Source organism: Nipponia nippon, unplaced genomic scaffold (assembly GCF_047370975.1).
Source record: "Nipponia nippon isolate SJK-2023a ecotype South Korea unplaced genomic scaffold, ASM4737097v1 scaffold_2, whole genome shotgun sequence".
Classification (NCBI taxonomy): domain Eukaryota; kingdom Metazoa; phylum Chordata; class Aves; order Pelecaniformes; family Threskiornithidae; genus Nipponia; species Nipponia nippon.
Window position 1 is genome coordinate 35,450,733 of NW_028262336.1, and position 121,896 is coordinate 35,572,628.

Sequence of the window (121,896 nt, forward strand, 5' to 3'; positions counted from 1 at the left end):
CCTAGTCCAACTGCCTAACCACTTCAGGGCTGACCGAAAGTTCAAGCATTCTATGATTCACTTTTTCATGCCTCAGTTTCCCCCTCTGTATCTAAAAGGAAGCCCAAGTTGAAAATGCACCTTCCCCTTCTTTATGAAGTTCTTTGATACAGAGATCTAAAATACAACATAAGAGCCAACATTGACCTTCACTTTCCTTTACTGTGTCCAGACCTATTTAGTGCCTATTTATGGCAACCTGGTCATTAGCACTATAAGAACAAATTCAGTACAAAGAAAGCTTTAAACCACTGAACTGGGGTGTGCCGGGCTGTCAGAACAGCTATTGTACAATACTTTCCTCCTTGCCCTATCAAAAGACAAAAGCTGCATTTGATGACTGAAGACACAGAAACCAGAATAGCAACGGGACCTCCTCCTGCAAGAAAGGAATTTCTTATTTCCTAAACCCCACATTTCTCCTTTCCTCCTTGGACCTCTCCACAAGGAGCAGGACTCTTCCCCCAGCTTCCAGCTCACCTCTTGCAGCCCCTCAAGTCAGTCCTGGGCTAAGCTATTCCAGCAGTGTCAGAAGAGCTTGTGATTTGTACATCTTTTTGTCATTCTGTTTTCAGACAAACAACGGAGCAGGCAGCTAATGTGAGATGTGGGTATTCTCTTTGTCAGGCAGGGAGCTGCTGCCACTTGCTGGCATCCTGTCATGTACAAGTGAAAAGGTTTTTCCTGCATTTCTGCCCATGGAAGGTTTCAAGGGTGAAAACACATTGAAAGGAGGTGATGCACCTCCTGCTGAGCCTGGAGGAATTTTTCATGTATGGTTTCAAGCTCCCTCATAGCTCTCTTAGCACCCATGGGCCTTACTATTGCACAGTTCCTTTTATTTTCTCTCTGTCCCTCTTCCTGGAGCAGGGCTGCTCAGCTCTAGCTCTAGAGCCAGGGGAAGACCAGATATCTTTCCCTCACTGAAACTCAGAGGCAATGAGAAGACCTGAGTTAACCAGATCTTTCATGACTCTCCCTCTGAACTAAAATCAGACCGGATTGGGATATTCATGTTCAGATGTGAACAACAGTGAGATTGCCTCAGAGAGAAAAAAAAAATAAGAATCCTATTGTGAAAACATAATGTCCTGGTGGGTTTAATTTTAATGAAAACAATTGTGATAGCAGCTTGATATCCCTTGAAAACACATGCACAGGCACCCACTGTATGTACACTATATATATATATTTTGTCACTCCATCATTTCTTGTCTTTCATTCAATTCCATTTCAAAATGCCCATCTGGCCTATGTTGCTGGCAGCATAGCAAACTAACTCCGGTCTTGATCAGCCCTAGGGATGTACACACAATTCTGTGTAAACAACGCTGTGTAAGACATGGTTTTAGTAATATTTTCCAGCTTGGATATGAGGGAAATGGAAATCCATGCCCTCCTCAAAGAGGCAGTAGGTTGGGCAAGTAGATGCAGCAAGGAGGGAAATACAAGAATGCAAAGTAAGACCAGACCTTGCAAAACGAGCACTTTACTTCAGGTGTCAGACCCTGTGGATGCTTGGAGGATGCTGTGCTGTCTGAACAGACCTCTTCTGGCACCCACGTTTCCTGGGAGAAGAGGCTTAGAGATATTTTATGGTTGGCACAAATACGCTGTAAGAAGGGGATTCATTCCTCCCAGAGAGTGCACCACAAAATGATTGGGGAACACCTTTCTTCCCAGGAGGTGAAACTATGCTGTGGATCATGTAAACACAAGGCATACCCATCCTGAGAAAGCTCTGTTTGCTGACCGTCGGTTTAGCTGGAGATTAGATAAAGCTTAATTAATACAATCCAGTTATGCTTTCTAGGTTAAAATCTCGACACACAGATAAAAATTATTACAGAAAGTCACAGGCTTACTCCAGCAGAAGTCAAGGGAAGAAAGAGCATTTTAACCGCTAACTCAAAGAGGCCTTTTTACAAAACAAACCTTATTAGCAAGTTGTTATCTGGTCCATGCTCACAGACTCCTTTGCTTGGCAGACCAAGAGCATCACCCTGGGAAAAGCTGCAGAAACAATCTCTCAAGCATGCCCTTTTATGACCCCAAATATCTATTTTCTACATCCATTTGTAAATATTTTGCAACATGTTGGCGTTGGCCTTTCATCATTGGGAAAATATCAATTCATTTACATGTATGTTCACAAAATCACAATGACTTTGCAAATATCTTATCAGAAACCTTCAGGGTCACAGTGACCTATAAGTAGATATTAACAGCAGCCTCATTCACAAAAATCTTACCAAAACCTTGCTACCTTCCAAGCAGATTCTGATCAAGCAAATTAATGCATCATGAGACCTTCTTGCCTTTCACCCGACTTACAAACACAGTGCTGTCTTCTGGGACAGAGCAAATAATTCCTGTTTCTGTTACACTGATCAACCAAGTTCCCAACGAACCTGGAGTCCAATTCTTTCTGAAGCCTTTTTAGGAGTTGAATTCCTGCCTGGTTATACCACTACAGCTACCCAAAACTTTTGTATGGTCAAGTGGCAGCCAAATGGAGAAGAAATGGACTGAAACCGGGATGGTGACCGAGGGAGACAATACTACTAAGCAGTAGGGGTGACTGCCTCAAGCTCCCCAAAACACCCCTGGAAACAGGACTAAAAAACAAAAAAGTACCTTGAAGTTTGAAACACCTCAAGATTATGAACCAAAGTAGGCAACTCTTTGTAGGAAGGGAGCTAGGCGTAACCAAAGGCAGAGGCAGTTTGTTGAGCCCTTCCCCAGAGAAAGCAAAGCCCACAACCCAGGGCTGAGGATAGCGAGGCAAAATGCAACAGAAAGAAGATGAGCAAAAGCTAGGGCCAGCTGATGTCCAGAGGTATGGCCACAACATCAGTGGGAGCAAGGCCAAAATGACATTAAATCTGCAGAAACATCATCAAAATAGCATCCCCCTGGCTGAAATGCCACAAGCCCGAGGGTCAGCTACAGACCAGCTACTGCAACCGAGTCAGGCAGTTCCCAGGGGGGACATGTTCCAGCACATCCAGCAGTCCTAACTTTGGCTACGCCTCCTGTTATCACGCCCAGTGCTACGTTAAACCATCCGACAGGTCCGCAGCGCCTTTCAGCGGGACAAGAGGGTCACTGAAAGAGCACGGCTCCTGTGGCATGACCCAGGGAGCATGAGTTAGTACCTGGCAAACTACCCCTGCTCTAACTCTGCTGCATTTGTAGCCGAGGAGCTGAGCGCGCCCCTCTCAGCACAGCGAGGACAGGTCTCCCGAGAAGAAGGACCAGCTGAGAAGCAGAAGGCATTCGAAACGGCCCGAGGAGGCTGTCCGTGCTGCTTGTGGAGCTGGCCAAGGGGGCAGGAAGGGTAAACGGGAAGAAAAAATGATCAGTTAAAATATTTGTATTACACGTGGAAGAGAGGAAAATAGAAAGGGAGATAAATTATAGCATGCTAAGATCGCAAATAATCACTTCCATTTTTCCTCAATAACACACACACATCCCTTTCTGCCCGTTTTCCTATAGAAACAAAGCACTCTGATCCCCTCCCCCCAACTTTAATAACTTTTGAATTTATTGGCCAATTTTGATTAAATTTACTGAGAGGCAATGATATCAAAGATTGATTTCATTCCCATGAGAGTTACCCTGGCCAGGCAGAGAAGAGAATTTATCCTATTTGAGAGACCAATATAAACTCACCATTTAGCAAGCAACAGAGAAACCATGTGTGCACATGTCTCTGCAGGGTTGAGGAAAAAAGGGGATGAGAGAGGTGTCCAAACACCAGTAACAGCTCTGGCCAAGCTCATATGGTCTTAGGCATCAAGGCCAATCAAGCACTAGACACACTGTCTTACTGGTAATGTGTTTGGGAGACATGCTACTTGCAATTGCACAAAACAAGCTCTCCTTTCGCTTGCACGTGCATCACAGATTTCAGATTATGCCCTCAGGTAGGGTCGGTGCTTGTGCTAAGGTTGGGGGAGCACTGCCCTAACCCCTAACCACCCACCTGCAGGCACCTGCCTGCCCTTTTGCCCTGGGGGCAGAGCCCTTTCCTGCCTCCCAAGCACAAGCATGAAGCTCCCGCCTACAGGCGAGTGGGAGGCCATTCGGCATGGGTGCTCTCCTCCTGCTTTTTGGCTGTATATAGGCAGTGCTAAAAACCAACCTGCATAAACCACCGGAATAGGAACAGAAAGCGTAACAGAATGATCATATGCCTGGTAGGAGGCCAAATGCTGACAGTGAAGAAGCCTATACGGGCTTGTTAACCTACTAAAATAACATAACTCTTTCCCCACTGGCACATTCATACATGACTTCTGCCACAACAGGTCAGTAAAGATTTATTTACCATGTCTGCAGCACAAAGGGTGGGAAATGCTAGTTGGACCCTGCTGGGAGGCTGGAGAAAAATGCAGTAAACAGCAGCAAACTGTTGTGCTGGTGGTGAGCACAAGTGCTGCCGTGCTTTTCCTCTTGCTGAAACCTCCAATGGTGGCTATAAATCTTTTGCTGCCACTTGCAGTGGGTATTTACTAATTACAGCATCAGCACGTCTTGTACCAGTCCATGGGTCCTCAGGATAGCCTAGCAAAGGAGCAGAAATAGTTTTGCAGTGAAGGCAGGTTCAAGGAATGAATGTCTCAGCACTGATCTCTCCACTGCTCTGGCAGCAGCGCTAGGAAACTAAGGATCACAATGCAGAGAACAAGGATGTTAATTCTGCCTAAATAACAGACTGCGTTTTCTCTACCCGGCTGTTCTGGGGAGCTAATTACACAGATTCCCAAATCAAAGAAATATAAAACAGTCTGCAAACGATTGCAATGTTGATGTGTTGGCAGTCCAAACCATGACATATGGTCCTTCAGTATGCCATCCTAGAGAACAGGCTCACGAGCAACGCTCGTTACGCAAAATAATGTCGTAAATAACAGAAAGAGGCTGATTTTAGAAATGTGCTTGAGGTGGCCTCCCTGCTTAGCCCCACAAGAAGACAGTCAGTGTTTCACAGAGCTGCTGCCAGCCTGGTGATAGGTTCCCAAATGTACCTCCCTTGAGGGGGAAGGAAGGTGAATCATATCCAGCCAGGATCCTGGCTCAGGCAATACCCACACACAAACTTTGCTAAAACAGTGCTAAGGTTGCAAAGTCAAGATTTCGGCACTAGCGCTTGCTGAGCACCGTGTGCATGTGTGTGTGTGCCACCAGCCCTGTTTCAGGAGCTCCCCATGGTGGTGGGCCAGCCCTCACGCCACTCATCAGCAGGATTCAGACCTCAAAGTTCACCACCTGGACCCCTGCCGCGGACGTCGTGGAGTGAGGGATGCCTGCACGGACCGTCTGTAGGCCAGGAGGGGAGAGGGGTGAGACGAGCGCCCCAAGGGCTTTGACGCGCCTTCGCCCACAGCAGCCACATGGAGGTTTGGCGATCTGCGGTCCCAGCCGAGGAGGTGAGCATCGCTCCTGGTGGCACAGGGCTTGGGCCATTCCCCAAAAGTGAGACCCTTCCTCTCTCCTCCTCCTTCACGCTGCCCTTGCCCAAGCTCTTCCTCTTCCTCCACCCCAGCAGCACCTCACTTCATACCTCTGCAACCTGACCCACTGCCACCACCCCACCTCGGCCCCTGGTCAGCCCCCCAGTCCATCCTCTGTCCCCCATGGGCACCTCGGCACTAGCCCAGCCAGCATGCCTGGCCTCAAGCAGAAACCCTGAGGATCAGACCAGCGCTTCTCCCTGGCAAGCTCAGAAGTGAATTTCCATGTGCAAAGGTTAAGGACAGAGCTGATTTATTTTCTCCTTACCCTTGGGGCTACAAAGTCCAGCTGCACAGAGCAGCATCCCTGCATCAAGCAGCTCGGGACACTGAGCTCAAGATTTTGGCCCAGAAGACAGATAACCCAGGCTCCCCCGCCTCCATCCTCAACGCACCCTCCTCCTGCCCCATCAGGACCGCAGGGTGGTGGGGAAAAGGCAAGGGGGAGTGAGACCCACTGCACTGCTCCTCCTTTAAGGTTATCGTTTTGCTGCTTGTAGCCCTGGGCAATGGATTATTTTTATGTTCCCAACACCTGCTCTAGACACAAGTCTTTTGCTGTGGAGTTTATTATTCCAGGAAAGTCTAAAGGGGCACAGTCCCATTGCACTTGCCTGCCTTACTGCACACTGAAATCCCAAATTGTGGTGTGCCGAGGGCCCCAGGTTGCCTTCCTCTCACCCTGCCTGTGTTTGGCCTTCAAACAGGCAAATATAACTCCAGTAACAGCATAGAGGAAAGCTCAGAGAGGCCACGGGAGCCTTGTGCCTCTTGGGAAGGAGGCAAGAGATAAACAGGATTAAGGAATTTTGCATAGCTCAACCTGCCAATTTCTGCAAAAAGGAAATGTAGGCAGCGCCTGCAGCCCTGATTCAGAGTAGAAGCCTTTGAAATGCCTGCCAGGCCAAACGTGTTAAGATACAAGCTGCTTTTCCTCCGTAACAGGGTGCAGCGCAGGGAACAGCCGGCCTCTGTGGAGCCCACCCTGCTCCAGGCAGAGTTTGTGGTGCGTGGCCGGACGGCAAGAGCCCTGGGAGACAGGCAAAGCAGGCCTGATCCTGCGTCACAGGCTCCAGCTACTGCCGGGATTCAAACAGGGAGGTCAGCTGCAAGATGTTCTGTTACAGACCAAGCCGAAAAATTTCACTAAGAAGTGGCTTCCCAGGAAAATCTTGATTTTTTTCCACCTGTTTTTTTTTGTTGAAAAGAGCAAACCGGAAAAATAAAATATTTGAAATGGGGTAGGAAGGGATTGGATTTGGGGTTTTCTTTGGAGAAAGTGTTTGGATTTTCAGGTGAAAATGGTTATTTTCAACTTTCCATCAGGAAGGCAGCTATTCCATGGGGAAATACCAGTGTGCACCCGCTACCTCTGACACCTAGTCTCACAGCAGCAGGCATATTCTGCAGTGGTTAGGGCTTTGCCCTGTGGGAACGTGATATTAGAGGGGCCACCCTAGCATTGCATAACTCTGCCCTCAGGAGTCTCGCACCCCCGGGAGGAGAGGACATGCCTGAAACTTGCCTCTGCTCTGGGACAAGGGGAGCTGCCAGCATCTCTCCCCAAAAGCAGAGCCCCCGGCATCCTCTCCCCACTCCTGGTCATGGCACCAGATGATGAAGGCTGATTTTCAAGTGAGCTCTCTGCAAGCAAGCGCACAGTGAAGCCCACGAGGGCTCTGCTCATTAAACCCAAGGGGAGCACACTGGGAGAAAGGGCAGGAGCACTGTAAAAATAAGTTGCCGCTGTGATCAGCTCCATGGGCCAGCCCCGCTTGTACGGTGTCACTGGACTGCTGTGTTGGCAATACCTGGCATTATCACTAGCGGCTGTGCCTTTTTGCCCCTCAGGTTTGACTGGGGATGGTGGCTTGAAAGCACAGAGCCAGGTTTGAGCAGTTTAGTGGAGCTGGGAAGAGGGGGGAGAAGAAAATCAGAGCAGAAACCACCACAGCCTAAGCACTCCTTGTGGCACACCCATAGGGGTGATCTGATGGGGACAAGGACCCCTGCTGAAACAAGAGTAGCATCCATCATCCTGGCCGGAGGACAAGCAGCTCTTCCTGCTGCCTCTGCCACGGAGCCAGAAATATTCAGTGAAGAGCTGGGGTAGGCACGTGGGGACAGAAACTGTGATGAAACAACGGAGCTGGTCTGGAGCAAGGCAAAGCCCGACCCAGGGTTTTCGAGGCAGGACCATCCCATCTCTTGGAAACACGGACGAAGGGATGCACACACGAGGTCTGCGGCAGTACACGTGTCCCCTGCGCTGGGAATGAGGCGACCGGTGCGGGTGGTGGTGGTGTAAGGTGGTGGAGATTTCCTGAGTGCCTGCGGTGCTCATACAGGATTTGGCCGTGTCTCTACAGGTGAGGGGAGAGGAGCAGCCCTCAGGCAGCTGCCGGCGATGGAGAGTGAGGCTGGTCTTCCTCAGTGGGGAGCTCCAGGCCGGGGCGGCCGGTCCCGTCTTTGCAAGAAGGCTGAGTCTGCAGGCCTTGCACCTACAGGGCCAAAGCAAACGCCAGCACATGTAAACACAAAAAAACCCTGCAGTCCTGGAGTATTTAGTTCTAACCAAGTCCATCTAAAATTAAGAAAACTAAGCTTTTATTTCATATATATTTCTTTAATTATTTATTTGCAGGTAGGGATTCAGAAAAGCTTTTTTTCAAAGTTGTTCTGGACAGCCTTTGGTTAAAACTTTTCTCCTGCACAAGTGGCACCCACCACTAGCGAATTATATGAGCAAAGAATTAAGTGAGGAATCACATCTGGTTTCCCTGCATCTGATCTGAATTTTCTCTCTTTCGCATTGTATGATATTTGTTCTCTCCCTCAGGGTACTCTTGTCCTTGGATGAGATTTTAGTGTTGCTCTTAAATCCTGTTTGGATGGACTTCCAGGAAGCCCCAGACAGCTGAAAGCTTGGTTATACAGCATGCAAGATAGGACCATTTGGTACGTGGCGCGTGGAGCAGGCATGGGGAGAAGCTGTCTTCAGACAAGGTGTCACGTGTGGTGGGCAGGTTTCCAAAGCAGCCCACCCCTTCCCTGCTCTCCTGGGCCTGGGAGGCTGCAGGTAACCCGCTTGGCTGGCCCGCTCCACAGAGCCCCGTGTCCAGCCACATCGCCCACCTTCATGGCCAAGCCACCGCAGTGTGTTCTGGCATGCCCTGTTGGCTCTCAGGAGCCAGCAAGCACGATGCCGAATCGGCAGAGGTTGACAGCACCCAGAGGCAATGCTCAGAGCTGGGAGGAAGGTGGAAGACCTGGGGTGGAGGAAGGGATGGTGGCCCCGACAATGCAGTTTGATGACATGCCTATGGAGATCCCGGCAGCAGCCGTGCTCGCTAGCAGGCCAAGGGATGGCCGTGCTGATCGGCAAGCTGAGCTGTGTCCTCTGCTGTCTCGAGTGCTGATGCAGTTGGATGCTAAGTGTTCATAAACATTGGACCTGAAGCTTTACCCATGATCAAGCCCTGAGAAGAAACTCCACTCCCTCTCCACGTCTTTCTCTCTGAGGTATACTGTATATATCAAGTTACATCTATGCAGAGATTGCTTAGGACATTAGAGACAGGCAAGAAAAGCTGTAAGTAAAGAAAAATTGTCAAAGAAAAGTTAAAAAAAAATCAAATATCCCACAGCAGTCCAAAGTAATAGCTCAGCTGCTATAAAAGGTGAAATTAAACAGGTCAATCTGTAGAGCTGTGCCATTTTATACCAGACAAAGGAGCTAGCTTCTCATCTGCTAGACTATTTCATCATTTGCTTTTCCAAGAATCCATCTGTCCACTAGTAATGATGTCAAATAAATCTTCACTAAAATGTAAAAATGTTCATGATTATACTTACTGACCCATTCCTTTATTAAATGAGGACAATAGGATGATGCCCTGATATTTCCTAATGGGTTACTCCCATCTAACCTTTTCTTGTTCATCCAGATCATCTGTTTTCATTTCATCATACAATAGTTGCCAATAAAATTAAGTCAATTAAATTAAAGGTCTATTATGTTCCTTGAAATCAGGCTGAGACCTTTTTTCTTTCCTCAGTCAATGCTCTGAGAAGATTTTTGATAGGGCAGCTGGGAAATCCGGAACAGATTCTCATCTGCTATAAATTGGTTTAGCTTTTCAGAAATCAATAGAGTGGCATCAGCTTACCCCAGCTGAGGGCCTGAACCCTGATGTGCATGAATAAGCCTCAAGCCAGTCTTTGGGCCAAGATTTAGATCTGGAATTACTCCTTCATGCAATCTCAAAGACCTTGTCTACTTATCAAAGTGTTAGCAGTTACCTATAACATACGGCGCAGTTACACCATGATCACTTCCCTATGTAAATACCCCTATTCCAGTATAAAGATGACCTTTTAGATTTAACTTTAAATGTGAGCTATTCCCAAGAGGCATAAGTGAAATCAATAAAAGACTCTAATGTCACATAGTAGTGTCTGCATGAAGCTGCCTGCTTTGGTTTTCTGATATAAAACATTTTGCTGCATTTTTTTCCAGTGTAGACAAGACCTTAATATCTCATTCAGTGATTACTTAAATAAAAAGGCAAACAGGAGGAATGTTCTACATCCTAACAAAATCCTAAGCTCTAGCCTTGAAATGTCATTCAAGTATCTTAAGAACTAATAGTGGGTATTGCAACTATAAATGGTCTTAATTTGTGGACAACCCATTCATTTTGCAACATCTTTGAAAATGACTTCTCGTTTTCTTCCAGTAAATTTTTGCCAAAATCAGCTGCTTCTTAGAAAACAACATTTAGCTATTTCATCCTTAATGAAAAGGCTAAGGCTGATAAGGCAGGGTGCCCATAGTTTATTCCCCTGCCTTACTGTGGGACAAATGCTTTGTGAAGAGCTGAACATGCCCCACACACAGGATTTGTAAGTGAGGGGAGCTCAGCCTCTTCAAATATCCCCGGCGTGACTCACAGCTGGTGTGGTCCCCAGTTCTGTCTCACCTTCTATTCACCCACAGTGCCTCTGGCATGTCTGATAGAAGCACAACGGGGAATGGCCTCTCATGTGGTGGGGCAGGATGGATGCCTCCAGTCAGTCAGTGGGAGATGCTAGGTTGCAGCCAGGGGCTCCGACCCATCCAAGGGAGCGCCCTAGGGCAAGAAGTCTTGTAGGAGACATACAAATTTGCTTTGATCTCCCAAGCAGTTGCAACTGGTAGGTGAGCCACTAGTGGCACTGGGGACGTGGCTTGGCAAGGTTTGGGGGCTGCAGTAGGAGGCTGGGCTCTCAGCCACCAGGAAACCTTGGACTGCAGTCTCCAGCACTGCGGAAACCCTGCACTGTAGCAATCACAGCAGGGTGCGGGTATGGGGGAGCTCCTTCTCCAGGCACAGATGAGTGGCAACCGCTTGTGCAAAAGGGCACGTGCTGGCACATGGTCAGGGGAGAGAGAAGAAGCTGCCAGAGCAGCTGGGGACTACCTCGAGGAGGCTTCCCGAAAGGTGTTGGGCTGCAGTCCCACAGATTCCTGGTGGAATGAGGGACACCAACTGGAACCGGCCAAGTGGTTTCCTTCAGTCTCATCTCATAAGGCGGGGATGAGACCTGCCTTTCTACAGGCCGAATTGGCAGGCCCTGGGAAGACAAAGGGTATCGTATCTGTCTTAGAGGCCCAAGATATTCTCATTAAACCTTTAGATGGCATAGAGAAGTGGGCTTGCTCGCATCGCCCCAGGATACATTTTTCTTTTTGTGTTTTAGTGTCTTCCCCTTAATAATAAAGAAGGACTGCAGATCTTTTCTGTAAAATTCTTATAGGGCTAGTGAAAATGTCAAGAATAAACCTAACCAAGACACCACCATCTAGCTCAGGTGACGGTCTTGGATGCTTTTTTCAACTTGAAAGCAGTGAACCTCCCTTAATACTCTCTCTGAATGCTCTGTCAGAAGTCATCTGCAAACTCTTAACTCATCATATCAGTACAGCTATTATATTTGTATCTCCAGCCCTCTGTTAGCAATCATCCTGAAGAGCTGGCGCATAAGTAGAAAGTTTTTTAACTGTCTTCCTGCAGACTTGATGGCAGAGTTAGCACAATCCCCACCAAGTCTAGACAAACTCCGCTGTGAAAGGAAGGCAAACAAAGACCTGGAAGAGGTCCTTCACAGAGGTTGAGAGGAGAGAAAATGTTTACCCGAAAACCTTAAAGCAAACTTGGGAATTAACACTGAACAGCTTTGTGTGTATTTCCAAGTGAGAGACTTTGTAAGCAAAGCTTTATTTAACTCTCTGCTGTCACAAATTCAAACAGTGAAACAGCTCCTAACCCTAATTAACTCAAAATGTTTGACATCTTAGAAAAGCTTTGAAGCACAGAAGGGCTTTCTATCAGCCAAAGCTACAGTGCAGACCAGAAGCTTCCCTATTCAAACTTCAAAGTTTTTCAATTTGCATCAGGCATTGTATAAACTACATGCAACCTCACACAAGATCCAGCAATGTATTTTGCTCCTAGAGTGCATTTTTCTAGGACAAAAGCCTTAAAGTAATCTACACATTTCTAACGGTAAGCAGAAAATCCCAACTTCTTTTCAGACCCAAGTGACATGAAAATGAATACGAGAGATATGGTCACACTGTCAAAAGGCAAGGCAAAATGTTCCTTGCATGGTGTTGCAAGGGGGATAGGATAAGAGGTCAGGGTCAGACCTTCCTCTGAGCTGATCTCCTCTCTGCAACTAAGCAAGGGATGGACCAGAGATATCCTGAAGTTCTTTGCCACAGCAGTCCCTCCTCAGTCTAGAGACTGGCTAAGGATAGAAACTTTAACACTCTCTTTCCTCAAAGGATCTTATCATTCATTTATGGGTTTCCAACTCTGAACGGTCTCTGAAATGATGCAAACAAGACTTGGCTGCTCGTTGTCTGTTAATGACCCTGATGCGTGCAGTTTCATCAGCTCTGTGTAGAGCTAATTTTTGCTGAACAATCACAGCTAAGCTGCTGGAAACCCACGTGTCATCAGTTTCAAGAACCATAAAGGTGAGCTTCCTCCCAGGAGATCCACACCCCTCCTGTAATTGTCAAATTAATGGAGTTACCTTGGGGTAAAAGCGATGTAAATGAAGAGAACACTTGCTTGGCAATTTATGTGCTGTATCAGGAAAACGTTATCACTTCTGACATATCAGGCAGATTCTGTGCTCACTGACACCTTTGTAACACAGCAGTGATTTTGATGAAATCCGTAGGTAATGATTACATCAAGAGAGTTACACCACTGAGAAAAACTACAGCATTTTCCATCTGCGGTGCACATTAAAGTCATCAGCGATGATGACTTCCACGGGGTTATCCCTGTGTAGAAGTAAAACAGCAGAGCTCAGATACCTGCATGTTTGTCAAGGCAATGTATAGCTTTACAGTTACTTCCAGTCGCTCACACGGAAACAGCACCTTGAGGTGCTTTACCACATTACAGCTTACAAAGCAAACAGTGGTAGTCACAGTGGTGCCACAGGTAACTTCTCATCATGCGAAGCCTGAGAGCCACAGCCGGGAGAGCTTGGTGTTGGCGAGAGAGAAAGGGAAGGGGATGCTTATACCTGAGGTGCTCATGGAAGGAACGGGGTTTGGCCAACAGAAGCAGTAGCGGAATGACTTCTCCATCTCCAGATATGCATCATGTGTACAATTCACTGGTTATCTTGCTGAAGAAGATAATCTGAGTTTGTATATAGCAACCTTTGCAATCCAGCTACCTTTTCCTTAAAGAAAGATCTTTCTTTAGATCTTTAGATCAAGGCTTTTAGATCAAGGTGCCCCAATGAGAGTTAATGCTCCCTTTGACCAAAACTGAAGTGTTGCTGCGATAAGGATTAGCCTGGGGGCTGTGGAAGAAAGTGCACCATGCTCAGGGTAGGCTAGGGTGGCATGCTCGGTCAGGGGGCTGCCCAAAGGGTTTGCAAGCAAGGGGCATCTGGACTGCTAAGTCACATGTGCAGAGAGAGCCTCTGCTGCAAGCAATGGCCAGATGGCAAAAGCGTACAAGAAAAGCTGTGTGCCTCTTATACAGGACGTGGGATTTGACAGTATAATACAGGAAATCTGTGTTGGAAGGGGTGGCTGAGAGGCTTAGCCCTGACTGATGGGTGAGGGGCATCCGTTGCTAAAAACGGCAGAGGTGTGCGATTCCTGTGCAGGATGGGGCATGCAGCAGCGGCTCCCACCCGCAGCACCCGTGCGCCCTGGGGGCGCCCGTCCACCACCCAGGCAGCACCCCACGGTTGCTGAGGAAAGATGCTGCAGAGTATCCCTGGCCTCTCCACTGGGCTTTCTTCAGGCCAGAGCTGCCAAGGAGGTCAGCTACCTATTTTAAGAGGTCTGTCTTGGCTGGTCTCCTCCCCTGGCTGTTGAGGCTCAGTCTGGGCCCTGCTGCATCTAGCTGCGGGCACCTCCGCGTGGGAAGGGAGCAATCTCCCTGAAGGCTTTCCCCTGGAAGAGTGGAAAACCGCCAGCAGCTCTCAGCGGGAAAGCGCAGTTATTGTAAGAGAAAAGAACGATGCATGGACAGGGGTGGGTGGCAGTGAGAGAGAAGAGTGGTCATTTGATAGTCTGATTTACTGAGCAGGGGTTATTTACAACAATATCCCCAGTGCAGTGATGGAGCTGTGGCTTTTGTGGGGGTGACGTGTCTGAGCCCAGTTCTAGCAGCCAGGGGGTTCCTGTGTCACAGGTCCTGGCTCTCCTTTGCTGCCAGGTAGACTGGACACCTGGACTGCTTTTTTTTCCCCTCCTCTTGTTTGCTAATGGGAAGAGGAATTCCGCTGCATTAATCTGGGAGCAAAAGCCGAAAGAACAAAAAGCAAATATTGCAAGACTTACAAAATCACAAGAGCTGGCAGCACTGCATAGATTTGTCTGTATGTTACTCATTCTAGAATAATTGGGAGAGACTTACCCAGCCCGCTGGCAGAGACAGGGACACATGGTACCTTGTACAACTCAGAGCAGAGAACAAAGTGAAAAGGTAGCATAGCCCAACTCCCTGCAGATGCAGAATTGCAGCGCGAGAGTCTTGCGGATCTAGTCTCTCAGTGAATGCCCTTGTTCCCTGCTGCATCCCCAAATCCCTGCAGATTTCAGCACGACCAGATACTCCTTGAGCCTTTTACCAAACTGCAGGGGAAACAGAGTCCATATCACAAGACCGTGAATTAAGGAAAAGGGCTTATTAACTCCAAGCAGTTGCCAAGTCAATGTGTCTAGACTGCATCCAGTAAATGCTCCCTGTACCATGTGGATGGACCAGCTTTGATTCCCACTGCCTCTAGTATTTCAGTGGCAAGCAGTGTTTTGCGGTGTAAACTTGTCCTTAGTTCACTCAGTTCTCTGCAGTCCTCCTGGGACTTGTTTGATATAACATGATCTTCTCAATGTCACCACAGTAAGGATCTGTGAGCCACATCCTGTGTTCCTCCTGCATTTGATACTTTCAGGGCTACAAAAATATCCACTCTAGGGCTAACATCTCAAAAAAAAAAAAGTTCAAGATGCCATTTCAGAAAAATACCATGGTTGGACGCTTCAAGCCTTCTCTCAGGTCTGGAGCTTCAAAACCAGTTCCCCGTATGGAGCCACGGTTTAAAGGAGAGCAACAGTTTGCATTTTGTTTCTAGACAGCCATTTATTAAAAATGCCAAGACAAGCAACTTTCCAGGGAATCACACTGGCCCCATTTCTGCCTGCTGAAGGACAGCTGCCTTAGCCAGCCACCGGTCAGACCTTTCCCCATGGAAGCACACCAAGCCTAACATCCTGCAGCACCTAGGCCTCCCCTCTTTCACTCCAGTTTGGATTAGGAAGCATTGAAAGAGGCTTGACTGATATGAAACTGTAGGAAACAAGATATTCTTAGACACAGTGGTTATGGCAATATGGTACCTTTGCGGGACAGAAATAAGACAATTTCTTTTGACAAGAACCAGCAACAGAACCATTGACACTGGCAAAACCAGCCACGGCGAAGGACTGAGAACCATCTGACAAAGCTAAGAAAATACACTACAAGAACCAACAAAGTGGCAGGTAAGCAGAACAGTTTTTTCTGTCTATACATACACACACACATCTATATATACACATGCACATATGCAAGTATACATATTCAGGTAGAAGCATTATTCAGACAGAGGTCTAATTTTAAGCTGATGATGCTCATTAGCGCAAGGCGTAACCAGCAGTTTGGAAGCGCTTGGAAGCGTTTCCTTTTGTGGGTGTATTGCTGCTAAATTGCATTGTAGCAGCAGCAACGGCTCTCTCTTAGGGAGACTGTGCTGCACAGTCCCAGAAGGCAGGCTGGTGCCTCCACTTCCCCATGTGCCTTTCATCGCAAGTCAGAGCTAGGCTGCAAGTAGGATTTGCTGCCTTATCACCTCCTCCTGCCCCTTTCACTGGAGTTTACATCAGCCTGAATCTGGCCTGGCTCATTTAAACAAAGCCATCAAAGAAAATGTCACTGTGTTTTCCTAAGCACAAATGGACTTAGAGAGCCTAGTGTAGCAAACAGCAAAGTAAAACTCACTTGCTTTACAATACAATCTTGCTGATGTAAACCAAAAGACATATGCCAAGGGAAAGTTTAGTAGCCACCTGGAAAAAACATTAACTTGAGTTACATCTATTTTCTAATGGCATATTGTGTATGTAACAAAACACCCGCAAATAATTTTGGGACCAGGGATGTTCCCCCTTCTAATTGTTTTCATCATGGGGGCCGCCAGGGCTCTTACGTGCACTTTCGACTGCCGCTGTGAAATATGTGTTCCCTGTTTGTTCTTGTTCTGCCCCTGCAGGAAATCAGAGACTCTGGCTTCCTGTAGGCTGCAGATGCTTTATTCTTTGTGTTCCCCAAATAGGAAGTCCTGGGGTCATTCTGCCAAATATATGGAAACTTAATTTCATTTCAACACAGGATTAATCACTAGGAAGTGTCAGGACATTGATGGTCTGATAACAAGACAGTTACAGCAGAAACCTTTTATGGGCACCAGGGCTAAAGCGTTTGGCAACAGACATGAAGCTGTAAGTCTCTGCATCAAATGGGGAAGGAAGGCTACCTGATGAGAATTAATGCCGGCAATTGTAATAGTGGTGTTTTTTTTAATGCCCTGTAAACCTTACCAAACTTTTAAGCGTTTTTATATTTTAAGAGGAAGGTAGATTGTTTTTGATGACTAACCCCTGTTTCTGATGACTAAGCTCTATGTTTTTTCTCTACAAATCATAACAGTCTGCAGTGAACATCCTCTCACTTACCACAGCCCGGCAATGGCACACCTCCGCTCAGCTGAAGGAAAGGCTTCTGGTTTGCACCCTTGGAAGTCACAGATCAGTCCCCTGCTGCCACTGCATGTCCGAGGGGGTGCAGATTTCTCAGGCTAATGGATACAGTGGGAACACTGGAAAAATCAATCACTAAATTGAAGGCCATAAACAATTAAATGGAGTGTCACCAAGCGTGCTCAGACTTTCTGTTTAAAGCACCGTTTAAACACAACCAACGCCACACTGCTGAGAGGTTAGCAACTATTACTATTCCCATTGTAAAGGCTGGGAAAAGTGAGGTGCAAAGACTGAGAGCTTGGTCTGTGTCCATAGAGTTGGGCTCTTCGTCAGCACTCAAGGATTGACAGCATCAATCTTTATGCAGTGTCCAGCTTTTGCTCAGGGCTCAAGATAGCTCGCAGAAGAGTTGCTTTACCCAGCATCCAGCTTTAACAGATCAAATCCCAAGAGCATGACCTTCATAACATCTCCTCCTGTATTCCCTTCTGTGTGGGCTAGCTGTTACAGGCCCTGTTTCTCATACTGCACCCTGCTCAGCTCGTTAGACATTTTTACACTTTTTCTGAGGTCTAGCTTTAGGGACAGGTACAACACTGCTTTGTCATGACACTGGGCTGTGTTCATCTTAGCTGCAATTGGGACAGAAATGCAGCTCTGTAAGGGATTAGCACGTTTTATGGCAAGCAGTTAAGGACAAGATAGGGTTGTGTGAAACATTACATGAATATAATGTGATCTCCAGCCATAGAGGAAGAGATCTGTCTAAATCTTAGGACTTTGTGAAGACGGTATGCTTCTAAAAACATATTCAGTTTAGCATTTTCTACAAGGAGTAAACAGGGAGGGAGGAATCTCCTTTAAAGAAAGCAAGAACCCCTTCACAGAGACTAGCAGGCATGTGGTGTCCTGCCCAAACTGCTCTTGCCCAGTATACAAATGGAGCTATCACCTCCTCCCTTCCAAAAACACACTGCAGCAACTGAGTATTTCAGTTTCTACCCTTTTGAGTTTGTGTGAAATCTGCTACGGAAAAGCAGTCAGATCAGCCCACTGTGCTTTGTGTGTCTCCTCCAGCTCCACTACCTGAAGCTGAAGATGAGAACAACCACGAGGTGAGTAGAGGAATGCCCTCTGCATGCCCCATGGGATCACTCAGCTGCCATCACCCTTCCCATGCAGCAAAGCTGAGATGCTCACCAAGGTCCTGAGCACCCCCACAGGCCATTTCAACTGGCAAATCCAACACTACAAAAATGTCCCTTGATGAGCAAGACTAAAATATCAACACTGTGCCGTGGGAATAAACTGTTGGATGCACAGCTGGTGGAGGGGACAAACCTTGGGGCAGGAGTGCACCACTCTCCTGTCTGAACGTAGCTCAGCAAAGCTCCCCCCTCGTTGTAATTAATCCCCTCCTCATTCAGTGACGTAGCGTGGACATTCACCTAAATCCAATAGTAAGCCATGGGATTTGAGCATGAGTTTAATATTAAACTCATGGTTAAACATTCTGCTGAATAGAAATGGAGCCAAAAATTGGCTTATGTGCTTTGCTGAATAGGAATGGCTTGCTGCAGTTCAGCGTCAGTAGAGAAGGGAGATTACTCTGTGAGAATGATTCACTTCGCTCAAGCCCAGACAACCCCGAGCTCTGCAAGACAGATCCCACCCTGCTTGTAAAGGAGACTCGAGAACACGAGAGGCTGGAATCGAGTGGTGATGCATATGATGACTGCCAGAAGACACCCAGGACGTGAAAATAAATGCAAAAAGGTTCACTTCAGAGCGTCACTCCCTCGGGGGTCTACAGGAATCTGCAGAAACGCTGCATGAATAAAGTGGTGACCTTACCTAACTGACGTAGGGCAATTGAGTCAAACCACCGGCACTTCAGTCAGCCTCACTTAGGAGCACTTGTCTACACTACAAAGCTTTTACCAGCAGCTAAGCTAGCTGATTTATGTCAGCAGCATCTCCTAAAGCAGACTAAGCTTATATTTGGAAGGGGGTGATTTGGAAGATTTATCTTAATGTCCTCCCTGAATAAAATAAGCTGTGTTCTTCTGCTGGTCTAAATTCTGTTTACTCAGCAGGTTTTCCCGACCTACCTAACCCGGTTCGGGAAATAATCTCTTTTCCCCAGAAAAACTTCAGAACATCAGCTTGACTGAGGAGACCGATGCAGCAGCAAACACACATAAAGAGGGCAGTCTAGGAGAAATGAAATATAAAGATGACAAGAGGCAGGAAATTTGGGATAAAAAACAGGCAAGGAAAGGCTTCCCAATGGTAAATCATTTTTGTTACAGACAAAACCCAAAGGGAAAAAAGCTAAACAGCTTATCACAGAAAGAGTCATGCTAAAAGCCTGTCATAGAGAGAGTTTACATTAGGGGACAAACAAAAGACATCAAGAAAGGCGTAAAACGTTGCCCTGAAGGACATGTCCTTTTCAGAAATGCCCGGGCTCTGGAGGACAGAGCAATTGGGGATGAGAAGGAAGCAGAGAGACCTAGGTTACAGGATCCTGCTGAAATTTGTTGAGATATCTCTTTCAGTATTTAAAGTCTGAACTGGAATAGCCCCAAAAAAAGTGAGTAACAGCATTTCTTCAATTGAAGGGTTTTACCAGAAGCCCTGTGAAGATTTATGGTGTGCATCTGTGTAGCCCAGGGCATGAGCTGGCTGCAGCCCCCAGTGGCGGGTGCGAGTGGGCTCTAGCCAGCCTCCGTGCCAGCCGGTTCTAGCTGTGGCAAGCAGAGATCTCCTGAGCACAGGAGCTGGCACCAGTGAGATGCCTTCAGGGCCAGACCAAGCCCCTGGGGGAGGCTGTTCTTGCAACATCACCGACATCTTTGTGCAGCTGTGCAGAGCTGGGATCGGGGAAAGGGGGCGAGGGGTCCAGCAGGGGATATACTGGGAATAAGACAACCAGTGAGCAAGAATTGCACTTCGCAGAAAAAAAAAAAAAAAAAAAAAACACCAAAAAGAAGGATTTCGACACTTGTTCCCCACTCCATGCCAGAGCAGGAACTCAATTTTGGATGGCTCCAACACGGGGACAGGAGGGAGGAGAAGGGAGCAGGGGAAAGGGCGAGGGGAAAACATGGAGAAAGATGGAGGGGAGCGCCTCGGCAGCAGGCGGCTCGGGCTGGGGTAAAGCCAGCATGCCTGAGGTCAGACATGAGGAGCACTTAATCCTCAGCATGGCCATTCATTTCCTCGCTGTTGAAAAAAAAGACATATATTTAAAGGACCTCTCAGGGAAGGGAAGTTCTGTGAATGTGTCTGACTATTAGTCGCTGACCAAGATGAAGGCATTAGCAACTTGGAGCACCCCTTTCACGTTGGCTCCCCAGGCATCCTGTTAGCTGTGTGCCATTAGAGCTAACCTCACCTGACCCTGCATCACTGTCATGTTGACACAGCACTGGTAATGTCTCTCACGGACCTGAGCTCACCTCGGGGGCTTTCTCTTCCTGCCTTGAAACTCTTCTTTCAGGTCCTCGGCTTGTTGAAGTATAAAATCTTTCAGCTTCACAACAGGAAATTCTTCAAAAGGAGGTACTTTCTCTCTACGCCGCACTATCCTTGGAGCTTGTTGCAACAACCAAGTTCCTACCCTAAGGTGCCTTTGATCATATCATCGCTCTGCAGAGCACCCAAAAAATATATGCCGGTTTCCAAGAACTATGGATTGCCAAAGGAAATCCTGAAGCTGCCCATGTCCTGCTAGGTATTAAAGAGGCACTCCTTTACCCCTGCGAGCTGCCATCGGGCTCTGCAGCGCTTCTCCCAGGCTGAAGGGTCACATCTGATTTCAGCCTCTGTCAATGAGGCCTTTCCTGTACACCACAGCCCTGGCCCTGGGCCAGAGAGAGGTGGCGTTCAGGCAGCGCGGCCGCTGCGGCTTCCCTGAGTTCCTCATCCCTGCAACGAGGGAAACCCTCGGAGGAGAAGGGCCATTTGGAGCCCTTGAGAATTAGACAAGTCCTAAGTTTCCTTGATGGCATCTTCCAAACTGCCAGCCAAAGGCACCCCCAGGAGGTGAGGACCAGAAGGTCAGCCCAGCCCCGGGAAGCACGGCCACAGGGTAAGGTGACGTTTGAGTCTATGGAAGTGACGGAGAAACTTCACAATTTGAGTGGTTTCTGGTGAGAATTAGGCACATGGAAGCACATTTGTAAAGGCACCCAGCGGGGTTTTCATAAGATCCCAATCTCCCAACTCATTTATCTCAATGGAAGTTGAGGACCCAGGGGCTTCCCAAAGCCTCATTGCTCCCCCCACCACCCAGAGCTCATTGCACATCTGGCCTTCGAGAGCCACTGGCATCACCCACCAGCAGGCTTTTGGCCCCAAAGGCTGCGGCTCCGCTGCCATCAGTGTCAGCTCTCTGCACTAGCAGGTCACCTGGCAGGACAAAGCTGAGCCTGAGCAGTCATGCTCACATGGTTGCCTCTCCATTGAATTAGCCACAACGCATGGCCCAACGTCTGTGCAGCTTTACTCCATCACCCTGGCCTCATGCCTGCTTCAGGAGGACGTGTAGCACCCAATCTAGCATGAAAGCTGCTTTAATAACGTTAACCCATCCAAAACCACATTGTCTGGTGAATAAGAAGCAGCAAGGGGATTCAAAATAGCAGCTCACTGTTTTGTGCTATATGCTTGCAATGGATTTGGGTCAGCACTAAGTGCCCTGAAAGTTGATTTACTATCTCATTGAGCCACGGCCTCTGCTACTTGGCACATGTGAATAACATTTCCAGAAGTACCTAAGTGCTCCTGAAAAATTTTAGTGCCAAAAATTAATTTCCTTCATTTCCTCTTTTTTCTCCCACTTTCTCCCCTTATTCCCATTGCTGTTTCAGGAGCAAAGAATTGATGTCAGTGCCATGAATAGCTCTGAATTCATTTGCTTACAGCTTTAGGTAGGGAGATTATTTTTTTTTATCAGAAGATTTTATTGCATTTATTCTCTCCTCCTCTTTTCTTGCACCTATGCCTGGCCTCTTCCTCCCTGCACTGGCATTTCAAGACTCCCCCTCAGCTGCTCTCGTAATGGAAGCATCACTACTGAGTCATCCCTTTGCATTCAGCTCATTGCTAATCCACCTCTTGCTGTTTCCTTCACAAGGGTTGTTCGCTTCTTCTTCCTCACCATCCCCAGCGGTCCGTGGTTTGGGCATTTCCACCCTCACTCACTCCTGTTACCTCCTCTCTGAGTTTTCTCTCTCTCCGTTCTCTGGAGTCTGCAGTATTGAGGATGGCGCCCGCCCCTTTCCCCTACCTGCTCTTTATTTGAATGCCTTCCTCACATGTCTTCTCGAGCTTCTGGCTTCCCCCACCCCACTATGAAAGTAGCTACCTTACCCTCATCTTTACAGTCACTGTGGATGCAGCAGGGATGGGCTTGGAAACCTTTTGTTTTGATAATTTTCCATGGGAAATAGATTTCCCTGTTTTGTTTTTGCTTTTGTTTCTCTGCTCTGGCCACCGGAGTCCTGAGACCTCCTCCTTCTCCTCCTCCTCTTCTTTCAGAGGCAGCTCCAAAGGAAGGAGGCCCGGCCACCCTTGGATGCTGGTGACACAAAGTCAAAGCCTCTCCAAAAGCCCCTCTCTGCCTTGTGCTGTTGAGGCTGACTCAGGAGACAGCCGTAAGCAGAGCTCCTGCGTGAGGTGCGGGAACGGGGAAGGGAGAAGACGGTTCCCTCCCTGGTGCTCCCAGACACGCTGCTCACGTCTGCGGGCAGCTGCCTCCCTTCTCTCCATCAAGGCAGCTGAGGTAGGGCGAAAACCGCTGTCCCTCACACTGTGGTGTAATCAAAAGAATCGTTATTTGCAACATTACACACGCTATTTAGCATATCATTGCAATGACTCTATTGGCAGGTTGCTTGTACTAAACCAAATACCTTGGTTTTCCCACCTGTCCAAGAAAGGAGAGGACATCACAGTCCTTCAGTCCTCCAGGTCCTTCCCCCTCCCCACCTCTTTCTGCAGCCCAAGGGGCTTGTGAGCCCAACCATAGGATTGGGGACTCTGAGAGTTTCTTCCTCAGGCTGCCTCTGCTCAGGTGTCCGGGAGCTCAGAAATACCTGGGATGAGCATCACAGGAGGAGGGAATCATACCGAGTGTCTTTCAGAGAGAAGCTGGGGGTCCTCTGAAGAGTTTGAGCCCCCAGACCAGAAGCTGGTTGTTATTACCACAGATGAAACACACTTCAGAGGGGTGGGCTGTGGCCAGAGACAGTGATTGATAGCTGACAGCTACAACACGGGAGGCTGCATACTTTGTTACATCAGGGTCAGGAGCTTTCATACCACAGTCCTCAGGGAAGGACTGAAACCACCATCGAGATCAGACCCTTTCTCGTCCAGGCAGCAGCTCTGCCCTCCAGCACAGTTAAAGCCTCCAGAGCAGGAGAGACTCCCTGTGCATGAGCACCTCAAAACAGGCTGTCACAACACTATGCGTGCCCGTACCAGCATCTTCGCGGTTGTCATCGGAGAAGTTCAATGCGCAAAATGGAAGTGGAAGACAGATAGGGACCAGGATGTGCTCCTCTTCCAGCTCATCCAAAGACCTTTCTTTCAGAGGTATATGAATCCAGTCTGTGTAGCCAGGACATCAGCTGGCAAAACTCAGTCACGCAAGTAAAAGGGAAAGTTATAGGATGTTTTGCCACAAAAAAAAAGGAGGAAAAAATAGGTTCAAGTGGCAACAAATAATTCAACTGATAACAGCAACAACCTTTCAGCAACTTGCTGGCTATTCGGTAGCTTTTGGTGCTGTTTTTATTAGCCATATAGGATGGCGGTTATATGATCCTATCTAGGTAACACCATTAAACCAGAAAAAGATACTACAGCAAAACAGCCTTTTCTGCAGCTTAATTATATGGCCTTGATCCAAACTCCACTGAAGTCAATGAGAATCCTTGCCACTGACTTTAAAGATTTTATATGACTGAATACTCCCAGCAGGGCTTTAATAGGAAAAAAGACTGAAGTTTAAGCTGCAAAATACAGGATATAATCCGTACAGCACGAAAGCTGCTGACATACTTCCATGGCATAGGCAACTGTCATTGATGGGAAAAAGGAGATTCTGACCTAATGGGAGAGCTTTAGGGTTTGCATCTTCATTTTCTGTCAATGGACTCAAGGAATCCTTTGGGATTTACATTAATAAACCAGTGCCTAACTATAAAACGTACACTGTCAGAGGGCCAAAATGCATGTCTGTGCATCTGGGAGAGACAGAGTATGTTGACACCCAGAGCTCGTTTTCTTACTGTGCCAAATCTTGATTAGGTTGAAGTGAATGGAAACACTTCCACAGGCTTCAGCAGGATGGTGATTTAGCTCACTCTCTGGAAAGGGCTGGCACTGTGGAAGGAGCACTGTCGCACACTCTGGACTGACTGTCACTTTGCAGAGTCCTTTTTATAGATGCTTCTTGTTTATAAGCAAAAGTACTTACATTAACATTGCAAAACCAAACAGTCTAACGTTGTTACATTTTAAGGGCACATTAACTTGAAAGAGCAGCCAAGTTTGTTGACTAAAATGATTTACACAACTCTAAGGCCACTAAACAAGTATTTCTCAATGTCTCAGCAGCAGCTCAAGGGAGCAGAAGCTAAAAATGCCACAGCTCAACAAACAGTTCTCTGTTCCCACTGTTGATAAGTACATCATGTTTCTTTGCAAATAAAACAGTCAGGGGTTTCTTTAAGAAAAAAAAAACAAAACCAAAACCAAACCAACAAACCAACAAACAAACCATAAATAAATAAATAACACGAATAATTTCTAAGTACATACCATCCTCTTTCCCTCCTTCCATTTCCTTCATATTACTCCATTACAACAGCCCCAACAAATCATTGTAATATGCCCAGGATTCCCTAATTACCTTCAAACAGGCTGCTGGCTGGCCAAGAGGCAACCCCTACTGTGGCTGTTTCAACACAACAGCCCTTTGCTTGGCAGGGACAGGAAAGTCCAGGTGTCAGTAAACTCCATTTACGCAAGTTGATCATCCAAGGTGTCCAGGTTGCCTGAGAGATGCTGAATGCCCTCCACCAGAAAATATTTTGATGGGAGGTGCGCATGTTCAGCATCACACAGACGTGGTAAGCACCTCACAGGGGCCAGCCCTAAGAGCACAAGCCTACGCATGGCCATGGGGCCTCATGTGTAATTCCAGTTTTCACATGCACCCCCTGATCTGCCAAGTTGCAGTGGGAATAGGTCTCTGTCAAAGGTTGTGATCGATTAAGAGCTCAGTCAGGATCTCCACTCAGCTCACCAAAGGGAAGTGTCCAGGTGCCTTGCCAAGGAAGCAGTATAAAGTGGAGATGGTTCCTTAACAAAGCAGGCAAGGGAGTGGTAAAATGAGCAGCTGGAAACTGAATTCAGGAAAACATGTTATGTTAGCAGACGTCTAATACTGAGAGCAATCAGTGAAGGGACTCATTACCAAGGCACACCATGCAATCCCTGTTGCTTGATGCCTTTACATCTAGACTGGCAAAACTTTCATAAGAGACACTGTTCAACCAAAAGCTGTTGTGCTTGGGTTTTGGGAACTGGAGGATAAAATTAAAAGTCCTCCATCATACAAAGGTCAAGCAAGGTGATCACAAAGGATTTTAAAACATTGAAGGCTATGAATGCAATAATTTAAAAGATTTGAAAAGCTTTTGTCTCTGTCAAAAATATGGGAAAGCAGAATGGGAGAGTGTGCTCTGCAGCTGGACTGCAGGCAGGGAAAATACCAAGAAGCACTATGCTGTTCTTCTGTTTTGGTAATTTCTACAGCCATGGTTGCCAAACAACAGAGATCCTCACTGATGTGCTGACTCCAGCAAGCCTAGTGAAGCATGAGGATGGCCAGCTTTCACAGCTACAGAAAGAGATGAGAACCAGTGTTTTATGTCATCCAGTCACATAAAACATAAATATGTCCTAATGGAGGCATGCAAAGTACTTGCCTTACTTCCTCTGCTAAGCCAGCTGAGAATATGTCTTGCTGTTGCAGTAAAAATGGTCAAACCGCCGAACGTCACATTTGGGGCTTACATCTTCCATCATATATAGTCTATGTTTTCTCGTGGTTTTCCTTCTTTTCTCTGCAAGGTAAGGTAGCAAGAAAGCTTCAGTGTGAGCAGACAGATGTCTTGCAGACTTGATTCTCACTCAGGTCCTATATCTTTACCATGCATATTCATTACACAGATCTATTCTGCCATAAGAAGATGGCTGGTCTTTTGCCTGTGATATGATCATTTGCCAGAAATGATTTTAAATAGAGCAGACAATGAGCCTGTTACTTAGAAATGTTTTCTGATAATTATGTTCTGTCACCCTGAGCCAAAATGGTATCTGTGCTCAAACAGTTCCTACACAGATGCTGTCTGAGACCTGTTTTCCCTCTGAACATTTGGTGAACAGTGCAAGACAGAGCAGGAAAACACCACTTTGAGTAACATTGGCAGTATCTCCATGACACGGGGAGAAGTCCATGAGCTGAACTCTCTTTACATAAACACCAGTAGGGGATAAGTCAGTACTCTTGAAATTGGTATGTCACCTTATTTCAACATCAAACTAAAGCTCGATGTGAAAGTTCAGTCAGAGCTGAATCTGGCTCCACAATTTATAGTGTTTATTTAACTTAGGAGCCAGCATGATAGTAAAATATCTCAGGTATCTCTTTAATCTGGATAGTTTATATCCAAAATTACATTTAACTGTTGGAGGATGGGAAGGAGGGAGAGTCACAGTTTGGACCAGGTTTTACTGGATGCATTGGGAAGTGCTTCTTGGATGCCTGTCCTCAGTAATAAGACCTGGAGAGCGGCTCCAGAGCCGGGACGAACTCTGGCCTTGGAGGCCAGAGGAGAGGCAGGAGAGGAGCGGGGAGGGAAAAACATGTCCTTACAGAAGGGCAAAGGCACTTGGGATTTCCCCCCAGAATGTATGCTACAGGGCAGCAGGCTCAAATGAGAAAGGCACGGGCCAAGCTTGGCACAGGAGACAGCTCAACTGACCACGCTGCCCTGGGAGGAGATGGGAATGGCTCCACAGGCGACACACGCTCCCTGCACTGCTCAGCTTCCTCTCCTGCCTCCTCCCTCCATGCCAAAGGACACCGTGCATCTCCTCTGCAAGGGATACAACCCCAAAACCCGGGGCGCCAAGCTTCGAAACTATGAGAACATGTCCCCCACTGCAGGCTGTGAAATGGGGTCCTGCCACTGCAGCCGGTGGGACTGACCCCTGCTTCCAGAGAGGCTGCTGAGGGTCCGGCTGGGCACGGGGGGCACTGAACGCCCCCAGGCATTCAGCATCTGGCTATTGAGCCACACACAGCCCCTGATGTAAAGGTTGCTGTTACTTTGGATTCATTAATGACTGGGCTGAAAGCTGCTCCAGTAAGGAATTATGTCCAAATCGTCTTCAGTTCAGGGGGCAGCAAACAAAATCTCAACAATTTGCAAATTTCCCCTCTGGGACATAGCTATGCATTTGGATTTTTAAATACCAATTTGCATGTTATCTATAATATAAACATACATTTACACACGTATGTATATAAAACTCAAGAGACTTCTTTTAAAGACATTTAAGTGTGGTAGGAAGTTGTCCCGCTTCCCTTCAGGCAGGGCCCTGAAATGTCTCTCATGGCCAGATGGTATTCCCTGCCTTTCTCCGCAGATGTCTCGAGAAGGCGGCAAAGGTTTGAGCTTGCTCGAGAGCCAGAGCCCCTTGGGAACTGCTGAGGGACTCGTGCTGCCCGCCTCACGCAAGCTCAGCAGGGGATGGACCTGCCTCACCCAGGTGAAACTGGGTGAGAAAAGGCCAGATGACCCCAAGGCAGGAGTGCTGCTGTGTTTTGTACAAAAAAAGTGAGGCTGTTACCCAGAGGGTGCTGCAGCTGAAGTACTTGGGTGCAATATCAGGGTTGGCATGTCTCAAAACTGCCACTGGTCCCAACACAGATCTGCTGTGGGTGGCACAGGCATAAGGGTACGCTTGGGCCAAAACCACATCCACCCACAACTGCCACGTTGAATGCTGTCATTTGTTGGGATGGTGACAAGACCTAACAAGGCCCGAGGCTTTCCTTTATCCAATTGCTTGGTCTTGGTTAGCCAGCGCCAAGATCTCCTCCAGGACACCATAACAAATACCTTGTCTAATGGCTGCCCCTGAAAAGCCAGGATTTCCTGAGGCTTAAAACCAGTCATCGCCGGACAGTCTAGGAGGCAGACACTAGTGATTCAAACAGCAAGCAAATGCCAGAAAGGGGATGATTTCACTGCGTTATTGAACGCACATTCGACAGATAAGCCTAGCAACAGGGACCCTGTCTGCAGGCTGACTCCCAACAATCAGCTACTGCTATAGCTCCCTGTCATTCGACTGCACTGCTGCAAACGCATGAATAAATAAATAATCATCTCCTACAGCATTTGTGCAATAAGCAGAACATTAGCATGTGGCTCTCAAGACAGCCTTTATCAAAGGAAGCAGCATTTATATTGGAGAAACTTATCTAAAAATAAATGATTATCACTCATGTATACATAGAAATACCAAGGGCAAGATATGACTTTCTATAATGTGAAATGACTCATTTTACCCCTGAAGTTTTAGTGAGTGTCGAAGATATGTACTTCTAGGAGTGAATCACGCCAAATGGCCACTGGGTGACTGGCTGAGTTTGAACTAATCTTGGGAAGGAAAGCTGACGTAAGGGCCATGGGACTTGGAATGCATCAGCTATTTGCAGGGCAAGGATGGCAGACATTAGCACTCAGTTGTCACTAGTAAATCTCAAATTGCTTTGACAGGCGGCAGATTGTGAGACGTGAATGGCTACAGCTTCCAGGGGAACACTTCTTTTCATGGAAAGTGGGATGAGGCCAAAGGAACAGCCCATATTTCTTCTTTATTCATATCTGTGCACGTGCACACACACACACGCATATATAACTGTAAAGAATAAACCACCTCTTTTATGGATCAGTAAACTAACTTGAACCCTCATTTATACTTGCTAGCTCAACCCCAAAGTAAGAGCTCAAGCTTTCTGGAAGCGTAGCTGGATTGCCAGCCTCCAGAACAAGCCCAAAAAAGTTCTGGTGAGTTATCTACAAACTTCGTAAGCATGAGAGAATTCAATAGCTCTGTAGATACTCACAGGGGGGCGTGGAGTCTCCTCTCGCTGGGTTCAAAGCACTCCTGGGACAATCAGTGACCACAGTATGATGCCTAAAGTGGTTTTTTTTTCAGTTACCCCTGTGAGGTTTGTCCTCTCTGTCATTCCCAGGTGTCCCTGTCAGCACAGGAGCTAATCAGCACCCCAGGAGATGGCACAAGCCCTGGGGAGGGGTGGCATCCCCTGTCTTCCTGGACGCAGCCAGTCTGGCCAACATATTAGTTGTGACAGTACCAGGGGAAGAGCTTTCTTCTCTCTTCCCAGTGGCATAAATAGAAATTGAGGGTGGCAGGACTGAGCAGGCATGGCTGCAGTGTGCTAACTGGGCACACAACAAATTCCTGAGTCACTTAGGAGTGCCTCCCTCAGGGCACAGGCATTACATATTACATATTACAGCAACAAAAAGAGGGCTAAGGAGAATCTCCATCCTTTATTGGATTTGGGGGGGAAAACATAGTGACAAAGTACGAGGAGAAGGCTGAGGTACTTAATGCCTTCTTTGCCTCAGTCTTTAATAGTCAGACCAGTTGTTCTCAGGGTACCCAGCCCCCTGAGCTGGAAGACAGGGACGCGGAGCAGAATGAAGCCCCCATAATCCAAGGGGAAATGGTCAGCGTCCTGCTACACCACATAGACACACACAAGTCTATGGGGCCGGATGGGATCCACCCAAGGGTACTGAGGGAGCTGGCAGAGGTGCTCACCAAGCCACTTTCCACCATCTATCAGCAGTCCTGGCTAACCGGGGAGGTCCCAGTCGACTGGAGGTTAGCAAATGTGACACCCATCTACAAGAAGGGCTGGAAGGAGAATCCAGGGAACTACAGGCCTGTCAGCCTGACCTCGGTGCTGGGTGCTGGGGAAGGTTACGGAGCAGATCATCCTGAGTGCCATCACATGGCACGTACAGGACAACCAGTGGATCAGGCCCAGTCAGCATGGGTTTATGAAAGGCAGGTCCTGCTTGACTAACCTGATCTCCTTCTAGGACAAGGTGACAGGGGATGAGGGAAAGGCTGTGGATGTTGTCTGCCTGGACTTTAGTAAAGCCTTTAACATGATTTCCCACAGCATTCTCCTGGAGAAGCTGGCTGCTCATGGCTTGGACGGGTATACGCTTCGCTGGGTAAAAAACTGGCTGGATGGCCGGGCCCAAAGAGTTGGGGTGAATGGAGTTAAATCCAGTTGGCGGCCGGTCACGAGTGGTGTTCCCCAGGGCTCAGTACTGGGGCCAGTTCTGTTTAATATCTTTATCAATGATCTGGACGAGGGGATGGAGTGCACCCTCAGTAAGTCTGCAGATGACACCAAGTTGGGTGGGAGTGTTGATCTGCTGGAGGGTAGGAAGGCCCTACAGAGGGATCTGAGCAGGCTGGATCAATGGGCTGAGGCCAAGTGTATGAGGTTCAACAAGGCCAAGTGCCGGGTCCTGCACTTGGGTCACAACAACCCCATGCAATGTGACAGGCTTGGGGAGGAGTGGCTGGAGAGCTGTCTGGCAGAAAAGGACCTGGGGGTGTTGGTCAACAGCCGGCTGAGTATGACATGGGACATGGTTTAGTGGTGGACTTGGCAGTGCTAGGTTAATGGTTGGACTTGATGATCATAAAGGTCTTTTCCAACCTAAATGATTCGATTTGATTCTATTCTACATACATAAATATCAGCTTCATATTGGAGACATGTCCCAAGGAGGGAAGTGAAAGAGAAGCGAGCCTTGACTTTACAGATTAGCTGACAGCTTTTTGCAGTCTCCCTTTAAACAGTGATCACAGCAGCCTGACTCCTGAGGAGGGAAAGATCCTCAGAAGGCTCTGTCTTCCAGAGGAACTTAGCAGCCTCCAAAAGCAATGTAAGTATAACTGTACTTGGCAGTAACACATGCCAGCCATGCAACATGTCACACAGTTAAAATGGGCTGAAGCAGCAACGCACCAATGCCTTGGAAATGACTGCACATGCAAACTCGTATTCTATGATCCGCTACGTACAGCTCCCTGCATACAGCCCGGTGCCTGATGCGCGTGTGGGTCCCTTATGCTCAGTGAACTCAGTTGGTGAACGAGGGTCCCACACAGGCTTTACACCTTGCTAAGGGACTGGCCGATGCAACTGTGTCTTTCATTTTCCACTCCTGCGGGGAGCAGCCAACACAGCTTGCCCTGTATTTTGTAGGGATGTTCATGGAAACTAGTTACACTGGGGTACAAGTTTTGCTGTGGGCTATAAGAAAAAATTAAAATCAAGTCAAACGGATTTGAGGCAAACTTGTTATGAAGAAGTGTTTCCTCGGAGGACAGAGCTGTCAAGCAAAAGGTCTTTCAGAAAACAGGAGAAACCTCTTTTGACTAACACAGTCTGCAAGAAAAGATGAAATCCTGGAAGGATTTTGAAAATGAGAGGGAAATGTGGATATTTCCAGTACTGACACAGACATTTTGTGTGACCTTGTAACAGTGGTTAACCCCGCTTTGAACCATAACTTCTCCCTTCCTCCAAAGGCAGAGAGATGACAGGAACGCCTGCAGTTCCTCCCACTCTATAAGGGCATCGGTAAGTCTAACACACCAGACAGGTAGGGATTTTAAGCAGATTAATTATTTGCTATAAACATTCTTTTCCACTTTGCTAATTATTTGCATACCTACTTGGACAGCTATAAATTTGTTCATGATTATTAAACAAGAGAAGGATGCAGCTGTACTTCATTCTGTATGCAAACTCTTTGCACACCAAGGATGGAGTCAGCCCTTGTCCCGCTGCAAGAGCTGTGCAGCTGCAGAGCCACAGCCAGCTGCTGCTAGGGGAGGGAAAAGGGTCAGGATCTCTTAACCAGCCTCACACAGGAGTAAAACAGGAGTGCAAACCACTCTTTTTTTTTTTGCTGCCATGGAGTTTATTCAGTTGCACTTCCCAGTCCCATGGTACCTGATGGTCAAAGCCACAAAGAAATGCCAAACTAACCCTGTGAACCCTTCCAAATATTGATGTATTTGCATTTTATCTTCTTGAGAACAGTCTCAAGAAACATACAAACTCCTCAAGTAAGTGGAGTCCTCAATAGCTAGTAACTCATGTGGTTTCTAATGAAATTAACGTTTCTGGGTCCTTTGGGAAGAATTTAAACCACTCTGCTCCTACAGTGACGCAGCTTATCTAGAGGGAAAGATACTGTATAAAAACACAGATGAGCTGGTTTCAAACCCCACTGTGCCCCAGCTCTCCTCTGGGATTTCAGACAAACCGGGTAAGTGTTAACTACAGTTTCCATTTTCCGCCAGAGGACATTCAAAGGACTGTCAGACCAACGACTGAGAAGAGCTCATAAACTACACAGATGAAATCTATAACCATTTGCACAGGTGAGACAGGAGACTTCAACATAACATGCTTATTTAACAGAGAGCCAGGTTTCCTCTCTTATAACAGGCAATAGTTGATACCTGAAGAACAGATTCTTGCACAAATAATTTTGATAAGTATATTCCATTTTCAGTGGCTGAGGTTCTCCTTTGGAGGATAATTAAGTATGCAATATATGGTCTAAAACAGCCAGGAAAGAGATTAAAAATACAGAAAATTGAAAGGAAATTATTTCAAACTGGAGTGCTCTGACTCTGGAAACTAAGGTATAAATGCTCTTGAGAACCTGCATTTATTACTTGCAATAAATAACTTTTCTTCCAAACACGCCTTTGTGTGAGAGACAGATTAGCAGTGCAAGTGGAGCATATTTCTGCTGTGCAGAAGTTACTTATTTTAGAATAATGGACGTCACAAATTGGCCCTGCATAGCAACACTCATTGGAAAAAGATCACAGTTCCACTTAACACAAAAGTGCAATCTTGAAGCCCATTGAAACTGAAGTCTCTTCACAGGGCAAACACTGAAGTAGCTCCTCATTTGCGTAAAGCTGGACAATTGCTCCACTTCCATACACAAAAAATTGCTTAGATATCTGCTATGCACAGGGAAAGGCTCATTAATCACATCATAGCAAGTGAACATCCCAAGGTTAAATCCTGCTGCTGTGGAGTACTTCAGTGCTTTATAAAGTCATCTAAATGGGATTTATATCTGTAAATTTTCACGGTGCGGTGAAGATTTGGAGCATACCTTTAAACTTGGGGCACTTCTTTCCCCCTGTAAGAAAAGCACGGTTCTGAAAAACAAATTTAGATACATAAGGTTTGATTCTCCACTACATTAAGCCTGTTTTACAGCTGTGTCACTGCAGTGAAAATCAATGGAGTGACACTGGTGAAAAAAAAACAATGACAAGGAGAACTAGCCCAGGCTCTTTAAAACACAGTTCATGCAGCCATTCCTTCAGGTTTTCTTCAAGTCCATTTTGCTAGCTGCTATGTGGCAGAAGGATGTAGGAAAAAAGGCCATGAGATGGCAAACGCTTCCACCCCTGTTTGCTTGTTTTATGGCATTCCTGGCTTTCTGCCTTTGCATCAAAACTCTGCTTTCCTTCAAGGAAAAGAAAACAATGAGACCTAGATTTATTCTCACTAAGCGAGCTGCCTTTCCTTACAGTTTTTTCTGTGAGAAGCAATTACACCTGAATTTGTTCCACTGCTTCTTACTGCCCTGGGAGGACGGCTGGGAGCATGGGCTGTAAGCCAGCGTAGCTCTAAATGGGACCAAGGGAAGAGTGCTGATTTATACCCACAGAGGATCTGTCTCTGTCTCGTGAGGTTTGCCATCAGGCATGTTATTTCACTTCTGGAGTCTCCACTGGCGGACACTAAGTTTGCCCTTAAAAACCGGCCAAAACTGCTCAAAATCTTGCAGACCGCTTCAAAGTCACCTTGAAATTGCTTGTGAGCAAAAAGGGGGCAGCTCCTCTGCTTGTCGCCAGTCACATGTGTCCCTCCCAGTGCCCGCTGCCTCCCACCCAGCCCACACCAGCTCTCACCCGCGCTCCTCCAGGATGCCCGCTGCGGGGTCAGAACCAGACTCACCACCCCGTCCCAGACAGAGCCAGCTGATAAGGCAGACGTCCTGGGGTTTCTCCTCATTCATCATACCAAAAAGCTGCTCTTATGTGGCTGGGGCCCAGACACGGGAAGTCTGGGTTGGTGTTTAAATTTGCTACGGACTCCCTGCATGAGATTAGGGAAGGCAGTTGAGCCCTCTGTGTCTCAGTTGCCTGTCTCCAATACTGACACCATGGCTTGTCCTCTCATCCACCCTCTCTCTGCTGCATCAGCTTTTGGGGACAGAGGCTTTTTTTTCATGTGTCCCCCCCCCCGCCCCGGTAGGACCTGCCCCATCCCACTTCACTGCGTGAAACTCCATTCAGAGCTTAAACAGCAAAGGTGGGTTGCACACCTGTGCCTGCATTCGCTTCCTGAGAGCAGACACTTTTCCAGCGTTTAGGTATAAAAAAGCCAAGTGGTAGGAAAGCTGGCTGGGTGCTGGGACTTTGCTCAGCAGTTGCTGGCTGCGGAAGAGGTTGGCACAAGACAGCTGGCAGCAAAGAAAGTGTACATAAGCACAAACTTGGTTAAAAGAGCGGGCCACACCTGGGGCCATGGCTCTGGAGAACTAAGAAGGGAACAGAGACAGGATGACTGAGCAAAAGTCCAGGGAAGAGTCAAGAGCCCTGTAGGCACAGGGCGGCACAACACATCAGCTTGAATTTTGTCAAAAAAGGTGTGAACCTCACCAATTTGGCCGAGCAACATTATTCCCCTTAAGCACTTTGTGTCACACGGCTGCAGTGTTCTTTCGCCCAGGACAAAGTGCTCTAAAACCAGATTTGCCACCTCCCGGACACGTGGCCCCGCAACTGAGGGCTGTGCCTGTGCTGGAGACAGCCCTGGGGCAGGGGGAGCAGGGATCCCTGCGCAGCAGGGTGGCTCTCCGATCACATTACCGATAGGCACTGCTGCAGCTGCGATGCATACATGTGACTGGCAGAGCTAAATCACCCTTCATTAGATTAACAACTGATTCAAAGGCCACACAGCTGTCATATCATCCATCCCATTCCTGGGGTCAGACTGTTTTAATTTTAGCAGGCCCACATACCTTCGGGGCTACTTACAAGGTTAGAAATGGGGGGTTTCCAAGTGAAAGCTGTGGGTAGCCAGACCCACCCAGAGCTTCTTCGTTCTGGAGATGACGAAGCTAACTGGACGTCAGCAACTGGAACACACAGACAGCTCCACGAGGTGGCTGCGAGTCATCTGCCTGGGGTTTCTGATTTGGTTTCCTTTTGTCTGGAGGTAGAAGTGAAGTGCCATGATTCCCAGTAAAATGACAAAGCACAAAGATGAACTACAGGGACTCAGCCAGTGACAAAGTAATGAATGAGGTAGGGAGAAAACTCTGCCCGGAGGACTCTTCTGTTAATCTGCAGCTGGATGAATTACTCCTCCTGATAACATGCACACCTTGTCCACTGACAGCAGGGTGGGCTTGAGATTTTCTGCAATATCCAACAAAGTATGAGATTCAGCACCAATTTGTGGGGACATGGGGCCAGGTAAAGGAATAAGGTGAATAAGTGACATCAGGAATAAAACAAGGTAGAAAGTTAGCTTTGTCAGTGACGTAGCCAGAAGCAAACACAGGTAAACACAGCTTACCCACTTCTAATTCAGAGGCTTCCTTCCTTCATGTATGAGGAAGCAGCCAGACAAGTGAGTTTACCCACCTCTTTCCTTACCAGCTCCCACCAAGCTACCCTGTATTATATTTAGTTGAACAGCCAGCTTCAGCACTGACCTTTAAAGCACTGTACAATCCTTGTAAACCCCCTGTAAATAAAAGAGCCTTCCATCCTAAGGACAGGCAGCTGGAGACACCCAGGCTATGTCCTTAACAGTGTATATCAGACATACCCAGGTCTGTCCTCTGGCACCAAGGCCAGCCAGCAGGAGATACTCCACTTCCAGACTACTGAACTTTCTTATCTGCCCAACCAAGGCAGTTTCATCTCAAATGTCTATCACAAATGGTCTGCAGGCCCTGCTGGCTTCCAAGCCATGCCTGAGAAACATCTGAAGGACCACAGACGTGCTTCCGACCATCCTAACAATTTAACAGTATAGATGACTCAGTCTTAATGTCTGGGAATGTGCCCTGGCACCATTTAATTAAGTAGCAGAGAAGTAGCTTGGGGTGCTGAAGTACCGCAACTCCAGCGAAAACCAGGGGATAGTTTCAGGCAGCCACTGGCACCTAGCCCTTCAGTGGTTTGAGCTCAGCACCAGCATCTGAGGCACCAAGCAGCTCTCTAAAGCCTCTTTGCTGTGATTGACTCACTGAGTAACAGGAGATGTGTCAGAATCACTGCCCCAGAGCATGGCCTGGATGTCTCTTATCTCCTACTAGAGAATGATGCGGGAGTGAAACATCCTTTCTCTCATCCCCATCGCACCTTAGTTTCCACACAAAGGAAACCTGAGAGCACGAGCTGAGCTAGACCCATGCCACAGCTTGTAGAAAATGCAGGTGCAGCTGCAGTGATCCAGAAGAACTGGGAAACATCCTCCTAAGAGTTCTACCTCTCCTCTGCCTTTTGCCCCAACTTTCTGGACAGCCTTCTTCTGTGGCTAGGTCATGGAATCAACTTTTGAGCTTAACTGCACAAATGACAGCATGCAATTCACTAATTAATGACAGAAATGTCAGTCTGCTTGCATGGAGCTGCACACATGCCGTGCATTTTTAACATCGCTTAGTAAACGGTGGTGATGAAATGTGATAAAGAATGCCAAATGTTTAGCACTGATACAATGCCCAGACAGGTTTCAGTGCCTTTGGCAGACAAGGGAGCGGGTGAGCTCCTTTTCTTTGCCATCACAATAACCCAGCGGTCTCACTAGAATCATATCTGCAAGATCTCAGAACGAAGCAGGATGTCCTGTTCATAAATCAAATCCCAGCAGGCCTCTCCCTGGACAGGCTTTTCCCTTCCTGGACTGGACCTTCTGGAAACTTAGCATTTAAGATTCTAATCCTGAAAACATTTATACACGTTTTCCTACCTAGAGGTCCCATTATTGAAGTTAAATCTATGCACGAATGTTGACAGAACGGGCCCGTGCTTAGGAAGAGATTTTGTAATGTTTCTTTTCAGCAAGTTACCTATTTCTAAACAAGTATCTGTATTTTTCCACATGACCTCATAACTCTGGGAGTTAAAAAGAGTTAAAAAGAGAATCGTATACGCCCACCAAGTGACATTATAATCAGTTGTCTTAGCAGCCTTGCCCTATACCAGATTTGGGATGTGCCCTATGGAGTACCTCAGATATTGCTCAAGTCTGTTGCACTTCCCTCCCTATTATTTAGGCAATAATAGCTGATGGGGAGGGTATTTCCTGAGAGTCATCTGGAGAAAATGAGGTCTTTGCCTTAGGCCCATAATTCAGCGAGGAATGTACCGCCAGGAAGTAAGTCCCACCCCGTCCCCCTGCGCTGGGCCCATTGCTGTTACAGCAAGCCAGCAAGTGGCTGGTTGGTTTGGGATCTTCAGGTGTAAAAAATATGTCAGACTTACATTTGTATTTTCTTCAGTGAGCTATTTCTCAGGTTTCCAGAGTGACTGGTGATTTTGGAGACACAGAAGGCTGCTCCACTTCCAAAGGGAAATTTTGCCCCAAAGGGTCAGCAAATCATGAGGTTTCAGGCTGCAAAAAGGGAGATATGCAATAGACAATATATGCAATACACACAGACAAGATACACAATCAATATATGATTGCTGTCACGTGTCATGTATTGATTGCTGTGGCCTTCACAGGACACATAGGAAGGTGTCAAAAGCAGCTGGGGGCTGCACTCTATGTTTGAAAAATTTCTGCTCTATATAGGGAGAAATTTACCGATCCAACTACACACTCGGAGCCACTGCTCCAAGCCATAAGCTGCCATCCATAAGCTGTGTTTGTGGCTGTACTGAATTCCCGGAAAGCTGCACAGCAATCAGAGCACACAGAGGAATCTGCTGCAACTATTTTATACCAGCGTTTCTTTGGCTGATGTGTTCTTTGCTTTTCATAGAACCTTTTCTTGCTTAAAATTGTTACGACAGCAGGACTTACTCTTCTCAGCAGTTATATATATAGATATACATACATACATATTCATATACATATATAGGTATATATTTTCTTTTTTCCTAACAGAGAAATATAAAAAAAACCCACAGGGATTTAAAAAAAACTTGGATTCAAACCTGGAAAAATGCCAGTACTGGATATGCTGGGGAGAGTTTTGTTAGCTTTATTAATGTAACCGTGAGAAAGAGAAAATATTTTTTCAGATCTGTACCTGTATGACTACAAAGACTGTAGCACAGCTCCAGCAGCCTGCAGAACTCATTGCCACAGGACAGCAATACATTCAGAGGCTGGGTAGGATTGATGTGGAGTATTTGGAGCCACGGGATATTCTCTAAAATTACTTGTTGCTGCTGCAAATTAGCACACTTCTCCTAACTTTACCAGAGAGCTGTTGCCATCAGCTGAGGTTTTAGCTGCAAAGGTTCCTGCGGACATAGTAACACCAGGACTACGGTTTCACAATACAAAGCCATCAGTAGCAACACTGGCTCAGGCAATTAACATTGCCCTCCCTTCTTGTCCCCTGTGTCATCTCCTCACACTACCGAGCACCGTTGTCTGTGGGGCCAAGTTTTGAACTGGCTTAGGGAATGGATCCAGCAGAAAAGTAATTAAAAAAAAAAAAACACAACAAAGAATCCTTGGGTTTGACCCAGCCCAGGTGTCCCACCTGCTTGACAGCACTGGCCAAAAGCAGGCAGGCAGCACAACAGAAGGCAGGCGAGCCCCACTGCGAGGCAAAGGTGAAGAGCCGAGGGCATCCACCGCTGAAGCCAGCAGTGCTGCCAAAGACATGGCAGTGCACAAGCACAGCCCGGCTGAGCTCCCCTGGCTCTCCATGAACAGGGCAGCTGTGTATGATGCCTCTCCTGAATGCCCTTCCAGCCTACAACCACCTGTGTTTCAGGGATTTCCTCAGCCAGCTGCAGTGTCTATAACCCTTCTGGTGACATTCAGTGGATTTTCCTTCACAAACTTGTCTAACCTCCTCCTGGATCCACACAAGCTTCCTTAGCATCTACAATACTCCCGAAAGGGAGAGAGCTGCTCCACCACCAGGTCACGGGATGGGACCACCCCGCCATATGATGGAGGAGGGCCCAGGCATGGAGTGTGTACCTCCTGGCAGGACCCAGCAAGGCCCTGCTGAGGGAAATGCGGCACAGACCATGGGTCAGGCTGATCCCTTGCATTGGGCACGGTGGTAGGGGGTGTTATGGGGCAGGAGAGACGCTGCAGTGCCTTCTCCTGCCAGAGCACGAGGTAGCGGCCAAGGAACGCGTGGCGAAGGCCAAGGGGCCAGCTCATGCTTCAGAGTACAGATCAGAATAAACAACGGGACTCAGGAAGAAGTGTCCCATCCCCCTCATCCTCCTAAGAAATGTACCTATTCCCCAGATTTTCAGCATTTTCCTTGAGAGCATCTCGTGGTGTTCCTGCTGGAGATGGGATTCTGGCTTATGGGTTGTGATTTTGCCTGATAGAGTTCCCACTGTCTTTGCACAGTCCCCACCACAGTGGAAACAACCTACCCGCGGAAGATGCAGTTTCTTTAGTGCTGATCAATTGCACATTTTGGGCAGGACTGCCTGGATTACTGCTGATGTGAGTTATGGCAGAGTGTCAGGTCGTTAAGCATCCAGAAGGTTTTGACATCTTGCACCTGCCACTTGGACAGCAAATCCTGGCATTTCACATTTAATCGTAGAATCATAGAATCGTTAAGGTTGGAAAAGACCCTTAAGATCATCGAGTCCAACCGTTAACCTAGCACTGCCAAGTCCACCACTAAACCATGTCCTCGAGCACCACATCTACCCATCTTTTAAAGACCTCCAGGGATGGAGACTCAACCACTTCCCTGGGCAGCCTGTTCCAGTGCCTGACTACTCTTTTGGTGAAGAAGTTTTTCCTAATATCTAACCTAAACCTGCCCTGGCGCAGCTTGAGGCCGTTTCCTCTCATCCTATCACTTGTTACCTGGGAGAAGAGACCGACCCCACCTCGCTACAACCTCCTTTCAGGTAGCTGTAGAGAGTGATAAGGTCTCCCCTCAGCCTCCTCTTCCCCAGGCTAAACAACCCCAGCTCCCTCAGCCGCTCCTCATAAGACTTGTGCTCTAGACCCTTCACCAACTTCGGTGCCCTTCTTTGGACACGCTCCAGCACCTCGATGTCCTTCTTGTAGTGAGGGGCCCAAAACTGAACACAGTATTACAGGTGCGGCCTCACCAGTGCCGAGTAGAGGGGCACTATCACCTCCCTGGTCCTGCTGGCCACAATGTTCCTGATACAAGCCAGGATGCCATTGGCCTTCTTGCCCACCTGAGCACACTGCCGGCTCATGTTCAGGTGGCTGTCGACCAACACCCCCAGGTCCTTTTCTGCCAGGCAGCTCTCCAGCCACTCCTCCCCAAGCCTGTCGCGTTGCATGGGGTTGTTGTGACCCAAGTGCAGGACCCAGCACTCAGCCTTGTTGAATCTCATACAGCTGGCCCCGGCCCCATGATCCAGCCTGTCCAGGTCCCTCTGTAGGGCCTTCCTACCCTCCAGCAGACCGACACTTCCACCCAACTTGGTGTCATCTGCAAACTTACTGAGCGTGACTGGACAAAACTTTAATCCCTTTACAGAAGCTGAATTTTCAAAGACACCAAATCCTCTAGCATGACAAAACTGACAGCATTTCTATATTCACTTTAGTTTGTCTCTCGTTATTTGAAATTGCATCTACACCCTAGCATGGCTGAAACTCTGGATGTACAAATCAATTGAAACTGAGTCACTGGGCTCGATAAAATCAAACAGACGTCACCATAACGGGAATGAAGCCCCACTTCAAGCCTCTACTGCCCTGCTGAGTTACAAGATTAATTAAAGGAATGTATAAAACTGTAATGAATGAAGCAATCATTAAACATGTTGCTAATATTTAAAGAAACCTGGCCAAAAAGAAAAACTAGCTAGCGGACCAACGTTTGTAATGTAAAATGTAAATTTACAGTGTTAACTTTCTTCATAATGAGCAAACAAATATTTTAAGCAAGCAAAAAAAATGCCCATACTTTCAGCAAACGTTGACATCTTCTTAAACTGGGGAAATTCTTGTCATGCTTAACCCAAGTGTGACACAATGCCTTGTAATAATTATCCATTACTGAAGCTTATCTAGGTTTGCTGATAGCCTGGTGTTCCTGTAGCACATAAAGAAATGTGTATTTCACCCCATTTACCTTGGACACCAAGCTTATTTAACCCACCGCCTCAGGAGGTGCAACTGCCTGTATACTCAGCATAAACCAAGAAACACTTGGGTGTTCTGAATGACTCTCTTGGGGCTACAGTCAGTCTTTGGAGAGCTGACAAATCTACCAACTCAGATGCCTAAAGTAGGGCAGGGTGAGTATTTACTAAATATCCATCTCAGGAGCTGAGGGTTTGGTCCCCCACTTATAGTTTCACCAATGGGAAAGCCATTGTAAGTGACTTTCCTCAAATCTTAAAAAAAATTATCCAGAAAGAAGTCAGTGTTTCTCTTAAATCTGTGAAATCCATGCTGCCCCACAAGCAGATGCTCCAGTACTGCTGGAGAGTGTATCCTGTGCTGAGAATGGGGGAGAGGAAGGGTCGATGGTGACAGAGGAGGACAAAGCCTCTTATTCAGGGAATCGTAACACAATACCATGCCCTGCTTTCATGCACCCAGGGAAAAGCAGAAGAGGTCTTGACTAAGACCACCTTCACGGACCGTTAAGAGTGTGCCAGTGCTCCCAGCTGCTTTCACAGCGGTGACACCCTGCCTTGTTGGAATGGACCAATATGGGCCACAGGAGAAGGTTTTACTGGCAAAACTCTGCTTTGCCATGAAGCTGGGGTGACACCACTATTCTGACCTTCAGAGATCCTCTTTAGGGCAGCTGGAAGACCACCTAAAGGAAAGCCTTTTTCTAGACCAAATTAAAATGTATCAGTGACCACAAAATACTTGTGGCAAAGAGCCAGGCAGATGCTGATGTTCCGGCAGCAGTTGGGCTGGGTGGCCTCTCCCCGTCACACCGCATAGCAAATGCACCACACAAGGCAGGGCTGATGGGGACATAGGAGAGCAGAGGGCTTACAGTCCCCTCACCCACATTCCTCTTGTTGCCCCCATCTAATCCCTAGCAAAGGGAATATCTATGTGTCTTTCTACTGATTTTCCCACCCTAATGCCCATTTGTGGCCAAGGGTTCAGGCTTGCCTCCACAAGCAAAACACTGGCAAACTTGGAAGTCAGTTTTAAGTGTAGTTATTGACAGAACAGACCTGATTCAAGTGATAAAGGTTTCACCTGTTTCTGCTTTTTTTGGTTTGGAGAGCATTTACATCAGGCTATGTTAGTGCGCCTGTGCCTTTCCTACCAATGTGGAGAAGGGATAACTCTTCCCACTTACCCCAATTCCTTTTATTGGGAATAGCAGCTAAAAAGTATTACTTATCCTCAGAGCAAAAACCACTGTTATCAAAGCTCAGCAGCAGACCCTGAAGTTCTTTGGTTAGGCCTTTAGTCCTGGTCTGCAGTCCAAGAATTTAAAGATATTGGCGAATAAGTCAAACAGATGTGTGCATGGGGAACAATGAGGAGACAGGGAAGAGAGTAGAGAAGATAAACCACCGTGTTATACTCTTCTCAATTCCAACAGCCCCACATTTTCAAGCCACAGAATGTAATTTTCATGCTGTCTCTAGACATAAGGATAACTGTTCTTCAGGAGCTACTTTGTGTGTTAAACAAATATGACATTTACAGATTGTTTTCTCTCACTATTTATGTGCTATGTCCTGAGCTAATGACCTTAAAAATTGCTCTCTCTGATGGCATTAGTGTGAGACGACTTCCAAAAAGCATGAAATTGCAATAAACTGTCAAGTTTGCACAGGTGCATTAGAGATTAAGAGATCAGCCAAAGAGCCATTAAGATCTATGGCAAAATGCCCAACGGGACCAAGATCAAACCTTCAGAGTGTTTTTAAAATGTCATCATTAGTGGAGAGCTGCCTTGCCTGGCAATCCCAGGAGTTCAACACAATGCTGGATTTTAACCCTACCCTTCTGCAGTACTCCTCTGAGATGGCAGCTGCTGGAATTTCCTATTCATCTCAAAACAGATGAAGCAAATATTAATTCTGCTGGAACAAAGATCAGTGGAACGTCCCCACTGAGATGTTGGTGTATATACTACAGAAGCCTTCAAATTCTTCCTAACTTGCAGGAAGAGGCCATCTTACAGTTGCAAGAAGCCCATTTACACTCAATGGACAGGGACATATTTTTACCTAATATGAAAAACTCTAAGGAGACAGCTCTTGTGAAAAATCACACTGGCCATCAAAAGGTGGCTTTGAGATCAATAACTGTCTTCTCTGCAGTCACACAAGTTTCGTTCTTACCCCACCACCTTTCCACACAGAAGGACTCCGGCCCAAGAAGCTTCTGCTAGCCAGTGTGGCCAAGGGCAAAGGTTATGTCCTGAGCTGCCTGTCTGCACAGAGAAGATGTGGAAAGAAATCAATCGAGTGTTCAAAATCTCCCAATGCTTTCCCTGATCTTTTCCTAGGACAGGCAAGTTTCCTTTTAACAGCCTGGGAAAAGAGCTCTAGAGCATCTCAGCCCAAAGAGCCACAAGATACGCTCCAGGCATGCACGGGCAAATGCAGAAACATTGGTACTGCAGGAACGCAGGTGGAGATTTGCTTAGCAATGCTCACGCATGGGGTTGACTGCATACATGATAGGTAACGAGTAGAGTGTTTGTAATGGCTTGGGAATGCCTTTCAGTGCCTCTCATCTGAAAAATGACATTATCAATGCTGAGGTTACATTTTGCTTCGGTTCTCTTTTGGCAAATTTCCATGTCTGTCCTTTTGTACTGTTGCTTTTGCTCCATATCTTAAGTCTTACCCCACAAAGGAAAACAAAGAGAAAGAAAAAAAACTAATCCAACTTTCTTTTTCAAACTTTCCATATTCCTTTTCCTGAGAGAAAACCCGGGATGTTCATGGAAACCCATACCCTGTATCATACTGTTCAGCACATACTTTGAGTTAATTCTTCAAATATTTTTGTAAGATAGAAAAGTCAAGCAGGAGGTGGGAAATGACTAGGTCTGAGGGAAAACATGCTTAGTGAGCTGAGTCACCCTTGAATCCAGCCAGCTGCCTGCAGACAGCTCCGTCGCTGCTCAACTGCAAATTAGTTCTGGCCTTGTGCAGAAAATCTGTTCGACAATACATAATAGGTGTTACTTCTGTAACACTTTACTGTTGCTGATGTTGTCCTTGTCCCCTCCCACTGGGGCACAGGCACCTCAAGCCCTGTGGTTGATAGCATTATCTGCATGATACTGAAGGTGCTGTCTGCGTGCCCATTCGCACAAGTCCAAACCTAACAAGCATCAGGTCTAGTACTGCTGACAAGAGACAGCTATATCCCAGCTGCTACAGCAGTATTCAGCCTTTTTCAGTACAAAGGCCCAAATGCATTTTCTAGTGCTTAATGCCCAGGAGAGGAAAGAGGGCAGAACAGAGGAAGGTGCCTATCTTTGTGGAAAGGAGTGAAAAGGGCAAGAAATGGAAAAAGGTTCCCACCGTCAGTCACAGACACCTAGGAGACCTTCTGCCCTGTCCCTGTTGTTGCATCCTTGGCCTTAGCTGCTATTCTGAATTCAAGGACAGTGAGGTTTTCAAAGTAAAAAGACAAAGCATCCCCTGCAGGGCAGAGGAAGGAAGGGAACCACGGCGAGCCCCTGGGAGAGGGTCAGGATAAACAGAAAGTCACGGCACCTACCTGTCTGCCTCCCTTCCTCTCCCTGCAGGTTGTGGCCACGGAGCAGACAGAAAGCGGCACCCTGCCGCAGCTGGGCAGCTCCTGGTGCCCTGGCTCGGTTCCTCAAGACAGGCCAGGTAACTTTACATAGCACTCCGGTCACTGCTGCTGCTGTTTTCCCTTCTCAGTTCTGCTTTATCCCCTGCAGCAATCCCACGCTCACTGCTGATGCAGAGAAGCTGAAATATCAGCCTGCTTGGTTAAGACAGGATTTGCAGCCCCTCAGGGACAGCATCACTGCAGCTACCCTGCTGTCAGCTTATTAGATACACTGTCCAAAGCCACCAGCAGGCTCAGCAGTATGGGGAGGCTGCTCTAAGACCTTGTGAAATGAAGGAAGGAATTTCTTTGAGACCTGACAGGAAGATGAGGGCTGCAGGGGCAGCACTAACACATGTTGTGCTTGGCTGAAGGTCTGGGAGATGTGCTGATCCACAGCCAGAACGATGCCGTACCCCCAAGAAGCTTCTCCAGGCTCCCGCTAGCAGCAGGAACAAAACACATGGGACACTTTCCAGTTTCCAAGACACACTCCAAGTCTTAGGTTGCCCGCTCTCCAACCATATCTTTTACTTTCCAAGGAAGCTGAGCTCTTCAAGAATGAACAGATTCAATACTCAAAAAGCATCCTGCCCTGACCCCCCAGGGGAGGGACGAGAGCCAGGCCTGGCTGCGCTGCGGCATGAATGAGCTCACACATGAGCCTCCTCAAAGCCTGGCCCACCAACAGCAGGGCACCAGTGCCTTGGGCAACGCAGCCACAGACAGTGGTTTCTGCTTCTGGGAGGCGTGCTCCCCAGGGAACAGACCTACCTCTTTGCCCTGCCCCAAAGGACAAGCTTTCATTGGCGAGCTGCTTGTTCCTTCCCCACTCTAATTTCCTTTCTCACTTCCTCCGTAAACAGAATCTCCTCCTTTCTACGTCACTGCGCTTAAGCGTTGAATCCTTCGAAGCAAGTTTCTTTTTTCTCTTCCCCTTGGTACCAGAATGTCCTTTGTCCTTTTGTCTTCCCTCAAAGTATCCAGAAAGCATTGCTGCATTCTCATTTAAGATCTTAGCATCTCATTTAGGATCTTAGGATCCTCTGTTAGGATCTTAGCAGTCTTCCATCTGGAGGGGCAGAGGAGCACAGACTGGAATACTTCTTCCCCCCCATAACCTATGGTGGTGAGAGCAGGAACACCAGTTTTAGCCCTCCCTGCGATATAGGAGCTGTTCCTCTTGGCACCTGCATCCTGCTTTCACAGCATGAGCCCAGGAGAGCTCACACTGCCCAAATCAGACTGCTGTGTGCAAGCTGGGCTGGAGATAGGCTAGGAGGAGCATGCCTAGGGCCTTCTTTTCCACTGAGTTCTCTGTAACCTGGCAGGAGTGACATCTCCTGGGCTGGAAAGGACTTGTAGGACTTTGCAAAGACAGGTCCTCTTAGCAGCTTGCATGGGTCTCACTCATTACCCACGGATGGACTATCAGGTTGGCAGAGAGGCCATGTCACAGCTACGCAGCCAACTGAGCTGGGAGCCAGCTGGAGGCTGGGAGCAAGAGCCTGGGTATCCTCAACAACTCAGGCTCCCTCTTCTCCTTCCCTCTGCCACCTATTACTTGGACTGCAGTACTAGCCAAGCGAGATGACAGCCCCTTTGTGTTTGCCAGACACTTTGGATACTTATCCCAAAGACTCTTGCAACCCAAATAAAAGCGGTCAGACTAAGGCAGAAAGGAGGGGAGTTACATGAAAAGAGAACCAAAGCAGAAATCTAATTTGGAGGACTGAACCCTCCAGCATACTCCCTCTGAAATCAAGAATGCTCCAAAAGAAGCTCAGGCCCTTGGCAAATTCGGTCCACGTGGCCTACTGGGCACACAGGAGGCCTGTGACTGCAAAAGGAACTGAGTCCCCATCCCCTGAGTCCCAGATGAGCACCCCAGCAGCTACGCCCTACCTCGTCCTGGGGGCCTGGATCTCAGGCCCCAGCAGGAACCATGGAGACAATATCTGCTGGCCACCAGTGGAGCACACACTGTATGATCTTCTTGTGCCCAAAGAAACTGAAATGCAGGTCTAAGAAACTATAATTTAGTAGCAGCAGAGCACTTCAATGGAAATGCTCAGTTTGTGTAGTAATGTTTCATTTTTTGTGGCGTCATAGCAGTGCTTTAGAAACATTTTCCAGACCTTTCCTGTGTGCTCCTCTTGTGACAGCCTTAGCAGTGAGAAGGTTGCCAGTGGGCCACCCCCTGCTGTAGACAGCCTATACAGTAGAAACTACCTATCACTACAGAACACTCTATTATAATTAAAAAATAATGGAAAATGCACTTTCCCCCTTTCACCATCCTGAAAAATGTGTATCATTCCGGGGCCAAAGGCTTGTGGGATACCAAGCCCTTTCAGTTACAGATTCAGTACATTGCTCAAAAGCTGCCTCCTCTGTGGTAGCTTCCACATCAGTTTCACTGTGCTCTCATGCCCTTGAAGCCTCCCCTCTCCCTAGGCCACTTACAGCAGCAGCACTTTTTTTAGCAGCTCAGCTTTTTTCACTTCAAGATCCCCAGAGGCAGTCTCTTTTTTTCTGTTTTTTTCCAGGTTGCCATCAGTGCTCATGAAACGACTCCCACACCTTTTGGTCCCTTGCCATTTACAGCCAAGAGGGTACCTCCTTTCCCTTGGCTTCCTTACCCAAGATCTGTCTGCTGCTAGATTAGCTGCCTGGGCACTGGAGACACTGGCTATGTCTGACAAGCAATCTCTGAAGGTTTCCGGAGCAGTATTACACACAGTCAGCATTGTTAAAGCTGAATAGCTCGGCGGCGGATCAGGGCTGCACAGGACATCATTGCTAGAGAGGCTTCCTGAAGGGGCTTCCTTACTGGAATGAGGGTGACTCACTCCTACTCAGCTGCTCTTGTTTCAGAGAGATTAAGCTTCTGCTGCAACAGGGTAGTAATGATGTTCATGAAAATCACTCTGCAGGAATAAACAGTTACTGGAATAAAAAAAAGAGAAATGATACGTTTGGGAAGAGCAGCAATCGCTATCGGTAGCTTCTTGCTGCTGAACAATTTCCGAGTGCATGGAGAGCTCTGCGCTTCTTTGTGTCAGACACAGGATGAAGCGTCCACTCCATTTCCAAAATGCAGCTGCGCCCAGCCAAGCTGTGAAATGCAAAAACAGTCACAAGAGCACGCGTATTTCTGTATGTGCATGCTGGGGAATCTTGCAAGCGCTACAGCAAGCCTAGGCAGGCAAAGCAGAGGTAACCACCTGCCCATCTGCCGCACGGGTGTTGTGACTATCAGCCCATTATGCATTACAGACCCCCCAGAAGTCCCCTGTTTTCCCTGTGAGCAGCTTTGCCTTCACACCTCCAGTGTCAGCAAGGTCTGCCGGGGTGGGCAGGGGACCTGCTGAGGACCGGCTGGAGAGTCCTTGCTTGCCAGCACTCAGGTTTACAGTGTCTGTCTGCCCTTCAGGTTGGCCACCCTGTCCTTCACCCTAGGTTTGTTACTCGGAAAAGGCTTCCCACATAATGCTAGCACCACTTTCTGGCACAGGCAAGGCCCTGGTGCTCTCAGCCACCCCCCAAAAGTAAAGCAGCTCAGGAAACTCATTCAGGATCACATGCACCAGTGCCCCCAAACTGGGCAGAAAAAAGCCTGCTCTGCCGCCAGAAGAAGAGCCCGGAGCATTGCTCAAATCCCGGGCATGTCCGCCCCCAGCCTGCTCGGCCCCTCCACCCTGCCGCCTCCTCAGAGACTTAGCTCCCTCTTATCGCTGGCGCCCAGCCCGCTTGCAAGCAGCAGGGTCCAGCCACAGCCTGGCATGGCGGCAGGGGTGCCTGGCTGCTGACTGCGGGCTTCCCGGGGCTCTGCTGGGCCGATTATGGCTCGTCTTAACCCTCTTTCATGGCCATTGGTGTGGAGGCAAGAGACACTTGGCTTGAAAAGCTTCAGACAGCTCACCCACGTGCAAAGCAGTCCTTTTGTCAGAAAACCTCCCTGATGTTTCCTCTCAGTGCCGTCAACAGTGGCGTGGAGGAGCATGGAGGAGCTGCCCTCAGTGCACCGAAGCCAGCTGACACCTGCGTAGCCCACCATGTTTAAAAGCAGTTCAGCTCTGCTCCCCACCAGTAGGTTGGCCCTGTGGAAACCTCCCTTTTGACAAAAGCTGCCTTGCGCCCACCTGCACAAAATCAGCCCCTTCCCCATCGGGAGCTTCGCAGCCCTGTCGGCAGGAACGGCACCGCCTCGCAGGGCCCCAGGCCTCCCTGCCCTCAGCACCCCAGTGCTCTGCTCCCCACTTAGACCAGCCTGAAGACCCGTCCCCCACATTTCTCCTTCCTTGCCATCACCATGGCATCACCTCATAGATCTTCCACCTCTAATTAAATGTTCTGGCACATGCCTAGGAGTACTGACACAGATCCAGACTTGGAGGACTTCTTACCCAAGCAAGAGGCCCTGACTCTCCTTGGGCTTTTGAATGCCTACCACCCTCTTCCCCATACCAGCAGTTCCCAGAAACCCACAGGGTGAGAAAATGGCAGAAGACCTATCCTTGTGCTGTACCAAAGGCCCCAGTGAGCCCGACGACAGCTGTAAAAATGACAGGAACCATAGGAGCAAGTGCTCTGGTAAAGCTGCAGCGCGCTGGCAAGCAGTGAGGGGCTGGTTGCATTGATCAGCTTTCGCACATGCCATGGCTAAGCCAAAGTGCCCTTGAAATCGATGCTGGACACCACAGATCCTGCTCAGGAGGAAGGGGTGCAGACCCAAGAACTGGGTGTTTTTCCCTACATTCTCCATTTTCTGTTCTGTGCTAATACAGCGTGACTGCTGCACTTTATTTGACCCCGGCAGCGATACTGCTACAGAACGGAGGCATTTATCTCTCTGCAGAGAGCTTCAAACAGCTCACTTCCTTTCCTAACACCCAACCCATTCCCCTGCCTCAGTTCAAAGCAAGACCCAGGTGGTGTGAAAGCCACTTATGCAGCTCAGTTGGACCCGACCTTCCCCATCCACCTGGCAGAACCACGCAGGTCGCACAACATCTTGCCCTTTCCCAGCCCTTGCCGAGGCTCACACCAGCCTTGCCCTCCGTGATTGCTGCCTCTCAGGACTGCAGCCCAACGGCACAGAAAATGAAAAACACATGCATTCAAAAAGACTGAGCACCTGGCATTGGAAGTGCTTTAACTGCAGTCGCACCCACAGTAAAAATTATAGTCCTATAAATTACATGCGGAACTATAATTTGGTCAAAGTCTTTTTAAGGTTTCTGACCAAGCAAGTTATAGGTTGTAAAGGTCATCCTAAAGCATTGGAGAAGTTAAAATCTGTATGACCTCAAGAGTTTTCTGATGACTTTTTATCAGCTGTAACTTGTAACTCACATATACGAGACACAACTAGTAGTTGCAAAAGTTCTTGTATACAAATCAGGAAAATTACCTACAGAACAACACAGACATGGCCAGATGCAGCTGCAAATTAGACGCTACGAAGGGAAGAGTAGGGGCATTGATGCTTTGCATATCTCTAAACTTGTAGCATGTGCATTGGGCAGAGATAACAGAGGAAACAGAGGTTCCTTATTTCCCAGTAAAACTCCTTTCTCCTCACCTTCAGCATCCTTGCAGGACTGGAAGCAGTAGAGTAGATGAATCATATGACATTTGCAAGACTTGTAAAACCTTATCAATTCTGAAGTCCAATTTGTGCTAATCAGCGCATACAAGCGCAAACATTAATCCAAAGGAGCCGCTAAAAAATGACTGGTGCAACCAGCTGAAATTGAGTCATCTGAAAGTTCACTCATGGCCGTACGACCAAATCACCACCCTCTCCCATTCTTCCTCCTGCTTACTTCCCTCCCTTAAACAACTGTAATGGGATGATGTGCCTTGAACTCTAGTTCACCACCTTTGTCATGAGCTCCTGGGAGCATGCCGGCGTCGGCATGCAACCAAACACCAGCGTCCCTCAGGAACCAGGCAGCTGGTCGCCGTTCCCATCCAAGACCTCACAGACCCCTTCAGAGATGCCAGGCTACTCGTGCTGCCATGCCTGCCACTCAGCACGGGGCACAGAGCCACTGGGGAGGGTCTGCCTTCAGACTGGGCCTTACTTTCTTCTGCTGAGGTTTTCCAGTTTTTCAGACAGCTCATAGTCCAGGCCAAACATCAACCTAAGATACTACGTGAAGAACTTGCGGGGCAGTATATTACATAGCTAATTTTCTTAATTTACTGGAAATACGTTTAGGGGATCCTCATTTATTTTTCCTTTGCATCTAATTGATCATCAGCATCGAATATGAAAAGCCAGTATTTCCCAGGAGCGTCAGCAAACTGACGACATTTCAGTGGCTCTGTACGCAGTATATGAAACTGAAAGAAGTCCAATTTTAACTGTGCAGCTGATACTGTGAAATAAACAGGCGCTTTCTTCTAAGGATTTTTAGAACAGATTTTTCATCTTTTGAGAAGGCTTAGCCTAAGAGTCAAATTTTGCTTTCAGTTATATGGGTATAAATCTGGAGTAACTCTGATGATCTCAAAGCAACACCAAGCTCACGTTTTCTTCTTCACTGAAACTGTGAGATTGTGCAACAGAGGAAATGGCAACAACAGACGTAACTCCGGACTTTGAACGCGGCAAGTGTAACTACTGCTTTGACTGTGTGAACCGCCTTTTCTCCTGCAAGCTAGTAATGCAATTAATCAATTACTACACAGAAGAATTCCAAACTTTTCCACAGGATCCAGAAAAAGCAACATTCTAAAGCCAGTGTTTTCCAAAGCATATGCTGAACTCTTGAATTTAAACGAGTAAAACTTCCTAATGGCCCACAGTTTCAGACTGAAGCAAAACTTCACAGCAAAGTAAAACCATAGATTTATAATGCATATGTTAACCAGTCTTTAACTGCAGCAGCACCTTATAGTGTCATATTGTGTTCTGTATATCACCCATTGTTCAACTCTGTAAATAAAGCTTTGACACACTTTTAAGTTTTTGTAGCACAACCTGTGCTGTGAGACTTTCTTTTATTCATAAACTGTCAAAAAAGATGTGTTTCAGGGCAGAGGGAGACTCAAAGGAGATCCACAGTTACTTAACAGCCTAATTTCTGGCACTAGCCACATGAAGACAAATAAAGATTTTAAACGCTCTTCTCCTCCAAATGGATTTCTCAAGCTTATCAATAAACGAGATTCTAAAATGCTGTCTGAGAACAGTGGGGTAACCTGAAAACTTGCTCTGTATCTGTTACTGCAAAATAGACACCAAAGGGTAGGATCCATCTCACCTAATTTTAGCCATCTAAACTAAACAGTGGGCACCTTGTCTCAGCAAGTCACTGGAGCTTCCTCTACAGCAGATGGCATGAGACTCCCACCCATTTTAGCATGGAGAAAGAAACGATAAAGAAGGCATTGATGCCGCTCATCTGGGAGTACAGACCATTAGTTTATGACAGATGCCAAGGTCTGGGAGAATCCCACCATAACATGCCCAACAGTACGCATGGGGTATAGCAGACGCCTGTATGGAAAGCTGCAGGCTTCACTCGAGCAGCAAAAACATTTAACTAATTGCAACACAGCCCTAGACCTGTGGGGGAACAGGAGGAGGGTGCTGGTCCCTGGCTCCATCAAATGGGGGACTGGAGAATAAAGGAACCTGAAAAACAGCAAAAAGATGTAACGGCTCCTAATGCAATCTGCAATATCCAACTTATTTTACTAAAATATCTAAGTATGAGAAACCTTAATGAAATTTCAAACACTCTGAAATGTTAAGGGGTCAGGCTTATCCCTGGCTTCTATCTATTTGCCTTATTTCAGCACAATTTGACTCCAGTGACCCTTTTTTTTTTTGCCCAAACCAAAAAGTATTATGAATTTGCTTCCCTGTGATAACAAGTTCCCCTCAAATGTTGTCTTTTTCTTTTCCATAAACTCAATTAAAGAATTAAAACTATAGCATTAATTGCAAACACCTAGACAAAGAGGTAAAACATAAAGACTTTCCTAGCGGCCTGTTTGTCACACGTTCTCTCTGATGCTTCTGATATTTTTGCTCTGGTATTTTTGAAGATACACTGTCTTTCACAGATGGGGTGACTTTTTCTTATTTATCAATCTTGCATAATAAAACACTTAGTACAGAAAAAAAGACTTTCTCAAGGTCAGTAGATCATTGATGGCTTGATTCTGAAGAACCAGTTCTGGCGAGCCACACCTGAAAATAAAGTCATCTGGGTGACATTCGAAGACTTATCATCAGATCTAAGGAGCTTGCTGGGGAAAAACTGTAGTGTCTCAAATCACCTATTTTAGCATGGCTTTTGAGTGCTGATCATGCCAGTGGACACAGAATTAAAATGAACAGTCCTGAGTGTTTTGTATCCTGATTTCATATGGAAATGAGGTGCAATTGCACTACCAGTGCCTCTCATAATGTTGAATCTGTCAGTCAGCTCCCAGCAAACTTGACAGAGGGAGAAGACTTCTCAAAGCTTCCTCAAGCTCCATGACCAGATGGGGTAACAGCAGAAAAGTTCTAAATTAAAACCTTCATGAGGGCAAAGCTGGCAGAGTGGCGTACACCCTGCTTGGCAGCAGCTAACCAGCCCATCGCCACAGCCTACTAACCTGGCCATGAGCGTCCGTGTCACCCTCAGCTCATGCACTCCATGCTGCCCCTTGGGTGGACTTGGTTTTAGGGGGAAAGGCTGGGAAGGACAGGGAAATTTTCAAGAAATATCTCAAATCCACAGGACTTGAAGCTTCACCGGCTCTTCTGCTCACAGAACTACTTGTTTTCTTTTTCTGTTGTTTACTGGCTTCTAAAAGTTTGATGAAAGACCTTCATGAGCAGATATCAACTAAACGGAAAGTGGATGCTCTTTAGTGTTTCTTAAAATTGAACACTTCCATGAGTTGATACTCCAGGAAATCACGGGTTATCATTTTGATCCCTTTAGGATTAAACTCTAGGAGGTTTAACTAGGATAGCAAGGTAAGAAAACAAATCCAAAGAAAGCATGCCTTAAAGAAGATTTAAAGCCTTCCAAAAATCTGCACTTGGTAAGTTCAATGTAGTGTTGAAGCAAACACAGCACAACCCCATCCAACCCCTTCATGTATGCGAGATCTGTATCTCAATCTTCATTTTAGACAGTCCCAAATCAGACTGCTGCTGCTTATAGCATCTGAGCCAATTATTTCCAGTAATTTTAAGCTGATTTATTACATTTCTAACTCTGAACATTCATCATTCTGCAAACAGCCTAATGGGAGATGACCTATACCTTAACTTACACATTTTACAATGGTCTTCCTCTAAAACTGTCTGCTAATCACAATATTTAAATCCTATTAAGTTTATACTTCATGTTTTCTATACATTTGGATTAGAAATCCACATTGTATTTTGTTAATACGTTGGGTTCACAGCTGAGGTACCACAACTTTAGTATGGAAAAAGTTGCTACCACAGCATTGCCATTCATTTGACATTCCCTCGAACAGCATCACCTAACTGGCTGTGTTTCTGTCATCACAGAAACAGATGCTATTTTTTTCTAAAATACATGTAAGTTCTACCAATACAAAGCACACAAATGTTTGTATTTACCACTGAGGTAAGCAAGCTGTACAGAGAAGCTCTTAACAAACACCACAGTTGTGAGGGAATGCAATGCTGCTCACGACAGAGAAGCAGTTCATTTCAGCCTCTTCAGCGCACAACCAGGTACCGCGGACAACAGTAATTCATTTCCTTTTTTCAGGGCTTTTGAAAAAACAATGGCTCCGTTTCTAGTATGCCTGGCAGCCACAGACTGGGTCGACTTGCAGTTCGAGTGAATCTGAATGCGAATTTTGAAAGCAGAATCCATTACATGCTACAGAATTTCTTTTATTAGAATAGAAAAAGAGAGGTGAGAAATAACAACAATAAAACTGGAACTTGGGACGCATTCTGACACAGAAGAGTTATGAAAAGCAACAAAGTTTTCCTCACAATACAAGAATTCTTAAGGATGGAACAAAAGGATTATTTACCACTGCAATAAACTATATATCATCAACGAATGAGATGACTACCCTACTCCCTATATACGGTAAATAGACAACATAACCTGGATCACTTTGGAAACCTGTTACCAACAAAATCCTGCTCAAAGAAATTAAGCCTGTCCTATCTCTTCCAGATCACCTAAGATTATATTTGGGCAGCTAAAACCCAACACGTTTTCCCAAGTATTATTTTAGTTGGGTTACGTAATTTCCGAAAAGGATTTTGTCAGAGGAACTTAGGCAGAGGTTTTTTCAGTCAAGCCCATCTCCAACAACTCTTGCAGCATAAAAATATAGGAAAGACGTAAGCAGTTGGTGTCATAGAGCTCTTCTATGCTTCATACTCAAGTATTTTAAGATCTTCAAGTAGTTCTTTTGCAAGTGCTTGCAGATCCGCATTGCGGCTCTTTGACAGTGCAATGATACGCTGAAACGGCAAAGTATCACGCATCTCAGAGGCTGACTTGGCTAATACTTCTGGCTCCAGAATCACAGACTGGAGGAGACGCAGAGCATGAAGACAAACTTCTGTATCTGGGTCTAAAAGGGGGGGAGGAAAAAATCCAGGGCTTATTAGAAATGCGTCCAAAAAAGTAGCATTAAAGCTCTACAGTGCCATTCCTCATGACCCACCAGGCAGACAGGGAATAACTAAGTTTCAGAATTCACAGCTGCCATTTGGGGCTGGCTGGTTGGCTCTAGAAGAAACCTGAAAACATCATCTTTGCCCTCAGCAGTGTTTGGGAGGGAGAGATAAGCAGGAACCTTTCTCTTGCTTTTCAAATGCTGAAAATGCTATAAATCAGGGAATCCATCAACTTGAATTTATCCAGTCAGTAGCCAAGATGTACTGTTGGACGCAATCTGATTTAAGAGCAAAACAAGCTGTATCCTGTGACTATTCAGGCTTAAAAAACAAACAGACCAACTAATCAAATCTGCAGTAAATCACCAGGCTTTCTTTAATTTCTTTTTATACAAGCCTTCAGATTTCTTCAAAGCTCAATAAAATATTAATCTTTATAAAACCTTCTGGTAACCATGTATCAACCTTCCAAGTGTTTAATTCAGTCTACACAAAATTGAAATGGGTACTGAAGCTAAGCACTGCTGCTTAGGAATGCGTCAGAGAATGTAGCAAAGACCTTTGACTGACTTAAGCTAGGAAGACATAAAATAACTCTACTGTTAAGAACACGGGATGCATTTTTAATTACTGAAACATTAGGAGCATTATATTTTAATCGTTCACAACGGTCCATTTGCATTTAGTTGTTTATAGCTTTATCAAAAGCATCTGGTAGAAAGCCCCATTTCTGCACTTCTCTATTCTGCATATTCCAAATGAAAATGTAGAATATATTTTTATGGCTGAAGTAGTTATTTGTTCCACGTGCCATGTGTTTTTTATGTGTTTGTCATTAGCAAACCTAGTCTTCAGCACGCTTTTGATAAAGCGTTGTGCAGAAATGTTGAGAAAAATTAATTCAGATTACTTTGCGCACAAAATCACCACAGAGACCAAAATCTCACTGAAGGAGCATAAATGCAGTGCAGTGATAAACCTCACTGTATTGACTTTGAAGGAAGCATTCGGTGGGCTGAGGCAAGTTCTTTCCTTTCCTGGCTTATTTAATACCTAACACCAGTGACCTGAAAAAGGACTAAGGAGAATTATTCATTAAAGCATAAGGGGAAATGCTGAAAGCACCCAGGGGAGAAAACAGAATGTGATGGACAGTAAAGACGACTATGGCTTTAAGCATGAAACTGACTGTCAAGACAGGAATTTTTAAGTAATTCTCACTAGCACATGGCTGAAGTACAATATTGAAGATCTACATTTGATCTACACCCAGAAGCCAGGCACCATCTCTCCCTTCCTCCATTTTCCATCATAAATGAGATAGGTAGGTCTCTTCTGCCACACCTTCTTCCCTATTTAAAGTGTAAACCTCTTAAGAACAGAATTCTACTTTCTCCTGGGAAGCGAGTGGAGTGGGGTATAATCTGGGGACACAGGAATTGTCCAAAACCAAACAATAACATGCATTTTCTGATTATCTGTGCAATGAGAATCTTGGCTATTGGGCATACTGGACAACCTTAGATGTTCAAATCAGCATTTTAAAAAAACCAATGATTAGTGCTGCATACCCTGCAGAAGTGGCCTTACCCATAGCACAGCCACTCCTATTGCTGCCACCTGGGCTGAAGGCTCTAAGGAGTCTCTTTCCATCATCATCTCCAGCAGTACCTGCAGGTGCAGTTTTCTGAGTGATGAGCAGTCATAACTCATGGAGAAATGCTGCAACTCAGCCTCACAGACAGCGAGACTTTATGTCCAGTTTCTTGGGCAGCAACACTTCAGTGAATCATTTTGAAAAAACTTGGGTGCAAGTTTTAGTTTTCAGATTTATTCTGACCTAATCAAAATATGACTAAAAGCCTTGAATTCATCCTCCCATTCCTTTCATTTTTATCTTCATGCCTGCCAGAGGTTTGTTTTAATTCCTATTCTTTTTGCCAGATATAATGTTCAAACTCTGCACGTATGACCTGCCCCCTTTCTCTGTACTTAATAGTATTCTGTGTTTATTCATGAGAAATAGCAGCAACAAACCATAGCCCAAATAGGTAAGAAGAAAGAAGCTTTTGGGAGTGAAATCTATGTAGTTCATTACAATCTTCCTCTGTGTGACATTATTTCTTCATGAAATAAAGCCATTAATACTTTTAATGGCTTGCAGTACTGCTGCGAAGCTTCATATACGTAAGATGTTTTAAATCCCTGGATGAAAAGTGCTTTGTTATTAATATTGTTACAGGCATCTATGTTACTATTATCTGCAAGTGTTCAAAGGCCGTAGAAAGTAAAGAATTGATCAAGGAAGAAGCTTTAGCGGGGGAGCTAACAAAATTAGGATCTGCAGGAGATCAGAAAATGATTTCCAGCTTGACGAGCAAGAACATTTTCCAGTAAGAGCAAAGAGGTTCTAGGAAGAATCTCCAGCAGCAGCCAGGGAAGCTCAACGGCTTGAGTCACTCAAATGAAGAACAGATTAGGCACTCGGGCATACAGCAAAGGAAGGAAATGATCCTCCACCAGAAGATGACTTAATACTCATTTAACCTCCGATTGCCATTGTTTTGCACGTATTTTGAGACGCTTCGAGTTAAATAAATACATATGCCTTAAAAATATACTCCCTTAGGATTACATGCGGTTTTGAGAATACTACTTATTACGGATAATCATGTTTTCTAAGAGGATTTAAAAAAAATACCCTGGAAGTCTTTCTCTTGCCTCTACAATATCATCAGGGTTTTTAGAAAAAAAAAAACTGTCTAAAGAATACTCAGAAGAAATGTAAGGAATCTTCATTATTCAGCATTATATTTATTTCAATAGCTTCCAAATTTAGTCATTTCTACACTAGCTGAGTAACATTTTGTTTGTACAGGATCAAAAAAATCCTTTAGCTGTAATCAAATCACTGCATCATATCCTCCCAACAACCAGCACACACATCTCAACTAAAATTTCAAAACTACAATCATTATTTCTGGGGAATAGGGGAAGAAATCAAGCTGCTTGCCTCAGCTGGGGATCACAAGCATAGCATAAGCCTACCACCATCATAAAATGCTGATGCAATTTTAACAAGGTGTTGAAACTGCTGGAGTTTGCTGACGTTCTGCTAGCTGCCAGCACTACCGTTTGATGTCACTGGCTTTCAGTCACTGACAAAAGCAACTGATAACATGGACAGATTTTAGTCACATCTGTCATTAGCACCATGCTCTCAGATGAACTGTTCCCTACAGCAGGGTTTAAGTAATTGCATTACATCAATGCTAAACAGCTTATCTACAACTGGCTCTGAGTTGTGTGAACTCAATTTACTCATGCCCATACCATTCCCTGGCCACCTGAATGCAAGATTTATTACCAGCAAGCTGTTTACAGCTATGTCTATGTACAAGAGCAGTATTTCAAAAGCCTCCCACCACTGTCGTAAATGTCATTCAGTTCAATTGCTGTCTGATTCTAGCCTGAAGGGGTGACCTGCCACTCCCCCTTTCCTTTTTATGAACCTGTCAGACTACCTACGTTCATAGCATGTCTAACAGAGAGAGCCAGGGCCACAGCTTGCCCCACGTAAGATCTCTCTGCATTGCCAATGCTGGCGGAGCTCAGCCAGTATCTGCAGCAGCAGAAAGTTTTCCAGACATTTTCATAATGCTGATAGGTCTGAGGAGACAAGTAGTGTTGCAGTAAAGATCCTATGTGGGGAAGGAGCAGGGAGAGCACCATGGCATAAAAAAAGACTGAGCTTTGCTGCTGCAATTCCTATGGACAGAAATACACTTGCTCTCTGCAACATATTTGCCCCAGCTCTTGCATAACAGCTGGGTTTGCTTCAGTCTCCTCCCTGGCCAGGTGGCTGCTTTCACATGGAGTTCAGCTAACCAGAATTCCCTGCTCTCCTACAGACCCATGCTTGTCAAGCTTTTATCAGGGAAATCCTTGAGAGAGACTCCCAGGGTCCAGATCGAAGCAGCAATTCGGTCCCAGTTTGCCTGACTGCTACTTAGGGGCTGCAAGTGAAAAGGTGCTTGCACAGACATCGCTCTGCAGCTGAGATTTGTGGGTGAGCTGTTAGATACGTTGTCCAGCTCCCATCAATCCTACCTTGGGCTTCTGAGGATTCCCACAGTAGCTACTGAATGAGAGTAACAATGTAAGAACAAACCAATGCTTTACAGTGACAGGTGGATTTATCAGAGTTAAGGTCTCTGACGTATATTCACAAAAGGAGAAACACTGTGCTCCTCAGGAGAACGTCAGTTGGCTGTTAGGCAGGGCGAGGACCTAGTCAAGAAGGAGCTCCATCTGGGCAAGCATCATTTCCAGCAGCTGCTTAGAGAAGAGTATGGAAAAGGGCAAGCGTTCAGTGAGACTTCCCCCGGCCACTCTTCCAGCCTCTCGGCTGACTGTGGTTCAGGGACTTTCTGCGTCAGAGCTGACATCTTTGCATTTAAAAAAATGGATGTGGTCTTAAAGGGCAAGAAGGCAAATCCTCTTTTTAAGGTTACTTTCATAGTCTGAAGAGTATGAAACTGTTGAGCACTCGAAAGACTGGTAACTGAGATTTTGATTTACAAACCAAAATCTCATTTAATACAGACATCAGCTTATAAATAAGGAGGTTCTGCTTGTCCAGATGTCATTTAAATAACATGCTGCCATGCAAATAACATGAATTTTCAAAAACTCTCACAGCCATAACCAATTCAGACAGAAAAGCAAGGCATTAGAAACCTTCAGGGTTAGTCACAAAAAGCAAATTTTGAAGGTTGCAGGCAGCATTAGCAAAATGAGAGTGTGCTTCATAGAGGCATGTACAATAGAGGCCGTCATTTGCAAAGAATTTGGATAAACAAGGTTCGGTTTCCATGTGGAACTGTGGTGAAGGAAACTGAAGGGCAAGATCTAAAATTAGTCATACTTCTCTTGTTGTCTTTTGTTTAATGAAGTACCTGGAGCAATTTCCCAGCTATAGATGAGAACTGTCACTGACATAATCTCTCTGAATTCCACGCTTTCTCATGTATCCAAGGAAAGCAATTTTTTTAACTGCATTCAAAGAAAAGAAAAGTGGGGGAAACCAAAACAAAGATATAGGATAGTAAAAGAAAAAAAAAAACAAACAACAAAAAAAAACCACAGAAGAGCCTAGACCCTTTTTCCCCAGCACCCATTTGTTGGTAGACGTTCTGTATAATCAGAAATGAAAAACATAAATCTAGTCTTTATTATTAATACCTGAGCTGACTGCATCTTCTTATTCTTCAAAAGATCCTTGGCAGAGAAAAGGCCTAGTCTACCTCTTTGGGAATTACAGAATGAAAGGCTTATTGCATCTATAGTTGTAAAGAACCAGAAAAAAATATTGACAAATCTCAGGTAGACTTCTACCCAAACTTATATAACTTCTTTTTCTATGGCTGAGGACGGGGCTTCTTTAAATCTGAAAGTTATGCGAAACCCTTAGCCAAGACATCAACACAGGGACAGCAGCTGATGGAGGAAACTAAAGCTGCCTATTTTCTCCAAGATGGGAACAGCTGCTCTGCAAACAAATGGTGCTCCACAAGAAGAGAACTCTACTGATCCCACAAGCTGCTCCATGGACAGAAATCTGAGTCATCATTCACGTGTTTTATGCCGGCACCAGGCTGGGAAGATATAGGTAGGCATAGCTGATACCTACACAAGAATACAACAGCTACGTAAGCTATCACTACCTCATAAAGTGCTATAACTACACAGATCTGCATTACCTTTGAAAAGTGTGTCAAACGTTTTTCTCCTATTATCAGTATAGCCTCCAGCAGAAAGAGCTATTAAGAATTCTTGTTAGCGAGTGTGAAGTCATACCAGCTCATCCAATTTTTCCAGACAGTAGGACAGACGAACCCAGTTTGCTGTTAACGTTCTTACTCCACTAGAAATCTTTTATCAGATTTTTCCTCCTTTCTCTTCCAATCCGTGTATTCAATGTCAAGGCATATTTCTGTCTCTTCACAAAGCCTGCTAGAGAACCTCAATCAAATCCCTCTTTGCTTCGGATACAACAAAGGGAAATAAAGAAAACCAAGTTAATTTTTTGCTCTCTTAATGGGAAGGACATTCTTCTTCAGGGGACAAGACTGGGAAGAGACTGAGAATTCAGAGGAGGAACTTGAGGGGTTTATTGGCTGTGTACAAGCCAGTGGGAGAAAAATGGCCTTGATGTATAGGCTGAGGTCACAGACGCTTGTGGATTGACAATGGAAAAGCAAACAGGATGATTCTCTGAAAATAAAAAAAAAAAAAAAAAAGTCAGAGGATGATTTCTGGGGCCTCTCTTAGCGGGAAGGCTGATAAAAGCTTACAGAACTATGGAAAGCTGAATCATCTCATAAGCCTTAATCAAAACACTCTTTGAAGAAGCTTCCTGCAGGAAGGCAGCATATACAGGATGCCCCGCCAGCAGAGTGTAGTGCTCTACTCTCTTGTATGGAAAAAACTGTTAAGACCTTATGCTGTAGCAGCTCCAGGTGTTTATAAGCTGAATCATGGCTAGCAGAAGCTGAAGATGCTCACCACGGAAACAGAAGAGGAGCAAGACTGGGAGGAAGCTACTGAGTTTTGCAAGTTGAAACATTTAGAAATAGATTAAATGTAGAGAAAACTACAGAGATCTCATACAAAATGATGGGAACAAGATCGGGTCTTGGATCTGACCTCTCATCTGATACACAAACTAGTCAGCCCTCTCCCTTGACAGTAAGCAGACTTCCTCTGAAGTCAGAAATCTGAACCGGCAGATGTGGTCTATCTGAGAATCCTCCTCCTTTGCTGTAACTGGAGACATTTATTATCAAAAAGTGAAGGAATTAGCCATGCCTGTCCTTCCTTCTACAACCCAGCCATATGCAATTAACACTTTCAAAATGCAGAGTAGCCTTGCCATTTCTTATTTCCATTAGCAGCTGCAAGTTAATTATAACTGAGCCCCATTTCATGCTCTTATGTGACCTATGAGCCTTCTTCAAACAACAAACTGCATCAAATGATTAGCTGCTTTGTTTTATCACAACACTTAGAAGGGCACATTTGGAAACTCATAGTTAGATAGGGTTTTTGAGGGTGTTTTGCGGTTTTTTTGTTGGTTTGGGTTTTTTTTTTCCTATAACAACAGCTTATGTATATATTAGCCAAACATAAACTAAAAGGAAAATCTGGACTAACATATGTTAAATTTCTAAGCACAACAGAACAAAGGATCATGTATGTGGTGTTCTCTGAGAATACATTTTTTTCCTCAAACTGTATTAAAAAAACCCTATAAAACTGGTGTTTTCCAACAGTCTTGCAAGGATTACTTAATTTTCCAAGATCTCAGAAGAGAAAGCCTATGGCATTGCAAAGCAAGAAATTATTTGGTCAAAAGCACGAGTACCTACATTTTCTGTAAAATAGTTGAGGGAACTGTGAGCAATACAAGTAGCTTCCAGTTTACCAGCCCACATCAAAGCTTTTCCAAAACTTCAATATCAAATTAATTCCTTGAAAAAAGCAGATGCAACCTCTCTCACTTCAGCTGCTGTTAGTATTTACTAGTTGTATTTTAGCAGGGTTTTGCATAGCAGCACAGAGTGCCGGGATGACTAACCTCCCCACTCCTATGAACTGCACACCAAAATCTTCTCACGGACAAGCCACAAAAACTTGAGAAAGCCAACACAGAGTAACTCTCGGAGCAGTTCATAGGCAGGACAGTGTCATGGCTCTGTCCTTACTGTCCCTTACGAGCTGTGCACACAGCTGCCAGCCAAGTCCAATGCGCACTGGCAACGTCAATCTCTGCTGGCTCCTACGCAGGGATTTGAAGCCTCCGAAAGAACAGAGCCTTGATGTCACTCATGTACCTGACAGTGGCAACAGACGTCCTTGACGTCCTTGAAGTCCTGCGCTGGCCAAAGGCAAAGCTGGGAATAGCACTCAAGCCCTGCAAGCCCAAATCCTCTTAGAGCACAAGGCCTCTCTTCAGCTGTAGAAAGGGTCACTTTTGTCACGGGTGAGTGTTGTGACAGAGGTTGGCTTCTTTCCCCAAAATGTGTCAGAACACAGTTACATTTTCTTTTGTTAAATGGTAGTCAACTGATACATAGTTTCCCCTCAGGGTTTCTTTTAAACTTGGTATGTGAAAATACAGGTGGCTTTTTTTAATCCACTTCATCAAATTTCTCCGTTCCCTATTTTTAATTCTACCATCCATAAAATTTATATTAATGGAATATTACATACAGTGCCAAAAACGTTGTGGGAAATGCGCATCTTCTCCCTCTAGCTATTTGCCCTTTTTGTTTACTTTTAATCTGACAAAAGCTATACATAATCAGGTTACAGATATAAATTTCTTTTTTGTTATTTGCAACACTTATTGCCAATCTACAATCCCCAAAGTCACAATTTACAAGGTTCTTAGATCAACTTACCATTCAATAGCCACCAAAGCAAAGGAATAAAACCTGGACTTTCACTGATGTACTTCAAGCCTTTCAAGTTGATGCTCACATTGTAAAGTGACATTAGCATTAGCCTAGAATTGAAAGAAAGAAGATGTGATGTCCTTTGACTTCTTTGCATGTTCTAGCATCTTTTGCTATTTATGCCAAGCATGTACTGATGCAGAAGCCTATTCTAATAATTTATATTTTGATAAAAGAGACAAGTCTCAAATTATATATAAGCAATGTTTTGCAAAATCTTGTTTCTACTGTTAAATCATGCATTTCAAACGCAGGGAAAAATACCCCACACGGGAGTAAGAAAGTCTCATCAACCTCCATGATATTCATTACGTGAGATGTGCCAAACCAGGACTTGGCTTTACGTGACCACACAGCTTTCATGGTGACGATCCCCACTGGTCAGATGATCATCTCAAATAAGCTGTTTGCCTCGACAAATGAAAGGGCCACTAGGAAACACAGAAAGCAAGGCTGTATACTGAGTGCTAGAAACGTCAAAGGAAGTCTCTGCTCCATCGGTTGCGCAACACCGGCCTTTCTGTACACTGACCCGCCAGTCAGCCGAAACACAGACACATTGCTTATGCCATCTCCCTTTCGCATATCCTCCTGTTCCTCCTGCAAATGGGAACAGATGCCATACAGCACACAGCAAACACCAACGTGGTCTCTCTCTGCTGGCAGGGGAAGTTACTATGCCTGCAGAAGCATTTGGAAGAAGGGGACGGGCCTGAAGGAGGGAAAAGGAAGGTATTAGTAGTCCCAGCTCAGCTTAGCACACTCCCTCCTAAGCTAGACTCGTCCCTTCTGCTATGGGTGCAAGGCAGAGAACCGTCTCGCTCTGCCCGCTCTCCCGCCCCTCGCAGTCAGGCAGGGCCGTATGACCTGGGCCACCAAGTGAGACCCTGCTGTGAAAAAAATGACTGCTTGTCTCTTAAAATGTCATCATGGACTTTCCTATTTACTCTGCCTTCAGGAATCCAGATTGCTTACGTTCAACGTACAAGTGGAAATTTTTTTTTTTTTTTAAAGTCAATAACACTGGAATTCAATTTGTCTGTAAACTGTGCTCTTGTCGTAGTGTAGATCAACACCAGGATAACACAGGCCAAACGGTACTCTCGCCTGCACCTCTTCAAAACCATTTCCAAATAACATTTGGGCCAACTCAAAGTCTTTTTTTTTTTTTTTTTTTTTTCCTCTCCTCCCCAGAAGGTGATTTCGTTTGGTCTTTTATTATGGTCATTGATGTTGAAGGAGGACAGAACCTATATCCTGACTTCCAGGTAACAGAGAACATCTACAGCCTGGCAGCTAGTAAACGTTTCCTCAATTGAGCATTGAAAAAAAAAATACCTAAGATGACATCTCTGACAAACCGAAACCAAGACTGTCCCTTGCACATCAGTGTGTAAACAACAAAATAAAAATACACATAGTAGGTATATGTTCATTTCAGCCACATTTTCAAAAGCTTCCAAACCCAGGATTTCCTAATTTATCAGCCTCCTAAAATAGGAAGTTCATTAGTCATTTTGGGGCTGCATACATCACAGGTTATAAATTAAACCAAAGTCTCAACTATTCTCCAGAGAGAAAACCAGGTAGGCTGGACAAGGCTCTGCATTTTAAAAGGACTGCTCTAGCCTGCCGATCCCACCAGCTTCTCCCACGGCGGCTCACACCGGTTACTGCAAACATGAAAAGCTTCAGTATGATCAGCAACTTGCAAAATCTGAAACCCGTCAGGGAAAGGGGGCTTGGCTACTGGTACACCCTCAGCCCCAGCCACGACAGAGCTGAGGTAATGTTGTAAGGTACAGCAAGCCGCACGCAGAAATGGCAGCTTTGTCTCTTTAGGCAGATAAAGCGCCTGGGTCAAAATTTACTTTTAGCTGCTTTCAACTGTCAGACAAGTATGGTAACTTGGGGCTCAAAATGAGTCTCTTTTCCAAAGGTATCCAGAACAACTGCTAATACTCAATGCAGAGCATTTAGTTGGGACTAAATCTTCTCCTGCAGTTTCCGCTGAACTAAGTTTTGCTTTCAAACATTTGATGTTGATGTTGTTACGCTGTCTTCCACATTGCTGATACAAGTTTTTTACAGTTTTGGTGGGTAAAACCTTCTTTTTCAGCTAAGCAGAATCTCAGTGGGCTTAATGCAAATTATTTCAATTTCCCTCTAACTTCTAACAAAGTAGGAATGGGACCCGATACTCAAAAGCAGAAAGCATCCAGAAAAAAAATCCCCACTGACATTAACAAGACAAACTAATGCTCAGCCTCTTTCAGAATCAGATCACTGCTGTACTATGAACTCCGAGCCAAGAGGCCCCTGATGTTCCTGAAAAAAGAGCCGTACTCTGGAGTCAGAAGTTGTCTTACAAATTCTTTCACCCTTCTAGCGATGTTCTCCTGTCCTGCCTTTTATGTAGATCATCTTTACAACTGTGGAGCAGCTGGGGGGACAGGGCATTAGCGCGCTTTATGATGTGCTACGATGGATGCTATTACTTTTTATTTTATTTCTTTTCAACGATGATAACACGCAAGTCAATCTTCTGGACAATGAAAAAGGAAGATGAATGAGCAGGGCTCCTATAACATTTATGGAGCACATCACCATACCCACTCACAGCGGGGTGCCGGGTTGCATACAAAACAATTACAGAGACACAGGAATGGGCTGGAATGTTCTCTTCTGTTCTGGGGCCAGCTTGGCTGCTGCTGTCTTTCACGACTGCGATAAACCCGCATGTCACTGCACTGCCAGCATTTCCAATCTAAAGGGAAATAATGTTACTCCGAATGGACTTCACACCTTACATCCCATCCTCAAACGAGTTCTCATGGCTTAAGCTACTCTGCCACCAGCGGACTTTCGGACACTCTCTGTGCACACCTTCAGAAAGCAGGAAAGAAAGTAACCTATTGCAGGCTAAACTGAGTTGTAAGAGGCATAACTTATGTGCTGCACCACTGTGAGTTCCATCACCTAGGCTCTTAAACAGCAGGAAGAAGAAACAGTAGATTATCAAATCTGCTGCACCAGTGGCCACTGACAAGCAGCGAGGGGTGCTGTGGAATTGAAATTGCAGCATGTAAAGCCCGTACGCTGCTTCTCCTACAGCCTCTGCAGCTCTTACTTGGCTCCCAGAACCCAAGCCCTGACAAAGAAGCACAGCCATAATTACTTATGATCAGCCAGAATGAAAATGATCAATAAAACAGTATCTTACAATGGAAAGTGTTAGCATTTCTTGACAATGTCTTTCATCCTTAATCTGTTTGACATTTGCAGTTAGAAATAAAGTGACGTAAAAAAGATACTGCTGTGTTTGTATTTTTATTTCACTTGTTTGCTTTGTGCAGACAAAAGGGACTGGTGGTGGTGATCCAGGGAAGTGCTGTGGTTTTGGAGTGTCAGAAGAAAACACAGCCCACCCCACAAGCCAATGTAGTAGTATATTATTACTAATTAAACACACTCACCTGAGCACAACAGAGAAGCATTTCCAGGCCCTTCATACCACCTTCACCTCTAGTACTTGCACATTCTAGTAAGTATTTTTTGCGATAACTATTGCAAAAGTGCTTATTGAAGCAAACCTGACACACCTAATTACTGAATAAACAATACTTTCTGGGTCTTTTTTTAATGTGGAGGGCTTTTTAATTATGCACTTCATAGTCTTCCTATTTAGGCAAACCAAATTTAATTAACATCTTGTACTACTGTATCTGTCAATGCTTTCTTTAAAATCTACAACTAAAAGCACAGCTAAAGCCCCTTCTCGTCTGCTTAATACATGGGATTAGTACATAAAATGTACTAAAGTACATATTTTTACTGCCTACTTTCAACTGCTACCTAAGCAAAGCTGAATATTCCTAACAATTTAATTATAGCTATGAACAACTGTGTAAATGTTTATTGACTACCTAACAATTACAAACGTTGAACAAACCCTATACCAATGAAAAGAAAACCTAAAGTCTTTCACACCACTGCTATTTCAGAAAGACAAAGATACTCATGAGATTTCAGTCCCAGCACTCAGGTAGATGCCTTGAATATATTTATTATATACTCATGGACTACAATGGATATTGTAGCAGTGCTGGAATAAATGACAGCTTTTCCCTGTAAATTTTTTATTTATATACTGGTACAAGTAAAACACAGGATTGCTAGAACTAGAAGAGGAAAGAGAACTCCTCTTTTTATCAGCTTACTTTGTTTGATACTGCTGTGCATCGAATTAGACTCACAGTTTCCCCTTATTTGTCAGACAGTAAAGAAAAATAATTTTTGAAAACAAAAGCTAGAAAGGAATTGTAAAACCTCAAAACTGAGCAAAGGACAAACATATCCTTGAAAATAATAAGCCAATTTTTTCCTTTAACAGATTAAATTTTAAGTTGATGATGTCCTTCCATGTAATACCATGGTGATGTTTTGAGAAAAACACATTGCATTTTCAAAATAATGTACAGACATTTTTATTCATGAGGTATAGTTTTAAAAATGTGTCTGTCTGTATATGTGTATATGTGTGTGTGTAAACATTATTTATGATGACTCCAGAGTTTGTCTACACATAACTTTGAAATTTCACTACAATTTATGTTAACTATCATATCCTTATCTCACAATTGTCTTTCATTTTATGGTAGAGAGAAAAGGGAGTTCTTCTGACACATCTGCTTATGAAAATGTTGATCATTTAAGATTAACAAGCAGCTAAAAAACCTTACATGCAGAGAACAATTTAGAAACAAACAAACCACCCAACGCCCAAAACCCTTCTTTGCTGGGCTGGGAGAGTGCAAAATCCCCAAAAAGGACAGAGAAGAGATCTCGTGTTAGTAATGGGTTTTAAAAACTGAACAGTGACAAGACACGTAGGGAGCTCATAGACAAAAAGGAACCTGACCACGGACATGAAAGACAAACACAGGGGAAAGATTTTGCACTAAAACATTTGAGCAAATTAGGATCCCTCGTTCCATGACAAGGCCATGAAGAAATCTCCTTTCTGGCATTTGCTTTAATGTCATAATACAGCAATTTTTTTATCAAATGGCAAGTTCAGAGTTCAGAGTAAGAAAAAAAAAAATGTTGGTTCTGTGGAACATCAGAAAACATTATCACTGCACTGAATTCAAGCTACTGTAACACATGCTTAACATTTCTCACTTATCAAATACCTTGTGCAACCTCTTTTTTAAGCTTCACTCAATTTGTTAGCCTAAGAGGCTGGCCCCTGTTGAGTTTCTAGCCACTTCATGGGATTGTTTTATGTATATTTTATCAGTATTGCTGTATGGCAGCCAAGTTTATATCACCATGTGTAATTCCTCTGCAAAACAGGCAGATTTTGAAATATAATTAAAAAAACACTCAAAACATCAATTCAAAAGGAAGGCCCTCAAATCCAATTACATTGTCCAATTACATTAATACAATCTGAAATGACAAAAAATAATTTATCTGGACCCATAGACACACATTCACTTGAAATTCAGAGTGTGTGTTTGTTTAGGAACACTTTCCTTGCCCTCCTCCTCTCAAAATAAAGTCCCCTCTGTTATTTTTTTTTTTTCTGTACAGATTTTGAAACAGTATAGGTCCTCTTTTCATGTTTTTTTGTTTTTTGAGGGTATTTTTGTTACATACATGAAGGCACGAAGTACCTTTTCTTTCTTAAGTTGACATTCTCATGCAAATCTTTTAGTTGGGGCTTTACAAAAAACATTCCACTGTTGCAAGAGTTAACTACCCTGTTCTGAGTGCTGACCTTCAAGCCCAACATTTGGGAAACATGGTACATGACCGACATCAAAGTATCTAACCACTATCTACAGCACAGGCTATTCAGCTTCCCCCTCGCTACCCAATGGAGAAAAGTAAGCACCTTCAGAGGGCAACTCGTTCCCCCGAACATGGGCTGAGCAAGCGATCATCTGACAGCACCATCTCCTTCCACTGACTGTGGGAAGGAGCCCAGACAGTTAGCAGATACTTGACATCTAACCTTCTGATAGCTGAGATTAGGCAAGATAAAAACCTATCCAAAGTTAAGACTGAGCCTGATTTCATGCCTATCACATACAATCTGCCTAAATGTGTGCATGGACACAGTCAAGTTACTGTGGGTGATAGGGTTGCTGTTTGTCAGCTGAGCTATGACAGCTGGCTTGGGTATGAGGGGTGTGTGTGGGTGTGGGTGTGGGTGGGGGTGTGTGGGGGTGTGTGGGGGTGTGTCTCCCGTGTGGGGGGGTGGGGTGGGGGGGGGTGGGGGGGTGGGGGGGGGGGTGGGGGTGTCTCCCATTTATGAAAAAAAAACCACCACGCAGGCTTAAGTCATCTTCATGAACAAATTAACTGGGTGTACAGGCCAAGTGCCCATAGCTTAGCAGATGAGCAAGTACTCATTAAGCCACAGTAATTTGCTTGGTCAAGGCCACATATCCTCAGTTTGTAACAGCTCTGAGAAAAAGGCAAAGACAATAGTTTAGTCAGTCTCTCCATCAGCTGGAAATACAACTTTACCAGCATCTGAATTGTGTAACATGGCCTGTTCTTTACAACGCTGTACCACAAGGTCCCTTTACAGGCATTACCTTTTACAAACGTAAGTGCATGGTGCTTCTGGCTACTAAGTAGCATAAACAAATTTAATTTTTGCTCTTAGCAGATACATAACTCACTTTCTTCACTAAGGAGATGTAGCATTCTACAGTCTTCATATTGGAAGGGAATAAATATTAGTCCACATTTCCCACATTCTCTCTGTTTTAAAGCTTGACCTCACACCTTCCTTATCTGACCCTGAACTCACAAGCCCCTCCTAAGGTAGAGGAGTGCATCTCTGCTCATCTCTACAATAATATGGTGCCCGAGAGACTTCTGAAGAGACACAAAACCTGGATGAAGCTAGCCTTGTAGCCAAGCCTGGTATATCTGCAAGGAATGCTACTGTGAAACGTTTCCAAAAATTATCTTTCCTCTCCAGGAAAGGAAGTAATGGGAGAGCAGGAAAACTACTGCCATTACTGTGACCTACCCTGCAAGACAATGCACTTCATTTGAAAGGGAAAAAAAAAAGTCATCATACACTTTAAATTTGGTACAGAGTCCCGGCTTCATGTCTCCCAGGAGGTGCATCATCGTGTCCAGTAATTCACGACTTGAACTAACCAAGAACTCACGGCCACATGCCAGCGCAGCCACATCTGTGAGAGAACACAAAACATCACCATAAAAATCATGTTTCAAACAAAAGTTTATGCTAATTATCAGGACCACTAAAAAGATAGGTCAGCTGTGAAGAATGAACTATGGCATCTATATAAATGTCAAACTATATTCGTCTACATAGCAAATACTGAAGCAGCAAATTATACTGGTCAAAATCCTTCATAATTCTACTTTGGTAATTAAAATATTTCTTCAGAGTGGCCAGTATCCTAATAGTAACATGGGGAATTATGAAACAAAAGGTTGGATTCATCCGCAAATATTGTGGGACTGAAGCAAAGTTGACCATTTTAAGTCCCGCTCTAAAGAAACGGGATTGCAGATTGTTTTACAATCGCTTAATCCAATATATCTGGCATATTACACAAACAAAACTCTCGTGGACATCTACTCAAAAGCTCTTTTCCTACCTCTCTGCAAGCGCTGCATTATTCATGCAGAAACCAAAAGGCAAAAATATTTCCAAAGACTACTGCTCCAAAGCAGACTTTCCTTTAGCATTTTCCCTTATGCTTGCCCCATACTTTAGGGCATCCTTATGTGCAAGAGGTATCTTCCAGCAACCCGAGCTTCTTTGTACTGTGCAACTGGCCAAGCCTCCTCCAAACGCGTGAGGCCTGGTGTATGTACCTAGTGACAGAGCCTGGTTCCCCGGCCTCCCATGCAGGGCAAGTTTGGAGATCTGCTGCATGATACAGTTCTTCCACTTCCATGCAGCCTCAGATTCTCTCTCCTATTCACATACATCAAGATGCCTTTTTTAACCTCAAAATAAGCAGAGGTACTATGGACACAGCATATAACTGAAGACTGCTATCGCAATGTTTGTGCACACTGGGCTGCGTTAAGACTGCACTGAGAACTTCTGGTGGTTTCTAACTTCTGAATACTTGGCACTTCATGACCACCTCCTCAGTATTCTTTTAATACCACTTTCTAGTGTAATACTACTTTATAGCGTAACTAGGAGGATTAAACTGGTACCTTCTACATCATTCACTGATTGTATCCTTTGTCACATTTGAGTTTTAGCAACCTCCTTTCCCATATTAGAGACAAAATCTTGGTAATATCAAATTCACTGGCAAAATTTGTATCAGCTTCAGTGAAGCAAGATTTCGTTCCACCATCCTGATTCTTCCTCAGGCAGAAGCCCAACACTCCCCACCCCTCCCCCAGCCTTTAAACATTTTCTTTGTTCAGATTCTACTTTTGCTATGCTTTTTTTTGGTTTCTTCAATGAAGCAATTGGAGACAAGTGGATTCCACCTTGGTACAGTGGCATAATGCGTAACTTTTTTTTAATTATAATCTTTAATGGCACCACAACACCTAAAATCACACATTCAAAAAACCTGTTAATGCAAGATTCACTTATTCATATAAATACCCACTGTTTCATCTATATTGCATCATGTCATTAGTGTCATTTTGACAGCTGCACAGTTCCACAAAAATGCAGATGACACATCAATCCCAATTCTCACAGCCTTCCAAGCCAAGGGCAGCCATACTAAGATAGATCTGTGGCTTTCTATTTATTTTCTGACCCTAAAAAGAAACCTTTAGTGTGGAAGTCAGGTCCTCATCACCTTTTACTTCTCTTAGCACTATGGACTGAGGACAGTGAAGGTAGGCTCCATTTGGCAGCAACAAAATTCTTAAGCAGTTTCAAAATGCCGAGCGCGCACCTTAAGATGGGGCTGATCTACTCACATCATCTGCAATTCATACATCTTGAAGATGTTAGCATTACTGGTGATTCAGAAAGTAAATTGCTTGACATTTACGAACTAAGGTGAGCATACAAGAGCAGTAGAATGGTCCTTGTTTTACTCCAGATTGAACGGACACGTTAGGGAATTTCAGAACTCAATGGCTCTTACCCATCTAATCCTTAACTGTGTCACAGACAGTACAATGCCTCACAGAAGTGTCAATGACAAAATCTGCCAGAACTTTAAAAGACTAGGAAGTCACCCAAGATATCAACATTTGACTAAATCCCTGACTTTGAAAAAGCTGTATTTACTGCAGCACATATAAGGCAGTATAGAAATTGCTAGCACACGTGGAATGCTGTTCTGAGAGATAACATTAACTTACTTGTTACAATCCCTGCCAAAGCTAATACAAATTGATTTTCATCAGAATCCAAATCCTGCTGTTTCATGTCTTCACTTAATGACTTCACAAAGCTCTCCATGGTCTGTGCAGTGATTGTGAAAAACTTTACTGCTTTACTCTGCAAGCGCGGAGGAGAAAAAAAAGATTATGCACACTACAGCAACTATGATTATTAGATGATACAGTAAAACTGGACAATCTTCAAAATTACAAAAACATCCAGTTACTTCAAAAAACAACAGAAAATAGCAGGTATGCACCAAATTACATGTTTGACCCCCTAATATTTGAAACCATTACCTCAGAAGAAAATGGGAAACTACTCAATGCTACATTTATTTATAAAACTAAACCATTGTGTATTTATCTCCTAAACCCACAATAATATCTCTCAAACAGCAGAATTAAAGCTTATTTTCAAAAGTGAGGATACTATCTCTTTACTTTGCAATAGGAGTTTCACATTTACCTGGGCTACTACAGCAGCTTTTGTCAAAACATTATCCAGCTGAAGACTGGAGAGTAGGCCGACATAGTGACTTGACATGTATTTCCTAAGAAAACCAGTGAAATACCCAGAAAAAAAAGCAGAATTCAACTGGGTCCTAAGAGGATTCATTAATTGCACAATACAGGATGGAGAACAACGGGCTAGGTAGAAGTTCTTTAGAAAAGGAAACGGAGGTCTCTCCTGGGTCACAGGTTGAATTTAAGTCAGCAATGTCACATGAGAAAGACAGTCATCACATCAGAGAGTACAAACAGGAGCACAGTCCGTAATTATGTTACACAGTCTTCTCTCCTCCGCTGGAATACTGCTCTATTTTGGGGTATCTCAGCTGAGGAAGCAGCCACCTGGTACAAAGCTCAGGGCAGCGCAAAGAGCCTGGTCCGAGGTGCAGACAGAACCCACAAAGATGGACGGAGAGAACTGTTTCCATTTACAAATAATTCTGATCTGTAAAACATTGCTGGAACACTATTTCACACAAAGGATGCTGCTTTTCGTAACAAAAATAGCAGAGCAGAGAGCCCATAATGCCAGGTTTCCCAGTGCCTTTAATAATTTTGCCAGTTGTTTCATGAGGCAGCTGAAACTTTTAGTCATTCCCAGCAGCAACCCAACGGGACAGCCCAAGAAACACCTGAACTTCTATTCGTTTTGCAAAGTGACTGAAAATTTTAGTATTTTGTCAAAACTACTGATTTCACAATACTGATTTCACAAAGCTGGTAACATTTATTTATTCCTCCACTGCTGCACATTCACCACATCAAAGATGTACAGTTCCTGTGGGGTGACTCCAGCAACGGGGCATAAAATGCAGGGTCAGCCAACAACCAGTATCTTCACAAATGAGACTGTGGTCCCAGAATAACAGGAATGAAGGGATCGTGGGGAAAGAGAATAGGAAAAAAAAAATGCACTTCTGCATGTGCTGGATGTACTTTTTATATTTATATGGACACCACAGCTCAAAGATGGCAATTTTAACATAAGCAGTGACTATAGTTCAAGAAGTTGAGGGCGTGAGAGAAAATGAAGAGAGCCTACTATAGCAGACTAGTATAAGCTATTATGAAAACACGTATTCACATAATAGAGTACTAAGCAAACCAAGTAGTTTGTATGTTGCACAGAAAACAAGCAAAATCTTCTATTTGTCAGTCTCTTGAGGTGCCGTTGGTGTCCACTCTGCTGAACCTTCTTTCCAAATAGCTGTTACTTAACTAGCAGTGAGGTCTGAGGAGCTGCAGCAGAGACCAATCAGGTTTATAAAAAGCAAACATTACGTACTCTGCGCAGTCTCTTATTAGCTTGACAGTATTTTCATGGGACTGAAGAATGTCTCACCCACAGACACTGAGATAAGGACAGTTCTGAGAGCAGCCATTAAGGTGCTTGAGCTCAGATGGTGCAGTGAACCCTTTGCTGTCCAAGTAACTTCTGTGTGAAAACATCAGTTAATGTGCAAAATTGCTGTCATAAAATATAAAGCCATTTGTCACCATAGCAGATAACTGGAGTAGCAGACCACCTTGTAGGATCCAAAATTTCTCAAGTTGAAGCAAGTCTTGATGCTGTTCTGAAATCAAACCTTCAGTTTGCGTTTCTGTGGGAGAGCCTCGTCATGTGGATATCTGGTTGAAGTTTTTTGAAAGACAAAACAATCTCATGGGAATTAGTTTACTTCTTTTTTGGCATGTGCAGGTAGGCATCCTTGAAAACTCTCTCTCATGCTGCTTCTCTGGATGTTTCTTCAAGTTCTCTCTAGAAACATTACGCATGGGCAGAAACAGTAGGCATCTCTCCCCCACTGCATTGAAAACTACTTGTGTTACATTTCAAATTTGCTGCTCGAGTTTTGACTTTCCCAACCCGTATGGACACAAACGGTCTATTGGTGCCAAACATCATTTCAGTCAATCTGCATTACAGAACTGTATGAAAGACCTACTTCTGTGTCTGTGCAAAGACTGAAAAAAGCTTGAGCGTTGCTCCTTAAGGCATGAAATGATTTTGAATTGATGCCACCATTCCCACATGCTTAAGTATGAGCAACAGTTTCAAAGCACTCTTGATGTTCTTATACATTTCTGTAGTTCATAGCACCTTCTCAGAGGAGGAGGGAAGATGCTACAAGCTGTACAACTTGTCCAAAAATAACCCAAACCAAAAACTTCGTATGACAAATCTCCATCATCTTTTAATAACCTGACTCATTGCCAGTTGTAATCTGTGGTTGATGCAATGCCATACAATCTGTTTATGTTTTTCCTAGTAGTCTTGTTGCATACCCAGGCACATTTCTTACTGTTATGTGCACCATCACAAGAAAACTATGCCCAAAAATGTTGCTATGACCTTCACCAGAAGTACAGCAGTTCAATGGGCTCTAATGATTGCTGGGAACGACTATAGTAAAAGTATTTTTCATTTCAAACAAACCTAGAAACAAAAGTATTGCATCTCCACATTTGGGCTTTTTATCCTTATCCAAATCATCAGGTAACAGTTTTGGTTTTACCATTGTACTTAATTTTGATACTTAAGACTGTTTTCAACAAGACTTCTACTAATTTTACCCTCATCTTGTAGAAATATAGTCACTTTTTTTTTTTCATCACTGCTAGCGTTTTGTTTGTGAGAAACATACCATTTCAACACTGTTTCACAAGTGAAATAACAATGGCTAGTCACTAAATATTGTTGACTGTTACAGTTATAAACTGTTCTGAAAATACAGAATGTAATTTTATACTGTTTTTGTTGCTATGTGGGGTCTCTGTAGTACTCGCTTGCCTTTTTTTTTTTAACTGCTTTATACAGTGTTTTACAGACTTTTTTTCCTTAGTAACTGCTGCTGCTTGGATCTTGAGTCATCAGAAGTTATGACCAAAAGGTATTACTGTATAGCTTTCTGATATCCAATATAAAGTTATAATTGCATTTTGGTGCACCCAAACTGGAAAACTTCTCACAAACACACTAGTTTACCACTTACTATAATGAACTAATCCTATTCATTCAGCTGTTCATCATGCTGCTGAAAAATCAAGCCAGAAGAAACTGTGGCATCCATTCACTCAGATTAAATACAACAATTCCTTCTCACGTTGGCTGTGACAAGACTGAAAATCATATTTTTATCAGACCTGTTCCTCTGATCCCTCCTAATTCCATCAGCTGCGCTTGGCAGTGAAACTGTGTTAGTTGTAATGTTACTATTGTCTTTAACTGTTGTTGGTTTGGTTGGGTTTTTTTGGTTGGTTGGTTGGTTGTTTTTTTTTTTTCAAATAAGCTACCTGTCCACGTTTAACATTGAAGATTTAATAAGATTCACTAGCAGCTAGACTCTCTAAATTTCCAAGAGCCATGCAAGTATTAAAGCAGCACAAAGATTTAAAGAAGTTGAGAATCGATGGATCTTCCTTCCTTCCATGGAAATAGCTCCTCCAAGCTCTCTACATGCATGGGAACTGCTGCATGTTCCCAAGAATTATTTTCTTATTCTGTTAGCTTGTGAAGATATTTACATTGTGCTAGCTGTAGCCTTGCTTCCAGTTTAACTGTGTGTGGTGGAAAACGAATAATCCTTGTTTGGTAACATAAGAATTAATTACTGCATTTATTCCCAGCCTGCTTCATAACATTTTATAGTTCCAACACTTCTTAAATGAGAATGGATAAATCCCAAAGAATATACAATTCAGAAAACATTTTTGCCGTCCAATTAGTTTCTGAAATATATCCTTATACTAGAGTGTGTTACAGAGCAAGGTCCTTATTTAAAAGACCTAACAGCATTACCACCAATAAGTATTCACCAGCCATACTTACTCCTCCTAGAATGGTTTTAACAGCTTCCTCATTGCTAGATACACCCCACAACAATGTGCACACCGCTGCACCCATTTCTGTGCAATACTCTGCTTGCTGCAGGAGCTGCTGCTTGGCCTCATTCAGCTGCTGGCGGAGGTCTAGTTTCTCCTGAAATAGCGTAAAGAAATTTTGGTTGCACTTCATATCAGCCAAAACAAGTTTCTAAGCTAAGAGACAGAACAAGAAACAACATCATGGCCATATATGAAAGGGCGGGGGGTGGGGGGTGGCAAACTCATAGCAGTTGCAGATACATACCTTCTCTCTTGAGCTATAGCTAAGTATTAAGTACATCGTGGAGGCTGACAGTAACCAGAAGCCTGTCCACAAGGTCAGACCAAGTGACCCACCGAGACTGAATGGCACCTAGAGAAGTCTGATAGGAGAGTCTACTCTTCCTAAGCAAACAACTACATGTCTCTTCATGAGAGAAGGGATTTCAGCATCAGAGGTCAGCCTTTCCAGACACCTTACAGAAGATACTGGAAACATCTTATAGGAAGGGAGGGTTGTTTTGTTTTTCAAAACAGACTTCTGCCTTAGCCAACGTGGTAGAGTTACTGGATATCTAAGATAAATACTGTTGTGTCTTCCAACTTTTTTCTGTTGGCATATTCCTGATCAGCAGTGGCAGAGTAAGACAGAGTCCCTGGAAAAACACACCTAAGGTTTGAAATTTGGAGGGCCTTTCATACCAAGAAAGCCCAGGCACCATTGTGCATCCATCACCTAAGTGAGCTGCTCAGTGGTCCTTGCCACAAAGCATAAAGAGAGAACAGAGCAATCCAACATGGTCAGGACACAATTTCAATTTGGCAGTACTTTTTTCCAATCACATGGGCAGTTGGCCAGAAGACTATCATAATATTAGGTATGATTCTAGGTCTCAGTGGCTTCCTACAAACTGCCAAAGGGGCAGCAAAGCTGCTACACTTCTCAGCTAGTGTGGACAGTGAGATCAAGGCAGGGATACCGTAGTCTGGTCTCTCAGGATGAGTGGAAGCTCCCTGCTAACATTGAGCGGGGTGGTATTAGACAGTGCTGCAGGTAAAGACAAAGGCCAGTCAAGAAAAATGATGCTAACTCAAGAATTAAAAGAGACAGAGAGAGAGAGAGAGACAGAATCACAGATCACACGATGTCAAAAGAACAGAAGGATCCTGCTCTGCCCATTTTGTGGGCATGGGATTTTCAGATTCACTGCAGAAAGCACCCTCCTCAGCCCAGCCTCCCCTATGTGTTTAGCTATCAGGATGAAGTATGGGGAAATGAGAAGGAATCTTTTCTATGTCAATTCTGAAAGCAAGAAACAGAACAAAACTTTTAACCATGTATTCCCATTAAGATTTTAAAATAAGTAAGTATCCTGCCATTTTTGGGGTTCACCTCAATGTTTTGTGTTGAGGGTTCGGAAAGAATAGAAATGTAAACTCATCTGAAAATTTACGTAACATGATATCAACCAGTACAAAGCTGCTTGTACTCTGTCATCAATTACCTACCTAGCCTCCTGTATCATACCTGACAGCCTGATTTGCATTGCTTTATCATGCTGCTAATGGAACACACTGGCTAGGATTTGTAAAGTTCAAATTAAATTTATCAAGCAGATTTCTGTGCATATTTACTCTCTGGATCTCTTTCACCTTGTAGTTTAACATATGCAAAAGACCAACACTTGCTGCTGATTCCCTAGAAGTCCCAGGAAAACTCTCTTATTTCTTAATACTTTCATCATTTTTAAGCAAGTTAGCCAAGTTTTATCTTTTACATAACTCACTGCCAGACCTATCAGCGTTCCTGCCACCATGCGCATCAACAAAATATCCACAGGCATCTTCCTGTCTAATCCCTATATTGTTCCTGTCTTTCTTTTCTGCACTGTCCTTGTCTTAGGAAAATGTATTTTTTAATACATTTTATTTGCATTTTGCATTTGGATGCTAATACTGAATAGTAAGACATAAAACTCTGTAATACCAAAGCTAGATTCCCCAACGAGGATGCAAAGCCAGCACAAGAAATGCCAGAATTTTTAATAGATCAAAAGCAATATCAGAACAAAGATACGAAGCAAGGAAAACAAAATAGTACATTCAAGAGCCAGGAAAATAAATGGAGCCTGCAAAAGCAAATAACCTAGCTGGAAGCAATACTCCTGAGAGTTCACATCACGAAGCAATCACTGTGCTATGCAACACCACCATCTTCAGGAAAGGGTCAAGGCACAAGAATACAGCAGTGCTTAAGTACATAACTATGAAAAGACAGATAAAGATGACATTAGCCAAGAACAGCATGTGCACTTCACGTTTTGCTCAGGTTCAGAAATCTCAGCAATTCCCTAATCAGTGATACAGCACTGCACAGAAATTTTGGAATGCAAAACGTTGATTTATGATCCCCTAAGGAAAGGACACTGCTCAACTAGAAAATGCATTTATTTTACGTTTGTTTCAGTGAATCATTTCCTCTTCCTTCAGAAGATAAATGCAGAAAATAATTCAGAAACTATACACAAGGACGCCTATAGCAGAACAGCAACCAAATGAAAAACACCATGCAAAGTGATTAACAGGAACAAAAATCACACATATACATACACCGTCTTCTTCTATCCCAAAGAGCTAAAGGATTTCACAATGTACATAAGCACAATCCACTCAAATACACCTTTGTGGCATGTAACAGAAGCCATTTAGACAACCAGCGTATACTGCACAACAGCAAAGATATGAAGAGAAGAGCTTTGATCAGGAACACCCAGACAACTACTCTTAGTGAACTATCCATGCCTTAAGTAAAACTTTCATCCAAAAGAAATCACAAACCTAAACCACCTGCCATTTATTTTGTAACATTAACAAGAATAAAGGGTGGGATCCACTTCATTAACATCTAAAGCAGCAACATTAAATCTTACAGAGATTTTATCCTGGGTGCTTATACAACTAAAACCTGGATGCACAGCAAAACTAGCCGTGTACCTATAGCCAAACTGCAATAGCTATCCCAGAAGATACTTATTTTGAAGTAAGTAATATCCAGACAGACAACTATTCCATCATACCTTACATTCATACCAAACTTCATTCCAGAAGGACTTGTCCACGCAGATGTGCCCTAAAACTGCATGTCTGAACTCTTAATTTATTCCTTTTCAAAAATGAAATAATTTCTGTAGATTCATCTGTCTCTGTGCAATCCCAAGGCTGGCAGATGCTAACTCAAGAACCCCAAAGTGAGCTTGTGCTGACTACTGAAGATAGCTATTAGCTCCAAGGAAATGAACTTTTGCAGCAAATAATCACAACTGATTCTCACACCTCTGAGAAATGAAGCCGCTAGTCTCTGTGATCCTATTTGAACCCCAATGGCTTCACAGAAGACCCACAGTCTGAGAAGTCGCACTTTTTGCTCTCTCTTCATTGTTAAGAATCTCCCCTCTCATAACCACTAAATACAATATTGACAGAGCAAAAGGAACCCTGTAATTGTTCTTTGACTCACAGCTGTACATGGCAATTGGATCAATAGGTGCACTGAGAAAGACTATTAAAACTAAACAAAGGTACACAGCTTACTGCAAGCCAAAAGAGAGGCCCGTTTCATTTTGTACATTGCGTTGCTTACATTATCTTCTAGTGTCCTCTTTGAAAATATGTTATAATTATATTAAGTTCAAAAGAACTGGTTCTGCAAAGGACCTTTTGACACCAGCTACACCACAATCTTCCCCAACACCCAATGTTTTACTTCAACATGTTAATATAAACAAAATGCTAACAGTTGATTTTTAACTTTACGTACATCAAAACAAACCCTGCCAAGAAGGCTGTAATGCAACCCCATACAACCGTACCTCACATGGTATGGAAGTTAAGAGAGATCTATGCAGTTATGCAAGAGTTATGTACCTAAGTGGGAGACCGACTGTCGCTTGGTACCTTTATTTGTACACATTGAATACTTTTTGGTACTGCATCATATTATATTTTGTCTAGTAATAATATTCACCCTTTTGCTCTAGAAATATCAAGGGGAAAAAACTACCAGTTATGAACTTAGGTAAGTAATTTACTCATCTCCTGACTATATGAATAGAAATCCCAGACTGTTTTTCAGGCTGACAATGTATTTTGTGACATGAACATGAAAAACTGATCATTACTGCTTTTGTTATGAAAACTCAAGCATACGGATACCAATATTCTGACAGCAAATCTACCTTCTTCTCTCTCATGCAATCTGCCTGGGCGGTTTCCAGACGGGCTCTGAAGTGTTCACAATCCATTTTCAGCTGCTCTATTTCCTCCTCCTTTTTCTCCATGTCTGCGATAGGATAAATCAGATAAACGCAGCAATAAGTTATGACCAACGGTCTTGCACTGAAGAAAAAAGAATCCACCAAGTGCGACTTTAATGAGGTGTTTTAACTATTTGCTTGTGTTAGTTCACCTCCTCGTGGCTAAACTGGTATATCGCATTGTGCCACATTTCAACAGTTCTTATCAGAAACTAAACGAACGTGATGCTTCTGATTTAAAACAAGGAAAGACTGAAAGAATCACATCTAGCTGTTAAATACTGTGTGCCGATAAGATACCATTCTGGAACTGAGCTCCAGCTCCCTCAGGGATTTTTAAAAATTTACTATATTTTCTACTTTTTTGTTTGTTTGTTTGTTTTCATATCTGGTATCTTTGAAACTCAGTGAGCATAGTGAAAATCTAAGAAAAAGAATACCAAGATCAGTCAAAATTGAGTGTTTCAATATACAATGTACAGATTATATGAATAGTAAGAATGAAATGCAACTACTCCAAACATTTTAAAGTAATGTTTATAAAGTATTATAAGACATTATAAACTATTTAAACATTATGTCAGTGACAAGCAAATTTTACGATTCCCTTAAAAAATGAATCTCTGATGTTATCAGAAATACATTCCAATTTAGACGCTTTATTTTAGCGACTGGAAATCAAGTTAAAAGTATTCTATTTCATGGTCATGATGTCCATTTTAAAAAATTCACTTTGAAGGATATTTTTAACAATTGTTATGCATTATATTTTACTTTAAAAACCACAGTTCTGGATGCTTAGTATTTATACGGAAAAAAGGAAACACATTTAAGTAATTGCAAAAAGTAATGTCCAAACAGCATCTACTGTAACTTTGGTTAGCTTAAAAAACAAGTTACACCTCACTTCAAGTGCCATACCCTTGATCACGACTATGGTCTATGGCTTAACACACTTCAAATACTTCCCCTTACACACAGTCAGTATTTTTGAATGTATTTACCAAAGAGTGTATCAAATTCAATCATAAAAAGACAACGCCATTAAAAAAACCAGTCCTTATTATCCAAAGAGCTTGGATTCTAGCATTTGATTTAATAATTCTACATTATTAGGAAATAATAAATTCCTTCCTTTTTTGTTCCTAATTGGCAAAATGTTATAATCTCAAATATATACACGTTGCTTTGAGTAGCAGGTATAAAAGAAGATAATCTAGCCACAAACAGCTTTTCTAAAGAGGTGGAACGTATTTCCACTCAGCCCTTGCGTGATTCTAAGCCATCCGCACTAAGACTTTTTAACAGAAACCAAAGAGGCAAGGCAAGGGTCCACTCCCAGGAAACATCTATGTGCCAGGGCACGCTCTCCGAGCATTCAGTTCTTTTCAACCTGCAATCCAAAGGAAAAAGAATGAAGGGGGGAATGGATTCATCGAGTTTTTGAGGAATAACTCTGGTCAGTGGCGGGGAACTTCCTTTCCTTCCATCAAGTAAAAAAAATTCAGTCCCATGCACCTATTACTACATGGGTGCGAGTCTTAAGTACTTAATGTCTTGAGCATGAGTAGGGCATGCTCTGCTTATCAATAGAAGACCAAGAACCTGTTTATCCTTGCCAGGTAAGTATACCCAATGAAAATCTCTCTCACTGCAAGGAAACAAGCTCTCCTGAATGAGAAGAACCACTTCCAGCTTTTGAGAGGATGGATCCACCCTGAATCCAGCATCAGCACAGCCAGCAGACACGCAAAGATGCCACATCCTTCACTGGCAGACTTCAAAGGTCCTGGAACCAAAACTGAGCCAGGAGAAGGGGAATAATATTAACTACTGAGTGTTAATACAATGCTACTCGTATTTTTTTTTAAGTCCTCCAGATAAAAGAAGGATGTGTCAACCTCCTCTAAGGTATCATGATGTTTTATGTCGGGGGGGGGGGGGGGGGGAAGGGTAATACTGGAAGCTGCTGGGAAGAGACCTACTCCTAGCTGTGCCTCATTTGTGGAAACTCCCCCTATGATGCCCAGTCAGCTCTCCCAGCTGTGCACGCCTTTGCTCTGAAGAGAATTCAAGGTTGCATGCACCAGTCCCAACACATGATGGCCGCTGGACACACAGCAGCAGAACGAGCAGCAGACATTCTGCTGACACCGAAGACCGCAGCTGTGCTGCTCACTCCTGCACACCGTGGTCCCGAGCAGCACACAGGGAAGCCCGACAGGTTCTCCCACTGGCTGCAAGTCCCACCCCCTGGTAAGAAAGTTCCTTCCTTCTTGACACTAAAATCTGCAGGCTCAGACTGTCTACCTCCACCAAGTGAAGAAGCAGCTTCCACTATGAACTTGGATGAGCAAAAAAAGATGAAGCAGCGTCCCTGTACAAACAGGAAATATGTAACTTTACCACTGCAGCAGTAAATCGGACTCTGGGAAGAAGTGGCATTTGCTCCCGAGACAGACAGCAGACTCAAAAGCAGAACGAGGCATCAGGCACAACGAAAGCAGAGGCGGCCCACATTTCAGGCATGAGGTGGACTCATTCTCATCCACGCTATAGGTCCTATCAGGAGATTTTTCTGGACCAGAGATCTAATCTCAAAGCTCTGGGAGGTGGAGAACCGAGTACAATTACAATGAATGCTAACAAGTGATGGAATTCCAATTCTACTGATCCAAATGCTAGATCAATGTTAAATGCAATTTTTAACGTTTCCCCAGCAGACCGAGTTCCACTAAACATACGCATAATAATACAGAAAATTTGTTGGAGCTATTTTTCTAAGATTCCTTGAGCAAAGCACTCTTCCTAAGGAGGGTAGTAAGAGCAAAACGGACCTTTCTTTTTGAAATGAGCAATTACCGTGGCAAAAGCCTTAATGAAGACCTTGATGCCAGCCCGAAAAGCAGGCACAGGTTACGTTGACTGTTGCCAGCTCAGACCTCAGATACCACCTATGGAATGCTCCCATGGAATGCAAATGGGTATCCTACTGACCTAGATAAACAAGTGAAACATGCAAAGATCTCAAGGTTTTTCAAAGCTATTGAAGACTCCATCAGCCTCACAAGTAAATGGGCCAGAGGTGTTGAAAGTCTCTGACTACACTCTGCACTTCTTGAGGAGCATGACAACCTGCTAACCACTTCATGTTTACAATACTCAGAAAACTGCAATAGCTGATGAAGTCTAGAGAGATGTACAAATCACCCATTAGGCTTCTGTAAGAACAACATGAGAAAACCATCTCTAGTAGCTGCCGGGACTCCTGTAAGCAAACACCAAGAGGCTGCAAACAGCATCAGAGAGCTCACCATTCTGAAACTGAAGACTGCTTGTGTCCCTGTGACATCCAACCTTGTGTGAACTGTATGCTCCAAAGCCTCCTTTCAGTCTGCCTTATTGCATGCTGCAGAGGTAGGAGCAGATTGGAGTAACAAAAGTCACCACTTGACTTGTCCAGCTGTAGGGGCAAACAATGGCAAGAACCTGAATAAATATTCAAAGTACCTCATTAACTGCAGAAGAAATCTCCACTGTGGGGATATACTCAAGAGAGTATATCTTGACAGGCTGACTCAGCTTCAGGTACTCCTCCAAAGGACCCCAAGAATGCTGGCCAGCCAGCAGAACATTTGAAGGAAAGTCTTAAAATCCCCATGTTGATGCCACAAATCTGCTGCTGGAAGGCCCAGACAGTGCCTCCTTGATGCCTGGCACAAGGAGTGTAAGAAGGATCAGTGAGAGAAATCTTGAGTCTGAGCACTGGTAAAAGTAGGTAAACCAAGGATCTGACTAGTTGAGGATCTTGAGCACTTGATGCAACTGGCAACAGACCTTGATGCCTTGCAATAGCATAAAGAGAACATTTCCAGATCTTATGTCACTTCTTGTGACACGGATGACGTCTCGACTGGCAGCAGGAGAGGTGGCGCAGTCTTCTTATCTCTGTTAGGATTTGATGGCATGGAGGACTCTTTCCAAAGAGTGGATCACTTAGGCAGCTGGAAGCTCTGCCCCAATTTATTACGTAGTATCGGAGACAGGCCTTGAGGCTCTATCTCACTCTTTCTTAGCTAGCTGTTGCAAATTAATTTTCAATTAATCACTTGATATTCCAGAAGAGATACACTCTCTATAATGTGTCTCAGTGCTTGTCCTGTGTCTTTTCAGACAAAACCAATTCCTAGGAGAACAGGTGAATTGAACTGCTGCATGTAAGCTACAGGCTAGGGATGGAGCCGACTCAGATTTGGTCCCGATGGCACATTGGGAGTGGTGCAATTGTTGAAAAAATAATGCACAGAGAATCATAACACTGAAAAACTGGACTTTGAGGACAGCAGTAAAAAGACCTTTATAACAGAGAGTCGTCAACTTTTTTTTTATTATGAATAGTTATAGCAATAAAAGCATACAAGCTAAAAAACAAGACAGGCTAAATACAACAATATTATTTCTTCCTTTAAATTTAACTTTTTATCCAAAGCTATTTACCATGGTTTTTTTCTGTGCATCTAAAGCGACATTTTGAAAAACACAATGCTTTTGCTTTTTGTCAAAGACGAATCACTTTTTTCCTGACACAGCTTCCCTTACTGCCTGAACTATGTATGTTTTTATCCACAGTAAAATATTTTTAAAGATTATTTTGACATGTCTAATTATTTCTAATGCAGTTTGTAATTTTCTTCATTACAAACACATCAATTTACTGAAGCAGTCATTGAACGTCATAGTTTAATCTGGAACACCTCCATAAACCCTACAACTATTCGTAGGGGCATGACAGTTTTTCTAAGTAGTTTTGGCAGAAATTGTAAGAGGTTGTAACATGGTACTACTCACTTGATTCAATAGCATCCAGTTTCTGGAATGTCCCCAGGATATCCCCATTTACTATTTTGGGTAAGAAATCCCGCAATTGCATAACCTCAGTTGTCAGCCTTTCCAAATCCCTCCTTCTAACTTTAACAAATTCCTCTTTGGTCTCAGCCTTCTGAAATTAAATAAATAAATAAATAAAAAATTAAAAAATATTAAACAAACCAAAAACCAACCAAAGACACTGTTACAGCCTTGCAGTGCTTTTCTGCTTGAATCCCTTCTCTTGGACAAAAATACTCCTTTGTATTACATCATTTCAGAAATTCATAACCTCTTAAGAGAACTATCCAGTAATAACTAAACCCACAAGTCTCTGAAATGGACTCTTTGACTGTAATCTAATTTTTGCCACTGGTCTAAAGCATATCATATTACCTCTCTGCATCTGTTTCGTCACCTAAAACGTGTACAATGTACCTCAGAATGCTGTAAAAATCAACACTCACATTTTAAAACGTGAGCAGCTATGCATATGCCAAGCTATTGTTTCGAGACTGTTGTAAAGGATACAATAACTCAGTTTTTTAATTAACTCAAATATTTGCAAGATCCTCAGTCAGCTTGCTAAATTACAACAGCTCTTTTAGAGGAAACTGTATTTTTTTAAAAGAATTCATCTTTTGTGAGGAGCAAAAAAATATTTGCAACTATTTGCAACCCAGTCCCACATGAAAGTAATTTAATCCCAAATTAAGACAAAAGATGTTTAGTAGTTTCCTCCTCTGCCAAGCTATTGCTATAACTTTAATTCCACGGGCCAAGAGAATGCACATTACTTTTAAAATTAGAGAAATTTCTGTACCAAAACACTCCTAAACTCCGATTTCTTAGGTATGTACATGCACACACTGCTGTATCTTAAAAAGGCTACCAGATACACAGAGACATAAAAAAGGTTTAACATCCTTTGCCTAAAACATTAATCATCTAACGTACTTTCACAAAGCAAAATTATAGCATATCTTAGTACTGTTTTGCACTGTATTGAGAACGGTGCAGAAAAAAATGAGGTCCTTTATGTATCACATCTTATTCTAGAGGGAAGAGGGTACTACAGAGCAACATAAGAAACTATCTCCTACAGGTACAAAACATGCCATCCCCACAGCCTTCTCGAGTCCAGCTGCACAAGACAAATGGAGGTCATTATCACTGGTACAGACAATGCTACCCTGGCATTTCTATCCTTTCCAACTGTTTCCTACAATTCTCTCTTTCTGCTTCCCTACGTCCTCAGGTTAAACATCTCCTTTCAGTTTTGCTTCCTACTCTATTTCTTTCCAGCTGTCTTTCAAACCCAGATGGTTGTAAGGACGGAACAGGCCAGTTCCAGCTTTCCCGGTTCAGAGGCATCAGAGCCGCAATAATGGTATAGAAGAGAGATTTTACTTTTAACTTGAATTGTATGCTCTAAGCTGCATTTAGGAAGTGCTTATGGCAAAATTAGTACGGCCAAGTACCACCATATTACATGACTCAAGAAAAATACAACTCATTTAGGTCTCAAGAAAGTATAGAATAAACACATGGCAACAGGACTCTATAGAAGAATACCATCTGCATGTCAGCAAACAGGAAGGACAGAGAGACAATTCAGTATTGCTCAAAATTATGGAGCACATATTTTGTACCATTTACATTTCTGCTAGTGAACAGAGCTATGAAAATAGCTCTGTTCACTAGCAGAAGCTAAATTGAAATAAAACCTACTATTGAGGTACTGGGATTGAGGTATGAGATATACAATAAGGAGAAAATTCTCATTTATAGTTCCCACTGTAAACACGAACCTTTGCATACCGCAGTTCCAATAGACAAGTTTTATTTTCTCTGCTTCAGCAGCTACTCAATATCTCCCCGCACTACAATACTATGTTAAAAGCAAATATAGACAGTGGAAAATAGCACTTTTCTGTCCAGCCTCTTACAGTAATGGCAGGTGACTGGATGGATGAAATCTGACTTCACTCCTCACAGACCTCTCGCACAAGGGCCACGTTACTTAGTCATGTACCTCAGCTCACGACCTGCACGATCCGAACCCCCTTTCCCTGCCTGGCAGGGGCTGAACACGGCAGAGACCCCAGCCGGCCAGGAACACCCAGCAGAGAACCACAACCAGCCCTTTCTCCGCTCCCCACCAGCCCAGGGTGTCTCCGAGGCTCCTCCACACCGTCCCCACCGCGCTCCCCCCTTACAAGGGGGAGGCCCCCTCACCCACAGGCGTGTTAGGAGCCAACCCTGCGCGCAGGAGCCCGCCCGAGCGGTGGAGCAGCCACCGCGGCCCGCAGGCTGAGCCCCAGGGGCCGGGCTCCTGCCTGCCCCGCACAGCCAGCTCCCCCGCCCCGCCCCGCCCCGCCCGGCACTCCCCGTCCCCCCGCGGAGCTCGGCTGCGCAGGCCCCGCCATCGTCCCCTCAGGGCCCCACGAGGCCCTGCAGGAGCGCCGACCGCCACGCAGGGCCCCCTTCTCCTTCTCCTTCTCCTTCTTCTCCTTCTCCTCCTCCTCCTCCGGGGAGCCGGCCGGCCGCCCGCGGCGGGGCCCCCCCACAACCCGACCCCGGGGCGGGCAGGGCGGCGGGGGTCCCGCGGCCGGAGCGGGCCGCGCGCGCTACCTGCGCGTCGCCAGCAAGGCTGGCGCGACGCCGCATCGCGCCGACAGCCGCCGCCAGCCTCGTGGGAGGGAGCGAGGGCGGGAAGGGCGCGCCTCTGGCGTCACGCCGCGCCACTGACCCCGCCCCCCGCGGGTGCCCCTCCCTCCCCGCGGGCGGGTGGGCGGGGCCTGGAGGCAGGGTCCGTCCCGCCCCCAGCCTGGGGCGGGACCGGGGCGTGAGCCCGGCTCGGCGCCGCCCGCAGCCCGGCCCTGCTGCCGTGTCGCTGGGGCCGGGGCTGGCGGTCCTGGGCCGCGGGGAGGGTGGGGGAGCCCCGGGGGGGCCGGGCGGGTGCTTCCCTTGCTCGCTCCTGTCCCGTTCACACGGCTCGGTTTCAGGCTGCGGGAGGTGGGCTCGGGGGGACGCGCCCGCAGCGCCGCCGGCAGCCACCTGAGCCGCCCGGCGGGGCGGTGCCCGCTCCGCGATGACGGCAGAGGCGGGCGACGGGGGCGTGGGTGACGCCATCGGGCGGCGCCCGGCTCTGCGCGGCGCGGCGCGGCGCGGACGGGACGGGCCCCGAGGGGACGAGCCGGGGAGAGGCCATGGCTCCCGCCGCCGTGCAGCCGCCCGAGATCCAGTTCGCGCAGCGGCTGGCCGCCAACGAGAAGCGCATCCGGGACCGCGCCGTGAAGAAGCTGCGGGGCTACATCAGCGTCCGGACCCAGCGCCCGGCCGGTACGGCGCGGCGGGGCGGCCCGGCATGGCCCGGCGCTGCCCGCGGGCGGTGGGGCTGTAGCGGCGGGGCCCGGGATGGGGCCGGGCCGGGGCCGGCAGCGGCGCGGCGCCGGTGAAGCGGCGGCCCCGTCAGGCTGGCGGGGGGGTGGGGTAAGCACGTGTGGCGGAGGGCCGGGGCCCGCCCCCTGCTCCCCGCCTCGCCCCCGCCACCTGGGGGGGTCTGTTGGGGGATTTTTGGTCAGTTTTTGCCTTCTCTCTTTTTTTTTTTTTTTGGGGGGGGGGGTTGTTTTTAATTTTTTTACTTTTATGCCTGTATTTCGTCACAGGGAGTATTTGCCCCCGTGAGCCCGCCGGCGTCGGGCGCGCTGCCGGCAGCCCTCGCCCGTGAAGCCTTCCCGCGGCCGCCGCGGGCAGCCGGGCACGGCGCCGGCTCGGGGGGCCGGAGGAGCCGGGGAGGGGGGCGGGGAGGAGGAGGAGGAGGAGGAGAAGGAGGAGGAGGTCTTGCTGGCGGCACTGACGCTGCCGGGGCTGGAGCAGTTTAGCTCACATGCTCGTTCCCAGGAGCAGGACGTCAAGGCACTGAGCTGACCCAGACTGAGCCCACCCCGGGACGTGGAGCGTACGGTTTCATTTTCTGCTGTGCTGCCCGGTGAGGTGGCGGCTGCCTGTTTCTGTGACTGATATTCAGGAGCATTGGAGGGAACCGCCTTAGAACCAAGAGTCCGGTGCGTGGGCACTTCAGTAGCGTCCCTGGAGACAGCTTGTGTCTAGCCGTGCCAGTCTGAAGCTGCCCGCACCTGAAGGTGCCTCCTGTGCACCCTCTCCTCATGGACGCAGGTTACAGGAAGCTTACGAGGTCAGTCATAGCGTTGTGTGAACGCATGGATCCAGTTCAGCGAACCTTCCTGTCGGAGCGATAAGGAGCACAGTGCAGAGATGCCCAAGAGGTTCTGTGATGTTTCTGGACTGCTTTTTCCAGCATGCTGTGTTGCAGGCTGGGCACAACACAGGAGGGGAAACTGGTCATGAGCATTTGCAGAGCACTGTGTCTGACCTAGCAAACCTTCCTGCAGCATTTGGGAATGTGGCACTGAGCTTTATGCATACACAGTCCTTTGGCTTTGAGGAAGCCGGCCTACACCTGGCACCCCAAGAGCTAAACTGAAACTGGAGTGCTGGTTGAACCTGAGTTACTTCCTTGAAAAGACACTGGGGAGTAGAAGTTGTTTTTTTCTCTTTACCATCTTCCCTTTCCAAATAGTATTTGACCCATTAGCCACATCTGACAGAGGGAAGAGCACATACGAACAGCCTTACAGGGTCAAGCCAGAGGGTCAAATAGCCCATTATCCCAGTTCTCACAGTTACCGTAGATCTAGGGGATGCGTAGGGACTAGTAAGAGCACACAAGTGTACATTGTATTCCTCCCAAGTACTTTCTGAGCCTCCAGCTATTTTTAGCTCTGGAGACTTCCTAAGCTGGACACGGCTTCTCTGTGTTCATTAGTGCTCTGTGCATCTCACTGCGAAGTGCAGATTCCTTTAAATTTGTGGAAGTAGCCTGCCAGATGGACAGGAGTGCCCTAACTAAGGGAAAAGGTTGCAGGTTAAGCTAATGCCTTAAGGTACTAGGAAACCACCACAGGGAAATTGTCAGTTGGGACATGAACCTTTCGCATGTTAAGGTCAGCCCACCATGAAATGCAAATGAGTAGGAAACAAGGGTGACTAATTTCCAGAGCTCTTAGATTTACTTACTGCTACGTACTATTCAAGCTAGCTAATATTAAAACAAAGGTTAACTTCTTTGGACTTGGAGAGAAAGCGTTATATTCAGGAGAGAGATTTTTTTAAAGTTACTTGTTAATTAGCAGTCTTATATCTAACCAGCGTTCTGAGATGAGGCTCACATGTTGGATAACCCAGCTAGATACCCTAACTTCAACAGCTGAGAACATGCTAGCTTTTGAAAGAGGTGGTGGAGTTCACCTGATGTTCCCCTCAGTCAAATGTTTCCTAGGTAGGCAGGACTGCTCAGTATGGTCTGTGCTGAGGCTGAATTACGGGGTCATGCTGGGGAAACGTCTTCAAAGAGCTAGAGCTTTTAATTTTCAATAAGAAGTCAAACTCTACAGAAGGCACAGAACTACAGAAGGTCTGAAGTCGTCGTGCCTGCAGATGAACTTGGATGAGTACATCATTCCTTGGAAGTGGTCCTTTTTTTCGTATTAACTCATTCTTCTTAAAATCCTTACCTTGGAAGAGAAAAAGAGCATGCTGTGCTGGGCTGGTAACAGGAGGGTATCTTTATGGAGACAATCAGAAAATGATTTGGTGAAAGAATAGTAAATAAAAGTAACTTTTGGTAAACGAGGAAAGATTGCTGGGTGGTTTCCTGTGTGACAGAGCTGCACTTACTTGAGCCCAGATTCATGAATGATTTATGGCATTTCCGCTGAAATGAGCCCATGTGGATCTGGTCCCTAGAGATTATCTAGAATAGGAAAAATTGCAACAATTTTAATGATAGCAGTGTCAAAACAGCATAACTCCCAGCAGAAGTGCTAACAAGGCTTGCATTAAAGTAGCGTATCTTCCATGAGTGGCTGTAACATTACTAATCCAAGCTCCCAGACTGTATATGGGGACAGACTTACAATCCAAGCACTAAAACCAAAATCTTACTCAAAGTAGCTTTAAGGTAAAGAAGGCCTTCAGTTTTGCATGCTGTGGTTGCTAATGCTATAGATTCAGGTTTTAAAATAGCTTTGCTTGAATGATTATTATTTGCCAGCTGTAGATGGCAGAGCACATAAAGGTGAAAAATGAAAAACCCCATCTTGAAACTACTTTTTGAGTGACTACGATAAGAGACTTGCTCTAAAACCTTTCGATCAGGGTCCTTTGTCAAATGGACAAAGGACTGCCCTAGAACACTTTAAAAAGTGCTCAATGTATGAAAAGCAACCCCACAGAAGTCCGTGTTCCCTAGACAGGGAAGAACTCCACAGCCATCTCTATAGGTAGTAGCTGACATCCCCTGGACGTAAGTCTTATGTCTGATCCCTCTGTAGAGTTAGTGCCGCATGTGAGGTTAAGCCTGCTTCTTACTGCTACGTACGTAGCATATAATTCTGTTACGAAATGTTATTAATTTTAATATTTCGATGAATATTAAATCAGTGAATCAAATTGTTTCATATTTAATCTTAATATTACTGACAAATCTAAATTACGTTCGTAACTAATGCTTAATATTACTAGACATATTGTTTCCTATGTAGCATTTTGCATGTTTCCTTCACTTAGCTCTACTTCCTTTCTTTTTAACCAAGCATGACTGCAGACGGTTTAACTACTGTGTTTACACCTTTTTTGTCTGAGTGGAGAATGATGCAGTAGTGGTAACTGCTTTCAAATCATTTGGTCGCGGGAGGAGGTACTCAATTCAGACCTAGCACTGGGTCTCAGGCTTCTTGATTGGCAGACCCCTGAAAATTTTTCAAAAGTGACAGTGATCTTTTTGGAGCAAATTTGACTTTACTGATGATGATTACCTTTTTAACGTGTTTTTTCTTGAAATTACTTGAGAGTACTTAATAGGCCATAATTTGAAAATAGCTGTAGTAGGTTATTGTAGCTGCCTTGTAACAGTATGCCATTATAATTTTCCTTCCCAGAAATGTATCTGATGTCATGAATAACCCAGTTTTTAAAACATTCTTGAACAACTGTTACTGAGAGTAAAATTTTATTTTCCATGTAGTACTTCCCTTCTGTAATGTGTGATTTTGACTAGAATGTGAATTTTTATACTGTTAATAGTGAAAATATTCTTTCCTGTTACAATTCAGATGATACTGTACCTCAAGACTGACTGCAATGAAAATATTTTCATTATAGTTGCTCAGGCTCTTTGATTATGCATTTTAATATAGAAGTAAATTTTTTTGACTGCTAGAAGCTTATTCTATCAAAACAAGCCCCTAGTAAGGAACAAAATTATTGGTAAAGCGAGACATTATGTAAAAAAAAAAAAAAAAGAAGACAAAGCAAAAAGCCATGTCAGTTGATTTGCACATCACCTCTGTTGCAAAATTAGATATGATGCAGTCATTAAAAATCTGTCTCAGACCTGGTGCTAAAAATATGCTAGAGAGATTTATCAGAATTATCTTAGTATTCATCTCCTCTCATCTGTGATTTCTTTGAAATCTTTGTTACTTTGGTACAAGATAGAAGCTTACTGTCATGGAGTCACTGAAATACTCCAAGTTGCCTTCCAATTAGCATGCTTACAGTAGGAACCAACGTTTGCCCAAGAGAATATAACAGAAACAAAGAGGAGAGCAGGGAACAGAGGGAACTGCATGAAAACATTTTGATGGAAATGTGGGATTTTTGGTTTTCATTCAGACTTCTTCTGTACCATAGGTGGCTTCAGCCAGGAAGAACTGCTAAAAATATGGAAGGGCCTGTTCTATTGTATGTGGATGCAGGATAAACCTCTGCTACAGGTATAGCAACTGGTTTTATATTTGCTTGAGTGAGTCTCTTCTAAAATACACTGTAGGGACATACTAATTTAGAATAGTGAACATGACCTTAGTTTTGCTCACCAGTTTTTTTTTCTTCCCCTGCTGTTCATATGTGGCACGTGCAGGAGGGGGGACTGTAACTCTGATCCTCACCACATGAACAGAAGCCTAAATGGTATCATGTTTGGAGTCACCCTCTGAATGGCAGGCGTAGCTGTTTACCTTCCAAAACCAGAACTGAAATATATACCGTTATGAAGTGCCTTGATTTGGTGGAACTAAAGCAGTAACAGCAGGTTGCCCTTAACTGCAACTACGACGTACAGGCAACCTTTAGGTAGCCTAGTTTGAAAGCTTCACACTTTCTTTTCTTTTGGTAGTTCAGTGGCACTTCCTCTACTACCAGCTTCATCTCTACTACTGACTTTTGTCAGCTGCTACCAGTTTGTCTCCCTACTTTGAAAAAGATCCCAGTTTGGGAGTACCAGATCTTAGTAACCTCACTTAATAATCAGTTTTCAAATCACTTGTCTGTTTGCATGAACAAGGTTTCTCTCACACGTGGCACAGAGAGCTCTACCTACAATTAAGCTATATGAAAACAGTACCCCTGACGTTTTACATCATTTGTTAATTCAAATACATGGGATTTTTCTCCTGCTAATTTAATTTTGTCTGCTGTCAAAAAGATGATTTGTGCAGAGATCTGGTGAAATGAACAAGGCTTGATACCCTTGAATCTTCTCTTAACTGCTGACCTAATCCCAGTGGAAGGATAACTGTAGTACTAAAGCAGCTGTTAAGAGAATATTTTTAATTTTGAGGGATGTTTCATGATATTTGTACTACTTGCTGTTTTCTGGTTGCGTGTTTAGTGAGGAGACCAAGCTCTGAAATGTGTATACTAACTGCATTTATTTACTTTTAGGAGGAACTTGCAGACAATATCTCACAGCTTATCCACGTGATTCAGAATACAGAGGCTCGTAAGTACTGTTTCATTATCTAACACTTTGTAAGGTACTTTCACCTTTGGCAATTTTGAGGCCACTATCAGAGTGCCAGAATAGAGACAGACAGATGGGGTGCTGCTTTGTTTTTTTTTTTCTTCGCTTTTTGTCCAACTGGCGTGTGTGATTGCATTAAGGGAAGCATGAGATGCAGTTTGTTTCTGGTTGTTGCAGGGAAAGAGTTGTATCTTCAGTGTGATAAAGGTGAGACTTTGCAGGGTGGTTAGCAAAGCAAACTTGTCCCCATACTTTGCCACTCTGCATAGATGTACTTATTCTGTATATTTCCTACTCAAAACCAACCTTGTTTCATGAGCTGTTAAGCACCTAGCATTCAAAATGCTCTTGAAATAGAGTGCTCAGTCGACACCAGAACTTGCATGGGTGGAAATGAGTGCAGAATGGATATTTTGCTCTAACTTCTGTGTATATAACACAAAATAGATACAAAGCTGTCCCTGTAATTACACTTGTCTTTAAAAGCAGCTGTGTGCCTTTTCTTGTGTTGTTCTGCAGTTTAATTGACCTGTCCTTGTACCCCTCTCAAGCACGTCTTCCCATAGCTCTATCCCTGTCACTAGGCAAATCCCTAGGGAAATGCATCCCTTTTTCACATTGAAGTAATTTCTTGAGATTCTTTTAGGTTGGCAAAATAAACTGTTGTGCCAGGCATGCAGATATTTTTTCTTACTCTCTTACAGGACACCTGTTCATTCAGACGTTTTGGCAAACTATGAACCGTGAATGGAATGGGATAGACAATCTGCGTCTTGATAAGTTCTATATGGTAATACTAACACTGTTGTAGATCTTTTCTGCAAGAAAAGGTGTGGTGGCGCTGTGCTGGAAGGTGGCTTTGTCTGCACATGCATTTATGTATATTGTAAGAGAAGAGAGGTGGCTATCTTCTTGACGCATTGCAAGAGATACTTGTTTTAAAGGCTTTCACTCACCACAGCAAATCTAAAAGCCATTACCGTTTATGTCATGCTGCAAGTGCTTTCTTGTTTGCCTTCCTTTATAACATAGTGATGTTTCTCATTGATTTCTATTAGGAATATAAATACTGTCTCAGAGGACACTGCATCAACATCAGTTATTTAGATCAGACTGTTTAAAGACTTTTTTATGACTCTGTATAAAGTAGTTGTCACTAGAACCCCAACTTTCCACCACTAAAGTATCCACTGTAGTACATTCAGCTATCAGAATTCTTCCTTAAGGAAACACTGTATTGAAACAAATAATAAAATCAGTGAGAGAAGAATCTTAAAAGACCTGCCTTTGTAAAGAACAAAATCACATTAGTCATCTTCTTTGAAAGAAATTAATTGCAGGCAGTATCACTGCTGGTTTGTTTCTCAATGTTAGCAGAAACCAGGTACTTCAGTAAGTGAAGTGTTTTGAGCCAGTTTAATGTAGCTATTTTACATATGGCTGGCTGTCAGTGCAAGTTTCAAGGACATGAAATTATTATTGTTATCATTGGTCCGATATTGTTGTCTCCCGTTTAAGCTGTGGGTATTTTTAGATTTGGCAGCACTTAATGAAGAAATCAGGGTGATGGAGCAACAGAAAGCTGTATAGTAGAAATGGTCATGGGTTTTTCTGGGCTTAGGGTATGAAAATAGTTTATTGTCTTTTGAGCTTCACAGCATCCTTCTGTTGCTTGACATGTTAGACAAGTCTGTCAAAATGTTCATATGAGGAAGCTTTCCACCTTGTGCTACGAAGAGGTTTACTAAGAATTCTATTCATCTTACAGTCACAGTAACTCCTTTGTCTGTTTTCATCAACAACATGTATAACAAATTTTGTACTTTGCAGTTAATGCGTAAGATTTTGAGGCAATCCTTTGAAGTGCTGAAAAGAAATGAATGGGATGAAAGGTAAGCAGATTTCTGGATGTGGTTGCATCATAAAGAAGTTGCCCAATTTACCTTTATCAAATATATTTTCATTTAATAGATCCTTTTTCTCCATAGATGGCGCTGTCAGGAAGTCTTAACACTAAGGCTTATTTGTTCTCCAGATCGCTTAGGATATATAGTTTAGAAACAAAGTTAGGTGTTATGTGTCATTAAGTTAAGTACACACTGCAATCGATAACTCTAACGTTCACCTAAGCCATTTAGTGTATGTTTCACAGAAAGAGATTTGAGAAAGTAATTCATGTATGCTTATGCAAAACCTGAGCATAGGAGCTTGTCATGTCGTATTCCAAGCAGCCGTGAAACCTGAGGGCTCCTAATTTATAATGGATTTTGCTAGATCTGACTGATTTAGCCAGGAGAGCTATCAATGGAATATCACCTGTGGAGAGATTAGACAGGGAACCTGCATCCCAGAAAATACAGAAAAGGAATTTTTTTTTTTGGTTGTGTTGTGTTGTTTTTCTGATTGGTTTTGACTTTTTTAATTTTTATTTTACTGTGTTTAATCATGTTCTTATCAAAAGATAAGTCACCTCCTTAATTGTAAACTGTCTTCCTGTTTGTTGTATACATCAGTGGTTTTGTTTGTATTTCTTCCATATTCTATCAAATGGCAAGTAATTGCAGCCATCTTGCTCTGTCTAGAGCCCTTGTGCCACTTCTAAGCTTGCTCTGTGTTTAAACTGATGAAGAGCTTTAAGTCTTTTAATTAAAGGTGCTTGATAACCTGGCGTTAAGGTTATCCTTTCTCTCTCTTGCCTTCTGAAATGTGGAATGCATATAGGCATGTTTTTGTGGAAATAGAAAGGAATGCAAAGCTAAAGCACACCCCATCCCCTCTGTTCTACCTTAATTTTGCATTGGGTAAATGCGCACAGGTTGAAGAGATGAAAATGCTCCTTGACAGCAACAGAAAGTGTGGGAGGAGGTTTGATAAAGCCGAAGCCCTTCTTCCCCACACACATTCCCATGGCAGAGTCATGGTCACCCAAACTGATCTCTGACAAGGTTTCTTAAGGCTTTGACCTCCCTTTATCCCACTTCACTGAAAGGACGGCCTGGAGGCCCTCCACCACCAGAGGAGGCAGTGTGGGAAGAGAAGATCATGATTCCTTTCTTGGCGGAGTGAGGGAGCTCAAGAGCTGCCTCACATGTATTTCGTTTCTCTTTTATTTTAAAATGCTTTTGAAGAAAGAAGTATTAAAGTAAAACTGAAATAATCTTTATGGTTTTGGAATGCTTTAAATTCTCTTTAGAACTGGAAACATTTGTTCTGGGCAGGGGATAAAGTGTGGAATATACAAAGGTTCACTTTCCTGAAGGATAGCAAGGATAGGCCTCAGAAAAAAAAAAGAAAAAAAGTCCCAAGTGCAGCTTAGATGCAGCAGTGGCAGCATGTCTCTGAGCCATGTCACTCCAGCAGTATTTGTTAGTACTCCAGAAGCCAGTAACTGAAGAGAGCCACAGTCCTACTTGTACTCAGCTCAGTCCCTTCTGGCTCGAGCTATCGGGATGATAATTTTTTTATGCCTAGCTTAGCCCTCCATCTGTTCTTCAGTATAATTGTTTTGCTCTAAGGGACAGTGGATAACATGCTTTAACGAAGACAAAGTCTGCACAGCTGAAATGAGCTTGAGAATGATCAGTATTAAATTTAATCCTTGGGTGTGCACCAAAATGAAAATCGTCTAATAAAATGGAAGGGTACGAGGTGTTGCCCATCAAGGATGGATGAATGCAACAGCTGTGTCTTCAGAATGCCCTGCTCAAATGGCAGAACCTCTCCTCCTACACATCAATTATATGGCATAATAAACTCCAGTCCAAATTAAGGTGTGAATATTAAAACAGTGATTTTCACTGTAGCAAACTGCATTGAGTGGATTGTCTGATGCTACAAAATCATCTAGACTGTAAGGAGTTCTGGTTATGGATGGATTTTTTTTTAAAGTTTGTTTTAAGATATGAAAATTGGTCACTGGATTTATTTCTTACTAGTGTTGGACAGCTGTCTTAAAGAACTGGTAAAATCGAATGACTAGAGTTTGTTATCAAAGCAAATAGAACGTGAGCAATTGAATATGAATATTTTGTTCTTTTTTTCTCTTTTTTTTTTTTTCCAGTCTAATTGAACTATTCCTGCAGCTACTAATGAAAGAAGTTATGGACCCGGGCAGCAATGCTCCCATTGGGATAAAGTTACATTTCATTGATATCTATCTGGATGAATTGGCTAAAGTTGGTGCAAAGGAGGTTAGGAAATACGTTGTAATTTTCTTCCTGATTAATGTTAACTGTGGCATGCAGCATTTTAGAAGAAATAGAATTTTTAGATTACGTATGTTTTAACAGTTTTAAATGTAACATAGCAACACTGAATAAGCACAAAGAAAGTGACTTATTACAATTTACGCTTTTACTTTTGTTCATTTCGTGGTGTAGATAGTGAGAATATAGTAGTTTCTCTCAAGTTCCTGAGTACTGGTATACTGCTCCAAATTGAGGTTGGAAATAGCGATAGAAAAGTTACACCATTCTTATTTGTTTGTTTCAACAGGAAGGACCTAACGTCTTTTCTCTTGTGTGAACGTGTTTGCCAGTCTTTGCTTTTGCAAAAACTGACACAAAGCCTGCTCTTGGCTGATTGTATAATACATCTAAATAGAGGAAGAAAGTGAGCTTTCAAAGTTACCTATTTGCTTGTTGTTGGCTTCAAACATTGTTGCCTGTGCATTGAGCAATTTACCCTCTACATCCAGTTGTTCGTTTTGCTGATGACATCTGTCTCTCTTTGCTGTGTATTGCCATTTCAGTCGCCCTTAATTTTGGTTGATGTTACAGTGCTGCAGAGTTTTGCAGCAACTGAAAGCCTGCTACTGCAGCTGTCGCTGCTGACCTTCTTCCAAAGAGTCTATCTCCTGTTACTCCACTAGGGTGAGCTGCCTGCTGCCCCACACTTCTTCCCAGGTTTCTGCTCGTTTACTTCCTCTGGTTTCTGGCATCTGGTACATCTCATCGCAACGGATGAAGCTGTTAGCAGTTTTCCATTTGTATTCTTTGCAGTCAGTACTGGAAGCAATCCTGCCTGCAGCGTTTGTGGTTCTGGATTGTGCAGTGTGACAGAGATGATGTCTGCACAAGAGCAGTGCCTGCACTTGGAGCCCAAATAATTTCTGCAGCTCCACAGTCACAAAACCCTCATTCCATGGCTAAGCCACTCATAAGAAGCATGGGGAATTACTCCCCTAGACTATTTGAAATCACAGCTGATGCTTATAAATTGAATTTAGGGAAGGATTTTTATCTTTAGTACTACCGACAGTGTTTTAGTCCAAGTGGTCCAGTTAAGAGAAACCCAGATCTTGTTCATGTCTGCTACAGAACTTCTTAGTGAAAGAGCACAAAATTATTTAGGTTTTCTCTGCCTCATGTTTCCATATCTAAAATAAGAAGCTTTGTTGTATTTCTGTACTCGGTAGATTAAATTCTGCAAAGCAGTCAACGTTTCTATAATGATTCTAAGGAATATCTGGAAGTTAGTGGTAGCAGTGGTAACAAAAAGTCACTGGATACTCCTCTTAGTTGGAATTGGACACTATGCTGAAAGACTTCGACTTAACTTCTTAAAGAACATCCTCCTACGCCAAATATTTAAGGAATTTGAGTGTACACATACAATATTTACTGTACTAATTATTTTTTTTCTTTCTAATCATACAGCTTACAGCAGACCAGAATCTCAAGTTCATTGAACCTTTCTGCAAAATTGCTGCCAAATCAAAGGAGTAAGTTTAATGAAAGGATAAATATTTTTTAAGAAATTGTGCATATACCACTCCATATGGTAATAAATGGATTGAAGAAGAGTCATAGTATAACTTCAGAATGTAGAGAAAGAAGGATATTTTACTAACAATGTGCACAGTCATTTGAAAATAACTTGTGTTTATCAAAGCTATAGATAACTTTCATTGATTTATAAGAACTATATCAACCTCTGTTCATTGGTTTTGTCTGGTTATATTTTCTTTTTTAAACATGCATAGAACAGCTGAGCTGGTTAGATTCTTTGTTGTTGCAGTGTAGTAGAGCAGCATATAAACACAGTGAGATTTAAGAGGGGACCATTGGTAGGACACTATTTCCATTAAAGGACTGCTGTTTAGGAAATAACAGGTTCACTTTCTCATCTGGAGAGCTAGATGCTCTTCCACTTTCTTTTTTCTTACCCATTTTCCCTGTATCGCTCAAATTTCCATTTTGACTCTCATCCCTGCTCTCTTGTAACACAGTCGATGTGTGCTGCATGCTGTAGCCACTGGTATCTTTGAGATCATTGTGGATCAGTCCCCCTACGCCATCGAGGACATAATGAAAGAACTGGGTAGCAACAGTGATGAGGAGAATGTGTCTGAAGAAGACGAACAGGAAAATGAAGAGGTGCTTAAAACCAAAGGTGAGGAGGAAGTTCTAAATGGCCTTGGTAACACTAGCTAGGATTTAAAAATCTGTTTCTTAAAAATACCTTTCTGCTTTGAACCAGTCAAACACATGTTCAAGGTGTTCTAAGGCTAATTGTGTTTTCCTCTCTTCCCTTCACACGTGCTTAAACAAAGTGACTGCAAAAATCAGTGGTCTCTATAAAACCAGGCAATACCAGCTTTCTGCAACAGTGCTAGATGGTAACGCAATCTGGCTTTTGGCTCTTGGAGGTCCATAACATTTTTGAAGAAGATGAGGTTTTGGCATTCTGTGGGAGTTTTAAATTTAAAAAAAAAAATTAAAAAGCTGAGCAGGAAGATATTCAATCCGGATATACTCTGGTACAGAGGCAATATTTTAAAAGGTGCTTAGATAATGCCACAGTTGTGTATTGCATAATGGTGACATAAAGTAGTTAAATCAGTCCAGGTTCCCAAGATCGCATGAAGAAAAATGCACCTGATCTTCCATCTGTCAGAGTGCTGTGTGCTATCTCTGTTTTTATAAACTAAACATTAATATTCAGCCTTTTTTTAATAATAGCAGACAGATGCTTGTCAAGAAAATCAGCACAGAGCTCTGAAAAAACAGAGGATGTTTGTGAAAATGATGATGATGATGGTATCGGGACTGTTCTTCAGGTTTGTGGCTTGCTTGCTCTGCTATTGATACTCCTCCACTGTTTTCTTTTTTCCTACATCTGTCAAGAGGTACAGAAGTAAAGGGTGTTAATTGGGTAGACATTACAAAATTTTAATCTCCTTGTGCTTTAATGTAAGGTGGTATTTATGCAATGTGTACTCTATTTATGTAATGTGTAGTAGTTTATAAGAAAATAAATCCATGTCTAAATTCTGAATTCTTCTTTCCTCTCTCCCATACCTTCTTTTATCTGCTCCTCCCTTCCTGTTTCAGGAGTTCAAAAATGTATGGCAAAAGCCAAGTCACTGTGGGTGTTGAAGCAAGCAGCACAAGTTTCACTGACAATAAGAGCAAAAGTAATGGATGATGGGATACATAGGAGAGGGTAACATGTTGAAGTTTGGGGTTTTTTAGGCCCTCTTCCAGTGCAGTGTAGTGCTTTTGACAAATCCACCAATCAACCATGCGTGCAGGTAGATATGCTTCATGCGTCTGCAGCTTTTAATCAAAAATTAGGACATGACACACTTTAAATCTCATATTTAGCTAAATATTTGCAGGAGTTTTGAAGTTGGTTGGCTTCTCTCTTGAGTAAGAATTAAGGTTAGGAATGTTTGAGAAAGTGATACTGAGTTCAACTGTTCTGTTTATGAAGCAACCATCTGTAAAAGTCAGTATACATGTGTGAAGGGCGTGTAAATTTCAACAGAGAAAAAAATACTTTGGGTTTAAAGGAAGTGGCTGTTTAAAGGATGTGTGTGCTACTTGAAGCGTTGATAACACGAGTCACATTGGATTATCTGGCATGAATAAGGTAACTAAGAAAAGCTGTTTATACTTTCCTCCAACAGTTTGATTATAGGGCTGTTGCTGACAAACTCTTTGAAGTGGCGAGCAAGAAAAATACACCTTCCCTTAACAGAAAGCGTCTGTACAAGCTGGTCAAAAAGTGAGTTCTGTTGAAATACACCTTGCATGTACCACCTTGTCCTAAACAACTTTGCTTTCTTTGCTTTGCTTTCTCCCCACCCTCGCTTGTCCTGGTGACAATGTCACGAGAGCAGGCTTGCCTCACAGCCCTGGCTAACATGCGTAAGGTGCCTGAAGCCTGTGCTACTGTCCCTCATTGGTACTAGACAACTGCAGCTAGCTGAGGTGTATCTACACTGAGTGGATTTGTACTGCAGGATGTGACATCAGATTGTGTGTTATGCAAATTACGGATATGGGAGAAGTGTTAAATTGCTCTTTTATCAATACTTTCAGTGATTTGGTTTGAGTTTTTGGATTTCTGAGGCAGATCTCTTCTGGAATGAGTTCTTTGTAACTTCCCATGTAAAATATGTTGTTCGTATTTTGACAAAACCATAATAAGTACAGTGACACTGTGCTGCTAGTGTTATTATTGGTACTAAACCAGTAATACTGTTTTGTTTTTCCTTCTCTCCCTTCCACCCCACCTCCAGGTTCCAGGACTTAGCAGAAGGTAAGGACTGAGCAGCATACATACAGAGTCAGTAGGTTCTTTCCATTAAAGGATATATAATGTTCCCATACAATGTGTATTGCAAATCGCTTTTTCTTTCTTTTTTTTTTTTTAATGTGTATTTCAAGGATATTGTTTTGGGGGTTTTGTGGTTTTTTTTAAAATCTCATTAAGACACATTACATGTTTTTGGTGAGACGGTCAAATCCCCTTCACAATTTGAGCAACCCTGTCCTTTGTCCTTAAATGAAAGGTGATTATTTTTACTTAAACAAATAGGATTTACTTGTATGATTATCTTTTGGGTTGAGTGGGGAACAAGGAGTTGATTTTGTTTCTGTGGGAGCTAATGCTGTATATTGAACAGCATAACTGTTCATAGAAATAGAACTAGAAACACAGAAACTGTTCAATAGAAAATACTGTTAGTTTTTAGATACCTTATCCTTCCTCCTCAACAGGAATCTTCCCCCAAGATTTTCCCGAAGATGTTTCTACAGATGAAGACGACGATGAATTCAGTAGGGGAAGGCGAAAGAAAAAAGCCATCAAGCCTTGGGAGAAAAACAAGCTGGAAAAAGTAAAAGGTAAGGCGAGATCAACCTTTGGAAGAGAGACAATCTGCAGTCACTTGTGTAATTTGGCAAAGCGTCAGAAGGCAAACCTGTTGTTCAGGATGTGCTGATTTGTATCATGTTGCGGTGAAGGTTAAATGTGAAATTCAGGTCTCTTTGAAAGTGGTGGGAATTTTGTTACCAATTTTGAGGCAAGCATCAAAAATTTCAATCAAAAGCAGAAATGGAAGCAGTTGTTTGCATTGCTCCATTGAGCAGTTCCGTTTACTGTAGGAAAACAGAAACATGTCAGTCTTAAAATAGGATGACTGTTAGAATATAGGAATTCAGGGATGTTTCTGGAAAGGTGAAGAGAGTTACTGAGAACCACATGCAAGTATCTCTAGTGTAGTGACTTATATTGACGTGGCACAAGCCCAGTCATACCCAAAAAAATCTCACCAAACTACTGAACCCCTGAGTTGCCCTTCTGATGAACTTAACAGGTGGGTAATAACAACTTGTTCTGGCAATATTACTATACAAAATAGGGTTACAACGGAGAATGGCTTAGATGTTAGCTGTGACAAGGCAAGATCAGCAAAATATTACTTAGGCCAGGCGTCAGAGGAATGCAATGTTCTGACCAGCTGTAATAGTAAAACTGTTGTGCTGGCTGATAGCAGAAGAATGGTGTGACTATCTTAAAAGAAAAGGGGAAAAAAAAAAGGGGGGGGGGAATTGACTAGAATTCAGTTGTTGTAAGTACCTTTGTGTTTCACATCTGTGTTATATGGCATTCTTTTTGGGGTGGATTTAGAGGATGAACAAGAGATGTCAAGTGCGAGAGAGGCATCAGTTCCCCAGAAGAAGAGAAAAAAAAGGAAGAAAAGGGACAGCCCAACTGCTGATTCTGGAACAGCTGATGGAAATTGTGAGGAGGGAATAGCTGAAACATCTGGATCTAATGTTTTTAGCCAGGGAAAGGTGCCAGCAAATAACAAGGAAAGGAAGAAAAAGAAATTGCTAGTAAATGAGGCAAATGAGACCACAAATGTAGCAACGGACACCAGAGAAAATCACAGTATCTCTGCGCAGAACAGTCTGACTGACGCAGAACAGAGTAAAAAGAGTCAGTTGAAGAAAATGAACCCAAAAGTGCAAAATGTTCCTGTAAAGCCAGCATGTCAGAATGGACCAGCTAATGCCAGTGAGGCAGAGGATGTCAGCCCATCTGTCACACCATTAACTCCCAAGGTTGTGAAAAAGAAACAGAAAGCAGGGGCTGTCTCGGTGAATGGGGATACCCTTTTGCAGCAGACTGACATGAAACCCAACAAGGAGGGCTTGCTGGGGACCCTGTCAGGAGATGCAGGCTCTGAATCTGCACCCTCCAGAAAGGTCAAATTGAAGACAAAGCTAGTTGGTTTCGAAGGGATGAAGGTCTCCAGCCAGAAAGCAGCAACCTTGAAAAAGAAGAGAAAAGTAAAAGAGGTGTTAAACTCGGTCGAAGCCAATGGTGTTCTGGAGACTGCATGCAAGAAAAGCAGGAAGGGGGTACGTAGACCTCATTCTTTTCTCTGCCTTCTTCATGAACTGCCAGGCTCGTTTTCAAATTTGTCTTTAGCTTTCTGAGCATGGGGCTTCACGGGCAAGCTGCATGCTGATGTCATCATGCATTGTCACCAAAAATAACTCAATTCCCCAGAAATCCACACCCACTGCCATGATCTTACACCTTGCTCTGCAACGACACTAAAGCCTGTGCCAGCTACTCAGCTGAAAGAACTCATCTAGCTGAAGCTTGGGTTGTTAGGGTATGGGGCTGTCTTTTTTTTTTTTTTTTCTTTTTTTTTGGCCCCTGCGTTAATTATTCTTTTGCATGGGGTCTCTGGTTGAGTTTACGGCATGTTCACAAAGGGCATGTTTTGGCAAAAGGATGAGAATGGGAAGATGGAACATCCCTTTCTCAGCAGCAGCACCACACACTTAGATTAGTATAAGCTACTTATGAAATTGCCATCAGCAATTCCAATAGTGGCTTCTTTTGTGAGCTCACTTTTCCATCTTAAACAAATTGTTAGTTCTTTATCGGGGAAGTACTTGGGGAAGGAGCGAACAGAGAATATCACATTGTGAACTTTAATGTCATTAATGGCTGTGTGATCACATTTATGAACGGTCCAGTTTCTTAAAAAGACAATGCTGGTTTTTTGCTAGGAAGGTATGATTGTAGTCTTCTTCAAAAATTTATGTCTTGCAGTTTGGGAAGAAGCTAGTTTTTCTGCTCTCTACCTCCCACCCCCATTTTCTTGGCATTAAATAGAATAGGGTTGATTTTACTCAGCAATTTGAGAATCAAGAGGCATTTTGCACCATATATTTTTGGTAGCATGGCTAAGAGAGACAGTGCAGGGGCTCTTTCCTCTCCTGCCACTGAAATTCTTTTAACTGCTCATTTTCTGTGTATGTATTTACTCTGAAACATTTAGGGGTTCAATTATTTTGTTGGAAGTCTTGCTGACATTCTCACTTTGGTGGAAAGAAAATTCATAAACCATAAATGAGACTCACTGTACAAAACAAATCCATCTTCCTCTGACTAAAAAGTGCATGTTGCTAGCCTATCAACTCACCTCTGTTTGACTTAAGTTTAAAACTATATGATTAGTTAAGTAGTGCAGGCTCATATATGAACTTGATATAACCACTCAGTCCTTCAAGGGAGAAAAAATGCATTTTGAAACATTGCTGAAATAGTATTAAAATAGTTTTGACATTTTCTGGGTTTTTATGAGAGGAAAGAACCAAAACATTTCTTTCTCCCCAGTATGCAAACTGCATTTTTCTCACTACAGGACTTCCCAAGTGGGAACTGTTGGCTTTGTCTCCTGCTGCCTAAATATTCCGTGTTCGATACCTCGTCTGTCTTTCTCTGTAAAAGCTTAGTTTCTAAGAAAATAGGATCATGCCACCCCCATCTCCATTCATAAACCTTTGCTGCAACTGACCAACAGGTTCAAAGACCTGCGATAAATTCAAGATGAAGTTCCTGCAAGCTTCATGGAATTAGTTATTGGCACAAGTTAGTGTAGCCACTGAGGGAAGGAAAGCAGCATGACCCTAGCACTTGTCTGTTGACTGGCTGGCCAGTCAGTCCATGGGCTAGCTGGCCACTCTTCCCATGTGTAATTCCAAAGAAACTATAGCATTTGCTTTTTCTTGCCTAATCCAGGTAGCTCTGCATATATGCATGTATGTGGTGGGAGCGGGAGGATGGAGACAGAAAAGTTGGGAGTTGAGTCGGGAGGAAAATGAGAGTATTGGTATAAGAAAGAAGTGAGCAGGGTAAAGCTAAAGCATACAAATGTGGAGGAAATTGGGCTTCGCTAATTTTGTTTTTATTGCTTGAGAAATAACATGCTGGTTTATTTTCTGGTTTTAGTTATGTAATACCCGTCTTGTGCCCAGAAATCGGGAGGGGAATGTTTTGATTCTTGGTTTCAAAGACAACACCTCCCCGCAAAGAATTAGCTTCTAATATTGAGAGGGAGGAGGAGGGGAGAAGGGGAAAAAACAGATGAGGGGATGGAGTGCACCCTCAGTAAGACTAAACGGCCTCAAGTTGCACCAGGGGAGGTTTAGATTGAATATTAGGAAAAATTTCTTCACCAAAAAGGTAGTCAGGCACTGGGCCAGGCTGCCCAGGGAAGTGGTTGAGTGCCCATCCCTGGAGGTATTTAAAAGATGGGTAGATGTGGTGCTTATGGGACATGGTTTAGTGGTGGACTTGGCAGTGCCAGGTTAACGGTTGGTCTTGATCTAAAAGCTCTCTTCCAACCTAAATGATTCTATGATTATATGATTATTTCACAGTTGTTTCCAGAATTCAGAAAGCTAAAAGTCTTATGCTTTTTATTTAAAGCAGAAGTGATTTTCAAATCGAAAGAGGCCATATCCCTGGACATTTTCCACAGCACAGCTGCGAACTGCTTTAGGAATTTCACATCTGTAGGTTGCTGTGAAGCATAGCTGAACTTCCCCTCACAGTAGTCCACAGATATCTGGGGCCCACAGACAACAGGTTGGAAAGCTCTGGAGTGCTGCATTTCATTAGTGGCACTGCCAGTACAGGTCCTAAGAATTCCCTTGTGCTGGAGAGAAGGGTTGCTTTAAATGGCAATACTTGGTATGAATTTTAGGCAACAAACTAGTAGCGATACACATTCGCTGGATTTCTGAGAGTGTACACGGACTTCATATTCCACTTTTTTTTTCTCCAAAGTGTCCATCTTAGCCTAAAGACGAGTTTGTTCATTAGTTGCGCATCTTATCCATCCAGAGGCACCACAGAAGAGATTTTGCTTAAATGCAAGGAAAAAAAAAACATCAGTGCTTGTTTGCAGGAGAGCTGGGTTGGTTGTAAGGCAGCCTCATGCACATAAAGCAAACATCTTTCTTTGCACTCTGACAGGCCAGGCAAATGTCTTACAAGTTCTTCCTTCTTTGCTTTGCAATGACCTTCCTATTTCTGCACAGACCCTACCTTAAACTTCTGGTTTTGGTCATGCCACCTGCAAAATTAACTTCTGAGAGTTAACCATGATGATTAGCTTACGCGAGTACCAACTAGCTCTCTCAGCTGTGGCAATATTTACAGCAGCTGTGTGTGATATGCTCTGAGCACTGCTCACTGTACTAGGTATAGTTAACTGCAGTACTTCTGTACTGAGAGCATTTTTTTCTTTCCCTCCTTTATAGGAAAGTAGCGCTGCTCTATCCCCATTAAAGAAAAAGAAAGCAAAACCAGGCAGTGATTTTGTAAAATTTGAAAAATCAACTTTACCAAAGCCAGTATTCTTCAGGAAAGCCAGAAGCACCATCTCTTCCACCAGGGCATCCATGCAGGTAATGTGGTCTCACAGATGGCAGCTGAATCTGGGCCCAGGTCTCTTCGCAAGCTACCTGCCCAAGCAAAGGGCATGACCTCACTCATGCTCTTTTTTCCACTCTGCATTAGTCTCCTAACACGGGCAGATAAAACTGAGAATGCTGTTACATTTCCTTGTAGACAGAGTCACGCATGGCTCCAGAATTTCAGAATTATGAGCTGTAGGAATCTTTAAAATCTCTTCTTCCTTCCCCCCTTCTTTCAAAAATACCTTCGTGTTGAAAGGACACCATTCTGAACCCATTCATTTCACAAGAAAGCAAAAGCATAAACTGACTTTTGGTCTTGCTTGGCTTGGACTTTGAGCCTCCACTTCTTCCCATTTGTGGAGGCTGGCAACAGTACAGAGCTTCAAAAGACTGCACTCTTTTCTAAACCTTTTTAACATATAGTATCTTTTCAAGCCCTCTTTGCGCTTTGAGGCCTGAGTGCAGTGGGGCCAGTATATTTAATACACAAATATCTTCTTGTTTGTTGCTGAATTACGTAATGACGCTAGGGAGCATATGTGATTTCTCTACAAATGCAACATGTTTGCTTTTGGCTAGAAAAACAGTGCTGTCTTAGTAGGGGTCAGTGCTAGAGGATTGGGGGGGTTCTAAATCTAATGAAGGATGCATGCTGCTTTGCATCAGTTTTGATGGGATGCAGGTAAAAGAACTTGTAGCATTGCCTCAGAAATCTTATTTTATTTCATGTCTTTATTTTGCTTCGTAGCTGAACAAGCTGCAGTCGTCCAGCTCCAAAAAAGTCACGTTTGGCTTGAATAAAAACATGACTGCTGGTGAGTCTAATACATCTGTGTGTCTCCACAGTCTCTCTTGTAGCTGAGGAATGGGGAAACTGTATGCAGTCATACACACACCTACACTCTTCACCTCTCTAGAACAGGATGATTCTCATCCCTTTTTGCCTCAATATATAGTTTATAAACCACCCTCAAGTTCCTGTCCAGAGGAAATGGTAAAGTTTAGGACAGTCGGCCCAACAGCTAGACTTGCGCGATTCCAGGGTGCTGCTTTACTGACTTGCAGCTGGAGCCTCACGGCTAGAAAACGGTGCAGCAGAGTGACGCTCTCCTTCCTGAGCCACCTGGTCTGCAGGCCACCTCTTAGGGAAACACGTGCACTTCGGTCTTAACTGATCACTCCTGTTTCGCAGGACAAAGGTGCCGATACGCTGATGAGCTCAGGCTGTATAATAGCAGTTTCAGTTTGGCTCAGTTGGCTGCCTGCTGGTTTATTAATGGTAATGAGTAGATAAATGTCAGTTCCCGTCTGGATCCCATATGTAAGCAGACAGTGTTTTCCCTGATAAATAAATGTCTTGCTCCATAGCATAAAAGTTTATCCCATGTATTCATTTAGCTATTGTTTTTTAACTCTATGAGGTGTGCTATAGGCCAAGTTCAAATGGAGAGTAGCAGGTTTAGATATGTCTTTATGTTAATATAACAGCTGCACAAAGAGGAAAAAAAATGCCTGCCTGCCAGCAGAAGGGATAACCAAGAGTCTCTAGAACAGTGCTATTTAACAGTCAGAGTAGAGCCACATCTTACCCATCATCATCTTTTAAGCTGAAGTGTGGCGTTCTTCAGGATAGCTGGAACACCTGTTTCTGAGGAATAGGCCCAGAGTCTCCGGTCGTCTGTGAAACCACGGGGAATGGTTCACAGACTCTCTATGGATTGCAACAGACTCCATTCTCAAAGGGACTCTGCTAAGAGATTTTAGCATTTTTTTGCAGTCTTAGGCTTCTGATCCTTAGTGATGGACTTAAGCATCTAAGGCAGATTTCTGGGCTAATTCCACAATTGGTTGACGGGCCCAATTCTTCCAGGAGTCGTATTTCTTTTTGACTTGTTTGCTTGTTTTTCAACAGAATTTAAGAAGACTGACAAAAGTATATTAGTGAGCCCAGAAGGACCCTCCCGTGTGGCTTTCAATCCTGAACAGAAACCCCATCATGGGGTGCTGAAGTCACCCACAGGAACCCCAGCAGGACAGCCTCAAATGAAGAAACCATTTACTATATCAGCTAAGAAGAGACCAACTGCTATGGACTTCTTTTAAACCAACAGATGTGGCCTACTTTTGTACAGGACATTTTGCTAACCTAGAATGTTCTCTGGAGGTATTTTGAACTTCTTTATTTTTTTAAGTTAATATGAATTGTATATACAAAATTCTGATTGTGACCTGGGTCATCACTATTTTGACACCACTTCAGCTGTATCTTGAAGTACTTGTTTTGTCTATTTACAGAAAAGAAACAAAATCCAATCTCTGCTCAGGTTTGGTCTACAAAAAGCATGGTCTTTGCCCATGTCATTCCCAAGAGACTTGTTCATTTAATTAGGGAATGTTCAGGGTTTGATTGTTCCAGTGATTATTTTTTTTTTGAGTCAGTTTAAGAAAACTTGCACTTCATGCTCTTAAACTGTCTTTCATTGGACAGGGCTTAAAATGGAAAAACACAATGTAGATTTTAAACCTCCTAATTGTTGATGGATTTTAAAATTTTACCCCATCATTTTTTGTGTGTCACCCTTGACATCCTGTTAATTCTTCTTCTGGAAATAATGATTACCTCATGTCTCTGTTTAATAACAGCTGGACTTGGGTAGCTTTACAGATAGTAAGCAAGCTTTCCCTGGGATAAGAAATGCCTAGCTACTCAAGTGGTCACTGATGCTAATAAACCTTCACAGCCGGTTGCCTGCTGAGTTGGCAACAGTCACCACATTATTTTCAGTAACACAAGTGCCAAAGCTGGCTTACACTTGTCATATTGTAAGCGGGCTTCTTCTGTTTACTGTAACTGAAATAACGCTCTCACACGGGAGAAATCTTTGATATTTCCAGCTCTTCCCCCCCGCCCCCACTGCTGTCTTTCCTGAAGGTATGACAAGACTCCTAGTTTTCTACTTTAGCAGCTGGTGTCACCACATTTTACCAGAACTCAGATCTCATTCAGTGAATGAACCTCTGATTGTCCTAAAGTGAGTTAGATCGGTGTAGTGCATCTTTGGTTAGGACACACATCTCTCTCTAAAAGCTTTGGTGCCCCTCAATACAGGGTAAAACTTTACAGCCCAGACAGCTTGGTTTTGGTTTTGATGTAGAACCAGAAGATGTCTTTCTGCAGCATTTCCTTGCATTAAGTTTTTATTTGGATATTTTATTACTGTGGTGCATGTTTTGTTTTTTCTTTGCTGCTTTGGAAAAGAATGAAGTGTACTTCTGTGAGAGACCATTAATGTATTCTGAGGGGGAACTGTGAGGAAGGGGAGAGCAAATGAAAATAAAAATGTTTGATACGGTTGGAAGATTTGGAATCTTTCTTTGAAAGTTTTGCTTATGTGAATAAGGCAAAGGCTTTGCAGCAGATCTCTACATTAGAGCTCAGCTTCAAAGCACAACGTGGTGCCAAAGCAAAGCTATTCATGAAGCTTCCCGCCAATTACTTCTGTGATCCTATAAGAGAGGGTAGCTCTGCTTCATTACCTTGTCTTATGATAACTGGTAAACATTTGGCTACTTCAGCCAGCAAAATTAAATTTTGTGACATATTTGCATACTCCAGTACTACTTTTTACCAGTGTCTGATGCTAACCTCTGCCAGCTCACTCCCCGTAAGCAACTGGATTGAAACTGCTTTTTCATGGCTCATCTAGAATTTCTTCAAAATACTTGTGTACTTGTAGATTGCTGGTTGGTCTCAGTTGCTCAATTCTAATCCATGCCAGTTCCTGCACTAAGTTTGTGACAGTCCATGGTTTGTGGTACAGCCAGAAAGTCATTTTGCTCATCTTTTCTTGTTTAAAGTGAAGGACTGAATTTTATTTGGTTTTGTTTTAATTTGTATTTGTTTGAGTGATCAGGAAAGAACTCTGGAGAATACATCTGATACTTGCTGTTTGAGCAATTCTTGTTCATTTATTTTTTTTAAAAATCTCATTGTATATTAGCATAATGCATTTTTTTGACAAGACGATGGTAAGTGGGATTTAACAAAGACTGTTCAATATGTTGTACTGTTTATCTTGTACTGTGGGTAAGAAGTCTCGTGTGGAATATGCATAAAAGCATTTGTATGTGCATGGTGGTTAATGCCTTAGGTTGAAGATGCCATATTCCTCCAAGGATATAGATGCAAACAATCAGTAGGTGGATCTGGTGTGCACAGAAAAATCCAGGATCAGGGATGCGTTGGGATTTGGGTTTGTTTGGTTTTGGTTTTAATACTTATAATCTGTTACGGAAATGTATTTAAATGGTTGTCTGGATCTTTATTTTTATTGGTTGTGGATCCATTGAACCTGTTGCTTGTCCAAATATTTTGTTGCCCACAGTTTTAAATGGAGAGGGCAGAAATGGCAGTCAGTTTTTTATCAAAAATTTTAGTGATGTGATTGCTTGTTGGGATTCATGCATAATCCATCTGTACCATGAAACTGGTGGAATGTTTTGTAAATATACGTATGTCATGTGTATCGTCTTAGTGGTGTCTGGAATTTCATTCAGGACAACTTTACAAACAAAAGCCAAGCACCATCAATGCAGTTTCATTGGCATTGTTGGGTTAAATTGAATACGTTACCCAAAATATTTGGATAGTGACAATTCCAATAAATGTTGAAGACAAAAAAAGGAGAAATAAATGTGACATCTGGGATATCCACTGCACAGACACAATGGTACTGTAAAGAGAGATGTATCGATAGGATAAGAGAGAAGAAAAACTGATCTGACCTGTTTGATATCGCTTCGTAGGTTTTTTCATAGTGTTATTCCAGCTCTGCAGCTGCCAATCACGCTCGGAGTCAAAGTAAGTTAATGTGGCATACCTTTTAAAAGACAGTATTTTGCAATGATTGTCTCTACATTTTTGTTATGAATCTGATCAACTTTGTATTTCTCAAGCTCTAATGGTTTATAATTCTTTATAGTTTCAAGAGAGCTCAAAAGCACAAAATGAATTCAGCAAGGCAAAAAGTTGAAATTATATTTAAATTATTGGGTACGCAAGATCTTTTATAGTCTATCAAAACTATGTGGCTTGGAAAGCATCAAATGCCCTTTCTGTCATTTATCTCCTGTGCTTAGACTTAATTACAGGCAGAAAAAAAAAATCTGTGTGTCATTTTATGTACCTCTGCAACAGCATTGTTAATACAAATGCAGTGTCTAAGCATTACATCATTTAGTCTAGTCCAATAAACCATCTTTTTTTGTGGACATTGTATTTTGGGTAAATCTGTAAATTTGGGGGGTGGGAGATGGGAGGGTAGCATCCAGGGGGCCTACTTGAAAGTACAAAGGAAGTTGTTCTTGCACGCATTCACGTGCTCTCTCTCTTTTTATTTTAGTTTAGTTTTATTGTATAAATAACCAAAACTGGTGAAGACTCAGACGCATGTCAGAAGTGAGTAGGGTTGTGATAGGATACACCTGTTCATACACCTTGAGCTTCTGACCTTTGTAATTGGGCCATAGAGCAGATGCCAGCGGCTGAAAGATGGCTAAGTAGATCACACACAGTCATTCCCTGACAATTAAAATTGGTAATTGAAGTGATAATGTGGTGAGAGGTGTACTTGAAAGGTATAGTTGTGCAGGTGCCAAAGTAGGTAAGAGATGGGCACTTGGAAAGACATTTGCGTGTTGTTTAGCAGTAGCACGCCATATGGAGCTACGTACATACAGGAATCCTGCACAGACAGAGTACTGCATCTCCATCTCAGGTACTGACAGGCCCAGCAACTGCGCAGGATCAATAAAAAAATGAATCGGGTTTTCTTGACAGGCACAGATTTTTCAGAAATGCAAAAAACTTTATTCAGACAAAGAAAAGTGACCTGTCCACGGCAGTGGCACTAGGAAAATTAAAACATAAATCCTCAGGTAAAATGAAAACAGATTTCCTTCAGAACAAAGTCCTGTAAATGTGAAATTCTTGTTACATGTTTAAAAAAATTCACACATCTAAGTTCCTAGATGGTGGTATGTTTTGACACTGTTGAAGACCACAGTGATAGCATACAACTGTAAATTAAGTGCTGCATGTGCTTTTATTATACATGACAGGTGGAAATCCCCAGTTGTAGTTTAGCTGTGGGGCCAAGATACGACTTAGTGCAGCACCTTATGCTACCTTCACGCCATGTAGGATCTTAGTCACTCTGGTGGAGCGCTGTACAGCAAAACTTGTGATGCCTGCCCTGAACGCACTCCAAGGGATCGTAAGATTCGGTGCTCCTCATCGTTCTTCATGGGATCCATGCAAGCAGGTTGGATCTGGATTGGCATTTCAGTCTGCACAAACGGTCTGCAAGGTTAACACAAACATATTTTACATTTTATTCCCACCATGCAAATCGAGGAGAAATGTAGTACCTCTTTCAAGATTAATATAGTCTGTTGCAGAACTAGAAGTTGAACCATACAAACAACCCTTTCTGGGGAAAAACTTCTTTTAAAAAAAAAAAAAAAGTACAGATTTTGTTACTTCAACACAACACTGCAACACTTGTCATATGATATTTTGGACAGATACAATTATTAACACAGTAATTCTGTTATCTCTAAAATAACTTCAGCGTATTTGACCAGTCTGCCGCAGTCAAGCATCTGTAATGGCTGCGTCCCAGATGATACAAATTCTAACTCAGGTAAAAGGAGTTGAAAGAATTTTTTTTCCTCTTATCCCTGAAAGAGGGGCAGGGAAGGGGGGTGGAGAGAGAGCGAGAGAGCGTATTCTCTGTTGTAGGACCCAAGCAAGCATTTTGTATGTGTAAAAGCACAAATCAGTTTGAGGAGGAAAAACAAAAATTTCATCTGCAAAAACATTGCAACATGTTGCAAATAATACAGTTAATTACTGTAAATAAAATGCAAGAGGCGGTCAAAATACTTTTAACACCATTTGCGCAGTGGTTTCCTTAATATAGCCACTTTATTGGCATGTCTTTTTATTGGACACAGAAGAGGAAAAATCTTTGGTTCTTTAGGAAGCCTTTTTAAAGGGGGCTTAAGAAACCTCCAAAACCTGTTTTTAGAACCCCGTTTACATTAATTTCATCTTGGAAGATGAATTATTTTACAGAAACAGACTTTCAAAAAAGATAGGGCTGGCTGTGTTCTGTAGAGCTGCTTACATTCCTTATTTCTGAGAGGCAGGCTTCAGCTTTTAGCACCTCCATACTGTCTTTCCGATACTGGCCCCACACCAGAAGAAAATACAGAAATGTTAAAGGAGGCATTTGTGAGATTCTTTCCGATGTAAGGAGTCTCTTGAACGTTTCTTCTTGGAGAAGAGCTTTAAGGCATAGGCTTAAAATCCTTCCTACAATCAGTTGTGCGTTGACTCCTTTTGGGGAGTTAAACAGAGAAGAGCACTTCTTAATAACATCATTCCTTTAGGAGTTGTACGCCATTCTTTTGAAATATCACAATGTTTTGGATTCAACACCAGCAGATACTAGCCAATTTCAGAGAAAAAAAAAAAAAAAATTAAAATCTGCAATGGCTTCAGCACAAGCATTTTACAACACTCCACATAGAACATGTAACCCGGTGCAATTACGCAGTTCCTAGGCTAAACTGTTCCTTATTTACATTTCTCTTTCAGATGTTTGTCTTGCATAATCGAAGTAAAGCCCTGGGAGGTTCAAATTCTGCTCACTGTGTGATTTTGACTGTGGGTACAAGTTCTGCAGTCTTGGAAACTGTCTCCTGTTTGCATTCCTGCAATATTTGTTACTGAAAAGCTGTTGTCACTGTTTCTATGGTCCACCTTCCCTGAAGACTAACAGGGCAAACACGATGGTGAATGTAATACTCAGCACAAAAATACGCATACACGGTCAGAAAGACAAAGAATTAAAACAGAAGGGAAAAAGACAGACATTGGAGTTCAAGACCTTCTTAATAACAAAAAAAGCCAGACTTCTCCCTGAAGCCCAGAAAGATTTCTGGGTGCACGATTTCTTAGACTTTTTCTGCCACTGCAAGCTTTAGTTTGATCAAGGCTTGGTCGGGCTCCAGCCTGGACCATTCTCTGTGATCCTGCTGCTCAGAGAAGGATACAATACTAAAATAGCGCTCAGTGAGGAAATTTTGCTCTTTACAAACTAGTGGGTATGTGGAGAGAATCCCTGATTAAATCCTACCTCTTTGACACAGATTTGTAAAAAAAGTGGAAGTGCCAAGAGTTCAGCTTTCCAAGGAAGTGAATTCCACGCTCTCTTAATTTTTTAGGAAGCAGATCTCATTCCAGTCTCGAGCCACACTTTCATAGGCTTTGCCACTATGGTAAACATCTGGGAGACATCTGCCATAAAATGAAGGCTGAAACTGGAAGCACTTGTATAATCCAATAATGCGTACTTGTCTCTGCAGAGTATTACCAAGGAGTAATTTTGTTTCCAAAAAGAAAGCCCTCAAGTCTTTCCCCGTCATTAATCCCTTTGAAAGGAAGAACGGGAATCATTCATGAGATCTGCACTGCCTTCAAATAGACTGACAGAGAGGAGAGAGTACCCACTGTTTCTCGCTTAGAAATCCACTCAGGAGCCCTTTATGGCAAGAGGGGAAGAAATTGCTGTTTGACATTCGCAGGCTGCCAGATAGGTTATTGAGGGCCTGAACTCCAACACGGTGGTTTGCCAAGAACAGGAAATATTGTATTACGTTATAATGCCAGGCACAGGAATCTGCAGTTTAGGGCTTGCATATGATACAGACATATTTGCTGATTATTTCTAAGCAGCCATGGTCAATGATGTTAATTTGCCAAGGAGCCTACCATTGCTGCTGGTAATGAAAGGCAGCTCACACATCTGCCAGGCCTAGGTGGCACCTTTTAGTCTTTGCTCATCTGTCTCATGCAGTCTTCCTATCTTTTCTGTGTCAGAAGAGCTTATTTAAATATAGAGGTTGTTAGCTGTCCTGGAGAAAAACCTTCGCTATCAAACCTACTGGTATCTTGCTGCATGTTTTTCACTACACGGTGTTGGTAATTTTTATGTAAAAAGTTTTCTCTCCTTCAATCCCTGAATACCAAATTAGGGAAGATGAAAGGTCCTCATAAGAAATAATCTTGTATGAAGCATCTTCCTTTCACTTAGGTGAGAGTCTGAAATGAGTCCAAAACAACGTTCTGGTTTTTGGCCCTCCCTTTCCAGAAGGCCGAATCCAGATTCTGTGGCTTGCACACAATTGCATTGCTCATGTTAGGGTAACCGTCTGTAGTCTTAGGTTCTCACTGTATCCCTTTTACTTTTGCTAAAGTTTTGGGGAGCTGCCTTGGAGTTGCTGGTGTTTGCTGAGAGAATCTTAAGCTGGGTGTATCTTCAGTTCCAGGAAAGAATTGTTTATTATTCATATGATTATGAATAATAATTATGAAGCTAATGATTAATTTCCTCTGAATTTTTGTAACTGTAGCTATTTGTGTGAATTGCAGTGCTGGAGGAGTGTGCGTGGGCTTTAGGCTTCGCTTTTCTTTTTTAAATACCTATGAGTGCTAAACCAACAATGTACTAGTAGATGCTAAATATAGCAAACCTAGGATCATTCTGAAACTCCTGATGAAAGTTTGAAAGTTTGGTATGAAAGCCTGGTCCCACCAATGTCTGCTAATTTCATCCTACCATTACACTTTTATACTAAGAAAGAAAAACCAGGAGACCTTCAGAACTGCGTAGGTTAGGCGTTGCTACTAGTCACGATGGTCAAAGCCACCACAGTGGGGAGAATTGTCCCCTAACACCACAGGGAAAAGCAAAAGCAAATTAGAAAGGAACTTCCAGCCTGGAACAGAACTAACATCTCTCAGACTCCTGAAATCTGTCCTCTATTATCACTATTTTGCTAATCAGTGAAATGATGCTAACTGGAAAAAATTACAGTTTGTGAAGTTACTGAATTTCATTCAGATATTTAAAGGTTAATTTAAAGTAGAAAATCTTATTGTAACCACTGAAGGAAAAGAACAAAATGAAATTGCCATTACCCAGGTAACAGGACTAGAAATAGATGTGGTATTAGTCAACTTAGCCTGTACTCCCTGCAGCATGAACTCAAATGCAAATCTGTTCTGTTTCGAGCCCAGCAGTGGCCTGACTTCCCACTGCTTTGTGTGCACGTTTCCCCAGGGAATAAGCTGTGTGGCGACATAGCTTTGCCAAGCTGATATCCCTGAGCAGTGGGAGCTGAAGCAAGTGACTCATGACTGCGAGACGACAGCATGTGATGCAAGACACGCACAGGACAAACTGCTGAGAGATGCAGTTCATGACTGAGAGGTTTATTCCCACTGCCAGGAAAGGCCTTGTTCTTTTCCAGCTGTTACCATATTTTATAAACAAATATACATAGTATGGCATTTCTGATCCAAAATCTATATCAAACAATTTTCAAGGTTAAATATTAAAAACCAGGCACAGAAGTGTCTGTGAAATATTAAAAGCAATGAAGTAACACCAATGTCTTCACTCTTTTCCCCCAAGTGCCTTAAAAATGAAGCAAAAGCAAAATAAAAGCATTTGTATACATTTCTCTAAAGCGGTTATCATGACCACATGCCACGTTGTGCTGCATGGCACCGTAACTGCTTGCATCTCCTACCTCTTTGCTTACCAGAACAGGGTTTCGGTCTGCTGCTAGAAACACATTGGCTGGCAAAGAGGTATGTGCACTTACTCTGCTACCTCGTCAGTGCTGGTCAAATTCAAGGACAAAAAGGCGTAACTGGGATTAAACTCCTGATAATAATGAGTTCGTTTTCCCCAATATTAGGTAGTAGATACTAAGTGCAACAGGACTGGATGCTGGGGGCGCAAGCATTAGCATTCAGGACAGAACTGCAAGCTGCTCCTAAGCACTGTAGCTCCCTCAGCCAAACAAAGGAGGCCTTCGGCTTCTGTTTCATTAACTTCAACCGTTTTGTTAAATGGGCACTGGAACCAAAATGCACAGACATCAGCACCAACCAAAATATTTGTGTACAGTTACTAGGAATTGTACCAGTATAAGGCGTGTTTTAGCTTAGAATTTCACAGCAGAGTGGTTTTGCATTTTTTTAGAGAGACATGTATTTTTAGGTTTCTAAAGGAGATGCGAATCAAGAATGCCATGCTATACAGCGCTGTTCAACTGTGACAACTTGTGACAGTGATACAGCATTTTTAAAAGAACCTTGTTATCACTGGCCTGTCTCTCGATACCCGGCCCCTTGCATTTTTTTTGTAGGAGCAATTCCATTTACTTCAATAAAACGAGGATTGCAAGACTGGGCCTGACATTTGGAGGCTGATAGGTTGCATGATCTCCTCCCTGAGGCCCCATTTTGCAAAAATGCTCTGAATATATGGAGCTTCGGCAAGTTAGTGATAGAGAACAGGTTCGAGTCAGAGGTGTAAGAGAATGGATAGCCCACTGTTACTCTTCTGATCATGTCAGCTCTTAATATATAAAATGACTTTTTTTTTTAAATGGCTACAACGCCAGGCTACTCTGGGGTGTGGGAAAGACTGTGTAGGTCCTTGTTCTGCAAGTTTCAAAGGCTATAAGAGAAGGGAGCACCCAGCACTTTGCATGATTGCATGTGGAGTACAGAATTCCACGTACCACTTTCATTATTTACTGCCTGTTATGAGGACTGTTTCTCTCAATTCTGTTTAAAGAAGTTGGGGCATCTATGAGTACCGTTCTCTGCATGATCATTGCTAGTGGAGTCAA

General features: G+C 43.8%; 2 protein-coding genes across 7 annotated transcripts; one reads left to right on the forward strand and one right to left on the reverse strand.

The window, feature by feature from the left end:
• Window positions 1–55,017: 55,017 nt before the first annotated feature.
• On the reverse strand, window positions 55,018–89,911 carry HSF2BP (heat shock transcription factor 2 binding protein). 3 transcript variants are annotated; one of them, XM_087757932.1, is made up of 8 exons: window positions 89,845–89,911; window positions 87,193–87,343; window positions 82,267–82,370; window positions 77,997–78,146; window positions 73,634–73,772; window positions 71,385–71,502; window positions 64,226–64,329; window positions 55,018–55,714 (listed from the first exon to the last, which is right to left on the reverse strand). In XM_087757932.1, the coding sequence occupies exons 1-8, from the start codon at window positions 89,878–89,880 to the stop codon at window positions 55,506–55,508; spliced, it is 1,011 nt and encodes a 336-aa protein (XP_087614058.1). In that variant the 5' UTR covers window positions 89,881–89,911; the 3' UTR covers window positions 55,018–55,505. The 3 variants fall into 3 exon arrangements, with proteins under 3 accessions (XP_087614058.1, XP_087614059.1, XP_087614060.1); XM_087757933.1 differs by lacking the exon at window positions 89,845–89,911 and adding an exon at window positions 89,160–89,344; XM_087757934.1 differs by lacking the exon at window positions 55,018–55,714 and adding an exon at window positions 61,529–62,036.
• A 282-nt stretch (window positions 89,912–90,193) lies between these two features.
• RRP1B (ribosomal RNA processing 1B) lies at window positions 90,194–114,645 on the forward strand. Of its 4 annotated transcripts, none has more exons than XM_087757708.1 (16): window positions 90,194–90,555; window positions 94,990–95,072; window positions 96,022–96,079; window positions 96,805–96,890; window positions 97,931–97,992; window positions 100,161–100,290; window positions 101,758–101,822; window positions 102,330–102,493; window positions 103,063–103,160; window positions 104,013–104,110; window positions 104,628–104,647; window positions 105,109–105,234; window positions 106,022–106,758; window positions 109,963–110,109; window positions 110,870–110,936; window positions 112,034–114,645. In XM_087757708.1, the coding sequence occupies exons 1-16, from the start codon at window positions 90,423–90,425 to the stop codon at window positions 112,222–112,224; spliced, it is 2,265 nt and encodes a 754-aa protein (XP_087613834.1). In that variant the 5' UTR covers window positions 90,194–90,422; the 3' UTR covers window positions 112,225–114,645. The 4 variants fall into 4 exon arrangements, with proteins under 4 accessions (XP_087613834.1, XP_087613835.1, XP_087613837.1 ...); XM_087757709.1 differs by having other exon boundaries at window positions 103,066–103,160; XM_087757710.1 differs by lacking the exon at window positions 90,194–90,555 and adding an exon at window positions 91,218–91,411.
• The last annotated feature ends 7,251 nt before the right edge of the window (window positions 114,646–121,896 follow it).

Coding starts and splice junctions, on each gene's coding strand:
- HSF2BP (XM_087757932.1), bottom strand. CDS start 89,880: ATGCGGCGTCGCGCCAGCCTTGCTGGCGACGCGCAG. Junction 78,147..82,266: donor ATTGCATGAGAGAGAAGAAG/GTAGATTTGCTG, acceptor ACGCTATTTCAG/GAGAAACTAGACCTCCGCCA. Junction 55,715..64,225: donor GCTTTGGTGGCTATTGAATG/GTAAGTTGATCT, acceptor CCCCCCTTTTAG/ACCCAGATACAGAAGTTTGT.
- RRP1B (XM_087757708.1), top strand. CDS start 90,423: ATGGCTCCCGCCGCCGTGCAGCCGCCCGAGATCCAGTTCGCGCAGCGG. Junction 97,993..100,160: donor AGAAATGAATGGGATGAAAG/GTAAGCAGATTT, acceptor TTTTTTTTCCAG/TCTAATTGAACTATTCCTGC. Junction 102,494..103,062: donor AGAGGTGCTTAAAACCAAAG/GTGAGGAGGAAG, acceptor TTTTAATAATAG/CAGACAGATGCTTGTCAAGA.